The 125,126-nt window shown below is 45.8% G+C and overlaps 1 protein-coding gene across 1 annotated transcript; it reads right to left on the reverse strand.

The window, feature by feature from the left end:
• Positions 1-32,455: 32,455 nt before the first annotated feature.
• On the reverse strand, positions 32,456-120,406 carry LOC309808836 (forkhead-associated domain-containing protein 1-like; the record flags this gene model as incomplete). The annotated part of the gene is made up of 16 exons (XM_082629409.1): positions 32,456-32,572; positions 40,680-40,845; positions 41,382-41,602; positions 42,027-42,122; positions 45,044-45,168; positions 45,854-45,977; positions 47,865-47,966; positions 51,734-51,838; positions 52,853-52,942; positions 55,192-55,322; positions 58,989-59,097; positions 71,573-71,809; positions 74,906-75,015; positions 83,815-84,085; positions 100,348-100,554; positions 120,314-120,406. The coding sequence occupies 16 exons, from the start codon at positions 120,404-120,406 to the stop codon at positions 32,456-32,458; spliced, it is 2,304 nt and encodes a 767-aa protein (XP_082485535.1).
• Between the last annotated feature and the right edge of the window lie 4,720 nt (positions 120,407-125,126).

Consider the following 125,126-nt stretch of genomic DNA (forward strand, 5'->3'; position numbering starts at 1 on the left):
GATTAAACACAATTCCAATCAAAATTACAGCATGATATTTTGTATATACAGACAGGCTTACACTAAAATGTAAATGGAAAGGCAAAGGAACTAGAATAGGTTAAAAATTTTTTTTAAAGAAAAGTGAGAGGAATCACTCTACCTGATTTAAGACTTACATAGCGACAGTAATCAAGGCTATCTCATAATGGTAGATCCATTATGACAAATAGATCCATGAAACATAATAGGGAACTAAGAAGTAGCCCCCATAGAAAGTATGGCCAGATTATTTTTGACAAACTTGCAAAAGCAATTCAATGGAGAAAGGATAGTCTTTTCAACAAATGGTTCTGGAACAACTAAATATCCACATGCAAGAAAAATGAACTTTGACCTAAATCTCACATCATAAACGACAGTGAACCCAAAATGGTTCATAGATTTAAACATAAAACTATAAAACACTTAGAAGAAAACATAAGAGAAAATCCTCAGGGTCAGGGACCTTGTGGCATGTTCTTAGACATGACACTAAAAGCATGATCTATAAAAGAAAAAATAACTACCTGGACTTCATCAAAAGTTAAAGCTTTTGCTCTGTGAAATACTCTGCTAAGAGAATGAAAAGACAAGCTACGGATGGGAGAAAATATTTGCAAACCATCTATCTGACAAGGGACTCATATCTAAAATACATAAAGAATTCTCAAAACTCAATGGTAAAAAAATTAACAATTCGATTAGAGACACTTAAAAGATATGAAGAGATATTTCACTGAAGAGGATATGCAGAAGGCAAACACGTACATGAAAAGACATTTAACATCACTATCGATTTGGGAAATGCAAGTTAAGACTATGATGAGATACCACTACACACTTACTAAAACAGCTAAAATGAAAAACAGTGTTTAGGCTAATTGCTGGTGAGGATGTATCTCACACATTGCTGGTGGAAATGAAAAATGGTACAGCCACGCTGGATAAGCCTGGCAGTTTCTTTACAAACCGAATCTATATAAACACATATGTTAATCCATGCAATCATACTCCTGAGCATTTATCACAGAGAAATAAAAACTTATGTTCACACAAAAACCTGTACACAAATGTTTATGGTACATTTATTTGTAATAGCCCCAAATGGAAACAAAATGTCCTTCAAAAAGTGAATGGTTAAACATAGGTGATACGTCCATACCGTGGACTATTACTCAGCAATAAAAGAACAAGCTAATAACCTAAATGGATGTCAAGGGCATTACAATGACTAAAAAAAAAAAAAAAAAATCAATCGCAAAGGTCATAGATAAATGATGAAAATTATAGAGACGGAGAACAGATTAGTGGTTTTCGGAGCGTGGGGACGACGGTGGGAGGAGGAATTGTGACTATAAAAGGAGCATCACAAAGGACATCTCTGATGATGGAATACTCCTATATCCTGATGGCCACACCCAAATCCACACGTGGTAAAATGGCACAGGACTCCACACATGCTTCGTGCCATTCTCTCTACCATTTGTGCATCTATAATTATTTCAAAATAAAGTTTAAAAAAATCTGTTGAGTGAAGTCTGAGAGTGGTCTGCCTTTCACAGTCCTAAAGGGATTCCATTGCATTTCTCTTTCTGCTTCAATATTTTAATCCCTTTCAAAATGTTAAAAGGCTCAAAGCCACTGTTTTTTTTTTTTTTTTTTTTTTTGCTGTACGCGGGCCTCTCACTGCTGTGGCCTCTCCCGTTGCGGAGCACAGGCTCCGGACACACAGGCTCCGCGGCCATGGCTCGCGGGCCCAGCCGCTCCGCGGAATGTGGGATCTTCCGGGATCGGGGCACGAACCCGTGTCCCCTGCATCGGCAGGCGGACTCTCAATCACTGCGCCACCAGGGAAGCCCTCAAAGCCACTGTTTTTATAATTCCTTACTTACAATTTCTTCCAACTTCCTTGGCTGTCAATGAGCTGGGACTGTGGACCAAGCCACAGCTAATTCAGAGAATGGAATGAAATGAAGTGAGAGAGCACTGAGGCCATGCCCAGGGCTTACCCTGATTTACTACTTGGAGGTACGGGGGCACGGGAGGGCTCTGAGGGGCCCATAGTCTCCAGAAGCTCTGGAAAGGGCGAGAGGCCATTGCTCAAGCTGGGCACTTCAGGTGGCCGTGGCTGCCACACGCGGAGCAGGTGAAGGTCAAGCATCAGCTCTAAGCCCACCTTCCAAACCACGCCATCAGGGTGGGACACTGCAGACATAGTCAGCAAAGGACACAGGGCCCATCACACTTTGCACTGTGCTCATTCTTACCACATGTGCCAGGGAGACCCAGCACATGCCGGGAGTGGTTATTGGTGGCACACCGAGGAAGGCTGGGACTGTTAGCCAGAGGCTGTGCTTTACAAGAGACTGGAGTCCACAGAACAGTAAGGACTTTTGGTGGTGTGAGGGGTAGGGAGGGTCGGGGACTGGCTAGGAAGAGGTCTTACCTCTAAAACAAGGTCTGAATTTTCATGCCTTCCAATCGTAGTGCTTTTATTCAGGACAAAATAGCCTTCTGCACTCTTTAGATAGGCTTTCATATTCTCTGCTTTCCCTATAAAAGGTTTTCAGAAAACAATTTTGTTAGAAAAATACAGTCCTCTAATTATTCAATGTCATATTTAGAATGAATGGAATACACCATAATGTCCACAGGAGAAGTCAGCAGAGGTAGGAGTGGATAGCTGGATTTAACAATGATCACAATGATAATTCTGCACATTTTTAAGACTGTCCTTTTAACAGTGATAGCCGGCATAGATGAGCTTGCTTCTGATCACAAGAGGACATCCTTTATGTAACTCAGAGCACAAACAAGCAATAGCAAAAAAAAAAAAAACCCAAACAAATCTGAATTCCACTGATAACTGCTCTCCACCTCCCATTAAGCTTAGCTTGGGGTTAGTTATCTGACAGAATCAAATACTCAGTGTTACTAACCCACCACTTACTAGCTCTGTGACTCTGGGTGAGTTCCTTATTCTCTCTCTATGCCTCTGTTTCCTCATCTGTAAAATGGGGCTAATAATACTCTGTATCCCAAAGAGTTTTGTGAGGATTAAATGTGAAGCATCTAGAATGGTGATTGCTACACTAAACACCCATTTGTCCTACTGTGATTGTGACTGTTATTAATCTTGGGCTTCTGAACTTTGACTCAAGAAACCCCAACTTCTACAGAGCTTCTTAAAGTGTGGAAGAGTCAGTCATCAAGGAAATGGGCATTAGAAGATACTTTCTTTTTAAGTCACCGCATTCCTTCATATATTTAGGTTGAAAAAAAAATGATTTCCAAAGACAAAATATCAAGATTATAGCTTGGCTGTACGGTCAAGACTCTGTACGTATCTTTTGCTGGCATTTTATTATGAAAATGTCAAACACACAGAAAAGTTGAAAGAAGTGGATGGTGAACTTCTATAGAACCACCACCCAGATTCTACAATCAACATTTTGTTCTATTTGCTTTATCACATATCTACCCATCTATACATTTTATATTTTAATGCATTTCAAAGTAAATCCTATACATGTTTTTAAATTTTATTTATTTATTTTTGGCTGTGTTGGGTCTTCGTTTCTGTGCGAGGGCTTTCTCTAGTTGTGGCAAGCGGGGGCCACTCTTCATCACGGTGCACGGGCCTCTCACTATCGCGGCCTCTCTTGTTGTGGAGCACAGGCTCCAGATGCGCAGGCTCAGTAGTTGTGGCTCACGGGCCTAGTTGCTCCGTGGCACGTGGGATCTTCCCAGACCAGGGCTCGAACCCATGTGCCCTGTATTAGCAGGCAGATTCTCAACCACTGCGCCACCAGGGAAGCCCTATACATGTTTTTTATTTTTTATTTATTTATTTATTTGTTTGTTTGTTTGTTTATTTATTTTAATTTTTTTTTTTTTTTTTTTTTGCGTTACGCGGGCCTCTCACTGTTGTGGCCTCTCCCGTTGCGGAGCACAGGCTCCGGACGCACAGGCTCAGAGGCCATGGCTCACGGGCCCAGCCGCTCCGCAGCATGTGGGATCCTCCAAGACCGGGGCACGAACCCGTGTCCCCTGCATCGGCAGGCAGACTCTCAACCACTGTGCCACCAGGGAAGCCCATATATACATGTTTTTTAAAACATAAAAATTTCAGTGACTTCAGCTGGTTCCAAGATGTTGATGATAATTCACATGATATTGGAATTCTGATCCATCTCAGTGCCATGTCAAAGATAGCCTCTTTTCTTTTTTTCCTTTTTTTTTTTTTGGCTGTGTTGGGTCTTCGTTGCTGCATGCGGGCTTTCTCTAGTTGCGGCGAGCGGAGGCTACTCTTCCTCACGGTGCGCAGGCTTCTCACTGCGGTGGCTTCTCCTGTTGTGGAGCATGGGCTCCTGGTGTGCAGGCTTCAGTAGTTGAAGCACGTGGGCTCAGTAGTTGCGGCACACGGGCCCTAGTTGTGGCTCGCTGGCTCTAGAGTGCAGGCTCAGTAGTTGTGGTGCACTGGCTTAGTTGCTCCGAGGCATGTGGGATCTTCCTGGACCAGGGCTCGAACCCGTGTCCCCTGCATTGGCGGGCGGATTCTTAACTGCTGAGCCACCAGGAAAGTCCCCAAAGTCTCTTTTCAACTGAAAGGTCACTGAAGTGTGAAGTTGTTAAACTGTGGATAAAAACAAAAATCTCTAGGTCTGACCGTCGAGGGTCTCCTGTCTGGCTCTGCTTTCCATCAACATCTCCATCATCATTCCATCACTGAATCCCTACTAAGTGCCAGGCACTAGGCTTTCCTTTTACACACATGGCCTCTTTTCACCCTCAGAACCACCCTGCGAGGCAGGTGTCAGTATTGTCCCGCTTTACAAATGAGGAAACTGAGACTCAGAGAAGTTAAGGTCACACAATAGTAAGTGTGTGACAACTCTGAGCCTTTGCATGTAACCAGTGTACAAACCTCCATTGCTGCTGGTGGGGCAGAGTAGGGGTGGGGGAATTGCACTGTCTGCTGACACTTGGCACATGTAATAAAAGAAAGTCCTTGAAACCAGCATTCTATGCTCTGAAAGGAAGACGAGACCCTACCTGGGGGTAAGAGAAATAAAAATAAGCAGCATAGTTTATATTTGTAAACTTTGAGGCCTGTGGATGTCCCACAAATATTGATGCTTTCAGATAATGAGAAATACATTTGATTAAGTTCGCTGTCATGTATACAGGGGAAAAGACATTTCCTCTTCCCAAAGAACCATGCTCTGCTGCCTTCAGTTATTAATCTTCAATTGCAGAGGACCATGTTAGCACGCAACACATTCAAGTCTAATTAAGCTAAAATGGAAACGTCCAAGAAATGTCTCTTCTGCAGGAAAACCACAGGAAAAGCCACTAATCTAAAACTTAAACTTGGATTATGCGCATATTTGTTTTTTAGCTCTCACCCCAGACGTCCCCAAGGCTGGGGTCTTCTCTCTGCTCAGACGTCCCCCCTCGGGGCAACCACCTGACCACTCTGGCTAAAGGTACCCTCAGTCATGTTATTCCCCTGCTAGTTTTCCCCTGCTGTGTTTCCTTCCTTGTACTTATCATTCTCTGACATGTTCTTGTTCCTTTCTTTAGTTATGCTTGCTGTTGGTTTCTCTTTCACTAACATATATGTTCCTGGAAAACCAGAACTGTGTTCATTTTGTTCAGAAGCGATTCTTCATGGGTATGTTGTGTTTGTACCCATCTTCAGAGCAAAGGCATTGAAAGATTTTGTCCTGCACTCACTTTCCGAGGATGCTTGTATGGCAAACAGCTTGGGAGGATACAGGTAATGTTTCTAATAAAGATAACGGCTCCTTCTGGGGCAAAAGTTGGGCAGGTTTGCTAGCAGCCCCTTTCAAAGATTGCAGTTTCCTGAGTTTGGAGTTCCTTACCTGGGACACAGACCCACTGTGCGCACAGCATCCACACTGGCTGCTCTGCACCACCCCGAGGGACTTTCAGGGCAACAGGAACCAATGTGCATATGCAGCTCTGCTGCCTGTTATGTCGGCTGTGCTGTGAGTCATCAAGTTCTTTGTTTCTGGCCCAGGAGTCTCTTGTCTTCTGCCAGGAACTATAAGCTGGGCAGGCTAACTTACTAACTTTCAAACAGGGTCAAATGTCAGACCCTTTGCAGTTCCTGCCAGTTCTGTGCATTACCCCTTCTCCAGGGCAGGGGGCGGCAGGGGGGCAGAACCTGACACATAGTAGGTGCTTGGGAAACACTTGCTGAGTGAATGAAAATACAAAGGGCACCTCAAAGCAAGTCAGTACAGCCAGCTGGCTAGGAAGCTTTGATAGTAACTACCTTTCATTTTTCCCGTCAGTATCTAGCTTACATGACTCCTTGGAAAACCTAAATTCTATCTCTTTAGCTTTTGGATTGGACAATATTTCTCCACCTTCATTTTGCCCTGTGCATCACTTCCTTGCGTGAAAACACTGTCAAAGTAATTTGAATGTGTGGAGCTCTGTGAATTCGTTCTTACTCAGTGCCATGGAGCACCAGCCACAGGAAAGAGCAAAAGGGCTTCAGTCATCTGCGTTCCCCCGACCACTTTGGATGGCTCAGAATTGGGCTATAGGAGCAAACTTTCTTTTGAGGTTTACAGTGGCCTCAAAGTTCCTTAAAGAAGGGGAGTTCAGGTAAGGGGCGGGTGTGTGTGTGTGTGTGTCTCTGACCATTGGGTGGGTGTTGTCCATAAATCAGGGGAAACAGGGGTTCCTCTCTTAATCCCAGCTATACCCACAGGACATCCAAGAGCTGGTGCCCAGGAGAGGCTTAAAGCTCCCGTGCCGCCTCCCTTGGGGGGCGAGGTAGGGGCTGCACTTAGGAAGGAACGGCTGGTGTTGGGGCACCTTTTCTGGGGTGCTCCTGGCGACCCGAGCCTGGATCAGAGAGTTCGGACTCGGCTGGCGCCGGGTCCCCTGCCTATCCCAACACCCTTGACCTCGCAGGGCTGGCCTCCTCCGGCCCAGGTTTCCGCCCGCCGCCTCCTCGCGCGCCGCTCTCACCTGGCCTGAGGAAGAAGCCCACGCCTCGTCCTCTGCCAAGAAGCCCTGACCTCCGCCCTGCCGCCCTCCCGCGGAGTCTTCAGGCGACAGCCCGCAGCCCGCGCGCCCGCCTGGCCTTTGTACGAACGTCGCCACGGCAACGCCATTCTGACGGCCGAGCTGGGGAGGGGCGTGGCGTGCGCGTCGCCCGAGGATGAGGGGGAGGTGCGCTGGGAGCACCCGGCCAATTACAGCCCGCTGCAGCGCTGCGAGCCCTCCCCGACCTGCCCGCTAGAGGTCCCCAGCCCCGTTTCCAGGATGGGGAAACAGGCTCAGTGTTCACAGAAGTAGCTCCAAGTCTTACAGCGGGGAAGGAGCAGCCTCAAAAATCCTTCCTAGTGATCTTAGCTCCAGGCTCGGTGCGTTGAGGAGGGGGTGGTCAGGCGTGGGAGGGTAATGGAGCTGAACCAGGAGAAGCCTGGAGGTTAGTCCCCCCCCGTCCCACCCGAATCTCTAGTTCTCTCTGTTGTGGAGGAGAAAACAGAGTAAGCTGGGGGACCATCACTTCTGGGGATGGGGGTGGAGATGGGAGATGGGTGCGGTGGAGGGAACGCTTCTGAAAGAATGGAAGATTCTCCCACGTGCTAGGGAAGGGGTATTTACAAGCCCACAGCCTTACTGTTCCTGTCCTTCCCTGTCAAAACTCGCGTTTATTCATTCATGTGTTCTTTACTTCTACAAACATCACCTGAGTCCCTACAAGGTCAGACGGTGGCCCCAGTGTTGACCTGGATCAGATCCTTAAGAAATCCCCCCGCACCCCCCATGGGCACGGGGCTGGGGGGATGGAGCGTGTGGAGAAGACATGCAAATGCCAACTATCTCCCCTTACCCCATGTCACCTCTTTTCAGATCAGCCCCTTCTGTCTGGGAGCAGAACAGCCCTGCTGACTACCTACAGAATGCCTCATTTCCCTGCCAGGAAATGACGGACAAGGTGCCCCAAGACAAACTCAAAATATTCATCTGAGAAAGATGAAAGATGGCAGACTCCACTCTAGTCAATTAGAAGAAGATATAAGAGAGAAAAATCATGGAAATCGATATGGGATGGAATATATGGTAAAGATGCTCCCACATGCCTAGAGGCTCTTAGAAATGCACATTCCCTGGCACAGACCTCAGAGATTCTGATTAAGCAGCTCTGGAGCATGGTCCAGGAATGAATTTGTTGCATTCTTGCAAATTCCTTGTGCATTTGTTTAAAGCTTGGCAAAACCTCAGGACTTATTCAACCCTGCAGTTGAATCGCAGAGCCCTCCCAGCACTTGTGCCTAGAAATCTCTTCCAGGCCCTCAGTCAGCCTGGAAGGTTCTGCCTGGGTTAGTTCCATTCGACCAGAAAGACCTTAGGAATGTATGAGGAGTGACCACAGAGGCCGGGGCCCTGAGTGGTAACTTCAGAGGAACAGAGAGGGTCAGGCTCAACTCTCCAGGCACATTTCTGCCTCAGGGCCTTTGCAGTTACTGTTTCTTCTCCCTACCAGGCACTTCCCCCAGGGATCTCCTTCAGCTCCTTTAGATTTTTACTCAAGTATCACCCTATTTAAAAGGGTCTTGGAATTCCCTGGCAATCCAGTGTTTAGGACTCAGTGCTTTCACTGCCCAGTTCGATCTCTGGTCGATCCTGCAAGCCCCATGATGCCACCCAAAAAAACAAAACAGAACAAACCCCCCCCCAAAAAACATGAATAACAAAACAAACACCTCACTCTATTGCTCTTCCCTTCATCTTACCACTCCTCTAACATGCTATTTATTTAGTTTCCTTCTCTTATTTGTTGTCAGTCTCCCCACTCCCAACTCCCCCCTGCCCCCAACTTAAGCTCCATGAGGGCAGGGATTTTTTTCTCTTTTGTTCACTGCTGTATCACCAGTACCTAGAACAGTGCCTGAATGAACGAATGAGTGAATGAACAGGGGCAGCCCTTGCCACCCGCCCACAGCCTTGCCTCCTACTCTTGAGCTGCTGAGCTGAACTGTCCTTACCCCAGGACCTAGGCTTCTGTAGCCTTGGCCCTCCCCAGCCCCACCCCCATCTCCATGCTTGTCTTCAATGTCATCAACATGAGCACAGAACGCAACCCTGCTCACTGCCAGCCAGACCCTATGGAGCCCATCCAGGCCAGCCTGGAGCCGGAGCCGCCCATGGCCCCCTGATAGGCTTGGGAGAGCATATGTTGCCATTAGTCCATCTCTCGATGAGGAAATACTAAACGGAGAACAAAGCTGGCATTCAGGCTCACTGGAGCAGAAATTGCCAAATCTTGATTGGATCCTGCCGCTCCCCACAGGATGCCACAGTCATCTCAAAGGGTGTGTGAAAGTCTAAAAACCCAGTTCCATGTCATCCACTTAAATTTCAAAAACAGAAACTAAAATACCCCAATAACTCATGGCTTTATCATAGCATGTCCTGGGCTGAGTGAGAGTTGTACTTTGCAATGATAGGGTGATCAAAATACTGCACCTGGGGAATTCCCTGGCGGTCCACTGGTTAGGACTTGGTGCTTTCACTGCCATGGCCCGGGTTCAATCCCTGGTGGGGAAATTAAGATCCCGCAAGCCACACGGCATGGCCAAAAAAAAAAAAAGAGGTTTCTAGCTTATATGGGCTCCTTGGTGATGCCTGTAATCAATCAATCTTATTGAGCTCTGGGTGGCTACCAAGGCTGTACTGTATCTCAATCAACATCAGGATGCTGGTGTCTGAAAGGCCTGGGTCCATGTCCCAGCTTTGTCATTCCCAGCTGTCCTCCTAATACTGGAGCGAGTGATGTTAACTCCGGGCTTTCCACCCGCAGGGCACTGTCCCAGTCCTTCCTGTGGATCATCTCATTTAATCCTCACCATAACCTGGGGCAGTAGGTGTGTGTGAAACACCTGGAACAGGGAGCTCTGCAGAGAAGCGCTCAAAAATGTCGTGACAGGTATTATTTCTATCACATCACTCCCACTTGAGCAGGAAAATAGGGCTCAAGAGACATGGAGGTATGTGACCAAGGTGACACAGCCAGAAAAGGATTTGAATCTAGATGACTGTGATGGGAAGGTATTTTCCCCGGGGACCACAGATGACAAGTGTCACAGCCACGAGACACCCATGCTCACCACCTGCTTTTCCTCCGCTCTGAACAATCTGGGCTTCTGGCTGTCCTGAAGTTTGGGCAGTGCCTGCAGCAAGAGGGGGAGGGAGCTGAGGCCAAGAGGGGGTAGCTGGGGCTTGCCAGGGACCTCTCCTGCCACCCACTGGGCTTCTTTCCTGCAGGACCTCTGCCCCATAAAATCTCATTGGGCCGCAGTTACCTTCCCTGGGCTGTCCTTGACTGGGAGAGCCCATCCACTGTGCCCCCTTCCCAGATCTGCTTGTTGTCCCCTGCATTCCAACAAGCAATGAATGCTGGCCTCCTGCCTGGAAGAGGTAGGGAGCTTGCCCAGCCTTTAAGGGGTAAGAGAGAGCCAGGGAAAGAGCTGGAACAGGAGAAAGGGAGTGTAAAAGAGAGAGAGCGCTCGAAGATCAGGAAGTAGCTAAGCTGTTGAGTAGGTGTCAGATGGGAGAGCAAAGGCCCATTGGAGGCTCCACAGTCCATTCATAACCTGACGCTATGGGCTAAGGAAATGCAGGTTTTTATACACACACACACACACAGGTTCACAAAAGTAAATTCAAACCACAAAATCACAGCTGGTCACTGAGGCCTTCTGCAGCCGTGCTCACCCCCTTCCCCTGTCAGAAAATGAGAAATCACCCAGGTGTTTTCTCAGATAGAGACAAGGCTGGTTGGGACATTCATCTCTTGCAAATCAGAGCTTTGCCAGGGTGCTTCCCTGGTGGCGCAGTGGTTGAGAATTTGCCTGCCAATGCAGGGGACGTGGGTTCGAGCCCTTGTCTGGGAAGATCCCACATGCCGCGGAGCAACTAGGCCCGTGAGCCACAACTACTGAGCCTGCGCGTCTGGAGCTTGTGCTCTGCAACAAGAGAGGCCGCGATAGTGAGAGGCCTGTGCACCGCGATGAAGAGTGACCCCCGCTTGCCACAACTGGAGAAAGCCCTCGCACAGAAACGAAGACCCAACACAGCCAAAAATAAATAAATTAATTAATTTTTAAAAATTAAAACAAAAACAAAAAACTACTCTCTAAAAAAAAACAACAACACAGAAAAAAAAGCTTTGCCAGGGAGGTCAGTCTGTATGTTCTGTTTGAAAACTGCAGATGAAGGGTGCTGATCCCACCTCTGATCGGCCTGGTTTCGTTTGTTTGTTTGTTTTATTCTGTCTGTACCTCACTTCTCTCACCTGTAAAATGGAGGTAATAACAGCATTGACTGGAAAGACCAAATGGGTTAATATGTGTGAAGTAGTAAACTGTGCCCGGTACCACAGACTCCTTCTGTGAATGTCCGCGTTGCTGTCTGTCTGTTTGCTTGTTTTTGTTGCTTTCTTGATGATGTGGGAGGACAGCACCATCTCAACCCGATCACAGCCATCCTGGGGAGAGCTTTGATTTGCATCGTCTCAGTCCCAAACCAGAGCAAACTTGACCTCAGAACACTCGCATATCATCTTGCTTGTTGCCCAGGGACCTTTCTGGGTGTGGGTGTCAGAGGCAGGCTGAGCTCCCCTGATCGCTGCTAGAGGGATTCTGAGAATCCAGCTGGTCTCTGTGGGGTGGCACCTGCAGGACAACTCCATAAATTCGACTTGCAGGCATCCAGGCAAATCAACCTCCACTACTTCTTTTTTTTTGAGATTAACAATGAACCATTATGAATGAGGTGAACCAAACTAGCTAATATTTATTGAGGCTTGTTAGGTACCAGCTGCTATGCCATGCACTGTTTTATTTAATTCTTAGCCCAACCCATTTTACAGAGGCGGGCTCAGAAAAGTCAAGTAACTTGCCCAGTTACAAATCTTGTAAGTGATAGGTCCAAGATTCGAACCCTGGCTGTTTGACTCCAGCATATTGTCATTTTTGTAAACTTTTGTTTTCAAAACATAATCTACATCTCGAAAAGAGCACAACTGATAAGTGTACGCTTGAAGAATTTTCACAAAGTGTATGCACCCACCCTAACCAGAACCCAGAACAAGAAGCAGAACATTACCACCCGCCCCCGCCCCTCCGAGAAGACTCCCTGTGCTCACTTCTGGTTAGCCCCTCCCGCTTGTCTCACTTCCAATCATAGATTAGTTCTGCTTGTTTTTGAACTTCATGGAAATGGAATCTTACAGATTCCATTTGCTGCCTGGTTTCTTTCACTCAACTATGTGAGGTTCGACCACGTTGTCTGATGTAGCTGTGGTTCATTCATTCTCACTGCTGCATTGCATTACACTCCGTTATCTATTCCTGCAGAACAAATTATGGCAAACTTAACGGATCCAAAAAACACACACTTATGTCACAGTTTTTGTGGGTCAGGAATCCGGGCACTGCTTAGCTGGGTTCTCTGCTCAGGGCCTCTCCCAGGCTGCAATGAGGGAGGTGGCCAGGGCTGGGGTCTCATCTGAGGCTCAGCTGGGGAAGGATCCTCTTTCCAGTTCATGTGGTGGTTGGCAGGATACAGTTTCCTGAGGGTTGTTAGTTAGTCTGAGGGCCTCACCTCCTTGCTGGCTGTTAGCCAGAGATCCTGCACTGTTTCTTGCCATGTGGGCCTCTCCATAAGGTGGCTTGCTTCATCAAAGCCAGTGAGAGTCCATAGAGAGAGTCTCCAGGCAAGATGGAAGTTACAATCTTCTGTAACATAATCACAGAAATGACATGCCCATCACCTTTGCAGCATCTACTGATTAGAAATAAGGTACAGTTCTGCCTACTCTCAAGGGGAGGGGACACAGAGGTGTGAACACCAGGGATAATTGGGGGCCGTTGTGTATGCCTTTTGGTATGCACATGTGCACATATCTCTTGGGTATATATCTAGGAGTAGAATTTCTGGGTCCCACATACGTCCCGCTTTACGAGATTCTGCCAAACATTTTTCCAAAGTGCAGGTACCCTCTACACTCCCTCAGCAGGCTATGAGCTTCCCAGTTAGAGCACATGCTTTCAATACACTCCTCCCCTCTCTCCTTACAGAAGGGGTGTTTGAGCTGGGGCTCTTTGGGACGACAGGTCCTAATTCTGGGCCCATGTCAGAATCACTGAATTCCCGGGCCGCTTCGCCAGACATTCTGATCATTTGAGGGCTCAGATACAAACTGGAAGGTCCACTCCATAAGGCGAGGATCCCTGTACCCTTGGTGCCCAGAGCAGTACCTGGCAGCAGTACCTGGCAGGTACCAGGGAGCTGGCACTCAATAAATGTTTTTTTGATTAAGTGAATGAGTTTAGGAACTATTGTTCAAGAGATGGGCCCCAGGGCGGGTATAAGCTGCTTAAATGGGAAGGAAACTTTGTTGTGTCTGAGGCTGTGTGCATTTTTCTGGGAAGAGGGCTCAGAACCTCAACCAGGTATGTCCCCAACAAAGGTTAAAGGCCGCTGTGATTGGCTACTGTCCGGCTTAGGTATTTTATCACATGAAGAAAAAAGTGGTCCCACGGTAGGAGGCATGGGAACTGTGGACAAGGTCCCATGGTCCTTAGAAGTAAAAAGTGAGACAGTGCTTGCCTGGGGTGGCTCATAAACTGAGACCTTGCTTGTTTTGACCTTTGACCCATGGTAGCTCTTTTGGTACATCTAGCCACTGCCTGGCCTCCTGGGACCCTCCCTGTGTCTGTCTGTTGAACAGAAAATTCCAGAAGGCCTCGGTGCCCTGAGTTTCCATCAGGGGCAAGCCAACATGAGCCCTAGCTTTTGAAAAACCCCTTTCAATCCATAGAAAGCCTCCCAGTTTATCTGGTTTGAAATAACCTCATCCTTTGTCACCTTCTCTCTTGTTTTCTGGAGGTTGCTCAGCGTCTTGCTGCTCTCTGCATTCTTTTCTCACGGGAACAGTGCACCTGTTTTGGGCATTTTGTCGTTGTTGTTTTGGGTCATTCCCGTCACACATTTTTTATATTCCTTCCCAGTCAGATCAATCTCATGCCCTCTAGACATTTCTTCTCGGGTTTCCTCTGAATCATTTCGTTTGTTCTAAATATGTCCAGTGTTTCCTCCTTCCTCACTGCACTCCACATAGACCCTCTCTTTTCCCCGGAACAACTGTTCTTTTCTTTCAAATCCCTGACCCAAATCCTCATCTTTCACCATGTTTTCTGACTTCTCCTAAGAACTGATTGTTTTTTGAAACTTAAGCCTCAAATATCATCCCTTCTAATCTGCGTCTGAATTTGGATCACGGTCAAGAAGCAGGCGAGACAGGAACGTGGCTGCGTAATTAGGATCCTCAGCAGAAGGGCTGAGTGTTCATCGGGGGGGTCAGAGGGGCCTGGGGATGGAGGGAGAGGTATCTTCTTCTGCCTCGGGTAGGGCTTAGGGTGGGGTTGTCAGGAAAGCTCTAAGAAAAAAGGACCCATTTGACTTGAGTTCTGAAGGATGAGTAGGATTTCCGGAGGCAGAGCAGGGAGAGAAGAGGATGGTCCAGGGCAGGAGCAGTGGGAATGGAGGCTAGAAGACTAGTCATCAGAGAAGCTAGGGACAGGAGTACAGAAGGAGAGGGGTGGCCAGGTGCTGAGACTGCAGACTGAAGGTCCATGGTCAGCCCTCAGATATGTTTGTCTAGCTTTCCCAGCGTGTTAAAAGACTTTTAATTAGTTGCTGAATGGAGAGGTCTCTTTCTGTGGAGTGACAGAGAAACCTATTCAAATTGTCTTTAGCATGAATGCAAATTCACTGGTTACCAAAAATGAAAATTCTAGAGGGAACCTCTGGGTTCAGGCTCAGATGATTTCATGAGGCCTTGGCCTCTCTCCAGCTCTCAGGGTATCTTTGAACCACGTGGATCCAACCTTAGACAGAATCTCTGTATAATGGTCACAAAAAGGCGGCCGAAGCTCCAGCCCTTACATCTTCTCAGCTTTGAATTCCATAGGGAAGGATAAGAGTCTTTTTCCTAAGCTTCCCCCAATGGCCTCACTGCTTCTCATTTTCTCTGGGTGGGTCACAAGCCCATTGCTGAGCCAATTATTGTGGCCCAGGAGACTGCTCTGATTGGCTGAGCTTGAGCCAACGTGCCCATCCCTGAAGCCAGAAGTGGAATCAACACCATCTCTGAGAAACTGGACTGAGACTAGGAGAAAGGTGTTGTCCTCAAAGGGGGATGATAACACCATAATATTTTAGAAGAGAGGTGAATTGTTATTAGGTGACAAAAACCAGATGTCTACCACAGTAGCCAACATGTACAGCTCATTGACATCTGGATTTATGCCTTTTTTTGCGAAAATGGGAATATCTGGCAATACCTGGACTCTCTTCTTGTATATAGATCAACAATCTGCTGGGGTTGAGAAGAGGCTCCCTCTTTAGATACAGCCTATGTTCTGCCTGCCCAATGCACTGCTCATATTTCCTCTCTGGCTCCTGGAAGCACTTGAATTTTTATTGCCAGCATAATTTGATTCTGTAAAGAAATCTGTTTTCCCCACCAGAATGGAAGAGCCAAATGTACAGGGGTCAAATAGCTCTCCTGTGCTCCCACAAACTCCTGAGGACAAATGCCTGGCCATTTTGATAGTCTCATTCCTTGCTCATTTTAAAAGCCTTCTTTAAAAAAAATATTGAATACATAGTGATTTTAGAATCTGTTATCTGATAATTCCAACATCTGAAGTCTTTGGGTGGGAGTGGCGGGGGGGGTCTCAATGTCTTGTTTGTTGTGTCTGTTTACTCTGGCTCATACTGACTTATTGCTTGGATGTTTAGTAATTTGACTGTGATCTCATTCTTGATTGAACTTAATCTGTGGGAATCCTGAGGGGTCTGATTCCTGGCTGCTTTTCTCTCGGAAGTCTTTTTTGTTTGTTTCAGCTGGATGCCAGGGATGCTAATAACCTCTGAACACTGACATTTATTTCCTCAACTTGGAGTTTTCCCACTGAATACATGGAGTGTAAACTTGAGCCCCAGACCCACGTGGTTACAAACCTTCAGGGTGATCATCATCATCATCAGTATTGTGGCCATTATTAGTTTTCCCCTCCAGAGCCACATTGAAAACTTCAGGTTTTCATAGGCTCCGCTTTCTGAAAGACCAGAAAAAAAAAAATTTAAGCCCTCCTCTTGCCAGGGTGTGGAGCACCTTTGAGGGTGCCAGCTTAATACAGGCATCTTAGACTTGGTTAGCTCACTTTGCAAAGCCCAAGGCTTAATCTCCCGTTTCCTGCACTTATTAAACGCAAATGGCTTCCTCATTTGCTTACGCTTTGGTTGTAGCTCACTCTGTTTGTGTTGTGTGTCTGTATGTTCCTTTGAGATTGCCTACATAAAAATTGTTTTTTATTAGGGGATTTTGGAAACACACACAAAACTAGAGAAGCCTGCGATTAACTCCATGTATTCATCATCCAGCTTCAACATTTTCCGAGTGTTCTTTCATTCTTTTTTCTTCCTTTTTGAGTTTTTTTCTAGGTTAATTTAAAGCAAGTTGTGTCATTTCACCCATAAAGACATCCTAACTGAAAGGACTTTTTTTTCCTTTACATTATCCCCGCCTTGACATTATCACAGCTAAAAATACTTATAATCATTCCTGAATATCATCTAATATTCAGTCCATGCTCACATTTCCTTGATTCTCTCAGAAATATCTTTTTTACTGTTGGTTTGTTAGAATCAGGATCCAGACAATGTCCACACATTACACTTGGTTGTTATGTCTCTGAAATGTCTTTAATTCTGTAACAGCAACTCCCCGCCCCTGACATTTTTTATCCCCCAGCCACTGATTTGTTGGAGAAACTGGGTCTTGTGTCCTGTAGAATATTCACATCCTGGATTTGGCTGATCACTTCCTCTTGGTTTCAGTTAACTTGTTCTTCTTTTCCCCATGTTTCCTGTAAACTAATAGTTAGATCTAGAGGACTGAGGAGATCAAAGTCTTTTTGTTGTCCAGGCGCCTTCATAGGCGGTACTGTGTGATCCATCCTGCATCACACAGTGAGCACATAATGTCTGGTCATCCTGTTTTTAACGATATTGAGATTGAATGGTAGGTCCAATGCTAACAGACTGAGCCATCCATTACAAAGTCCCCAATGGCTTTTTTTCCCCCAATAATTAACATTTTTAATTTTTCATTATGGTAAAATATACATAATATAACAGTTACCATCTTAACCATTTAAAAATATACAGTTCACTGATGTTAAGGATATTCACATTGTTGCTTAACCAACCTCCAAAAACTTTTCATCATGTAAAACCGAAACTGTGTACCCCTTAAACAACTACTCTCCATTTTCCCCTTACTGCAGCCCCTGGCAACCACCCATCTATTTTCTACTTCTATGAATCTGGCTACGCTAGGGACCTCATATAAGTGGAGTCATACGGTATTTGTCTTTTTAGTGACTGGCTTCTTTCACTTAGCATAATATCCTCAAGGTTCATCCATGTTGTAGCATGTGTCAGAATTTCCTTCCTTTTTAAGGCTGAATAATATTTCCTTGTGTGTATATACCTTGTTTTATCCATTCATTTGTAAATGGGCACTGGAGCTCATCCATCAACTTTTTACCTAATAGGTTTAGCATCCTTTGAGGATCATTCCCTGGATCTGTATTTCTTGTGGGGTCACAGAGTTGTGATTTTTTTCTGATTGTTATTCCTTTGGTAATTATTAGCTAGAATCCTTCATCAACCATTTGTTTATTTGTTTATCATAAAATACAGTTGGTTCAGGGAAGGCAGAATAAGAGATTGGTTCTTTCCTCCTATGTGTCATTATTCAAAGAAGCAACTGCCAAAGTGACCAGTGAGTTTTAAAAAATATCATTAGGAGTCTTTGATTTAAACAGTGTAGATGTGTTTTAATCCACTGAACTCATTATGTGGTTTGAGGCTCGTACTATGCCACCTCAGGGGTTCATGCAGGTTGGCTCCCGTGTTTTTGTTTTTCCAGGTGGAAACTACGCAGGATTTAGTGGTAACCACCTATGTTTGTATTGCATTGGTGTGGTCTTTAGACAAACAACTCTGCCTGTCAGTTTTCCTTCGCTGTACAAGGAAGTTGGACAAAATGAGCTCGAGCACCATTCCTGTTCAAAACTCTCCCTTTTGTAGCATTTTCATTACATAGAACAGTATGGTTTAGTCATTGGATTCTTCCAGTCCTGTGACTGAATGCAGTTACCAACACCTTCCTTTCAGAAACATGAAAATTGCCACCCTGCTGATACTGTTTTTAGTCTACTTCTCCATACTGCATTTTCCCCCAGTAGACTTAAAGCTGTACCTCTCAGTTAGGGATATTTTGCCTCCCAGGGGACTTTTGACAATGTCTAGAGACATGCTTGATTGTCACACCAGGGAGGAGCTACTGGTATCCAGTAGGTAGAGGCCAGGGATGCTGCTAAACATCCTACAGTGCACAGGACGGCCCCCCTCACATAAATGCTCTCCGGCACCAAATATCATTAGTGCCAAAGCTGAGAAACCCTGACTTGAAGAAATCCATAGAGATAAAAGCATATTCCTCTTACTTATATGTTTCAGTGAAAGGAAGTACATATAAAAATGTACACATCTGAGAATTCGGCTTTCCATGACGTAGGACAATGAGATCGTCTGTTTTTAACCTACCCTTAGAATTTAGTCATTTGATGTGCATCTCCTTACTGTTTCCCCTTCAATCTTATTTCTGGCTCCTATTCTACCCCTTGAGACCTTTCTATTATTGGCCTGAGGGAAGGTTAATGGACAATTTTTACTGCTTTCAGGTCAATGGAAAAATCTTAGGTCTTAAATTTTTTTTTTTAGACTCGGGAAATAAACATCAAAATCAACTTTTATCGTAAATAGCAGTTAGATATTTTTGGTCCCAATTCCTCTTTGTCATTTTAATTCATTGAGTGGATATTTTCAATAAACTTAGCATTACCTTTCAAATTATTGCTCTCTTCTGCTCACAGCATCTCCTGTGAGATGTGTATTCCTGAATCTTTCTCTCTCATGCTTTTGTGCTGATTTGAAAGAACCCACTTGGTGCTAAAATGAATTTATCATTGGCAACTGCTAGAATGGTGTTTCCTTTCCTAATCAAAAAGTCAATTCGTGGGCTCATACTTTGAATCTGATTTTCAAAACAGACAACTAATTTGTCAGAAACAAAAAAAAATGCAGCTTTTATCTTTTTTGTGGTTGTTGTTCAGCTTTGAAAGAGGCAGCATTTAGATAAGGCAGGTACATTTATTTTTATTTTTGGCTGCGTTGGGTCTTTTTTGCTGCACACTGGCTTTCTCTAGTTGCTGCGAGCGGGGGCTACTATGCGTTGCGGTGCGCGGGCTTCTCATTGCAGTGGCTTCTCTTGTTGCGAAGCACGGGCTCTAGGCACATGGGCTTCAGTAGTTGTGGCACGCGGGCTCAGTAGTTGTGGCTCACGGACTCTAGAGCACAGGCTCGGTAGTTGTCGCACATGGGCTTAGTTGCTCCGCGGCATGTGAGATCTTCCCAGACCAGGGCTCGAACCCATGCCCCCTGCATTGGCAGGCGAATTCTTAATTACTGTGCCACCAGGGAAGCCCAGGCAGGTATATTTATTCACTTGTTTATATCAAGTATTCACACAATTTCTCTTTCCAACACATATATTCACAGCTTGTCAAGTTTTACCCAAAAAGTGAAGGAAAAAGCTTGCTATCCCATTATTATATGATTTTTCTCTCTTTTGTGTTTTGTTAAAGTAGATGCTGATGATTTTTCTTGACTGGACATATCATCAAGGATGCTTTCTGAAATAAGTCATCTTGATGATAAACACTAAGGACATTTTCTTGCATTTAAAGTTCCCATGCACCTCTCCAATTTTATACAGTATTGAGCCTAGGTGATCTCTGAGATGCATGCTGTATTGTTTGACATTGGTTCTTTTTTCTGATAAGGAAGACCTATAGCCCAGAAGGCTTTTTGCCATAACTTTTGCTTCCCAAATTGTATTCTAGTTGGTTTTGTTGTGGTTATTCACCCTCCATTAGTTCCAAGTATGCTTTTAAATAATCTAAAATTTCTCCCAATCAATTTGAGTTTCTAACTACTACTGACTCTTTTCTTTCCCACATTTTTTATATTACAATTAAATTCCAGGTTTTAATGCACAGAGTTGGGACTGGAGATAGAGAAAAGGAGAAAGGGAAGAGAAGTCTGTTTATATCATGCCATGGAGAATTTGATTTATAGTTCTGGACTGGGGAGGGATAGGAAAACAGTCTTTGTAAAAGACTGTTTCTTTAAAGGAAAATGGTAAGTACCACACTCAGACTGGTCTCCAAGGATGATTGTTTCCTGCTTCTTTCTTATGGAACTGACACCGGGTGGCCAGGCTCTCTGCTGGGAATCCTCACTGCCCAAGAGAATGGATTTTCCTTTGTTCAGGGCAGCGTTTTTCAAACTCGGCCCCATTGACTGTGGGGTAGAACAGTTCTTTGTTGTGGGGACTGTCCTATGCATTGGTGGGTGTTTAGCAGAATCCCTGCTCTCCTAGATGCCAGCAGCAGCTCCCCCTCCGGCCACTGTGACTTTGCCAAATGTCCACTGGGGGGCAAACCCAATCCTGGTTGAGAACCACTGATCTGAGGTGAGAACATTCAGTTCTGGCGTTGGCTTGAATCCTTAACAGTGTCACTGCAAGCTGAGAACGTTTTGTCACATGTTGCATCTGGGAGCTGGTCGGCTTGTATCAGCATGTCATCCACCTAACTGCCTTCCTGGAAAGTGCAGAGTTCCAGGGGTCTGATGAGACACATGGCAGTCAGGCGGGTTGGTCCCAAGGAAACTCCTGTTGCCAGGGCTACGTTTTAAAGGTGTCTGGTGCACGTGTATACATGTTCTCTCTAGTGGCTTTTCTGGAGAAATTTGCATCTGTGTATTGTGTGCTCGTATTTCCCTATCTTTCCCTCCCTCTCTGGGTCAGCTTGCTTCGCAATGTCCAAGGAGAGCAGGTTTCCTGACCACTACTCTCCTTCAGTTATTGGAGGATCTGAGCCTGATGTGCTGTGGCTCGCTGCCACGTACCATCCCATCTTCAGGCACTCTGGGACATCGCTTCCTAGGCCAGCTGCATTGCTACAAAGAAACCGGGGAATGGCTTTCTCCTGTCGGCTCAGCATGAAAGGTGCTTCTGAATGGTCTGACGGTGCCTTGCGAACCACCACCCACACAGGTGGCAGGAACTTTGGAAAGCATCCACCCCTCTGCCATGAGGCTGTCATGAGGGGGTGCAGACTTCCCATCAGAGGCACACGCTTCCCTGTCGGGGAGTGGACACAGGGGGGTCTGAGCTGGAGGTTCCAGGCGCCTGTGCCTGGCTCATCCTGCACCCATGAACTTGGTTCTACCCCGCTGCCCACCACCACCACTGCCAGGCGCTGCTGGGCCATCTTAGTGGCTTGCCCTTACTGGTGATCTGCGATCTGAACGCCACCTAGCGAGAAAGCTGATGGACGACTTCATCAATGAGCTGTAGGACTATGGGCAACCCTTGTCTGCTCTGGGCCCGTTTCTCCCCCTGCAGAATATTAGATTTGGCTCCATCACCATTCCCTGCAGGGTGTTCTGTGAAAGCTGACCCTGGAAGATGCTCTGTGGGGAAAAAGAGTTTTGTGGCCAAATGGGTTTGGGAAATGTGACGTCATACAGCATCTGTTTGGAGATTCATAATGTGCACAAACATTTGAGAGATTTTCCGGAATTCTCTGCACCCAGGTGTCCATGTGGCTCACTCGTCACTTTTCTGCAATGTGATTTCCCTCGAGACTTTTCCTGATCACCCAGATCTGTGGTCCCTTCTCATCTGTCCTTTACCCTGCCCCATTTGTCTTCACAGCACTTCTCATTTTCTGACATTGCATCATATTTTTATTTATTGGTTTATTTTATGTCCCCCCTCCACCCAAGATGTGCCCTCTGTGTCAGCAGGGACTTGATCCATTTGTTTGCAGATTATCCCTAGCATGTGACCCATAGTAGGTGCTCAATAAAAATGTGTTGAATGAATAGACTGTTTAACTTGGAGATTCCCAAATGGAGCTCATCAGGGACGTTTTCCCATTAAAATCCTGGGAAATGTGCTTGGGGACTCACCAGGAAGAGGGTGGCTAAACTCCTGATGGCCGTGGTTCCTAGTACCAGCCACTTAGTTCTGAGTACACAGACAACTCGGCGTTAGACTGAAAACAAACAAAACGGACGTCATGAGAGTTGCCATCACGTGCCTTGAGGAACCAAGCCTTGTGCAAGGCTGACCCCAGGGCTGCCTCAACTGGTCTTACCTACGTGGCCCTGCTGCCGTTTTCCTGAGATGGCTTTATGTGAAGATTCCTTGCAAACTATTGGTGGCGCCTGGTGAATTTTCCCAAAACACGGTTTCAGAAATGAGTGTGGGGCTCACACTTGGAGAAGTGCTTGAATCTTCAAGTTCTCCATCAGGAGACTGTGGTCTAGTCACAGCCACCACGTGGCAACTCCCCCCCGCACCCCCGCCTCCACTCTGTGTCAGGTGTAGCTTTGGCACATTGCCTGTGGTTTCCTCAGGGGCTCAAAATTAGGAAACTCCAGGGCTTCCCAGGTGGCGCAGTGGTTGGGAGTCCGCCTGCCGATGCAGGGGACGCAGGTTCGTGCCCCGGTCCAGGAGGTTCCCACATGCCACGGAGCAGTGGGGCCCATGAGCCATGGCTGCTGGACCTGCGCATCTGGAGCCTGTGCTCCACAACGGGAGAGACCACAACAGTGAGAGGCCCGCGTACCACAAAAAAAAAAAAAAAAAAAAAAATTAGGAAACTCCATTTTGCTGGTGTAGAGAGGAAGGCTCAGAGGGATCCAATTATTTGCTCATGATCATCCTTCTAGGAAGCAGCAGTGCTTGGATGAAAACAAAGTCCTCCCCAGTTGAAAGCCCATCTCTCGCCCTCTGCGCTTGCATACAGAACAGGGGCTGTCCTTTTGTACCTCCACACTTAAATACTCAGCACAATTTGTCCTAGGAGCTAAATGGGCATGGCCAGGGCCCTTAAGGCAACAAATGAGACCAGTAATCCTCAGAAGGGCTCTTCGTGTACTGCCCATTTATGGCCTGTGGTTTGATTGATCCATCCATTTCCAGGGATAAAGCTGTGTCCCATTTTCAGTTTTGCTCCACAGTTGTGGGTTTAGTTTAGAGTTCCCATCTCACACGTGTTCATCCAGAGCCAAGGCGTCTCAGAACATTGGGCATCAAGCAACGGAAACCCACTGCAACTCGTTTAAGCATAAGATAGGACTTTATTGAAAGTAGCCTGGGGCATCCTATAGGACGGTGAGTGAGGCCAGGCTAAGGAGAGCCCAGAACTGCCTCTTTCTCTGAAGGACTGTTTTCTCCGTGAACCTCTGCTTCACGAGTCTCCTCTTGCAGAGCAGCTTTCTCTGTGCACGTGGCTCCCTGGTGGCTTTCAAGTTGATTAGATCCAGTGCAAGTAGCCAGTCCACAATGACCATGGTCATGGTCACCCAAGGCCACGGGACCCACTTTGGGAAACACTGTTCAAGCAAGGACCCTTCCCATGGAGAGCGGGGCTTCATGCTTTGTCCCCAGAACCCAGAACAGTACCCTGGCACGTATCTGTGGAGCTCCGTACTTACCTGTGGGTGGAAGCAGCTGACTTAGCTGCACACACACACCAGGCAGCGCTCTGCACTGCAGTCACAGTTGTGCTCCAACACGATCTTTATCTCAATCATCTGCTTGTGGCTCCCCTTTTCAGAACTGTAACTGGTCTGAGAAAAGTGAAAATCAAAATCGAGACCAGGTGGAGTATCCACTGTGGGCCCAGCACTGCCTGATATGATGCAAAGGCAGGGCCCGCCTTCAAGGACATGGACTACATTTAGGATCCGACCTTAAAAGGGGAATTTATTGGGAGGACACAGCATTTCTTGTGGAACCCAGGGGCAGAAGTACAGCTGGGCTTTCCAAGGCATCAGGACCAAAGACCAGAAAGTCATCAGGACACAGCTATGTCTGAGGTCTCATCCTCATGTCGCCCTCTTTCAGCAATCAGCTTCTCTCTGTGCTGAGGTACGTCCCCTGCTTCACTCACCTGTGGCCCCTTAATCCCTGATACCACATTGCCCAACCCAGGACCTGGGAGAGATGAGCCGAGCACAGCCCAGCTTCTGATTGGTTCTCCTGGTCAGGTGAACACATACCTATCAGCTGTGACTTGAGAGGGTGGAGGTCACATGGCACCAATATGGCTGCTGAGATTCCTCCTTTTGGGTGGGGTGGGAGTGCTGGGGGGAATTTTCTTTGCTCTTTCATAGCCCTGGGGCCAGTTAGGGCCCAAGAACAGGTGAGGTGGGTGGCTTTTGATTTTTCTCCCCTGTCTCTGCCTTTCTTATATTTAGTCTAAGAACAAAAACACGGCGGAGAGGAAAGGAAGGGCCAGGGTCTTCTGGTTTTTACCTTTTTAGCTTTTTCTGTAGTGAAAAGATAGAGAGCTCTGAGAAGTCTGAACCAGTGAACAAGCAGGACGAGTGTGCCTTCGGGAATTTTGAGGTGAAAGTGACCTCCTGCTTTGGTTTTAATTTACTCTTGCAGATAACTTCCTTGTCTTCCTAGGCACTATTCAGGGCTCCAGCCTATTGCTACCATTCCCAGCTAACATTCTCCCTGCCTTCCTTTTAGACGGAGGTGCATCCATGCTCCATATTTTACGTACTAAACATCCATGAGCTAGTCTCTGAACAACGTGAATAATTTTCTACTTGATTGTTTCCACACATACAAAACAACTAAGGTCCTTTGTGCAATTCCCACAGCACTCCTGCCGTATAGGAAGAGTCCAGAAGTGTTCAGATCAAAGTGGGGGGCTGGTCTCTAATGAGTTGAAGATTGAGCCCCGTGTTGGTTTGCTAAACACAGTGATGAATTCCCACAAGCTTAGTGGCCTAAAACAACAAACGTATTCTCTCATGGGTCTGGGGGCTGGAAGCGCCAAATCAGCATCAGCTGGGCTGCAGTCAAGGTTTTTCAGAAGGACCAAACTCCCTTGGATGCTCTAGGGAGGAGTCCATCCCTTGCCTCTTCCAGCTCTGGTGGCTGCTGGCATCCCTTTTTTCTTTTTCTTTTTTTTCTTGCTATGTAGGATTCCCATCTAGGGAAATACAATAATTTATATGTGCATTTTCCTGTTGATGGACATTTAAATTGTTTCCAATTTTCAATATGATTTCTTTTAAAAAAAATTATATACTTTTTCAAGGTTACTTTACATTTACAGTTATTACAAAATATTGGCTATATTCCCTGTGTTGTACAATACATCCTTGAGCCTATCGTACACCCAGAAGTTTACATCTCTCACCTCCCCACCCTGTATTGTACCCTCCTCCCCCTCCGCGCTGGCAACCATTAGTTTGTTCTCTGTATCTGTGACTCTCCTTCTTTTTTGGTATATTCGGTAGTTTGTTGTATTTTTTACATTACATATATAGGTGATATCCTACAGTATTTGTTTTTGTTTGACTTATTTCACTTACCACAATGCCCTCCAAGTCCACCCATGTTGCTGCAAATGGCAAAATTTCATTCTTTTTTAAGGCTGAGTAGTATTCCATTGGTTATATGTACCACATCTTCTTTATCCATTCATCTCTTTTAAATTTTTTTTTTTTTTTTGCGGTACGCGGGCCTCTCCCTGTTGTGGCCTCCCCCGTTGCAGAGCACAGGCTCCAGATGCACAGGCTCAACGGCCATGGCTCACGGGCCCAGCCTCACCGCGGCATGTGGGATCTTCCTGGACTGGGGCACAAACCCGTGTCCCCTGCATCGGCAGGCAGACTCTCAACCACTGCACCACCAGGGAAGCCCCTATCCATTCATCTCTTGATGACACTTAGGTTGCTTCCATATCTTGGTAATTGTAAATAATGATGCTCTGAACATTGGGGTGCATGTATCTTTTCAAATACATGTTTTTGAAAACACGTGTTTTTGTTTTTTTCAGATTTATACCCAGGAGTTGAGTTTCGAGGTCATATGGTAGTTCTATTTTTAGTTTTCTGAGAACCCTCCATACTGTTTTCCACAGTGGCTGTGCCAGTTTACATTCCTACCAACACTGTACTAGGGTTCCATTTTCTCTAAAAATTGTAAATTTTCTTCCTAGGGGTAATTGAGATGGTAGTTCAATAATAACATAAGATCAGGTGAAGTCTAAAGAAATTTTAGAAAACCTGGATAAAGTAAGAAAACATCTGTTCGCTGGCATCTGAATGTTAGAGAGACACCAAGACATGTGGGCCAAGTTCTGGAGAGAAGGGAAACACAGACACAAGCTTGACATTTGGTGCAGCTTTTCTCCTTGGGGCATTTGCGGATTCAAATCTAACAGCCTAGGAGCTGAAAAGCCAAGGAGTTCAAAAGACTCTAACCACAGAAGCTGCTAGCATCCCTTGACTTGTAGGTGCAGCACTCTAGTCCTGCCTCTGTGGTCACTGCCTCCGCCTCTTCTTTGTATATAATCTCCTCCTGTCTCTCACTTATAAGTACACTTACAGATGGCACTTAGGGCGAGGATAGTCTCAACTCAAAATCCTTATATCCGCAAAACTTTACCTTGTAAGGTAACATTCTCAGGTCCCAGGGATTAGAGCCTGAGATCTTTGGGGCCACCAGTCAGCCCACTGTAAGCCCAAAACGTCTTCTCTCCTGAGGAGGGTCTAGGCTGGGCAGAAACCCCGACAGACATCTACCAGAGGCCAGATTGAGAGCCCTTTTAGAAGGTCAATTCTCAGCTCATTTGGAACCTTGCTATTGCCCTTTTTTTTTTTTCTTTTCTTTTCGGTACGTGGGTCTCTCACTGTTGCGGCCTCTACCGCTGCGGAGCACAGGCTCTGGACGCACAGGCTCAGCAGCCATGGCTCACGGGCCCAGCCACTCGGTGGCATGTGGGATCCTCCCGGACCGGAGCACGAACCCGTGTCCCCTGCACTGGCAGGCAGACTCTCAACCACTGCGCCACCAAGGAAGCCCTGCCCTTTCTTTTTTCCTCCTGTTTGTCCTCAACAGGGGGAAGCATTAAGAGTACATGAGGGGCTTCCCTGGTGGAGCAGTGGTTAAGAATCCGCCTGCCAATGCAGGGGACACGGGCTCAAGCCCTAGTCCAGGAAGATCCCACATGCCGCGGAGCAACTAAGCCCGTGCCCCACAACTACTGAGTCTGCGTTCTTGAGCCTGCGAGCCACAACTACTGAAGCCTCCATGCCTAGAGCCTGTGCTCCGCAACAAGAGAAGGCCATGGAATGAGAAGCCCGCACAACACAACAAAGAGTAACCCCTGCTCGCCACAACTAGAGAAAGCCCGGGCGCAGCAACGAAGACCCAATGCAGCCATAAATTTAAAAATAATAATAATAAAAAAATAGATGCATTAGCAGATTTTGTGTTTCCTCTCATCGTTAGTGTATTGCTTTCATTCCTAAGACCCTAAAAAATTGGAAACCACTCCACTTACCAGGAACACACTTTGCAACACGGATCCAGGGGAAGCTGTTTTCTTCCGTAGACACTTCATGACCCTGGTTTCCACAACAGCAGGCACTGCTGGCTCTGCCAAGTTGCTGGAGAAGGGCACCTTATCTGCAAAGTCACGAATCCAAATGGGCCCCCATTGGCAAGGGTGGAAGGAAGTTGTTTGGCTTAGCTTCTTGGGGGATCAGAAGATTGGGAGTTCTGGGGGGGAACTGCAGGTACCTTGCTGTCCCTTGGTACAACGTCAGGGGAAAGAAAGGTCGCTGGTAGCTTCTCAGAGCTACCAGTTGGGGCTGTGCAGAGCGTCTTAGTAAATGCCATTTTGGTTGCAAATAACAGAAACTCAAACCGGCTGAAGCAAAAAAGGGGACATCTACGGGGAAGAAAAGATGGCTCCTGCCTGTCCAGACTCCTCCGCTTTGCTTGCCCTTTGATTCTCTAACCTTCCGCATTTCCTTTCAGTAAACTCCTTTTCTGTTTAAGTTAGCCACAGGAGATTTCTGTTGGTTGCAACCAGAGAATCTTGAGTGATACAAAAAGTCCTAGTGGAACCCAAGGGCAGGCATTGGAATGGGCCTTTCCAAGGAAAGAAACCAGGAACCAGAAAGTCATCAGGAATCAGGGCAACTTTCTGCATCAGTTGGAATGCCTTCAGCTTTTTTTTTTTCCTTCATGGAGCTCATAATCCATTCATTTATTCAATAAGCAATTATTGAGTATCTATCCTGTGCCAGGCACCATGGTAGGTCTTAGAGTTCCATACAGGTATAAAATATGCCAGGACCCCTGCTCTCAAGTAGCTCACATTCTAGTGAATATAAGACATGGAGCACATAGAGTATATTCACAACACAGAATAAGAAGAGCTATGCCATGGACACATATACACCAGCAAACATAAAATAGATAGCTAGTGGGAAGCAGCCGCACAGCACAGGGAGATCAGCTCGGCGCCCCGCGACCACCTAGAGGGGTGGGACAGGGAGGGCGGGAGGGAGGGAGACGTAAGAGGGAAGAGACATGGGAACACATGCACATGCATAACTGATTCACCCTGCCACAAAGCAGAAACCAACACACCATTGTAAAGCAACTACACTCCAACAAAGATGCAAAAAAGACGAACAAACAAAAAAAAACAAGAGCTATGCCAGAGGGATGAAGCATGACTGTCTTCATAGACCTAGAAAGCACAGATGCAATTATCCTGGTAGAGAGGGCCTGGGCAGAGAATCGCAGGTAGGTGAACCTGTGTGCACAGAGAACATGGTATGTATGAGAAGCTGCAAGTTTTCAACATCCGTGGAGCAAAAGAGTTCTTGCAAAAGTAGTGGGAGACGTGGCTGAAGAAATTGGTTGAGGATGAAGCATAAAAACCCCACTGAAGTGTGATCTTTTTTTCCTGAGGAGGCATGGGGGAGCCCTGGAAGATTTTTAAGCTGTTTGAGGACATGGTCAATTCTCTGGGTTTCAGAAAAGTCTCTCTGGAGTCTGGGATGTGGTGAAAGCTGGGCTGGACCTTTCACCACCGGGCATGCTCAGTCGCTCAGGAAAGGTTTTCGCTCTGCCTTGGGAAATTTTTCACGCCACTCTGGCAGTGGAGCTCGCCCCGCCCACGGCTTCTCCTCACTGGATTGGTTGAACTCAGGGAGGCTACCAGGAGGCCCAGTTGACCTCCCAACTCCACACCCCCGCCCCCGCCCGTTAACGCTCTGGGCGCGCGCTGCCTTCAGCTTTAAATAACAGAAACCTGGATGTGGGTAGATGGTAAAAATTTGGAGCCCCTCCCAAATGAACTCTAGCCATGTGGCTTGCTTTGTCTGATGAGATGTTGGCAAACACATGGCAGGTGGAGACTTGAAAAGTGTGCTTTGGGGCTTTCTCTCTCCTGTTGCTCTTGGAAACCTGTACCCACCACACGTGGCCTGGTCTGGCCTGCTGGGTGATGAGGGACCACACCAGGCAGAATCCGACGTCCCAGCTGAGGCCTTTCTAGACCAGGGTTTCTCATTCTCGGTACTATTGACATATTGGATCAAATAAGTCTTGGTTGTGGGCAGCTGTTCTGTGCACTGCAGGGTGTTTAGCAGCATCCCTGGCCTCTACCCCTAGATGATAGGATCACCCCCACCCCAGTTTAACAACCAAAGTGTGTCCAGACATTGCCAAATGCCCCCTGGGTGGCAAAATCGCCCCCAGTTGAGAACCACTGTCCTAACCCAGCTTGCCTGGCAATGACCAGGCAGGCATGTACACGAAGCCACCCTAAACTAGCCCCAGCCAAACCAACCAGACCAGTACAAGTGGCCAGCTTGACTCATGGAATCATGAGAAATAATAGTTGCCATTTTAAGTCACTAACGTTTGAGTGGTCTCCTCCACAGCACAAACAGGTACATCTGACTACAGTGGCTGAAACTGAAAAGATTTATGTATTTCTACAACAGGATGTACAGAGGTAGGCAGTTCAGGTACAGTGCAGAGCACAGTGATGCCACTAGGCTCCCACCCAGGCTTTTCATGTCTTTCCACTCCACTGTCCTTTGAGGTGGGCTTTGGTCTCTGGCTTGTTACCTGGTGATCCCCAACATGGCTGTTCCAGCTCCAAGACCGAGCTCCAGGAGAGGAAAAGGAGACAAGGCAAGGGGACAAAGAGAAAAACTTTCTCCTAGCAAAGCCTTGCCTTTAATTCCAGAAGGGAAGCCCTGCCCAGGGCCTTCACCTGCATGTCACTGGCCAGAACTGAACAACACATCCAGGTCTAGCTGCAAGGGAGGCTGGGAAATGAGGGCATTTCGCGTGCTGCTTATACAGTAGAGGGAGGCAATGACTAAGGGGCTTGTAGTGTCTGCTGCACTGTCTCTCTGGGGGTCGTCTTGGTTTCTTCTTCTTTTTTTTTTTGCCACACGGTGTGGCTTATGGGATCCTAGCTCCCTGATCAGGGATTGAGTCCAGGTCCTTGGCAGTGAAAGCGCAGGGTGGACTGCCAGGGAATTCCCTGGGTCTTGGTTTCTTGTCTCTACCTGTTGCTTATCTATCCTGGCCATCTCTTTTTAAGACTGGCTTTGTTTCTCCAAACACAGTGGGAGAAATGGCCACCCCAGCTGGGAACTGCATCAAGACTTTCAGCTCCGGGCCATTAATGACCTGTGTGGTAACTCCGTGTCCCACTTCCAAATATCAAGGGCACAGGTGCTGATTGGCCCAGCTTGGGTTAGAAGAGAAACCTGATTGGTCTGGCTTGGGTAGACTATCTACTGATCAGCCAGTCAGGTGTGGCCAAGAGAGCAGCAGTAGGTAGGGTAAAGCTGGTTGGGGAATGTGCATTCTCAGAGAAAGGGGTGTGTGGCTGAGGAGACACCTAAAGAACCATCTAGTTCAAGGAGTGAAGAAAGGACATTGCCATTGTGGGTTGCAATGTTGATATGATAAAGATTAACACGTCCTTTGAAAGACCTCAAATACAGTGGAGTCACATAGGCATTACATTTAACTTATGCAAATTCAAATATTTGTATTCAACCAAAGTATTTTTTTCCCCACACAATTTGGCTTCCAAACATGAGCCAGCTACTTAACTACTGCCTGACCAAGTGATCTTTTCTGGTGCTGGAGATTGCTGTTTTGGATTTTGGGGATATGGTACAGTATAAGTAATATGTTCTTTATGGAAAACTGCTGGGATTTTCAAGATTATTTTTAAGGTCAGGTGATGCTCCCCCTTCTCATTGTGTAAGAAGTACCTTTAGTGGAAGATCATGCCAATCATTTTTCCCATTTCCTTCTAGTTTTAATCAGTATAAAGAATGCATTTGGTTTTAAAATATCAAAATACTTTTATTGTGCCTTTTTAAAAATAAAAAATAAATGATATTCATGGCTTCTGGCTCTTCCTCCTGTTTTGTTTGGTGGTCTCTGGCCATACAAGAAAGGCAGGGAGAGAACAGATGGCTGGAGAGAAGGCAAAAATGAGGGTCTCTTCAAACACCACGGGAAAGGGGTGTGTCCACCTGGGCAGTGTGTGTTCTTTGATGACTGGGTACTTGGTCTGTCCTGATGGCCTGGGACTTGACCTACTGGGCTGTCTTGGTGCGGCAGAATGGGCAGCGTGAGACGGAGTTAGAAACCTGGGTTCCAGACCCAATTCTTGAATTTACTAGCTGTGTGACTTTAGGCGGGCCATTTAACCTCTCTGGGCCTCAGCTTCCTCATTTGTAAAATGGGGAACATAATGCTATTTACCTCCCAGGGCTTGAGAGAGGATTAGACGAGAAGTGTTTTGAACACCGCAGAGCGCCCTATAAACATGACTCACTGTTATGGAAGCGATAAAACTGGTTGCTGTTCACACTTATTATAATCAATTCAGATATAAATGCACTATACCATGGCCCCAACAGCCCTGAGGTTACCATTCTGTCCTGTGGCCCCAGTACACGCCCTGGGTTTTCTCAACTGCGGGCTTCTCAGAGCTCCTTGGAGGTGTGACATTTGGGTTTGTCACTACCCAAACACATAATTGCATCTACCAGGCCTAGGAGTCTGAATTTCAAACTTATTCTTCATATGCCTGCGTATATTTACATTCATAATATCTGTGAAAAGAACCCCTCTCCTCACACACTCCAAAATACAGTATTGTGCAAAATACCAGTCTAGGAAGCAACACACTAGGGTAGCAACCTTTAATGTCCTAACAAAGCATCTTAGTAGTTTGACGCAGAAGAGTTACACTGACTCACGGAGGATCACGCGAGGCCCAGCGGGACGACGTTTCTAGTTCCTTCCACCAGGTTTAGAAAACAGAAGGCTCTGGCTGGATTTGCTGGACATTTCTCTCTTCAGCATCTCCCTTCCTTGGTCCATCTTTGGGGTGCCTTTTCTGGCTCCAACCTACAACAAGCAAGAGCAACAAATGCCCAAACTCTATAATTGTAGGGAGATCCCCAAATATTTCTCAAATGGCATTTTTTTTTTACTCAAAATAAAATCTTTGTTGTAAAAAATATTTATATACACACATAGACGTGAGCAAAATGAAGGAAAAATGATCCACCATTATCACACTACCCACAAGTAACCTTATTCACATTTTGGTGTACACTCTTCCAGATACACAGATAATGTTTTCTTCTGACATTTGCATCTCTTTTTGAACCAGCAGTTTCTGATTATAGGCAATTTCATTGGGATGGACTTTCTCTCGAAAAGCTGTTACTGAATTGAATGCCTTATGTCTCTGATGTCTTAGGAGGGTAAAATGCAGCATACTCTAGGGGGTCTGTCTCACCCTTTTCTGAGCACTACTCCTGGATCCAGGCAGCCATGTGTGTAACTCTGTCCCTGGTCATAGCTGATCGGGCACTTGGCACGGGCTGGGCTTTTAAGATGGTCACTCCCAGGATTTGGGGTTATGGGCTCTAAGATGCCACTTGCTTCCTGGGCTGGTCTTTTGAACTGGGGGACCATGAGGTCATTCCTTCCTGTCACATGACTGGAGAGAGCAGAGATCAGGGGAGCCACACAGAGACACAGAGAGGAGATACGGCCTGTGTGTGCGTGTGCGCATGCTTGTGTGTGTGTAAAAGAGATGATGCCTGAGATCTGATGGCTTACCAGTTCTATTTCGAGGCCAGGCTCTCTTTCAGCTCCCAGTTTTTATGAGGCACTCACCCCTATATCCTTAAAAAAGCCCCCTCCCCCCCTTTTTAATTTTTTGCGGTACGCGGGCCTCTCAGTGTTGTGGCCTCTCCCGTTGCGGAGCACAGGCTCCGGACGCGCAGGCTCAGTGGCCATGGCTCCCAGGCCCAGCCGCTCCGCGGCATGTGGGATCTTCCCAGACCGGGGCAAGAACCCGTGTCCCCTGCATCGGCAGGCGGACTCTCAACCACTGCGCCACCAGGGAAGCCCAAGGCCCACTCTTGGGGAAGGAGTCGCCCAAGGTACACTTGGCAAGGAACCTGGAGGAAACCTTTCTGTACTGAGGAGATCCTAGACACCAAACTTCTAAGCTCAGGCTGGAGGGCAGGGAGAATGGGAAGCTGGCTCTTTGCTCTTAGCCGAAGTACCATCTGCCCTGCTTCTGTTAAAGCCAGAGGCAGCGTGAAGTTCCAGGGCGTCTCACATCTCAGAGAAGCACAATGTTCCCACAACATCCGGGACCCATCCCAATATCTCCTCTGCCATTTCACATCCGCAGGTGGTCCTCAGACAAAACCTAGATGTAGGGCAGTTTCTGCCTCCTCCCAGCTCAGTCATATATGTGAGTGAATAAGTAACAAACTTCCAGTCGTTTCCACTTTGCAGGGTGGCAAACGTCTCAGATCAAGTGGGGCCCTCAGGATGCTCTCTATCCTCTTAACATCCTGCTCTGGGGAGTAACCACCTTCTGGTCTTAGCACAAGGATGCTGGTTGAGAAGCTTCTATTTTTCAAATATATCCCTCACCTAGAATATCTTCGTTTCTTCCCATGATAATTTGGTTGCCTCAGCATGACTGTGGCCTTTTATCAAACTTGAATGTCTCCTCTCTCATATTCAACCAAAATGTGTTTGGCTTTCTAGCTTCCTGAGAGCTCGCCTCTACTGTCTGCAAAGTGGGAACGTGGACTGACTTAATTCCAGTTCCAGGGCTGATTTGTCAATGGCAATGTTTCAACATGTTCAAGATTTCATAGTCTTAATTCTCAACTTTGAAGAGAATTCTAGAGGATGCTTCCTTGAAATTTAAGAGAAATGCCATTGGAAATGTATCAGGTTTATTACCTGGAGGTTTATAACCTAAAGGAAGAAAAGCTAGCACTCACCTGGGTGTCAGATCTGCACTGATTCCCAGCTCTCCTACTGAGCTGTGTGGCTCTGGACAAAGAAAGTCTCTGAGCCTCAGACACCTCATCTGTAAATTGGGTATAATAACAACACCCACCCCATAGGGTTGTTGTGAAGCTTAAAAGAGATACTGCACGTCGAGAGTTTGGCTCTGTGCCCGGCACATGCCAAATGCTCAGTACATAATAGATGTGGGATAACTGTCAACTGGGCTTCCTGTTGACGTTCTAGGGTTTTCTCTCTTCTCTCTTCTGGCTCACCTGGAAATGTGAGTTCTGCATCTTTGAGTTCTTCATCAGCTCTCCAAACATTTGTCTCTTTAACACAGAAAGAATATTGACAAAATTTAGCGTATGTTCTTCTTTGCCTTTTGCATCAGAGAAAAATGGATTTTTCTCAACTTTCAGATGCTACCCATTTGGATGGAATGTTGAGCCTTCCTAGGTGAGGAGGTGAGGATAGAGGTCTGCAGAAGGGGGTGTGGCTTTGGGGCAACGCTACACTGTCCTGCTGCACCTTTTAGGGAATCTCTGTTCCAGATTCCAGCAGAGAAGGAGGTGGTCAACCAAGAAGGCTACGAAGGATACTGTATTCTTCTTGGAGGACAGATCTGCTTTAGCTGGAAGCAGAGCCTCCTAGATCAGTGGAAGAGGCTGTAGATGTCCAGTGGCTTTCCACCCAGTGGAAATGTTGAAAGCCCCAGTGGCTAACCTCCCTGGCAGGGACTACAGGGGCCTGTTGGGAAGCCAGCATCACTGAAAACCTGGAGCTTGCCGCTCCCCTGGGGTTTGATTACTATTGCTGACCCTGATCTGCTCAAGACCCTGCACCTCAGGGGCAGCTCGTCAAAGAAAGAGCATCCCCTAGGCACTGGAGACACAAAAGTGAGAGGGAACTGGGGTCTCCCTTGCAGACTGACACTCCGCAGGTGAATGTGCAGTGGTGTCAGGAAGGAGACGTTCTCCTAGAGCCCTGAGCATCCACTGGGGTCGCCAACCTGATTCCTACAGCGGCCAGGAAAGGAAAAGAAGTGGGTGAAGTGAGCTGGGGTGGTGGTGGACAGCAACAAACACACGAGCCCAGCGCCTTTCTAAGGGGCCTGGAAGATGGAGGCTTGTGATGGTGGCTTGTGGGTCTGTGGGCCTAGGGTCGCCAGATCTTCCAAGTTTCCCAGAGAAGCTGGAAATCCAGAGTATTCCAGGAAACTGCCCTATTTTGAAATGTAACTTAAAAAAAAAATCCCATGAGCCAAATGGAACATATCTGTGGGCTGCCATCTTGCGACACCTGCTTCAGAACCTCCCTGCTTGGTGTCTAGTTGGTGCTCAGTAAATGTTGGAGGGGTTGCCAGATAAAATACAAGATGCCCAGTTAAATCTGAATTCCAGAATGAAGCCAACAAATTTGTGAGTGTGAATATGCCCTGTGTAATATTTAGGACATTTATACTGAATAGCTTTTGTTGTTTATCTGAAATTAAAATTTAACTGGGCATCGTGTTTTTGGTTTGTTTGTTTTCCCCTAAATCTGGCAACCCTACCGGGTAGTCACAAAACTCAGGGAGGAAATAAGGCTGTCTTTTGGGACAGGGCATAGGTGCTTACAAGACTCTTCCATTCTCCCAGAAGGATGCTAACTCTACCCTCAGAGGACTGTCTGTGAAGGCTGATGGGCCCGTATTGAACTGACAGTTGCCCTCCAGGCATTTTCCGTGGAGAAGGCCTCGAGCCTGCAGCCACTCAGTATTTATCACAAACTCAGTTGAGACAATCACTATCCAAATTCCCAGATATTATAAAGCAGGGGTTAGTTTTAAACCAACAGCCTTCTTCTCTCCCACCCCATCCCCCGCCTTTTTTTTTGCAGAACCGTTTATCCAAGCAAAATCCCATGAGGAACTTGGGGTATAAGATAATGGAGAGCTTCTCTGGCGGGAGAAAGGTGTGTGTGCTTTGAGAGTCACACCTTTCCATGGCACCCAAAGGCTCCAGGGAACCCCAGTTTGAACATTGCTGCAAAATTCCTTCCTGGATTAAGTTCCGTCAGTGGGCAACTGGGCACTGAAGGGCAGAGCCTGGCCCCTGTGCACCTGCTTTTCCTGAACTTTACTGAACACACTGGGATGTGATGAAGGGGGTGCGGGAGGGTCTTTTTCTTTAGCCTTCTTCTATCCGTATGCTGCATAGGCCTGGCCACATGGTTCTACTTCATCATTGTGGGCGGAAGAGCACCACCCCAAGCCCCTCCCATCCCACGCTCCTCCTACACAACATCTACCAATTGTGGGGCTTCCCTGGTGGAGCAGAGGTTGAGAGTCCGCCTGCCGACGCAGGGCACACGGGTTCGTGTCCCGGTCAAGGAGGATCCCACATGCCGCGGAGCGGCTGGGCCCGTGAGACATGGCCGCTGAGCCTGCGCGTCTGGAGCCTGTGCTCCGCAACGGGAGAGGCCACAACAGTGAGAGGCCTGCGTACCGCAAAAACAAACAAACAAACAAACAAAACACAGAAGTGGCACGGAGGAAGCCAGAATCTTGAGAATACCTGGGCCCAAGGAAATCTTGGAAGATAGTGAGTTAAAGAGAATAGTGAGGATAATGAGGATGGTAGGAGAGGGTGAATGCTTTGTGGTCCTATGTGCTAAGGCTTTTGTATACAAGCTCCCATTGGGAAGGCTACGAGCTAGGTGCCATTTTTATTCTCATCTTAAAGAAGAGGGATCTGAGCTAATTAAGCAGAGGGAAGGTTAGGGGCTTTTCCTGGCTGAGACCACAAGACAAAGCGGTGGTCACGCCCCCTAGCCAGGACTTGATTGGCTGGAGATTTGATTGGCAGGAGAGCTGAGCGGCTTCTCCTGCCAGAAGCAGCCGCTGCCCTTCAGCCTTTCTTCCACTTCAAGCCCTGAGAAAGGGCTTGCGTGCTTCCCAAGTGGCAACTTCTGTGCATTTAAAAATTTCCTCTTGAAAATCCCAGCCTTAGCCCATTCACAAAAGGTATCTGGGTCCTTTCTTGGCCGTGGCCTAGTCGTATTCACCAAAGAGAAGAGCGCGTCCCGTAAGAGCTGGCGGCTTTGGGAGGACCGGGGAAGGCGTCAGCTGGCAGGAAGCTCCCTGAAAGAAATAGAGGAATCCCCACCCATCCATGAGCTGCCTATTCTTCACCCTTAGAAACGGGGCTTGTGATGTGCCAGGCACTGCAGGCATTTTGCCATTTAACCCTCCCACTGCCCCACGGAGTAGGCCCCTTGCTAACAGTTTTGGTTGCTTTTGTTGAGGAACCTGCGATACAGAGGTCAAGCCACTTACTCAGGGTCATTCGGGGCAGTGGTGGGGCTTGACCCCTATTTGTTTGACTCCAAATCTGGCCTCTGAACTCTGAGAGACACTGCCGGCTTCTCGAGGGATGTGGGATGTGGATTCGAGTGAGCACGGCCTGGGCCGCGTTTCCCGTTCCTCTGCCACATGGACAGAGCCACAGGCCCAGTTCGCTGTGAAGGCCCAGCATCTTATACCAAGTCTCATTTTCACAGCCAAAGATATTAGTGTGGATATAGGACTTTTGATTCTTGAAAGGTCTGCTTGGTGAAGAGATGATCAAACATTAAAACTACAAACTCCATTTTTTTTGGGGGGGGGGCAATTCTGAAGCTTAAGATGTGTAATTTCATCTCAGTGCTTCAACCTTGCCACCTCTGTGAACGGGTGAAGAGTTTCAAAGTTTTATACAGGAGGCTAAAAAACTAAGGCTCCTTGTGAAAATACTAAGTGTAAAACTTAGAAAGAGGAATTCTACTTTCTGTTCATTTCTGCTTAAAGACAACGAAGATCTACTCCCTGGAAGGAATGGATGCCAAGACAGATGTATACAAGTGCCCTTTAGGATCCAGCAAAACTTTAAAATGTATTATTGTTTTCTTCCTGACAAACAGGCTGGCATGTCCCTTGCATTGTGTATGAATGAGGCAGCCCATGAATAATGCATGTGAAGCCTGATTATGTAAATCCTCAGGTTTTCAGTACATGACAATGGCTTTTTTTGGGCCCTTCTCTGTCCCATTCTGTGGTCTGGTGTCTCTGCTTTGGGGCCTAGTCTGCCAAGCTCTGTGGGCGGGGGGGGGGGGCATTTCGGGGAGGGGTGAGCTCTCCAGAGGGCACATCAAAGGGAAAGTCACAACTCTGTCACTGGCCCAGCTCTCCCTGGCATTGCTTGGTGTGAAAGGAAACTGTCCTCTGCCTGAGGCAGCCCCATGACACATGCAGACTAAGGCCTGTGATGTTTAATTCACAGTGGTGAGCACTGGAAACACCGCATCCAGGCTCCCTCAGAGCAGGACAGCCACTTTTCATTTCTAGGGCTCTAAGTCAGAGAGCCTGCTGTCTGGAAACCTGTTGCCTGGAAGGTTCGCAGGATGGAGGGCAGGCTTCTGCAAGGAACTATCTGGCCATCACCTCCTGGTTGAGGAGAAGGGCACCCTTCTATGACCTTGGCCTCCTTAGAGCCCATGCAGGCAACAAACACACACATGCAAATACACACACATGCAAACACACAGCACATACTCACATGTACACACATACACGCAAGCATGCGTGTACAAATACACAGCCCCAAGTCAGAAAGACTGGAGTACTATTCTGGCTACTCAGAATAGCAAACCCAAATCTTTATTCTCAGAGAGCTTATTCCTCGGTGTATCCCTGGCACCTGGCAGAACAATGAAAATCAGAAGCGCCGCCTTTAAAAACACTCGGGCTGTTCACTCAACTGATTGTGGTCATCATTGCAGGAGGCAGGGAAGTCAGATCATGATGCTGGACACCCTTAAGCTCAGTACAGTGCTGTGTGTCACTTATGTCTCAATAAAACTGGTAGAAAAAATAGTTATCTGGATAGAAAAAACAAGATAAAATACACGAATTATCAAAAGTTAAAAAAATACAGATGAGCTAGACTATGAGTCTCAGAAAGCACTGTTCACAACAGCCAGGACATGGAAGCAGCGTAAATGTCGATGGAGGAGTGGATAAAGAAGATGTGGTACAAATATACAGTGGAATACTACTCAGCCATAAAAAAGAGTGAAGTAATGCCATTTGCAGCAACATGGATGGACCTAAAGACTATACTATGTGAAGTAGGTCAGACAAAGACAAATATCATATGATATCACTTATATGTGGAATCTAAAAAAAATGATACAAATGAGCTTATTTACAAAACAGAAACAGACTCACAGACTTTGAAAACAAACTTATGGTTACCAAAGTGGAAATGTGGTGGGGAGGGATAAATTAGGAGTTTGGGTTTAACATATACACAGTATTATATATAAAATATGTAATCAACAAGGCCCTACTGTATAGCACAGGGAACCCTACTCAATATTCTGTAATAACTTATATGGGAAAAGAATCTGAAAAAGAATAGATATATGTATATGTATAACTGAGTCACTTTGCTGTACACGTGAAACTAACACAACACTGTAAATCAACTATACTCCAATATAAAATAAAAATTAAATTTAAAAAAAGAAAGTTAAAAAAAATAGAGGCAAGCTAGACTATGAGTCTCAGAGAGGTTAAGCTAACACATATATATGGAATCTAAAAAAAAAAAAAAAAAAGAATGTTCTGATGAACCTAGGGGCAGCCAGGAATAAAGACACAGATGTAGAGAATGGACTTGAGGACATGGGGAGGGGGAAGGGCAAGCTGGGACGAAGTGAGAGAGTGGCATGGACATATATACACTACCAAAGGTAAAACAGATAGCAGCCGCATGGCACAGGGAGATCAGCTCAGTGCTTTGCGACCATCTAGAGGGGTGGGATAAGGAGGGTGGGAGGGAGACACAAGAGGGAGGGATGTGAGGATATACGTATGCATATAGCTGATTCACTTTGTTATACAGCAGAAAGGAACACCACACTGTAAAGCAATTATACTCCAATAAAGATGTTAAAAAAAAAAGCTGCCTGAAGTCACACAGTAAATGGCAGAACAAGAGTCTAAACCTAAGTCTGCCTAACGCTAAAGCTATTCTGCCACCTTCCTTTGCAATGAGCGAATGCATTCTGTGCTGCCTGGATCCCACTGGGACCTCAGTTGGCTGTTTCTAAAGGGAGCTGAGGGGCAGCCTCAGAGGCTCTGCTCCGAGCAGGGACCTCTCACCTTCTGCTGCCTGATCGCCCTGGTGACCCTCTTCTCCTGGTGCAGCCGCTCTTCCATGTGCGCCAGGGCCTCCTTCAGCAGCGCCTTTTCTTCGGCCTCTTTGCAGATGTCGTCCTTCAGCTTTGCCACCTGTGACTGGTACATCTGAACCGACACTTTGCTCTGCCTGAGCACACAGGAGAGACAAAGTCTCTTTTCTCCTCAGCTTTCTCACTCACCACCAATGCTCCTGACCTGGGAGATCCTCAGAACACTTCCATATATGCCTGGCTTCGCGGTTTCCTTACAAGTGGGGGGAAGGCTGAAGATGTGGGGACTAGAGGGCAGAATAAATAGCCCATTGGCTGTGGACGTGCAGCATGAAGGGGGCAACGGTTATGCTACCAGCCCCTCCCAATTTCCCAGAGAGGGTGGGGGAACGGATACTACTGAAAATACGATGGAATTACGAAAAGCACACACATGGTGAAACATCAGACACATTTATAAAAGGTGCACCTTATTCCTTAACAGTAGGGTACTCTAACTGCTGCTTTCTTGCCCAGAGACTTGGGTCCATCAGGCCCTGAGTCACCATCCCGCCTCCCCCCTCCACACCCAGGCCTCTGTCCTCTTGTCCTGGTCCCTACGGGTCTGCAGCTGCACCGAGGTTTAGCCTGGAGAATGGAGGCCTGGGCCTTTTGCCGGAGACATGGGCCATACTTGAGCTGTTCAATGTCCTTCTCGTATCGTCTCAAAAGCTCCTCTTTTCTCTGCAGCTGGTTCTTGAGTAGGGTGATCTTATCAAACACCAGGTACAGGTCTCTTTGTCGAAGCTGGTAGAATCTCTCCCTCTCTTTTGGGGAGAGGTGTTTCATGGACACGTGACCTGACATACCTTTGATGTTCAGCATAGTCCCGAGGGTTTTGCTCATGTCCAAGTACTACGAGAAAGCGTTTCACAGGTAAGAGGCCTGGCCCAAGACCGCTGGTGGCCCCTTTGAGGAGGCAAACGTCTAATTCTGTTTCATTCGTTTTCTGCAGTTGCAGAGAAGAAACACATGCTTTGCAAATGAGTGCATTTGGGGTTTCTACTACGACTTTCATTTTCCCCCGCATCCATTTACACTATGCCTTTTTGAGAATTGGGGGGAAGTGGGGAGGGGGAATGACAACAGACATAAACATTCATTCTTACTACCCAGTCTTGCAAGGAACTGGGCTCTGCAATTTCCAGCCCATGCTGGGATAGGAGATGGGTCTCGTGGAGCTACTGTAACAACTAAACATGTATGTGGCGTTGATGTTTAAACTACCTGCAGGGCACGCAGGTTTGGACAGGAGGGGACTGATGCTGGGTATACCTACCAGCTTTTCACTAAGATCTAAAGCGTCAGCCACATCCATTTTCCTTAACTTCTCAGAGACCATGATGGACCCTGGGCTGGAAAGGCCATTTTGAGGCTGAAATAAAAAAAAAGAAGAAAAACTCTCTTGGCATTCCATTATGATTTTCTACATCCAGAAGAATAACCCAAAGAATAATGGAAGAACTGGAAAGATACTAAAGAATAATTTGAGAGAGTTAATTTTTTTAACATCTTTATTGGAGTATAATTGCTTTACAATGGTGTGTTAGTTTCTGCTGTATCAAAAAGTGAATCACCTATACGTATCCATATATCCCCATATCCCCTGCCTCTTGCGTCTCCCTCCCACCCTCCCTATCCCACCCCTCTAGGTAGACACACAGCACCGACCTGCTCTCCCTGTGTGATGCAGCTGCTTCCCACTAGCTATCTATTTTACCTTTGGTAGCGTGTGTGTGTATATATGTCCACGCCAAGAGAGTTGGTTTTAAATCCAGTCTGACTCTGTGAACTGCTTTCTTTATGACTGTGTTCCTACCCCTTCAGAGCACGACTGCCTTTGAAATGATGCATCACTTGTGCCGTCCTTTGGCCACCGTCTCGTCTGTCTTCCCTTTAGGCCAGTGGTTCTCAACCGGGGGTGACTCTGGCCACCATACCCCCTCCAGGACATTTAGCAATGCCTGGACACATTTGTGGTTGTCATAATTGCTGCTGGCGTCTAGTGGGTAGAGGACAAGGATGCTGCTAAACACCCCACGATGCATAGGGCAGTCTCCCAAACAAAGAGTTACCTGGCTCAAAAAATCAGTACCGCCGATGTTGAGAAGACAAGCTCCAGAAAAATGGGGACCATGCGGCTTTTGCTCACTATCTCCCTCCTTGTGCCCAGCATGGCACCTGGCACCGAGTGGTGCATAGTGGGCATGTTTGTTGAATGAACGAATGAAGGTTAAGTGGAAAATAGCCTCCCTCCTTTTTATTAAAGGAATCTCATTTCTGTGCAGCAGAAACCATACCCTCACAAAATTTGGCCCAACCTTCTCCTAGCTCTGGAACCTGGTGGGTGGGCATCACTTCAGACCCTTTCCAGAGACAATGCAGATAGTGTTTGCAGCTGCATCTCCCTAAGACCCCAACCAGCCAGCTGGCTGCTGGAAGCCCAAATGACTGCATGGAATGGCCACCAGTCTGAATAGGTTACCCGATCTGAACGACTACAAATAACCCTAATAAGCCTCCTTAAAAAATAAATTGGCTTTTAATGCTTGCCATGAGCATCTCTTAGCCCTAGCATTTGTTGGCACTACCCTGAAAACCTCTGAGCTTAAAAACAAAACAACTAAAAAACTATAATGGCCCCCAAAGTGACTGTGATAGATAAGAGTGGACATATTTGTCTATGTATCTATGGAGATGAGAATAAAAGAGGGTATCTGAAGATGACAATAAACCGGGCAGATCTGCTGCAAAAAGAACCTGAGATGCTGCTCAGTGTCTTCAGCTACCCTGAGCTGCATCCTCTGTACCTCTCCAGACGCCCCCTCTTTTCCTGAGGGGAGGGTCACTAAGGAAGAGCCTAGGCTACAGGATCCAAGCACACAGTCCCCACCCAGTCTCTGCAGGCTAGCAGACACACCACCAGGGACACACCCCTGGTGTGTCTTCAATCATTATTCTGTGACCTTGGGTGAGGTACTTGACCTCCTGAAGCCTTGCTTTTTCTTATCTGTTAAATGGGGACAATAATAGTAACTATGACACAAGGCTGCTACGATCGTTCAATGACATAAGGCATGGAGCCGGCTGAGCTCAACGCCTGGCACACAGTAAGCAGTTCACAGATGTCAGCTATTCTTCCTCCTGCTCTTTCCTTTAATTACTGCCAACCTTGGAGGATTGAGAGTTGGGAGGTTTCCTGCTCTGTGGTGTCAGTGGTGGGATGAGGGCTTGTTGCCAAGGGGAAGGTCAATCTTGGAAGCAGGACCATCAGGACGTGAGATCCAGCTGAGCTCCCCACCTGGAGACGGTCCCTCTACTCCCAACCTCAGAGAAGGAAGGTTCGATTTTATCAGGAAGACCAACACGTTTCTGAAGACTCACACCTCTAGACGTGTGAGCAAATGTCTAGAAAAATTGTAGGAGAAAATGCTGGTACAGATAGGATGGCTTTATTATGTTTTCCCAAACCTGGTTTAGACCAGCTGCCACAGCAAGCCACGCTGACCTGAGCTGTCCATTGTCATGTTTCAGTCAAACACCCGATCAAACATCCATTTAGGATACAGGGCACCTTCAACCTAACAATCAAATTACTTCTGAAAATCCTGGAAAACACAAACTATGCTCCCTAAGAAAGGAAGGTTTTCTTGGATAATACTCTTTAAATACTGTTTGACAATAATAACTATCATCTATTAAAGTGCTCGCTATGAGCTAGGCACTGGGATAAGCACTTTACATAATGATCTCCTTTAATTTTTCCATCATCATTTTACAGCTGGGAAATTGAAGTCCCAGAAAGGTTAGGAGCCTGCCCAAGGTCACAGAGCTTGCAGAGCTGGGATTAGGACACAGGTCTCTGATTCTAGAACTTGTGTCTTCTTAATCATCATGGCTCCCTTTGGCTGCCCTTTATGTGTTCATGTTTTTCAGTTTATAGCAAAAAGCAAATGTTAGGCAAGCTCATGACATACTGTTGTACATTAGCTTGTTGAATCTTTTCTGCAGAATACAACATGTGATGTGAAAAGGAGGGCCCAGAGATTGTCCGGGCCAGCATCAGTGCAATGTTATATCATGCTGTACACGATGGGAAGCCGCCTTTCTATTCAAACATTGGATCACTGGTACGGCCAGGCACCAACCAGTCCATACAGGTGTTAGCCCATCAGGGAGGACCTGGCCTCGAACCAATGATGTATACAGTGGTGCCAGGGCACACGGCTCGTGTCTGTCCTCATGCCCACCCTCCCCACGTGTCAGTCAATGCAGAGACAAAGTTTCTTTGGTTACCGTTCGGATCTCTACTCTTGAAAAAGTTGGCAAGTCAGGTTTTGCATCCAATATTTTCCGAACATTTTTTTCCATCCCGAGGGTCTTTAAGTCTAGAAATGATTCATCCATGTGGTCCTTGTGATCTATAAAAGAAATAATTTACACTCAAAAGAAAGGCTCAGGAAGAAGTTACTGCATGTAAAAGTCACAGCTGCTATTTACTGGACACTTACCACAGGCCAGTACTAATTAGCTCACCATCCTCCCTTGGCAGGTGAGGCATCGAGGCCCAGAGAGGTGAAATGACTTGTCCAAGGCCACACAGCTCATATGAGGCTGCAGCCTCCCAGGGCGGGGGCACTGAGGGGGAACCTTCGGCCACAGGTGTGAGGATGGACTTGAACCCAGGCTTCTGTGTCCTAGCCCAGGGCTCCACCCAGCAGCAAGCTTGGTTTCTTGAAAGCCCTATTCCCTCTAAACAGGGTATTTATCCTGGGAAGTTCCCCAAGGTTGGTCCTTGCACAGCATGCGTCTATGAAAAAGTTTCCACTGGGCCACAGTGAAATAAGAAAAAGAAGGACAAGGTTCTGAGTTTTTCATGAAATCCTGTTTATTTAATATCAAGGCCTGCTCTTGACTCTGAGCTCATGCCTACACATCTATTTTTTTCCTGCCCATCTTTTTTTTATAACTATGTTTTTTTAGTTATGAAATGATGGGGATAGAAGATGGTGGCCCTGGCAAATTGGTTAGTCCCTAAAGTGAACCCTCAAGTCTGGGGCCCATGGTTCTCAGCACAGAGGGGTGACTAGGCAGGAGGAAACTTACTTGACAAGCTGGCCTTCTCAAGTTCTTTAATTCGTGCACGAAGCTCAGATAAGGCCTTTTTCTGACACTGAATGACTTCCTCATGTCGGGACCCTTTGCACTTGGCTCCTAGATCACTGAAGGACTGCTCCTGTGGCCAGAATGGTGAGGACAGCAGCTTTATCAGTGATCACAATCTCCCTCTCTTGTATTTGAAGAAACATGAACAAATCATGGATTAGCAGAAACCCTGTCACTTACTTAGTACCTTGGAAAATATCATTACAGGGCTTCAGCAGAGAAGGAATTTAAAAATTTCATTTCGAATACAAAGTCACATCTAGGAAGATTTCCAACTTTCCTACCTACTTAGCATCATTATAAATAAGAGATCCCCCCATGCTCCCTCCCCATGTTTTATTTCTTTTTTTCTTCTAATGTTCTTCTAAGCTTGGATTTCCACTTGTTGTCATTCTGGTCTCATCTCTGAACAATCACACCAAATTTGCTCCTGGAGGGGCTTTTTTTTTTTTTTGCCTGCACCATGCGGCATGCGGGATCTTAGTTCCCTGACCGGGGATCGAAACCGCGCCCCCTGCAGCGGAAGCACAGAGTCTTAACAACTGGAACACCAGGGAAGTCCCTGGAGGGGCTTTATTTATTTATTTTTTTTCTGCGTTACGCGGGCCTCTCACTCTTGTGGCCTCTCCGGTTGCGGAGCACAGGCTCCGGACACGCAGGCTCAGTGGCCATGGCTCACGGGCCCAGCCGCTCCGCGGCATGTGGGATCCTCCCGGACCGAGGTATGAACCGGTGTCCCCTGCATCGGCAGGCAGACTCTCAACCACTGCGCCACCAGGGAAGCCCCAGGCGGTTCTTATCGGCCAACTTGGGGAAAACCTTCTTCTAAGACTTTGTGGCTGAAAATGTAGTCTGCAGAGCTGTGCTATCGGTACCAGCTGGGAGCTGTTCAGAAATGCAGAATCCCAGGCTCCCCCCACCCGAGACCTGCTGAGTCACAATCTGCATTTCAACAACATCCCCATATGATCCGTGGACACCTTTGAGTTGAGAGGTGCCACTGTAAAGTATCCTCTAATTGGCTGGTTTCTGGAAAAGTAAGTAGCCGTTTTGGCCATGTGTTTCCCCTGATATGCATGAAGAGAAAGCAAAAGACTGAAATACTATTGGTTGGTCTTGCACACACTTAGACACAAACCAGGACCCGCAGTAACGACTGGGATTTGTATCAGTAAAATCAGCTGCGGTATATAAACAAAGTACCATTTCTAGACATTTCAATAACCTTGCCTCTTCAAGTTGATCTTCAAGTTGATCTCTGAGTTTTAGGATTCAAGCTTCATGTTAATTCCTCCTACATCATTCACCCTCTTTAATTAATTTAGTTCCCAACAAGGAGTTGCTGAGATTCCTCCATCTAAGTACGTGCCCTCTGTTTCTCATAGGAAAGCCCATTTCATCAGTTTCCAGTAGTAAAGAGAAGGACGGGGACCACCTTACCGATTTCTCTGCCATTAGCCGCTTGACTCTGGCTTTCAGCTTCTCCTCTTGCTGTAGCCTTTCCTCGGTCAGCTTCTCCTTCTCTGCCAGATGCTGGGGTAACTCTTCTTGCAGCAAATACTGCTGAGTTTCCCGAGAACTGTTGATCTTCATCTGAAATGAGGGGAAGGGGAACTGCAGCTGATGGGGGACAGGACTAACACAGGAGTCATTTCCACTACCTTTGGGGGCGGGACAAAGGTTCACGAAACTTTCTTCAAAACACAGAAAAATGATGCTTAGCTTAGTAACTAATAGCGAAGTAGTAGAGCATCGTGGTTAAAAGCTCAGGCTCTAGTTCTAGATAGAATCTCAGCTCTAGTTCTTTCTAGACACTTCTTCGTATAGAAAATAAGCGGGTGAACTAAGGCAGGCCGTCTTCCTCCTCATTCATCCCTGCCGGCCGCTTGGGTGCGGGATTCCGTGGAGAGCACGGGCCCGTGAAGGGGCTCTGCAGCATGCCTACCTGACCTACTGCCCTTTCCAAATTGGCTTTAATGAGGTTTGCTCTGTTCCTCATTTCTTGCAGCTGAAGCAATTTCCTTCTGGAATCCTCCCGAAGCTTCTCTTCAACCTGAAAGGATGATGAAACCGAGGGCTTGCTGCTAATGTGATCATCATGCCCTCTGGGGAAACCCTTCTGGGGGGGCTAATGGCAGTGGGGGAGTCCCTGAGGGGTAGGGACAGCTGCAGCCCAGCAGCAGGGGTCACAGGCATGCACAGGGTGGAGGCAAACTCACAGGGAGTTGCCCCCTACGGGAAAGGGCCGAGCTCTGCACCCGGGGCTCAACTATGTTCTACCGCACACTCCCATCCCAGCTCGGTCCCTAACAAGCCTTACAACACTTGGAAAGTTATTTCACTGCTCTGTGACTCAGTGTCCTCATCTGTCAAATGGGGATGATGATACTAGTATCACTGCATAGAGTTATTGTGGGGATTCGATGTTTGGAGTAGTGCTTAAGGGCTCTGTGAGAGTGTTAAGTACTGTTGTAACCTATGAAAGGTGGACGGGAATGTCCGCCGTACAGTCTCGTTCTAATAACTCGTGATGGGTACTTGGAAATGTTATGATTGGGTTTATTATCATAACTGTTTGTCGTCACCACTTTGAGCACACTCACTGGTGGTAACCTCTCTGGAGGCTTGCCAAAGCAATGTCTATTAAGAATTGCAGCCTGAAAAGGAAGGCCTTTAAAGTGGAGAAGCTTGCCTACTTTTCCCCCCTTGCTTGGGTAACAGTCAACGCACGGTAAGCTTGGGCGTGCTCCACGCTACCCTTGGCTGGCCAGTGTAGGCCTCGCAGCTGCTCAATTCTTGGATGCACCTGCTGAGCCCTGGGCCCTGGCACTAACAGGAAATGAGGCAAACTCTCATAAATAAATGGAACGTTTTTGTGCTGAAACAAATTCACAGGCTGTGTTTTTACGGATCTGAAGAGGGGGATCACAGGGATGTAATAAAAGACCCAGAAAAGCCCTTAAGAGCTTTCTTCTGAGTAGTGTGGTCCAGTGGAAGAGCCTCTACCCAGCTCCGTTACCTTGGAAAAGTCATCTAAGCTCTCTGGGCCTTAGTTTTCTCCCAGGTCTAAACATGCTCTGACTTCTATGTCAGCAGCCTTTTTCATATGCTGCAAAAGCCAAGTCCAGCCTTGGACTCTGCCCTTATCTGTGCTCTGCATGAACAGCCCCCGTTCCCGTCCCCAAGCCTCAGAGTCACCTTCAACAGCCGCCCTGCTCCCTCTCTCACACTCGGGGGTCTCATGCCTGTCCTCCAACCCCTCTCACATGCAAGCTGGACTGTGACAAGTGGCCTCCTCGCCTCGAGTTTAGTTTCTTCCAGTGCAATCTTAAAGGTACTGTGAGAGTTACCCAGCTGTAAGGCAGCTCTGTCCAACAGAACTTTCTGCAACGGTACAGGTACTCTGAGCGAGGCTGTGTTGTCTAGTACGGCAGCCACCAGGCACATCTGGGGATCGAGCACTCGAAATGGGGATGGTGTGACGGAGGAACTGAACTAAAAATTTTAGTTAATTTTCATTAATTTCAGTGTAAACAGTAGCATGTGGCTGTTTGCTATGCCAGGGTAACTGAAGTCAGACGAACCTGGAGTCAGACAAAACTGACTGTGCCATTGGGCTAGTTACTTTACTAGTAACTGGTAGCCTTGACTTTCTCATCTGTAAAATGGAGAGGATGATTTCTAGATCACAGCGCTGTTGTGAAGATGAAGAGATGAAATGTTCAAGGTAACTCCTAGTACGTGAGAAATTGTAACTATCATTTTCACCCTGATTACTGTCCACGAATGTCATTGCATCAGTCACTTGTTCAGAAGCCTTAGTAGCTCCCCACTGCCTGTGTGGTACAGAGCCCAAGCGCCTGAACTAAGGCAAAACACCAATCCAGGGATTCAAGAAGCCCCTACGAACTCAACGAGGTAAATAAAACTGAATCCACACCTAGATAAACAATAATAAAACAATAATAACAATAATAAAACTGCTGGAAATCAAGGGAAAAGACAATCTTAAAAGCAACCGGAGAAAAAGACAGATTATGCAAAGGTACAACAGTTAGGCTTACAGATGACTTCTAAATAGGAATAATAGGAGCCACAAGACAATAGTGACATATCTAATGCTGTATCTAATGTGCTGAAAGAAAAGAGTTGCCCTTGTAGAATTCAATACGCAGTCAAATGTGTTTTAAGAATGAAGGTTAAATATTCATCTCCAGACAGACACACAGGCACATTTGAGAATTTGTCATCAGCAGAGCCACAATGAGGGAAAACATTAAAGGGTATTCTTCAGACACAAGAAAAATGAACCCAGGTGGGTGATCAGAGATGCAGAAAAGACAAGCAACAGTAAGGGTAATGTGTGGATATGATACTGACTATAGAAAAACACTAATAATGTCTTGCGGGGTTTTAAGTATCAAGAGGAGTTTAGAAAATGACAGCAATGGCTTATAAATCTGGAGGGGGTAAGTGAAGTTAAGGTGTTTGAAACTCATTGCACTGTCAAGGAGAAGGGCATCATTATCAACTACTATTGCCTCTTGGTAAGTTAAGAATGCAGGGCTTCCCTGGTGGCGCAGTGGTTGAGAGTCCGCCTGCCGATGCAGGGGACATCGGTTCGTGTTCCGGTCCGGGAGGATCCCACATGCCACGGAGCGGCTGGGCCCGTGAGCCATGGCCGCTGAGCCTGTGCATCCGGAGCCTGTGCTCCACTACAGGAGAGGCCACAACAGTGAGAGGCCCGTGTACTGAAAAAAAAAAAAAAAAAAAAAAAAAAAAGAATGCATATTGTAGTCTTCAGGATGACTACTAAGAGAATAGTAGAAGAGTGAAAAACTTAATTAATGTGTGATTTTGGTGAGTCAAGGACGAATGCTATTGTCTTACTATTACTAAGAGAATAGTAAAAAAGTGAAATATTTCAAAGCTAATAGAGGGGGAAAGTGGAATAAGAGAAAACCATCCACTCAGAAGGAGGCAAGAAAGGAGAGAAAAAGGAATATACCACAGATGGTACAACTGGTATTGAGCACGAAGGTAGATTTAAACCCCAGGACACGAGTAATTACATAATATAAATGGACTAAAAGTCAAAATTGTCAAACTGGATTTTGTAAAAATGATACGCTATTTGAAGGCATATGTCTAAACCTTAAGACAAAAATTGACAGAGAACATATGAAAAAGATATGGTATGAAAACTCTAACCAACAGAAAGCCAGTGGTGAATCTGAATGACAAAGGAGACGTTAAGGGAGAAACACTACTAGAGATGAAAAGGGACATTTCATGATGATCTAAAGTTTTGCTCTACAGGAAGTATTAGGATTCTAAATTTATATGCACCTAGTAACACAGCCTCAAAATATATAAAGCAAACATCGTTCATATTAAAAGAAGAAACACACAAATTACAAACATGTTGAGATTTTTAAAAACATTCTCAATGATGGAACAAAAAGACAAAAAAAATCAATATGAGAATTTAAGTTGGATCAACATCATTGGCAAACTTGATTTAATGGATCAATTCTTTCTTAGATAATTTCACAATTAAGATCTGAAGGCAGTCTAGGGTTGTGGTTACACACAGGAGCTTTGGAGTCAGGCAGACCTGGATTCAAGTTCTGCCACAACTACTTTATGCAAGTGAACTTGGATAACTTCCTTCACCTCTGTGAGCCTCAGTTTTCCCGACTGTAAAGTGGGGTTAATACCAGTATAGACCGCATGGGGTCATTGTGAGGATGAACAGAGATGATGCAGGTGGAGTGCTGGCCCCAGAGTGGTTCCCAGGCCGACCTGTCCCTGCCATACCTTGCTCTTTTCCCGCAGCGTCATAGAGATCAGGCTCTGCTCGGTACTGCTCCTTTTCAGCTCCACCCTGAGCTTCCTCATTTCTTTTTCCATGTCATGGATTTGCTGAAAGAGTTCCAACAACAGGGAAGTCAACTTCACAACTCATTTCATCCGGTTCATTAAGGCAGAAACCTAGTCTGGGATTCGCTTAACTCCTTCCCTTGGGGGACAATTCCACGTATTTGAGGCAAAGTAGACTTTCTTTCAACGGATGCAATGAAAGTGCTGGGTGAGGGAAAATTTCAGTTTCTTTTGAAGATAAGCATGGATCCTGGATTAAACAGTACAAGATACCTATCCACTCATTAGAGTCTCTTTCCTTGGGGCACATTTTTGAGTTCAATCTAAATAAGGGCTGTTTGGAAGACACAATGGGCACAGTTTGGAAGAAAAGAACAATGACATTTTTCTTTTTTCTCATTTGAGGCAGAAAAGTGTGCTCCTGACAGAGAGAAGAACACATGTCTCCTGCCCCCGTCACAGGCACCGTCCTTCCCAACGGATGGAAAACGTATGCCTGGTGATGTGCACGAGGGTTCGGGCCAGTACAGGGGGTGAACATTTACATTTAGTGGTCATCTTTTCATTGTGTTAATTTTTATGTTCACCTTCCATACAAGGCCAGTGATACATTTGCTTTTTATTTTGTTTTTATGAATTGTTGTAAAATTGAATGTATTTAAGCAAAAATACTTCAAGAAGAGTTGTGTTAATAACAGTGTTCAGGGTTGTGATAAAACTTGTGACAGTGGATCATGAAAGTCTGGGCATCACAAGTCCAGGGGTAGGGACCACGGTGAATTTCTAGCAGCATATGGTGGCCACCTCCCGTCCCTTTCCCCAGGGGAAACCTGATGAGGGGCCTTGAGCCAACTGCCCAGAAAATCTGGGGAGAGTGTGTTTTCCATGGTCTTTTCACCCATCTCTTTGAGGCTAGCAAATCAAAGCATTAACACACAAACACCCAGAAAGCCCCAGAGCTTGTGCTAGCTAATGGGCCAAGGAACCCCTCCAAAACCCTCAAGGCCACAATCTAGGCTTTCAGTGGACACCTAGGGGTCAGGAGGTTCAACGCACGGTTTTGCAGAGTTTTAACTCTTTCTCTTGGGCTTCCCACTTCTCCTTCTGGGCATCTTCCTTCTGTAACTCTTCTTTCAGCACTGAGCACTGTGGAGAAAAAGGACAAGGCCACGGGGGCTTGGCTGGGGGTCCCAAGTACCTGTGTTCATGCCCAGGAGTGTTTCCTGCTGTATAACCCAATCACACCTCTGAATTCTGAGAGGCGAGACCATTTGTGTGATGGGAGCACGGGATCCTGCAGTCGTTCCCAGTTCACCCCTCTCCTGAGTTCTGAGGAATAGAGCATCTAAGTTCCTCTTCAAAAGCCAGCAAACTTCACTGCAGGGGAAATCCAGCTTTGTAGAGTCTGGGGACTTAGGGTGCAGGAATTGGGATGTTTTCACGCTGTGACCAGTGAGGGCGGAGGGGGCTGAGCCAGTGAGCTCAGGTCCATCTTAGGGCTTTTGTGCAGGTTGCATCTCAAAGAAACAACTGCCCCGACTGGTGTGGAGGGGTAAACGGAGCTGTCTTGCCCGAGGGCGGCTTGGCAACAGGCATTAAGGGCATAAGGATGGATGTGCCTTCTTTTGACCCAGCAATTCCCACTTTAGGAATGTACCTTAAGGACAATGACTGGACAAATAAGTAAATCTGTAGTTTCAAGGATGCTCTTCACAGAATTGTCAGTAACAGTGGAAGAAAAAAAAAAAGAGGAAACAACCCAAGTGTTGTTTACAATAGCAGACCACTTTATAACACTGGATACATCCAGGAGAAAGTATGTAGCTTTTAAGACAAATGATAAGAGCGTTGATTTATTAGCACGGGAAAATAGTAAGCATTTAAAAATTTTAAAAATGTGCATAGTATAAATTAACTATAAAATGATTGATTGATTGATTTCTAGGCAATATATAGAAATAAGACTGGAAGAACATACATGAAAATATTAACACTTATTTCTGAAGGTAGCATTTCCTCTCCTCTCTTTTTATTTTTTGTTCTCAATGTCATCTACTTATTTTTCTAAAATTAACACACATGATATATGTCATTAAAAAAAAGGCATCTCAAATGTTCACAAGAGCAGTACCCTTGGTGGTGACGAGCCCTTGTGCTATTGGGCAGCACAGTCTAGAGGAGAAGGGACCTCATTCCAAGGTCAACGAGGAAGGGGAAACGGGGACATAAATCATCCAAATGCACTTCAGGAGGTAGAAGAGCCAAGCAGGTGCTGTCTTTGCAGATTCCTTCTACTTAGCACCAGCTCTGCATCCCCTTCCCGTCCCCAACACACACACACACACACACACACACACACACACACCACATTAAACAGCTATAGCACATGCCTGGGAAGACACTCTGCTTGGGAGAAACGAATGCAGAGGGCTTGGCCAGGCAGCCGACCTCGGGCACAGGCAGAAGAGCACAACGAAAACCAGCCTCCCACTTCTCGCAAAACGATTTTGTCATCCCCATTTCACAGATGGGGAAATGGAGGCCAAATAAGTTACAATAAAAGAAAGCTCTGGGATGGGACCCTGGTCTGTCTGATCCCAAAGCTCGTGCAGTGCCTTTCACCAGCTCCAAACTGGGTATGGTACTACGTACCAGGTATTATTTACTGTGCCTTTTCCTTGGAACCTCAAGATCTGTTCTCACCCCAGCCCCATGCAGACCTAGCTATCGGGTAGCCTCTGGGAATCTCTGAGTTGCCACATGAGATGAAAGCTTTGAGGTTTTACCTTGACTCACAGAAACAGGCACATCATGCAAATACTGAGAAATCTTATCCTATAGAGTCAGGATTCTAAAGTTAGCATTGAAGGCAAGATTTGCAAATAGTCAAAGTTACATGTAAAAAGCTCTTTGCTTGCCTACCACGTCCATCTTCCATAGAGACATTCTACACACTAAAGTCTAAGGAAGAAATGAGCGTCTGCGTGTTTGCATCTGGATCTTCAGACGTTCTGCTGTGAAGACAGTTATGAGAACCAGCGGTGCTGGGACCACGATGCAGCCGTGTGGTCATCCTTGCTCACAGGGAGATCGTATTCTGCTTAATGTTAAACTTTGTACTGGCAGTATATGCTCATAGGTGTGTTTGTTGCTGGGATTAAACAAACTCATTTATAATAGGGGTTAGAAAATGTTTGCTGGACTTGAAAATCTATTATGCTTCTTCTGAGCCACATACACACTCTCCTTTGAAAGGCTTCAGAGAAGTTGGCCACCTGCCCAGCAGCTACCCTCCCTGTGTCCTTGGGCACTGGCCTCATCTCACCACCGTGTGTCATGTGACTCCACTGTGTCTGCTTTTCGCAGCTACAATTTGCTGATGACCCGACACTCACTCTGGAGCTGAGGGCTTCGAGCTGGTGATCCTTTTCTTTGTTCTCACTTTTCAGTTGATTCACCTCCTGTTGTAATTGTTGAACTTGACCATCCTTTACTAACACGTCTCTTTGCAAAGATGACACCATCTCTGTAAAAGAACCAAACCAAACCAAAACAAAAGACTCATGGAGGTGAAAGAGGCAGGAAGGATTATTGGCAACACCATGGCTGTCAGCCAACGTTTGGACAAGACTTTCCAAGCCCGGGCCACCACCGGTGCCCTCCTAGGACTGGGGAGGCTTTTTCCAAGGGTCACAGAGCAGGAATGGGAATGAGAGCAAAGTCCACGGAACAGGGTTTGAGGCTTCAGTGAGAATGAGGGGCAGTCAGCACCAGCGAGAGGAGAAGCCGTTGGGGGCCCCTTGTGGGCACAGGCCAGGCACACCTGGGAGGAGAGGCCACACCATGGGCCTGGGGAACAAAGTCCCAGCACAGGGAAGTTCTAGGAATTCTGCTCCAGAGGCCAGGAGACGGGCGTGTGCCAGAGGGCACTGCTGGACACTATTGATGGGGTGGTTGGTTTCACAGTCCTCTGAGTTTGGAACCCTCTCTACCACTTATTAGCTTGGTGGTCTTGGACAAGCTATTTCACCTCCCACTGTCTGTCCCACACAGAGTTATTGTAAGGGTCAAATGATGCGATATGTCCCAAGAACACAAAGTAGCTAAATTATGTTTGTTACAGGGCGCGTATTGTTTTTCTCGGCAGCCAGCTTCCAAAATGGGCCCAATGATCACTACCACCTAGAATTCATGCCTTGTGTAGCCCCTCCCAACCTGAATAGGGCTGCCATGGGTAACCAATATGATACTGTGGAAATGACGGACTGTTTCCTCTCAGGCTGGGTCATAAAACACACTGTGGCCTCCTCTTTGCTCTCTCTCGAATTACTCACTCTGGGGGAAGCCAACTGCTGTGTTGAGGAAACTCAAGCAGCCCTAGAGAGAAGCATGTGTGCTCGGGGACTAAGGCCTCCGGCCAATAGCCACATGAGCAGCCATTCTGAAGGGGGATCCTCCGGCTCCCCCCGAGGCTTTAGATGACATGACTGATGCCCCAGCCGACATCTTGACTGCAACTCATGAGAACTAAGTCACCCCCCGCTCAAATTCCTGAACTACAGATACTGGGTGAGATCATAAATATTAGTTGGGGATTTATCCATTACATTTTGGGGTAACTTGTTATGCAGCAATAGATAACTACTCCATTACTGTAGTATCATTTTTTTTAAAACATCTTTATTGGAGTATAATTGCTTTACAATGGTGTGTTAGTTTCTGCTTTATAACCAAGTGAATCAGTTATGCATATACATATCTCCCCATATCTCTTCCCTCTTGCATTGTAGTATCATTTTGAATAAAAGTGGGAAGAAGGGTGCATAAATGCAGTGGTATTGGGTTATCTCCTACGGTTCTTTTCTTAAAAGAACATCAGGCCCAGTTTTAGTGGTAGGTTTCAATCAAGAATGTCTATGAAATAAAGCACAAAATGCTCCAGAATTTCATTTTAAGAATGAGCTTTGCCTCCAGGACAGAGTTCAGTTACTTGGAAATCCCTCTGGGGCTTGCCACACTTTGAGTGGGTCCAGCCCATCTCAAGCATTATCCCAACCCAGGTCTGTCCGACTCCCTGATCGGAGAAGGTGGGATCTGAGACAGGCTTGATGCTTGGATGAGGTTTCACTGGCCGACATACGGGAGGAAGGTGAGGACCAGCGAGTTCATCCTTCCATTCCTGGTGCCCAGAACAGCACCTAGCCTGGGGGAGGTGCTCAGAAAATATCTGAGGACATCCCAAGTGAGGGAGGAGAATAAGCAGAGACCTGGGGGCAGCAGGGGGTGGGGCTGGGTGTGATTAAGTTGCAGAGTGAGGCAGAAGAAAAGCACAGATTCATACAGAGATGGGGATTCACGTGTGACTCAGTGCTGTGCCTGGCTTCTACAGCTGTGGGCATGTTTCCTGCTACGCGCTGGCTGCCTTCAGAGTGATGTGCCCCTCCGAGGCTCACTGCCTCCTCCCTGTCACCTGCTTCTCTCCCTCCCCTCGTCTGTGAGTGGTCCCATCCTCTTCAGGTCTCTAGGCATGTCAGTTTCGGCTTAAAAAACTCCACTGGATTCCCAACACCCTTGGAATAAAAACCCAGACCCCCCGACCCTGCCCAGCCCCACAATCCCCTGTTCACTCCACGCAGCCTCGCTTGCCCTTGGCTTGTCCTTGCCCACCTGAATCAGGTCCTCTCTAAAAGAAGGACATAGCCGTGGAGGATACAGCATAAACTGGTTAGAATCGGCTAGGTCCAAGGGGGCATAAGATTCGACTTCCAGGGGAACTGGAGCCTCATTACAGGCTCATTGTAACACATGAGCGAAATGACACACGCACCAGCACCAGGACTGTTCCGAGGCTGACCATAAAGGTCAAAAAGTGGGTGGTGGGGCTTCCCTGGTGGCGCGGTGGTTGAGAGTCCGCCTGCCGATGCAGGGGACATGGGTTCGTGCCCCGGTCCGGGAAGATCCCACATGCCGTGGAGCGGATGGGCCCGTGAGCCATGGCCACTGAGCCTGCGTGTCCAGAGCCTGTGCTCCGCAACGGGAGAGACCACAACAGCGAGAGGCCCGCGTACAGAAAAAAAAAAAAAAAAAAAAAAGTGGGTGGTGGCCCAATGCTTCGAAATCCCCGCCCCTTCCCCAAAATATTAGAGTTGTCCCAATCCTCCCACTCATTAGCCTATAAAATTACCCAGCCCATAAAAACTAACTGCCCCATATTTGGGGGCCTCTAGCCTTCTGAGATGGCCCACACTCTGTCTGTGGAGTGTGTTTCTCTCTAAAGAAATCCACTTCTTACTTTGTCTCTCACTGAATTCTTTCTGCGATGAGACATAAAGAACCTGAGCTTTATTAAGTCCCGAGACCAGATGCGTGATCTCGATTAAAAGATAGTGGGTTCTGAGTGGGTTCGAGTCCCAGCCCACGGGTTCAAGTCCCACCTGAGTTCCATGGTTGCACACCCACTAAGCTGGTCCCCCTTGGCCTCCCCCCTTGAAGCGCTGGCCACCACAACACACAGTTTATTTTCTCCACAGCAGCACTGCTCTCTGAAGTGGGCTTGTTTATTCATCCGTTTACTTTTATTGTCTGTCACCCCCTCCCAAATCTGTGAGTACAGGAATCTGACTGTCTTGCTTGGCTCTCCCTCCCCGGAGCCTGGAACGGGGCCTGACACCTAGAAGGAGCTCAAGAAACATGTGGAAGCAATGAAGGAATCCAGGGAATCAAAGCTCAGTCACAGCTGTGCGTTGGCTGCCCCTCTCCCAACCCAAGCCCTTTATCAGGCAACAACCTCTGATCAAAATAGAAAATGGTTTCCTTTGGGCCCAAGTGCACTCGGCTGAAATGGGTGAGACTATGGGTGCCTTAAAGGAGTGACCCCATTTTGTCCACGCTCTAGTTTGCACTCAGGCTGCTTTGTGGAACCACCCAAGCCACAAGGCGACCTGTGTTCTCCCTGGTGGGGCCAGTGCTCAGGAGACCTTGTAGCCAAGAGATACCATTCTCTCAAATATTTACCAGGCCCTGCCCTTGGAACTGGGTGGCAAGAAACCTCCACTGAGGCAGAACTCTAATGCACCGACACGGGTGATCCCTGAGGCTGCACCCATGTCACGGGCACAGGTGCGCTGGTTGACTGGTGATGTCTGCAGGGGGAGGGCAGAAGCTCTGGGGCCTGAATGCAGAAGGGCCTCACCTGACGTGATTGCGGCGTCCCTCCTTAAGTTCTCGGCCTCGTGCTTCAGGGAGGTGATATCCAGGGTCTGGCTCAGCACCTGGTTGTAGCCTTGCTGTAGGGCACTGATCTGTGGAAGGAGGCAACACACAGTCAGAGGGGGCCAGCCAGGCCTGCAGGACACGCCGGTACTTCTCCAACGTTGGGCAAAGAGTCGGGCTGATCTTGGATCGGGGTGTTGGGGAAATCAAGGTTTTCCGTTGTCACTAGTGGAAGGGGCAGGAGGGGGCCTGTTCCTTCAGTGACCACCATGTCATCGGTCCTCAAGACACGAACCTTATCTTTGTGGCCACCCAGGGGCTCCGGTGCTGCTGTCTTCCTATGACCTGTGGGTTTTCAGCCATAAATAGACCAGCTGTTGGTTCCAGATCATCCAGCACTGACTGGATGCACAGCAAAGTTCAAAAGCCAGGAGCAGGTTATGAAATGAATTCCCTCTAATGAGAATAGAGGGTAGTTTATACCTCACAGAACACTCCAGAGTTTACAAAGCCCGTTCACACGTGCTACACTGATACTCGTCACAGCGTTGCTGAAGGCTGACGTTCCCATTAATGTGCCCATTTTGCAAGGGAGCCAGGTTGAGACTCAGAGAGGCGAGGCCCCCTGCTTGGGATCACGCGGCTGGTCAGACATGGAGTCTGATTCAAACCCAGTCTTTAGTTGCCTGGTTCCTCCTTCCCAGGTGGCTCTAGGAATGAGCGTGAGAAGTTGGAGGCTGTAAAGCAAGGCATGGACTCGGGAGCCGGACTGTGGCCTTCAAGTCCTGTCTCTGCCAGTTAACGGGCTTTGGGAACACAAGGAGGACACCATGTACTGTTTCCTTTTGTTCAGTCTGCACACGGGGTGATGGTGGTCCCAACCTGATAGGATTGTTAGAAGTATTTTAATAAGTTAACATGTGTACAAGTGCTCAGATCAAGCCTGGCACACGGCACAGGGGGAAGAGCTATTGACGGTCCTCTCCTCTGACTACCCACTGGGTGTTTTTTTTCTTTTGTTTTGGGTTTATTTTGGTTTTTTTTTTTGCGGTACGCGGGCCTCTCACTGTTGTGACCTCTCTCATTGTGGAGCACAGGCTCCGGTCACGCAGGCTCAGCGACCATGGCTCAGGGGCCCAGCCACTCCGCAGCATGTGGTATCTTTCCGGACCGGGGCACGAACCCGTGTCCCCTGCATCGGCAGGTGGACTCTCAACCACTGCGCCACCAGGGAAGCCCTCACGGTGTGTTTTAGCTTCAACTTCCCTCGTCCGTCTCTGGGGAAGGTAGTTGGTAATCTTTATGTGTGCATTTGTAAGCCTTGCCAGGCTCACTTAAACGCCAGTGTGGTTGTTATTAAGAGGAAATACAGGGGCTTCCCTGGTGACGAGGTGGGTGACAGTCCGCCTGCCGATGCAGGGGACGCGGGTTCGTGACCCAGTCCGGGAAGATCCCACATGCCGCGGTGCGGCTGGGTCTGTGGGCCATGGCCGCCGAGCCTGCGCATCTGGAGCCTGTGCTCCGCAACGGGAGAGGCCACAACAGTGAGAGGCATGTGTACCACAAAAAAAAATAATAATAAAAAAATAAAGGAAATACAGGAATCGTGGGTGGGAGCACCACAGGCCGGCTCTATCTATGGCTGCTGTGAGCACCCTCTAAGTCCATGGCTCAGAGCCCCCTCAAGGGCGGGCCCCCCTCCAGGGGTCTAGGTCTACACGTGGGGTGCGGAAGGCTCTCAATCAAATGCAACGTTGGTAAGGGCCTGAAAGTAGCTGCCAGGCCTCAGCCTCCACAGAGCAGGTACCCGAGAGGCCGGGAAAGAGAGCTGGGCCCAGAACCCCCTCCCTCTCGGTCTGATGTGGCCAGACTGCTTGTTCTGAGTGGCCCGGACATTCCCACCTCAAGGTGCACTGTGGGCCTTTGCCCTGTGATTTTTCAGATGTCAGGCCTCAGTACTCCCACAGGGACACGTTTATTGGGGCATAAATGTCAAGCAATCCGTAGACAGGACAAGAGCTAGCTTGTTTTGCTTTTCTTTTTTTTTTTTTCGCTGTACGCGGGCTTCTCACTGTTGTGGCCTCTCCCGTTGTGGAGCACAGGCTCCGGATGCGCAGGCTCAGTGGCCATGGCCCACGGGCCCAGCCACTCTGCGGCATGTGGGATCTTCCCGAACCGGGGCACGAACCTGTGTCCCCTGCATCGGCAGGCGGACTGTCAACCACTGCACCACCAGGGAAGCCCCACTAGCTTGTTTTGATAGATCAAAACGGAAGTGACAAGGAGAAGGATGCAATTTCTTTTCTTTTTTTAAAAATAAATTTTATTTATTTATTTATTTATTTTTGGCTGCGTTGGGTCTTTGTTGCGGTGCATAGGCTTATTGTGGCGCCTTCTCTTGTTGCAGAGCCTGGGCTCTAAGCACACAGGCTTCAGTAGTTGTGGCACGAGGGCTCAGTAGCTGTGGCGCACAGGCTTACATGCTCCACGGCATGTGGGATCTTCCCGGACCAGGGCTCGAGCCCGTGTCCCCTGCACTGGCAGGTGGATTCCTAACCACTGTCCCACCAGGGAAGTCCTGGGTGCAATTTCTTTGTTCTCCTAAGGTAAGGTTGCCAGATTTAGGGGAGGAAAAAAGGATGTTCACTTAAAATAGGATTTCAGATAACGAATAATATTTTAGTGCAAATGTGTCCCATGCAATATTTGGGACACACGCTAAAACGAAATTCTAAAATTCAAATTTAACTGGGTGTCCTTACTTTATCTGGCAACCCCACCCGAAGAGAGTTCCTAAACTTCAGTCATTCATATACCACTTTCACCATTTTTCCCATGTCTCTTGGCTAGCCCCACTATAATTTCTTAGCGTTTTTCGTAGAAGCAGCTCCCTTTTTAAACTTAAAAACGTGCATTAAATTAAAAATAACTGTTATAAGAGTAAATAGAGACTCAGTGTCTTAAATAAAAATAATCCCTCCAAAAGAAGAAATACAGGAATTTCCCTGTTTACCATCAGACCAGGTTTCGGGCATCATGCTAAAAAAAAAAAAAAAAAAAAAGATTGGGGGGAGGTGGTGGGCATGCCCAGGTAATGGAGTTCGGGCGTGCTGATATGGCCACCAGATGGCGCTCACAGCCTTTGGTCTTGGTTTGTGTCCTTGGAAATCTTCTCATTATTACTCTGGTAGAATTAACAGATACGTCAAGGTCTCACAAGTTTTCTGACTCGTTTCATACACCATCATGGTTCAGAGTCTAGGACATTTGGGGCAGTTACACTTACTTTTTCCCTGGGGCACCTGAGACATTATTGGGGGGGGTCTATGCTAGAAGTTGCGGGGACACAGGCCACTCTGACCCCCACTCTCCCCAAGGCTATACTTTTGCATGTTTGTGCTTTGGAAACTTTCAGTGAAAAAATTCTTTCACATCTTACTTTTCTCTGTTGGGGGGAAATACAACTTTTCCATAAAAGGTCCTTGGAACACTGAAAGTGTTTGTAAGCTCTTCTCAGCTTAATGCTTTTATTTGCATGATACCAGAGATAGAACACACAGAGACAAACTTCCAGAAGGGAAAACATACGTTCCCCTCTAAGACTCCAGTGGTTTTGACAGATTGAAAATATTTCAATCTGAGTGTCAGAGTTTTAGGATTTCGGATTGCTGGAAAACTCCAAAGAGTCTTCAAACCTCTTTGATACTTTTACTATCAAAGTAAATATCCATATTGTTTGTAATGGCATAAATTCCAAGATGTTTAATGTCTGTTAAGCTGTGTAATAAAATGGGCACTGAATCATAAGAAAGTTAAGAGTGCTAGGAGGAGTGATTGTTTCAGGATGATAATTTGGCTTCTAATTAGCACAGGCGTATAAGAGCACATGGAGGTAAGAATTTTCTAGTGATATTGTAGCGGATCGAAGATCTCTGAGAGCAAATCATTATGCACACACCTTCGGGGACCAGGGAAAACACATAAAGTAATCAGAACCATAAATCAACCTGCCATGTGGCTTATACTTCTGGAGGAATGCTCTGCAGGCAGTAGAATAGTTAAGAAACTAAAATGTCAGTGGATGAAACTCGATTTGAGTTCAAACCGATGGAGCCTCTGGTTCATATATGCCTTGCTATAAAATATTCTTCTTCAGTTATAAGTGAGGCTCCAGTGGTAGGGGAGGCAAGAGCATGATGCATCAGTGTAATTATTTCTAGATAATTTCTTTGTAAAAAAACATTTTTCCCCCAGATATCGGCAGCCACTTTAAATAAAACTCAAATTGGGACCAGCTGATATTCAAAGATATGTGGAAATTATATAATATTCTATGTCAAATATATTTCAATTATTTAAAAAAAGGTATGTGGGGAATTCCCTGGCAGTCCAGTGGTTAGGACTCTGTGCTTCCACTGCTGGAGGCCTGGATTTGATCCCTGGTCAGGGAACTAAGATCCTGCAAGCCGCGTGGTATGGCCAAAAATAAAAAAGGTATGTGGGAATAATTCAGCCTCATCCATGTAGCTGAAAAAGACATGTCATTTTCTCAGGAAAGCTCTGAAATGGGAGAATAACTGAAAGGAATATTTCAGCAAAATTGGGTTCAGTTCAAGAAAAAGATGCTCATTAATGTGTCAGCTACCTGTCAAGGTAGCTGTTTGCACTAATAATTCCTACAGGACCTGTTACTTTCATTGTTTTTTCAAAACCAGGTTTGAAGGAGAGTCATTAGTTCATTTAAATATTAGAGCATGTATTTGTTGACTTGTTTTTTCTGTCTCCCTCACTAGAGCATAACAGGGGGAAGGATCATGTCTGTCTTGTTCTCTGCTGAATTCTCAGAGCCTGGAAGAGGGCATGGCATGGGATAGGCCCCCCAAAATATTTCTTTGGATTAATGGACGGATGGATGGATGGATGAATAAAGAACAAACAAACAGACACGGTCCTAACAGAGTTCTAGAAGGTTACTGGGCCCAACCTTTGCCTTCATGGAGCTTACAGTTTCCTGCTAGAATCTCCTAGGTTCACCATACACAATCTGTGTCCTTTCTACAGCACCATTTCTAGGATTGAAACTGTGTACCTAGAATCGGTTACAGAGGGAAAGACAGTAAACAGAGAACAAGAGAACAAGGGCCCCCAAGCACTGACTACGTTTTTTTTTTTTCTCTCTCTTTTTAAAAAATGTTTATTTATTTATTTATATTTTTCTTATTAGTCACCCATTTTATACACATCAGTGTATACATGTAAATCCCAATCTCTCAATTCATCATACCACCACCCCCACCCCCTGCCGCTTTCCCCCCTTGGTGTCCATACGTTCGTTCTCTACATGTGTGTCTCCATTTCTGCTCTGCAAACTGGTTCATCTTTACCATTTTTCTAGGTTCCACATATATGCGTTAATATAGGATATTTGTTCTTCTCTTTCTGACTTACTTCACTCTGTATGGCAGTCTCTAGATGCATCCACGTCTCTACAAATGACCCAATTTTGTTCCTTTTTATGGCTGAGTAATATTCCATTGTATATATGTACCACTTCCTCTTTAACCATTCGTCCGTCGATGGGCATTTAGGTTGCTTCCATGATCTGGCTATTGTAAATAGTACTGCAATGAACATTGGGGTGCATGTGGCTTTTTGAATTATGGTTTTCTCTAGGTATATGCCCAGTAGTGGGATTGCTGGGTCCTATGGTAATTCTATTTTTAGTTTTTTAAGGAACTTCCATACTGTTCTCCATAGTGGCTCTATCAATTTACATTCCCACCAACAGTGCAAGACGGTCCCCTTTTCTCCACACCTTCTCCAGAATTTGTTGTTTGTAGATTTTCTGATGATGCCCATTCTAACTGGTGTGAGGTGATACCTCATTGCAGTTTTGATTTGCATTTCTCTAATAATTAATGATGTTGAGCAGCTTTTCATGTGCTTCTTGGCCAGCGGTATATCTTCTTTGGAGAAACGTCTATTTAGGTCTTCTGCCCATTTTTGGATTGGGTTGTTTGTTTTTTTAATATTGAGCTGCATGAGCTCTTTATATATTTTGGATATTAATCATTTGTCAGTTGCTTCCTTTGCAAATATTTTCCCCCAGTCTGAGGGTTGTCTTTTCATCCTGTTTATGGTTTCCTTTGCTGTGCAAAAGCTTTGAATTTTCATTAGGTCCCATTTGTTTATTTTGGTATTTATTTCCATTACTCTAGGAAGTGGATCAAAAAATATCTTGCTGTGATTTATGTCAAAGAGTGTTCTTCCTATGTTTTCCTCTAAGAATTTTAGAGTGTCTGGTCTTACATTTAGGTCTCTAATCCGTTTTGAGTTTATTTTTGTGTATGGCGTTAGGGAGTGTTCTAATTTCATTCTTTTACATGTAGCTGTCCAGTTTTCCCAGCACCACTTATTGAAGAGACTGTCTTTTCTCCACTGTATATCCTTGACTCCTTTGTCATAGATTAGTTGACCATAGGTGTGTGGGTTTATCTCTGGGCTTTCTATTCTGTTCCACTGACCTATATTTCTGTTTTTGTGCCAGTACCATATTGTCTTGATTAGTGTGGCTTTGTAGTATAGGCTGAAGTTAGGGAGTCTGATTCCTCCATCTCCATTTTTTTCCCTCAAGACTGCTTTGGCTATTCGGGGCCTTTTTTCTCTCCACACAAATTTTAAGCTTTTCTGTTCTAGTTCTCTAAAAAATGCCATTGGTAATTTGATAGGGATTGCATTGAATCTGTAGATTGCTTTGGGTAGTAGAGTCATTTTCACAATATTGATGCTTCCAATCCAAGAACATGGTATATCTCTCCATCTGTTGCTATCATCTTTAATTGCTTTCATCAGTGTCTTACAGTTTTCTGCATACAGGTCTTTGTCTCCCTAGGTAGGTTTATTCCTAGGTATTGTATTTTTTGGTTGCAGTGGTACATGAGAGTGTTTCCTTAATTTCTCTTTCAGATTTTTCATCATTAGTGTATAGGAATGCAAGAGATTTCTGTGCATTCATTTTGTGTCCTGCAACTTTACCAAGTTCATTGATTAGCTCTAGTAGATTTCTGGTGGCATCTTTAGGATTCTCTCTGTAGAGTATCCTGTCATCTGCAAACAGTGACAGTTTTACTTCTTCTTTTTCAATTTGGATACCTTTTATTGCTTTTTCTTCACTGATTGCTGTGGCTAGGACTTCCAAAACTATGTTGAAGAATAGTAGTGAGAGTGGACATCCTTGTCTTGTTCCTGATCTTAGAGGAAATGCTTTCAGTTTTTCACCATTGAGAATGATGTTTGCTGTGGCTTTGTCATATATGGCCTTTACTATGGTGAAGTAGGTTCCCTCTATGCCCACTTTCTGGAGAGTTTTTATCATAAATCAGAGTTGAATTTTGTCAAAAGCTTTTTCTGCATCCATTGAGCTGATCATATGGTTTTTCTTTTTCAATTTGTTAATATGGTGTATCACATTGATTGATTTGCATATATTGAAGAATCCTTGCCTCTCTGGGATAAATCCCACTTGATCATGGTGTATGATCCTTTTAATGTGTTGCTGGATTCTGTTTGCTAGTATTTTGTTGAGGATTTTTGCATCTATATTCATCAGTGATATTGGTCTGTAATTTTCTTTTTTTGTAGTATCTTTGTCTGGTTTTGGTATCAGGGTGATGGTGGCCTCAGAGAATGAGTTTGGGAGTGTTCCTTCCTCTGCAATTTTTTGGAAGAGTTTGAGAAGGATGGGTGTTAGCTCGTCTCTAAATGTTTGATAGAATTCACCTGTGAAGCCTTCTGGTCCTGGACTTCTGTTTGTTGGAAGATTTTTAATCACAGTTTCAATTTCATTACTTGTGATTGGTCTGTTCATATTTTCTATTTCTTCCTGGTTCAGACTTGAAAGGTTATAACTTTCTAAGAATTTGTTCATGTCTTCCAGGTTGTCCATTTTATTGGCAGAGAGTTGCTTGTAGTTGTCTCTTAGGATGCTTTGTATTTCTGCAGTGTCTGTTGTAACTTCTTTTTCCTTTCTAATTTTATTGATTTGAGTCCTCTCCCTCTTTTTCTTGATGAGTCTGGCTAATGGTTTATCAATTTTGTTTAACTCCTCAAAGAACCATCTTTTAGTTTTATTGATCTTTGCTATTGTTTTCTTTGTTTCTATTTCATTTATTTCTGCTCTGATCTTTATGATTTCTTGCCTTCTGCTCACTTTGGGTTTTGTTTGTTCTTCTTTCTCTAGTTCCTTTAGGTGTAACGTTAGATTGTTTATTTGAGATTTTTCTTGTTTCTTGAGGTAGGCTTGTATAGCTATGAACTTCCCTCTTAGAACTATGGGATGCTTTTGCTGCATCCCATAGGTTTTGGATAGTCGTGTTTTCATTGTCATTTATCTCAAGGTATTTTTTGATTTCCTCTTTGATTTCTTCAGTGATCTCTTGGTTATTTAGTAACATACTGTTTAGCCTCTATGTGTTTGTTTTTTTTACAGGTTTTTCCCTGTAATTCATTTCTAATCTCATAGCGTTGTGGTCAGAAAAGATGCTTGATATGATTTTAATTTTCTTAAATTTCCTGAGGCTTGATTTGTGACCCAAAACGTGACCTATCCTGGAAAATGTTCCGTGCGCACTTGAGAAGAAAGTGCAATCTGCTGTTTTTGGACGGAATGTCCTACAAATACCAATTAAATCTATCTGGTCTATTGTGTCATTTAAAGCTTGTGTTTCCTTATTAATTTTCTCTTTGGATGATCTGTCCATTGGTGTAAGTGAGGTGTTCAAGTCCCCCACTATTATTGTGTTACTGTTGATTTCCTCTTTTAGAGCTGTTAGCGATTGCCTTTTGTATTGAGGTGTTCCTATGTTGGGTGCATATATATTTATAATTGTTATATCTTCCTCTTGGATTGATGCCTTGATCATTACGTAGTGTCCTTCCTTGTCTCTTGTAACATTCTTTATTTTAAAGTGTATTTTACCTGATATGAGTATTGCTACTCCAGCTTTCCTTTGATTTCCATTTGCATGGAATATCTTTTTCCATCCCCTCACTTTCAGTCTGTATGTGTCCCTAGGTCTGAAGTGGGTCGCCTGGAGACAGCATATAGATGGGTCTTGTTTTTGTATCCTTTCAGCAACCCTGTGTCTTTTGGTTGGAGCATTTGATCCATTCACGTTTAAGGTAATTATCGATATGTATGTTTCTATGACCATTTTCTTAATTGTTTTGGGTTTGTTTCTGTAGGTCCTTTTCTTCTCTTGTGTTTCCCACTTAGAGAAGTTCCTTTAACATTTGTTGTAGAGCTGGTTTGGTGGTGCTCAATTCTCTTAGCTTTTGCTTGTCTGTCAAGCTTTTGATTTCTCCATCGAATCTCAATGAGATCCTTGCTGGGTAGAGTAATCTTGGTTGTAGGTTCTTCCCTTTCATCACTTTAAGTATATCATGCCACTCCCTTCTGGTTGGTAGAGTTTCTGCTGAGAAATCAGCTGTTAACCTTCTGGGAGTTCCCTTGTATGTTATTTGTCATTTTTCCCTTGCTGCTGTCAATAATTTTTCTTTAATTTTTGCCAAGTTGATTACGATGTGTCTCGGTGTGTTTCTCCTTGGGTTTCTCCTGTATGGGACTCTCTGTGCTTCCTGGACTTGGGTGGCTATTTCCTTTCCGATGTTAGGGAAGTTTTTTTTTTGTTTTTTTTGTTTTTTTTTTTTTAATTTATTTTTGCTGTGTTGGGTCTTCGTTTCTGTGCGAGGGCTTCTCCTAGTTGTGGCAAGCGGGGACCACTCTTCATCGCGGTGCGTGGGCCTCTCAGTATCGCGGCCTCTCTTGTTGCGGAGCACAGGCTCCAGACGCGCAGGCTCAGTAGTTGTGGCTCACGGGCCTAGTTGCTCCGCGGCATGCGGGATCTTCCCAGACCAGGGCTCGAACCCGTGTCCCCTGCATTGGCAGGCAGACTCCCAACCACTGCGCCACCAGGGAAGCCCCGGGAAGTTTTTGACTATAATCTCTTCAATATCTTCTCGGGTCCTTTCTCTCTCTCTTCTCCTTCTGGGACCCGTATAATGTGAACGTTGTTGTGTTTAATGTTGTCCCAGAGGTCTCTTAAGCTGTCTTCATTTCTTTTCATTCTTTTTTCTTTATTCTGTTCCGCAGCAGTGAATTCCACCATTCTGTCTTCCAGGTCACTTATCCGTTCTTTTGCCTCAGTTATTCTATTGATTCCTTCTAGTGTGTTTTTTTTTCAGTTATTGTATTGTTCATCTCTGTTTGTTTATTCTTGAATTCTTCTAGATCTTTGTTAAACATTTCTTGCATCTTCTCGATCTTTGCCTCCATTCTTTTTCTGAGGTCCAGGATCATCTTCACTATCATTATTCTGAATTCTTTTTCTGGAAGGTTGCCTATCTCCATTTCATTTAGTTGTTTTCTGGGGTTTTACCTTGTTCCTTCATCTGTTACATGGCCCTCTGCCTTTTCATCTTTTCTGTCTTTCTGTGAATATTGTTTTTGTTCCACAAGCTGCAGGATTGTAGTTCTTCTTGTTGCTGCTGTCTGCCCTCTGGTGGATGAGGCTATCTAAGAGGCTTGTGGAAGTTTCCTGATAGGAGGGACTGGTGGTGGGTAGAGCTGGCTGTGGCATTGGTAGGCAGAGCTCAGTAAAACTTTAATCTGCTTGTCTGCTGATGGGTGGGTCTGGGTTCCCTCCCTGTTAGTTGTTTGGCCTGAAGTGACCCAACACTGGAGCCTACCTGGGCTCTATGTTGGGGCTAATGGCAGACTCTGGGAGGGCTCATGCCAAGGAATACTTCCCAGAACTTCTGCTGCCAGTGTCCTTGTCCCTTGGTGAGCCACAGCTGCCTCCCGCCTCTGCAGGAGACCCTCCAACACTAGCAGGTAGGTCTGGTTCAGTCTCCTATAGGGGTCACTGCTCCTTCCCCTGGGTCCCAATGCACATACTACTTTGTGTGTGCCCTCCAGGAGTGTAATCGCTCTTTCCCCCAGTCCTGCCAAAGTCCTGCAATCAAATCCCACTAGCCTTCAAAGTCTGAGTCTCTAGGAATTCCTCCTCCCATTGCTGGACCCCCAGGTTGGGAAGCCTGACGTGGGGCTCAGAACCTTCACTCCAGTGGGTGGACTTCTGTGGTATAAGTGTTCTCCAGTTTGTGAGTCACCCACCCAGCAGTGATGGGATTTGATTTTATTGGGTTTGCGCCCCTCCTACTGTCTCTTTGCGCCTTCTCCTTTGTCTTTGCATGTGGGGTATCTTTTTTGGTGAGTTCCAGTGTCTTCCTGTCGATGATTGTTCAGCAGTTAGTTGTGATTCCAGTGTTCTCGAAAGAGGGAGTGACAGCATGTCCTTCTACTCCGTCATGTTGAACCAAATCTGACTACGGTTTTAAGCAGAATTATGCACTGAGGCCAAAATTCATCAATGACCAATTGCTTTTTTATCAACGTTGTTGAGATATAATTTATGTACAAGATCAGTGGCCAATTTTAAAGTAGTTCTTTAAAACTTAAAAAAAAATTTTTTTTTCTTTTGGATTTAGTTTCAGGAGGAAGGAAGTTGACTGGTAAACCCAGACATTCTGGGTGGAGATTTTTTGGTGAAATTCCCTATAAATGAACCAGCAGCTGCCTTCAGGGTTTGATAAAGGCCTCAGTGTTTGGAACACTGTGGGGTTCCTTCTCCCCATCTCCAGCTCTTTCTGGCTGGGTCCGGGTGGGTGTGAGAAGTGGTCACTGAAGCGACAGGAGTTGGGTGGAAATGCAAAGTGGATGTGAAAGCATGAGGTGTACAAGGTGGCAGAGCTGAGCCCAAATCACATCACTGTCTCTCACTTGCTGTGCAAGCTGTAACAAGCTTCTGGGCATCTCTGAGCGTGCCTCAGTCTCCTCATCTGTAGAATGGCATGTGTCAGAAGACTGAGGTTTAAATAGCTAATGAGGGGACTTCCCTCATGGTGCAGTGGTTAAGAATCCCCCTGCCAATGCAGGGGACAGGAGTTCGAGCCCTGGTCCAGGAAGATCCCACATGCTGTGGAGAAACTATGCCCGTGGGCCACAACTACTGAGCCTACACTCTAGAGTCCGCGAGCCACAGCTACTGAAGCCCTCATGCTGCAACTACTGAGGCCCACGTGCCTAGAGCCCATGGTCTGCAGCAAGAGAAGCCACTGCAATGAGAAGCCCATGCACCACAGTGAAGAGTAGACCCTGCTCACTGCAACTAGAGAAAGCCCGTGCACAGCAACGAAGACCCAATGCAGCCATAAATAAATAAATTAAATAAATAAATTAAATAAGTAAGTAAATAAATAAATAAGCTAATGCACCCAAAGCACCTGCACCAGGGCCTGAACATGGTAGGCACTTAATCAAATCTAATATTGTTCTTACAAGGCTAGAAACTTGCCAACCCTCCACTCCCTGGAACTGTACTCCTCACCATGCTGTGCTCACTGCCCATTTCTAACTACCCGGGTGGCTCCCCCCAGGCTCTACCTGAGAGCTGTCACCCTGTGTTGTGACCCCAAGGCCCCGACCCACTTGTCTCTGAGCCCTACCTGGTTTTTCAAGCTCTGGATCTCTCTCTGTTGGGCATCGTCCTCTTCATGCAGAACCTGAAACTTGGGCGGGATCACCCTCTCCTTCTGCCTGGAGGCAGCTGTTTCCAACAGCTTCTGGCTCAGGTTGGCCACTTGGTTCTGCAGGCTTGCTATCACGGTGTCTTTGTATTTAGATTCAAGTTCAAAATCGGAGAGACGGCTGACTTCTTTTCCCAGCAGCAGAATTATTTCATCCTGGGTGGAGGCCAGATGGGAAATTTACTAGGTGTGGGTCTGGGTGTAAGGCTGAGCCCATTTAAAGAAAGACAGGAAAAATATGGTATCATTCTTTGGGAAGGTGAGGGCAGGCAGGGAGGGAAAAAGCAGACTTTCAAGGCTATCTCTGTCACTTCGAAAATCTCATAGAGACAAGAATTGGGTTAAAATGAGGTAAGTGTATATAGACTCCTGTAATGGATGTCTATACCTCACAGGTACGGAAACTTTCCTTTCCCCGAGAATTAGACTTTCATATTAAGAACAACCATCCCACTTGGGAACTTTTGTTGCTAGAAAGTTTACTTAGAGTGTTTTCATTTATAATATATAGCCTAGCACACTGGGGACCTAGGAAAGGTAGTTAGGAAAACAACATTCTGTTTGACCACATTCTGCCTATAATGAGGGTTATTTGTTTTAACTTAAAACATTCTGAACTATTTGTTTTCCCTTTCCTCTCTTCTAATATTTCCTGCCTCTTTTGGCTATTCATGTATGAATTTTTTCCAGGTAACTCAATCTGGAAAGTAAATGAGACAGGAATACTGATTTATTTGCATGGGCTCATGTCAACTTTCGGCTGGAAAAACAAAATTGCTGGTAGACTGTACCCACAGGTATAATTAACCCTGTCCTCCATCTCTCCAGTGATAAAGCTCTGCAGCCAAAGAATTGGTTAGGTTTTCCAAAAAAGGAAAAAAAAATTCCCCCAAACTTCTCACCAGACGTTATCAATAAAATGTCAGAAAAACTGAAGAAGAAGAAGAAGAAAAAATTCCCCAGAGGCCTTTTCCAAAGCAGTCACGGGAGGAGGTAAATGGGCAATTTCTGGGCCAGCTCATTCCCAGGAGAGCCATCCAGTCAGCCTCACGACCTGCTAGCTCCGTGACCTGGGGAAGGACAGGGTCTTGCTCATGAGAAAGCCTGTCTGACATTGCCAGCTGCTGCCAGGGGCCTTCCTTTGGGTCCTTGTGAAAGTTGGTGGCAAAACTTCAAGAGAGAGCATCAGACATATTCCCTACTCCTGGGCAGTTTCCCCTGTTTCACCCTGTTATGATCAGCCAGGTGCTTATTCATTTTTCATGCAACAAACATTCATCGGGCAGCAACTAAGTGCCAGGCCCCGTGCCAGTGCTGGAATATAAGAAGTTTGCAGAGGGCAGTGGACAGCTGTGGGTTCTGCTTTCCTGGTGAGGGTCCCCTTGCCCTTCTGGAGGGAGCGTTCCTCCTTCCATGGGGTCTGGGTAGGATTGTCAGTCATGTGCCCTGCTCCTTCCTGTCCCACCTCCCCATGTGCATGTGGCCCAAGCTGGTCAATCAGAGATTTCACACATCGATTACAGAGGGAGAGCATCTTGCCTTCTTTTGGATCATAAACTTTAAATATGTAGGCTTGTTTGCCTGAGTTTGTCTTTTCTGACACACAAAGCCAGCGTCATGTAGAAAGCCAGACTCTGAGGGAAACAGAGGGGAGAGGTTGGTAGTGAGGAGGTGTTCTGATGACATTATTCAAGCTCCTGGATCTAGCCATACCTGAAGCTAGTGGTCCTTTAAATTTTCCAATAAGTTGAGCTAATCGATGCTCCCCCTCAAGCTAATTTGTTTATTGTCACTTGAAGGAGTCCTGGCAAGTTAGGGTAGAAATGGCTTATAAAGAGAAAGAATTCTTTCTATTATAAATAGAAAAAATGATAAATGGCTTATAAAAATTTTCTATAAATAGAAAAAATTATAGTGGTTGCACTATATTTCCAAGTTAAAATTGAGGCAGGTTGAAAAATGGCAACAAATACTTTGCAGTTTTGCCATCCAGTCTATTTCCCCACCCTCTAGTCTGGGCTGGCCCCATGACTTGCTTTAACCAACGGAATGGAGTGGAAGTGATGCTGCATGATCTCCAGGCAAGTTCTTACAGGCTGTGCAGCTTCTGCTCTGGCCCCCTGGGAACCCCGAGACCACCGTGCTGTGATGAAAAACCACATGCACAAAGGGGCGCACCAGTCCAGGCATCCTGGCTGAGGCCCTAGATGTGGGAAGGAGGCCAATGGAGACCGACCACCAAACTGGCCAAGCCAGCGGCTGACTGAGGCCGCATGAGTGAGGCCAGGGGACGCGAGCAAAGGAACCTTCCAGGTCAACCCATAGATTCTGGGGAATAATGAATTGCTGTTTGAAGCCGCTAAGTTTTGGGATGGCTTGTTACACAGCGATAAATACAGAATCTGAGCGTGGCTTCTCGCCTTTCTGCAACATTTTTCAGAGTCTGGTCCCAGGATGCCTGGGTTGGAACCCCCTGCCTCCTGAAGGTTTGGATTTCCGTGTCTGACAAGAACCCCAGGTAGGTCTCCTCCTCACAAACTCTGAGAATTGCTGCAGGAGCAGGCCCTGGCCCTGAAGGAAAGCGAGATATTATAGACTGCTTCTTTTAGAGTAACTTTCGAGTCGTGTCTAAGTGGGGAGAAATTGACCTGGGCCCTTCCCAGGATGGCTTGAATCCACCTGTTCTGCTTGCATCCCTGCTTTAAACCTCTCTGGTTCTTTAACGAGTCTCTTGGCCCAGGCCTCCCTGACTTCAGGGCTCAATTCCTCCTGCTAGGAACGTGTTTTTGCATCACTGTTCCATCACTGAAGGTTGACCAAGTGATTACTGTGTGGGAGTTAGAAGTACCCGCTGAGAAGCTAACCAGACCTCGCTTTGAATCCTAACACTGCTCCTTGCACTGGGCAGCCGTGAACACATCACTGAACCTCTCTGAGCTTCAGTTTCCTCATCTGCAAAGTGAGGCTGATAAAATCTATTTTGAAGTTGGTGAAGATTAACGAGCTAATAAATGTCAAGTGCACAGGACATGGCCCAGCACACAGTAGGTGCTCAGTACCTTGTAGTTGTAGATGTTATTTGGGATAAAATGAGCAGTGGCCAAACCTGGCTGAATGTCTTGGGAGGAAGAGGTGGTTTCTTGGAAGTAGGAAAAAGGGACAGTCCTTGAGACACAGAGAACAAGAGGCAGTGGCAATCTCTCCATGGTCCCTCTTGCTGCTGTAGCTCTGTGCTTCCCCAAGACCCCTCACCTTATCGTGCTGGGACAGGTCCTGGTCCACAAAAATTTCTCTGTAGGGCTCTGCCCCAGGAATTTCCTCGGCCACTGATTGTTCCGACAGTTCCGCCGCGTTGGTCCACACTAACACACAAGATCAACAGAGAATGCAGAGGAGACTGTGAGTTTCCCCAAAGTCTTAAAGAATATTTTCAGATTAACCTTCACATTCATGAGACTTATGCACTGAAAGCATTACAGGAGGACTGGAAAGGGTAAGAGCTGCCTCATTTCTCTTCCCCAGCGTTAACTGCACTGATGCACTGTGGTGTGCCTCTTTCCAGACTTTTTTCTATGCCGCATAAGAGCTGATGACCTTGGGCAAGTCATTTGCTCTTTCTAAGCCTTCGTTTCCACATACATAATTCAGGATCCCTGATAGTCTCTGTTATAAAGGGCTATCTGGAGATTAAATAGAATAATGATATAGAGCAGGGGTTGGCAAACTATGGCCCTGCGGCCAAATCTGGCCTTCTGCCTATGTTTGTAAATAAAGTTTTATTGCAACACAGCCACAGTGATTCATTTACATATTATTTATGGCTGCTTTCCAGCTACAAAGGCAGAGCTGAGTAGTTGCAGCAGAGACCATGTGACCCACAAGTCCTAAAGTATTTACTATCTGGCTCTTTACAGGAAAAGTTTGCTGACCCCTCATGTAGCGCATTTAGCGCTAAACATTAGCTATATTTTTTATTGCAGTCATATCTTGTCAAAAAACAAAAATGCATTTACATGACAGAGATTCTTATCCAGCTTACTTTTCAGCTAACAATATCAAAAACATCTCCCCATGTCAGTATTTGTAGCTGTACTTGGTTCTTTTCCAGGGTAGCATTGTGGTCCATTGTCCAAGTGTGCCAAACGTGTTTAACTAGGATCCACTTGATAGACATTTAAGCTTTCCTATATTTTTTTCTTATTTACCCCAGAATTACAAGACTTTTTTATATGACTTTCAGGGATTATGGCATTGTGTTTGGGGACCCCACTCTGTATCACATCAGACATCTCGCAATTCACTCACATCAACACTGAATACATTTCTTTTTATTGGTGTAGAAACGTTTGTAAAGATTTCTATAATTCTACGTGTGAGATCACTTGGGCCCAAGCAGCATATTTTAAATTTCCAAGCGACTATGGTTTCTGGACAGTCACTGCACATTCTTATCTTCTTGTGAAGTGAGAAACTGAACAAATTGTTTTCAGTGGTGATGAAACTTTAATGAGTATTAACATTAATGATGAATGAAGCACACACTGTCATGTTTGTGGACATTCATCATTTATTCATTTTGCTTCTGTATTTTTTATTTATGCATTTTAGAGTCAAAGATTCCTGCCCCCCAGCCAGGTCTCAAACCTGTTTGTGGACCCCAGAACCTCTAGTGGACATAGCTGATGGCCTGTGGTGCCCAGAGAATGCACAGCCTTGCGTGTTGAATGAGCAGCCCTGGCCACAGTGTTTCCTGGGGCACGAGGAACACAAGGGCCTGGAACTTCAGCAGCTGCCCATTTTCTCTCCCTCCACCTCCCAACTAGGTCCATGATTAGAAAACTTTTATTTGAAGCTCACTGCCCCCATCTGACTCTCTTGGATCCTGAGCAGCAAAGTCCTAACTGACTATAGCAGCAGTGCCTGATAGAGAAATAAAGGGAGCTACAGAATGCAATTTTCAATTTTCTCGTAGTCACGTTAAAAAGGTAAAAAGAAGAGAGGAATTTTTAATGATCAATTTTATTTAACCCAATACATTAAAAAGCATCATTTCAACACGTAATCTACAAAAAATATGGAGATATTTTATATTCTTTTCCTTCGAGGCATGAAGCCTTTGAAATCTGGGGTTTATTTTACACTGATTGTGTATCTCAATTTGGAAACTGAATTTTCAGGAGGAAGATTTCATCTGTTCTCAGATTCCTCAAGAAATCGGCTCCCACTGGAGGAAGGTACTGCCTGGCCTGTGTCCCCAGGGAGGGCCACGGGGTCTGACCCTAAATGGGCCCCTGTCCAGTCTCAGCTTAGAGTTCTGGCATCTGATGCCATCTCTAGGGGTGACTCCGGCTGCCTCTGCAACCCTGTCGTGGCTGTCTTGAGGGACCCTTCCCCGCAAGATGATGGCCGGAGGGGGGACTTCATCAAACTTACAGAACAGGCTGATCGATGGGGTCCCTTTATTAGGGAAGGTGTGTTTACCGAAAGTCTTTGTGGGGCTAGAATTTGCTCTGAGACTCGCTTTCCTTACACCCAGGCAGGGAGGTGCGGGAGCAGTTACACCTCACCTGCCCCAAACTTCTTTACCGGCTACTGTTATTTATCAGAAAGAACCTAAGGGCCATGTATGACCAAACCGGCTTAACTCTAGCTGCCGGATCCTTCGGAGGTCCCAGTGGGGAGAAGCCCCAGGGAGGGTCGGGAGGGCTGGGGCAGTGGGAAGGCGGATATGGGGACGCAGGCACTTTAAGAATTTTCGGGCATGAGCTGTTGGCCAAAGGGCAGGGAAGTTACTTTAATATTTTAACAACCCCCAGCTGTCCTGGTGCGCTCCAATAATCACCAGTCTGCAGCAGGGGCAGTATGTGTGCACCTTAACTGTGTCTTTCAGACATTGTAAGTTGTAAATAAAAGTTAAATAACAATCATGGTTAGGTAATAACTTAATTTTTAAATTTTAATATTTAAAATTTAAATATTAAAATTATTAAAATATTAAAATTTAAATATTAAAATATTAAATATTTTAATATTTACTGAATGTTCGCTATGCACCTGGCGCTGTGCTCAGCACTTACACTCAGGATACGATTTCGTCTTCATAACAACCCAGTGAGATAGGCATTATTATTCCCATCTCCATTTTATACGTGAGAGGTATGAGGCACAGAGACGTCAAGTCATCTGCTCAAGGACACACAGCTGGTAAGTGGTAGAGTCAAGGGATGAACCTAAGTTTGTTGGGTTCAGAGCCTATGCTTTTAACCACTATGCAGTCAATGTATTGAAGTGGGAAGATGTTTATGATATATTATTGAATTTTAAAAAACAGGTAGGGAATTCCTTGGCAGTCCAGTGGTTAGGATTCTGTGCTTCCACTGCAGGGGGCACAGGTTCCATCCCTGGCTGGGGAACAAAGATCCTGCAAGCTGAGTGGCACAGCCAAAAAAGGAAAAAAAAAGAAGGTTACCTATGTTAGGTTCATATGATCCCATTATTGTGAAAATATATATATATATATGAATCAGGATGCTATTTTCATAGATCACTCCACATATTTTCTTTTCTCAGTAATTCTTCCCCACCTCCCATGAGCTCTTGCCATTAAGATTTGGCCTTGGAGCTGACGTTTTATTGCCTTGTGGTAAAGGAAGGATGAGTATTAACTAGAACAGGGTGATTTTTCCCCCAGGCAAAATGACGTTTTCATTTTTGACAACGTCTGGAGACATTTTTGAGAACCACAGTTGGGGGGGGGTGGTGGTGTTGCTACTGGTATCTCTGGTGGGTAGGAGTCAGGGATGCTGCTAAACACTCTACAGTGGACAGGACAGATCCTTCAACAAGGAGTTATGCGACCCACCTGTCACTGTGCCAAGATTGAGAAACCCTGACCTGATCTGCAGTAAATAAATCCTTGGCTTTGGGTTTTCAAATAGAATTTTTCAAGTCTAAAGCAAGGTGACAGTCTAACAGTAAACCAATTTAATTGGAAGAGCCCAGCTTTGCTAAGAGAGGAAAGAGCTTTCTCGGAACCCTTAAAAAGAGGTGTTTTCTGTCAAGAGACAGCATGGAGGACTGGAGCACAGAGTTTTCTCTAAAGCGTGCAGTAGAGAGGCCCAGACAGAAAGGAACTCCCCATGACACGGGAAGATGAAAGTCCTTTTCTGAGGACGCGGAGTGTGTCAGGGGAACGAGGGCAAACGTTTGGAAACATGAGACCTGGCTGAGAGGCTGAGGAGATAGAGCCCAGGTAGATGTGAGGGAATCTAAGCCATACGAATCATCCTTCATTTCTCCAGGGGGGATGCAAGTCCTTTAGAGAAGCCCCAAGTTCAACATGGCACTGGAGAAACCGGTGATTACAGTGGAAAAATTTAAATGGTGGAGTGAAAAAAAGAAAAGAAACAGCCCATGTGCCATGTGTCCAAAGGACGCATTAAAAAAACAACCCCCAAAACCCTGTATATATGTTCATAAAACAGAACATGATCCATACAACAAAATGAATGAATCTCAGAAATACTGTGCTGAGTGAAAAAAGCCTTCCACAAAGGAACATGTACTACATGGTTCTGTGTACTTGAGATTCTAGAACAGGAATATCTAATCCATGGCGGGAAGAGAATTCAGAAGAGTGGGTGCCTCTGGGGCCTGGGGCTGGGAATTGACTGGGCAGGGACATGAGGGAACTTTCTGGGGTGATGGTAATGTTCTATATCTTGATAGGAGTTTGGGTTACATAGGTGTACACGACCATCAAAACTCAATGAGCACACTCAAGATCTACACCTTTCATGGTGTGGTAGCCAGTCTCCAAGATGGCCCCACTGATTCTTGTCTCCTGGTATTCAGACCCTTGCATCATCCTCTCCAATACTGGATGGACTTTATATTAGTTAGCTTGCGCTGCCATAACAAAACACCATAGGAAGTCTTAACAAAAGAAATTCATTTTCTCACAGTTCTGGAGGCTGGAAGTCCAAGATCAAGGTGTGGGCAGGGTCAGGCCTCTCTCCTTGGCTTGCAGACGGCCACCTTCCTGCTGTGTCCTCACATGCCCTTTTCTCTGTGCACGTGCATCCCTGGCGTCTCTCTCTCTCTTCTTACAAGGACACCAGCCCTTGGATTAGGGCCCACCCAATCATCTATTTAAATACACTATCTCCATATATGGTCACATTCTGCGATATTGGGATTGAGGCCTCAGCATATGAATTTGGGGGGAATGCAATTCAGTCCGTAACAAAGCTTCTCTATGTAACCAAGGATATTGCAGAAATGACACAGTTTGATTCCTGAGGTTAGATCATAAAAGACATTGCAGCTTCTGCCTCACTCTCTAGGACCACTTGTCTGGAGGAGCTGGCAGCTTGAGGATGCTCAAGCAACGTATGGAGAGGTTCACTTAGTGAAGAACTGAGGCCTCTTACCAAAAGCCATGGGAGTGACCCATCCTAGAGGTGGGTCCTCCAGCCCCAGACAAGCCTCCAGAGGACCACAGCCCAGCCACCACCATTACTGCCACCTCATGGACAATCCTGAGCAAGAATCCCCCAGCTAAGCCATTCCCAACTTCCTGCCTCAGAGAAACTAGGAGATAATAAATGTTTACTGTTGTTTTAGGCCATTACATCCTGCAGTAATTTGTTATGCAACAATAAGTAGCAAATACAGGTTTGGGCACCAGGAGTGGTGCAAAATTTAACAAAAACCCTACGATGTGGAGTGGTTTGGGATGGAACAGTGGCCAGAAGCTGGAGGACTTTGGCCAAGAGTCTTTGAGAAAGCCTCAATAGTCTTAGTAGAAGCCCGATGGCCTTTGAGGAGGCAGTGAGGGAAGGGTTCCAGGAAAGTGAGGAAAATGTTACTGGGGTTAAGGGATCCTTGTTAGGTGGTGGCAGAAGGGTTCCTAACACGTTGCCTGTGGTCAAGAGGAAGGTAGAAAATGTTTGTGATGAGGCTGAATGGTCTAGCTAGAGAGAGTCCCAGACAGAGTCTTGGAAGGTGCTGCCTGGTTACTTCTTGCTACTTTTAGTGAAATGTGAGGGGGAGAGACAGTTAAAGGAAGGGCTGTTAAACCAGGGCAATGCTCTGGGCTTGAAAATTCCCTGCCTCCCCCGGTGGCAAATGAAATGTAAGAAACAGGTTCTGGGCAAAGATCAAATCAAGGGCACTCTCAAGAAAACACAGTCTAGAGAAGAAGCTGAGGGTGTGGTTGTAAAATCCTTTGTTAAGAATACAGATCCAGGGCAGTGTCCAGTAGAACCCTTCGGTCAAAGAACTGGGCTTCTAAGAAGCTTTGGTCCTTTGTCAGTCTTTGCAGAAGTCCATGGTGGAAGGGCTTGGGTCCAAAAAAATCTGTGGGTGTGGGTTTTGCCTAATAGGATGAACCCCAATAAGAAGCACTGCCAACTCAGACTGACAGAGACCCACAAAAGTCAAAGAAGCGTCTGGACCCCCAAGCTTCTACAGGCAGGAAGCAGGCTATAAAACTATGCAGCCACATCCATGGGACACCTTTCATAGGAAAGGGAGGACGACTCAGAAGGCAGAACTCAGGGACCAGCGGGCAGAGCCAAGAGCCCTGGAAAGTCATTTCTGGACAAGAGTTCGACTGAAGCCCAATCAAGGAACTGCCGATATTTTCCCAGCTGGACTTCAGAACTGCTTTGGGCCAGGGACTCCTGTGTGTTTCCTGTTTTTCTTCTTTTGGAACAAGAGGAGTGTATGTAGCAGTTATGCTATGTCTGTCCCACCAATATATGCTGGGTGTGTGAGGGACAGACCCTTTGTTCAGAGGTCTTCAGATTTCTGGAAGTAGTGCTTGATGAGCTGAATGTAAGGTACTACACCCATGAGCCCCATCTGTACCTGGATTTGATTTAGACGAGATTCTGGAATTTGAGCCGATGCTGTTACTGGGGTGAGATTTTGGGGGGCCTCTGGAGAGAGGAGGAGGAGTGTGAATCATTGAGGACCCGAGGGCAGGCTGTGGTAGCCAGCCTCCAAGATGACTGCTGATAATCCCCGCCTCCTGGTCTTCAGGCCCGTGTGTAGTCTTCTCCCACACTGGAGGGTGACGCCCCGTGTAACCAGCAGGATATTGCAGCAATGACAGAGCATGACTTCTGAAGCTTAGTCACAAGAGATGTTGCCATTTCCATCTTGTCCTCCAGGATCACTTGCTCAGGAGGAGCAGCTGCCGTGTCCTGAGAACGCTCGAGCCACTCTCTGGGGAGGTCCATGTGGTGAGGAACCAGGGCCCCCTGCTGACAGCCATGTGAGCACGCCGTCTTGGAAGTGGGTCCTCCGGCCCAGGTCAAGCCTTCAGATGACTGCAGCCTTACGAGGGACCCTGAGCCACAGCTGTCCTGCTAAGCTGCTGCCAAATTCCTGACCCACAGAAACCGTATAGATGATAACACAAGTTTGATTTTGCTTTAGGCTGCTACGTTTGGGGAGAATTCGTTATGCAATCATGATAACTAATACACATTGTGTGTTCATTTTACATGAAGGAGACAAAAATGTTGAATTCTAGTTAATGGTATATGTGCTAAAGCATTTAGGGGGAGGACTACAGATGTGTGCTATTTATTTTGAAATGCATCCAAAAAATAAGATGGATTAATGCAGGACAAGAAGGATGGGTAGACAGAAATGTAATAAAGAGTACAGCAAAGTGTTAGCGGTAGAATTAGGAGGAGAGGTGTCTCTGTAAAATTCTTTTTGCTTTGCTGTAGGTTTGAAAGTTTTCACATTAAAATGCTGGGGGGAAATGGCTGAGTAATTTCTTAACTTGGGTCGTAGGTACATGAGCATTCCTTAGATGATGATGATGATTATGTAAACTGCAGAGATACCTTTCATTTGCCCCTTAGTCTGTATATTTCAGAATAATAACTATTATTTGAATGGCTGAGGGAAGTGACTAGGTGAGTGGTCCTGAGTGAGACCAGGGAAGGGTGTGGAGGCATCGAGAGACCTGGGGACTCAGAGGGGTCTGGGGCTGGGACACAGAAAACAGAGAATGGGACCTTCACACCAGTGGCCACAGAAGAAACCTGCGAATCATGCCAGGGACTAAGTCGAGCCAGCTACTCTGCCAGTAAGGCTGGCAAGGCCGAGAGGATGGTGACAGACAGGAAGTCTCCTGCCCAAATGCCTGAGGCCTTCTCGGGGGGAGGGGGGAGAAGGAAACCCTGATGGCTGTGTGTCCCCAAAGTGACCAGGCTGTGAGTGACAGTCACTGAGATAACCAGCCTTAAATTTGACTGAAAAGCGTTATTTTGATTAGATTGAATACATAACATCCGGAGAAGTAATTTTCTCCATAAGCCTCAGTCTCCTCTTACCTGTAAAATGGTAATAAAATATTTAAAAACCTCCTAAGGCAAGAGGGATTTCAGTTACCAATATGTCTGTACATCTGAGTCGAAGTATATAAATTTAGATTCTGATACACATTCATATATATTCATATATACGTACAAACACACACACACACACACACTCACCACAGAGGTACTGACGTGTGCAGATGGGCAGAGCACAGTCTTGGAGGAGTTTGTACCAAAAAGTCAACAGGGAGAATTCTGGTGATAAGGGTGACAGCTTATCTTTTACTGTTTTCTAACTTTCTGCTTATCCCAATTTTTTCACATCTGATTATGTTCTACTTCAGAACCAGAGAACATAAGCAAAAGCCAGAGAAAGACAAATATCATACCATATTGCTTATATGTGGAATCTAAAAAAAGGTACAAATGAACTTATCTACAAAACAGAGATAGAGTTACAGATGTAGAAAATAAACTTATGGTTACCGGGAATAAGAGGGGGGAGGGATAAATTGGAAGAGAGGGATTGACATACACAATACTATACATAAAGGAGATAACTAAGGACGACCTACTGGATAGCACAGGGAACTCTCCTCAATACTCTGTAATGGTCTATATGGGAAAAGAATCTAAAAAAGAGTGGATACATGTATATGTTGAACAGATTCAGTGTGCTGCATACCTGAAACTAACACAACACTGTAAATCAACTGAACCTCAATAAAAATTTTAAAAAAAAGGGGAAAGCAGAAACTGAGACCCATCCTCCTAGCAAAAGCCCCTCCCCTAAGCCACCAAGGAAGCGCCCATGAGTACCTTGCCTGATGATGGGAACGCTGTGGGCGGCTCTGTCCACCTCGAAGGAGAACATCTTCTTGCTGGCACTCATGGGCTGCCTGTGGGAGGCTGGTGGGACCATGGGGGGCTCGGGGGACCCCTGCGACCAGCTCCTCTGCACTGGTGCTGGCCAGATGCCCGGGTAGAAGGGGGTCTGTGTTGGTGAGGGTGACTGGTTCAGTTGCTGGGTGGCCCAAGGTGGCTGTGGCCTTGGCCAAGGTGCTGGGCCCCTCACCCATGGGAAGGAGACCTGCAGGGGCAGACAAGAGGGTCAGGGGAGGTTACGAGCAGCTGGGGTGGTCTTCACCTTTCTGTCCCGGCGACATAATTGCTGCCCTAGATTTCGGCGTATAAGTCACTTCTCCCAGGAAGCCCTCCCACACTCTCCCCAAATTTGGGATGGCGGTCCCCACCATGGGTCACCTTGCACACTATCGCACCACCATTTATTGGGTGCAGCCTTCGTGCCAGGCACCCAGTCAAGAGATTCACATGCATTACCTCATTTAATACCCCTGATGCTCTGTGACGAGCCCGAGGCTGAGCAAGACCTAGTGACTTTCCCAGGATCACAGATTTGGCAGTGAGCGTCTGAGCTGGTACAACGCCACCTCTGAGCTCTGAGAGGCTGACAGCTTTTTTTCTACCTTGCTCAGCACCGTATCCTCAGCTCCTAGAATAAACCCTTGGCACATACACAGTAGGTCCTTAAATACTGGTTGAAAGAATGAATGAACACATCTCCGAGATTCAAGCCCAGCTCTCCAGGACACACACATCCACACTGTGTATCTCCCTGGCACTCCCATTCCACCTGTTCCCCGAAGCCGAGAGCTCTGGGGTGGCAGGCACCCCAACTGGCTCGAAACCCAAGTGGCTCATTAACCTGTGATCCTCAACATCTGCCACATCTGATTCTTGCCAGACGCTCCATAAATATCTATCGAGGGAACCTTTTTTCATCTGATCCAGTGGAAGATGTCTGTAGCTACTTTCATTAGAGAGCACATCAAAATCCATCTACACCGGGAGAAGCAAATGCTGAGAGGTGCTGACACCTGGCTTTGTCTTGGTTAATGCTGTTGTGGCCATCCCTCCCCGAGCCTAGTGGTTAAACCGTGACATCGTGAATGCTACCATTTACTGTAATTACTCACCGATTTCTCGCGATAGCCCTGAAGGGGAGGAGCTCTCCTTATTCCTAGCTTACAAATGAGGCTTGGAGAGGTTAAGGACTTCACCAAGCTCAGGTGGTGGTGGAGAGGGTGGTGGGACTGGGGTTCTGGAAAGCTCTTTCCCTCTCTGTCTCTCTCTCCCTTCTCTGCCCCGCCCCCAGTCTCTTGGCAGAAAAAAACACACTTTTCAAGGAAGAAGCTAAGTTCAAAGGTTTGCCGCCTGTGGCGGTCACGTTTCTCTTTCTGCAGACTGCAGACACGTAATGAGAAACAGGACAGAATGCTTCCGAAATAGGAGCACTGGCAGACAGAACTTCCTATAGCTCCAGCTGGATTGTATTCAAGAGGAAGGTTCTCCACTCACTCAGGTTCCCAAACCAGTCTTTTAGCTACAGTCTTTCCCAGCCAAGTCAAGAATCCGGTGAATTCCCCTGAAGACTTTTTTGGAGTCAGGGAGAACACTGTTCGGGAAAATCAAACTCCAATTGCCTGGTGACACCTGGCCCAGCATTTATGATGACACTGGCCCCGTTGAAACCTGTTTTAGGAACGGACTTGGCAGTGTTCCAGAACTCTGTTACCTTATGTGAAGATTCGAATTTCTCTCCACTGTGGGCACCTTGGTCTCCACCTAAGCTTTCTTCCTTTCTCTCCTTTCAGAAGCTGAGGTGTCCTGCTCCTGCCTTGCACTCACTTCTCCATCCATCCGATCCCTTCCCATCCTCTCCTCTGGGGCTGTCTTGCCTCAATCATTCCTACAACCTTTCCTCATCGATTTAATAAAGATTTATCGAATGAAAGGGCTGAAGGTGGGAAGGGGGAAATTTGAATATGTTTTACCCCCGCCTGATAGAAAACAAATCGAGAGACCACGGGTAGTGTGGAGGAATTCCCTTTTGTGCTGGGATGCTCAGGTAGATGTGCCTCACTGCCCACTAACTGCCAGGGTGCTGAAGGGAGTGGTCATATCTCATGCCTCAAGTGGTTCACTGCCGTAGTGGACAGGCCGCAACCCACCTGGCTCTTCTGGAAATTCCAGGAATCTCCCTTCTAATCTGTCCGCCTATTGCTCTGGGTGGGGCTAAGCAATAAACCTTTCACACTCCCTGGACATACTGATTGGTTCAGTGGTGGGACAAGTGATCCAATCAGAGCCAAGGAGACCCAAGAAGACTTGGCTGGACACCAGGATCTGGAGTGACCTGGTGGGACTTCACAATGCAGCCAGCATGAGGGAGTGGAGCCCAGACATGGAGAGAGGGAAGCTGTTTATTTATTTTTCAAATTGTGGTAAATAACCTGCAACATAAAATTTATCATCTTAGCCATTTTAAAGTATACAGTTCAGTGGTGTTAAGTATATTCACATTCCTGTGAGATGGATCTCCAGAACTTTTTCGTCTTGCAAAACGTAAACTCTATTAACCATTAGAGAACAACTCCCCATTCCCTCTGCCACCCAGCCCGTGGTGACCAACATTCTGTCTCTATGAATTGGACTACTCTAAGTACCAAGTACCTCAAATAAGTGAAATCACATGGTACTTGTCTTTTTGTGACTGGCGTATTTCACTTAGCATAATGCCCTCAAGGTTCATCCATGTTGTAACATGTCAAAATTTCCTTCTTTTTTTTTATTTTATTTTTTTTGTGATAGGTGGGCCTCTCACTGCTGTGGCCTCTCCCGTTGTGGAGCACAGGCTCCGGACACGCAGGCTCAGCGGCCATGGCTCACGGGCCCAGCTGCTCCGCAGCATGTGGGATCCTCCCGGACTGGGGCACGAACCCGTGTCCCCTGCATCGGCAGGCGGACTCTCAACCACTGCGCCACCAGGGAAGCCCTTCCTTCATTTTTAAGGCTAAATAATATTCCATTTATTTATATAGTTTAGAGTGTATTTTGTTTATTCATTAAGCGTCATGGGCACTTGTGTGGTTTCTACCTCTTGGCTATTATAACTATGCTGCTGTGAACATGGTGGGGAAAATAAGGAAGCTGGTTTTGAGCCCTGCCTGGGGTGCTACCCTGAAGTGTTCCATCCCTGAGGCTGGCTAGAGCTGGTTTCTGTCGCTTGCAGCACATAGAGCCGAACGATAGGGCCCCTAGGGGGAAGGAGCCAAAGATGTATAAACGCAGCAGAGACTCCAAGGTCTTCGGGGTTAAAAATTAAAAAAATAAAGTTTTGGTTTTTTCTTTTTCTCTGAAGCATGTTGGTTGAGGGTAGCTTTAGTTGGATGGTTAAAGTTGGTTTTCTCTAGTTTGCTGGCTTGCTTTATCAGAGGGAAGGTCAAGGTTTTGGGCTGTACAGGAAGCATGGGGTCAAGGTCAGTTATCAACAAGTCTGTTTGTATTATTTATTTATTTTAGATTTAATTCTGTTTATTTTTGGCTGTGTTGGGTTTTCGTTGCTACGTGCAGGGTTTCTTAGTTACGGCGAGCGGGGGGCTCTTCGTTGTGGTGGGCAGGCTTCTCCTTGTGGTGGCTTCTCTTGTTTCGGAGTGTGGGCTCTAGGCGCATGGGCTGCAGTAGCTGGGGCACATGGGCTCAGCAGTTGTGGCACGTGGGCTCTAGAGCGCAGGCTCAGTAGTTGTGGCACATGGGCTTAGTTCCTCCGCGACATGTGGGATCTTCCCAGACCAGGGCTCGAACCTGTGTCCCCTGCGCTGGCAGGTGGATTCTTATCCACTGTGTCACCAGGGAAGTCTTCAAGTCTGTTTTTAGAAACTTTAGTTTAAAAATACACGCTAATGCCTTTTCTCTTTCTTTGTGTCTGTTCTCTGACCATATGGTATGTTGCCATGGTTGGGTTTTTTGTTTTGTTTTTGAGGTAGCATATGTGATACTCCTGATTTCTTTTCCATACTACCTTTAAAATAGCAGGTTGGGGCTTCCCTGGTGGTGCAGTGGTTGAGAGTCCGCCTGCCGATGCAGGGAACACGGGTTCGTGCCCCGGTCCGGGAAGATCCCACATGCCACAGAGCGGCTAGGCCCGTGAGACATGGCCGCTGAACCTGCGCGTCTGGAGCCTGTGCTCCGCAACGGGAGAGGCCACAACAGTGAGAGGCCCGTGTACCAAAAAAAAAAAAAAAAAAAGCAGGTTGTCAACCACCTGGATTAACCATGACCACATCCACGGCTGAATTTATATTAGCTTTAATAAACACAGGTCAATGATTTACTCAAGAAATCACTATCTATTTTTTTTCAAATTATCTATTTGTTCTTTGTGTTATTTCCCCAATATCTGCTTCTAACCCTGAAAAGAGTATAAGTTGAACGGGAGACCCTAAAAAAAATTCGAAGTAGTTTGCACATCGAGTGCCTACAGTACACATGAATTCTGCCAGGAAGCCCTGGAGCCTGCAGAGAAGGTGGAAACTTAGACCTTGCCCTTGGAGAGCTTGTTATGTGCTCTGCCATTTGTAAGTAATTGTGGACAATACAACGACTATGAGCCACTGTGTAGAGAAGCCACAGATGTGCCACAGACTGTGCTGGGCACTTAATGCACGTCATCTCATCTGATCTCCAGAATAATCTTGCAGGAGGCATTTTACCCCTCATTGTGTGGATTAAGAAACTGAAGCTCAGAGAGGTTAAATGACTTGCCCAACGTCTCACGGCCAGGAAGTGGTGACACTATTTGACTCCAATACCTGTGCTTTTAGGACTTCTAGGTTACTCGAAGTCATGATTTATTACCTGCTTTCCATACTCACAAACGGATCTTAGATGATTGGTTAGTGAATGATAGGATATTTTCCAAGTTAAAAAAAGGAAATGAACATTAGATGGTGTGAAAAAACACAAGACATCGCATGGGCTACTTAGAAATGGGATTTTCTAGGAACACTGACAACTGTCTTATGGAAGTGTTATTCATCTGGTACATGCCACGCCCTGGAAGCAGCTCAGAGGACCCCAGCCTCCATCCGGGAAGACCTGTGGTATGTTCACTGCTGTACCAGAGGAGTCCTGGGGTCAGCTGGTACCCGCCCACGAGAACTGATTGTTAAATGTCCAGGAATTTTGCCAACTGCTTGATGAACACAGCCATTAATAAGAATTAACTTACATAAATTTACAATTAAATTATATCAGAAACAATTGGTATACAAACTTAAAAGTCACCCCTTCCTAATTATTTTACTCTATTTTATTATTACCTATGCTCTTGAGGTTATTTCACTCTACTATATGTTTCTGTTGGAAATGTTACATAGTAATGTGTTACCACACCTCTCTTTCCTTCTCTGTATTCAGGGATGTGTCATTGGGAGCTTGAAATTGACCGTGGAGGGCGTATTACACCATACAAATCAGGAAATGTTATAAATGAGGGCTTGGTTTTTAAAAAGTTCTATAAATATGTTTGATAATGGTGGTTCATGTAGAGCTTGATTTTGTTTGTTTGTTTGTTTTGTTGATTGCCTAGACTTAAGACGGTAATGGAGAAAATGTTAACAATGCAGATTATACAAAAGCATGTTGTGTCTTAGCCGTTATGTTATGAATAGAGCAAAAAATTGGGGAAACGTTCTTCCAGTATTTAAAAATTATTATCTGATGCAGCAACAAAGTCACTCATGTCACTGATGAACATGTGAAGTTCTAACGTCTTTCTTTTTTCACTTGTATTATTCATAAATCCAAAATATCCAAAAATACCCACGAGTGCTCAGGTTGGGAACTCTCTCATTCGTCAACTGCAATGAGAAATTGGCTATGGATACAAGAGTTCACCTAAAGTCAATGAAAGCATTCTGTGAGACTCAGCTGGCTATATAGAATTTACAAGAAAGAGTACTGCATTTCTTGTTACATGGAAAGACTGTGCTACACATTCTTTATATCAGTAAACCTTATGCTATGCACCCATGTACTTTACTTTTTCCAGAGAGCTGGTCATTAAATATTTACCAGCAATTTCTGGCTGTGCTGGCACCCAGCAGAGTGCCTACTACTCATGGTAGGTGTTCGCTGACTGAGCTGAACAGTTGGCAAATGGAGTGTAAATAAAAAGCACTTTGATTCTGGGGCTGGGATGGGGAAAACACATGCTAAGCCTGGTGCATCTTGTAACAGCAGAGAGTAAGCAAGTGCCCAAAACGAAAAGGTGGGGAGATGCTCAAGGACACAGCAAGCAATCTGAAAGAGCTCCCAGTGGCCAAGGCTGGAAGAATTTGAGCGAAGAAATATTTAATGAGTATTGGATTATAATTCAAAGTGTAAAATCAGTATACATGGATCCATACTGACATAGATACATTAGTGAGTAAATACATAAAGGAGGGAGAAGAGACCGGCTTCCTTACAGAAAAATTTAACATACATAGATGTGGAGCTTAATTCCCATGGTCTGGAAGGGCCTGGGGGGTAGGGGTGATGGTGGCGAGCAGGGACACTGACCGCAGCATGGAGGAGCCATGGACCTGGAAAGACAGAATGGAGACTAGAAAACATGGCCAGTAGATCTCAGAAGCCAGGAGAGGGTGCTACTTGGTGCCAGGACAAATGGCCTTTATCTCAACAGCTACCGGGGTGTCACCGTAACTCAGAGACGGGTAATAATTCTATGTCCCCAAGAAAAGGGTAAATCACGTACGGGGCTTCAGTGTGAGAAATCAGGGTTATACATTTAGAACACAGAACCGCCAAGTTATACATTATTTTTAGGTTTTGGAACTTAAAAGAATTAAGTCCCTTTGAGCTGTTCAGAAAAGCCATTCGTTTGGGTTTTTCCCAGCTGTGTTAAAGGAGATCTGGCCCATCTAATTTTCCCATTTTCTTGTAAATCTTCAATCTTACGGTTTTTCCTTTCCTTTCAAGTTCTAATCAGCTTCCTGGTCAGTCCATAAAATGGGAAATAGAATCTAATGAGAAAACAGCCGGATTTTTGCAAATAGCTTTTGCTACCCCTAGACTTGGCCTGCTTCAATTGGGTCTTGCCAGATAGAGAGACGGAATGAATGAATGAATGAATGATCATCAACTAAGTTCAGAGAAGGAGCAACGTGGTTCTGATTTGGTAACAAAGGGTGTGGTCTGCCAGAGGGAGCAGGACGCGGCCTGGTTCCTGACCGAGTCTGGGTTCTGTCTCAGCAGGATGCTAAGGGTTCAGCCCGCGCTCCCGTCTCCACCTCCCCCGATGTCATTTGCATCGCCTGTAGACATCTGGTGACAACACAGCCTCAGGGGTCCTTTTGTGTGAGTTTCTGCTGCAGAGGCCGAGCCTGAGGCTGTCTGCTGCCCCGTGCCCTCCACTTCACTGGTCTCGGGAAATCGCCTTTGATATAAAACACCCAGCCTCAGGAGTTCTCATCACATAAGTAAGTCCCCACGGGACCTGTAAGAGCACAGGGTAGAGGAAATCCTACAAGGTCAGGTAGGAGATGACAAAGCTTGACCAGAAAGAGGCTTTGTTCTGAAGGGCACCATACTCTCTGGTCATTCACTCAGTTGCCGGCTTCTCAACCCCCGGTACAGTAAAGCCACATCCTCCTCAACAACGGGCCCTATTCAGAGGTCCCAGGAATGTGGAAACATCACCCTTCTTGGGGATGGACAACTAAGGCCCTGACTCTGAGCTTCTCATCACACCAGTTCACCACAGGAGAGAAATGAGCAACTCTGCTTCCTTGGAGACTGGCCTGGGACTTTTCCAATGGAAAAGTGGATTATTCGTCATTTTCCTCCCCCCAGATCCTTAGTGGCAAATCCTGTTAGGAAGGCTCCACTTAGGCAATAGGAATGCTTCCTAATGTCATGGACATCTTCTTTGTTTTTGCCTCCCCTGCATCCATTTCTTCCATCTTCTGGATGGGCACCTTAATTTTTTTTCAGGGAAGACACCCTTTCCCTGACAATCCTGAGTCCATAGAACTCTGACCCTTCCACCCCAGGGGTGAGACCATAAACCAGGCCTGGCCAATCAGAGCATTCCTGGCCCATGGCCTCAGTGATTGGTTCAGGGGAAGCCACGTGATCCAAGCCACTGTCAATGAAGATGCTGGCTCTATCCCTGGAACTGCTACTTTGTAGGGTGCTGGGGCTGCTGGTGGCCACTTTCCTACAGGTGAGGCAAGAGTCTGTCTGAGATTGGGAAGCTAACAGGGAAGAAAGAGTCAGATTCCTGACCATGATTTGGGCGCCTGGATCCAGCTGGGCCTAAGCTGCAGCTTTTGGCCTTTTCAGTTCCATGAGCTTTTTTTTTTTTTTTTTTTTTTTTTTTTGCCTAGGCTAGTTTTAGTTGGTTTTCTGATACTTGCAAACAATCAAATTTCCTGGACAGTATGCTTACTGAGACTTTAGCATAAGCATCACTATGTACTCAGAGTGAAAGTTGTTTTAAAGGTTATGACATGCTCAAATAAAACCCACCAGACTGTCATCATGCACCAAATTTACCTTTCAACTTATAAAAGTAAAGCAGCATCTCCAGAGAAGAATGATTTAAGACCAAGGAATCAATCATAAGACAAGTAGTAAAACGCTGCTTAGAGAAACTTTGATAGATAAATAGTTCTCTAGCTACAGCAGGCTTCAGACTACAAATCCCAAATTTCTGCTTCAAAAGTGACTCAGGGAAGACATTCCATAGTTTTATTTATTTAGCTTTTTGGCCTCGCCGTGCACTTGTGGGATCTTAGTTACCTGACCAGAAATTGAACCCAGGCCCTCAGCAGTGAGAGCACTGAGAGCACTGAGTCCTAACCACTGGACCACCAGGGAATTCCCAACAGTCCACAGTTTTAAAAGAAAACTTTCCAGTTGAAGAAACAGGCAAAATTTGTAATATGCATCTGTTGTATATATAATATGTTAATGTCTAGTACATTTATCAGATCCATGTCAATGTAATTATATTATTACTATATTTGCAAATGCATATATATGTGTATGTATATTTAGAACCACATATTTCCAGCTCTCTTTTAAAGAGGTATTGAAAAGACTGTTCAAAATTTAGTTTTCCAGCTTGTCTGTTTTTTCTTATTCCTCAGTAAACTTAAGCAATTAACCAGCACATTTCCTGGCACACAGTAAGGCTCAATCTGAGTGAGTTCTTTCTCCCCAGCTCCCCCCTCTATTTTAAGTTCTTCTTTTAGAAACCAAGTCAAATGAAAGAGGCAGTACTGCATAATGTTACAAGCAGAGGCTGGTAAACGTTTTCTGTAGAGCCAGACAGTAAGCATTTCCAGCCCTGTGGGCCATATGATCTGCCCAGCTTACTCTGCCGTTGTAGCCGACAACACAGGCAATACTGAAATGAATGGGATGGCTGTGTTCCCAGGAAACTTTACAAAGACAGGGGATGGCCCGCAATTGGCCCTGGGCCATAACGTGCCGACCTCGGGTTAAGACCTTGGGATCCGGCGTCACACAGACTCTGGTCCGGCTCCCGGCTCTGCTCCGTCTCTGGGACCCTGACGAGTGTGTCATTTCTGTGCCTTGTCTGTAAGACATAGGGATACTAACAGCCATTTCTTAGTCTGTGAGAAGTGGGTGAGATAGTGCACGTGAAATGCTGGGAACACTTCCTGGTCCATAATAAATGAGCATAAAACATTAGCCATCAGGTATGATCACCATCGTCAAAAAAGAAGAAGAAAGGGGGCAACTGAATTTGTCCAGGAACGGCAGCAATATCCCTGGTAAAGAGTTAGTGGATGGACTTCCCTGGGGGCGCAGTGGTTAAGAATCCGCCTGCCAATGCAGGGGACAGGGATTCGAGCCCTGGTCCAGGAAGATCCCACATGCCGCGGAGCAACTAAGCCCATGGGCCACAACTACTGAGCCTGTGCTCTAGAGCCCGCGAGCCACAACAACTGAGCCCGCATGCCACAACTACTGAAGCGCATGCACCTAGAGCCCATGCTCCGCAACAAGAGAGGCCACCGCAATGAGAAACCCGCGCACTGCAATGAAGGGTAGCCCCCGCTCGCCGCAACTAGAGAAAGACCGCGCGCATCAATGAAGACCCAACACAGCCAAAAATAAATAAATAAAATAAATAAAATAATTAAAGAAAAAAAGTTAGTGGAGCCAGGGACTTCCCTGGCCGTCCAGTGGTTAAGATTCCACGCTTCCAATGCAGGGGGTGCAGGTTTGATCCCCGGTTGAGGAACTAAGATCCTGCATTGGTGCAGCCAAAAAAAAAGTTAGTGGAGCCAAACAAGCAAGGAAGCCAGATAACTGAAAATGCATTTTCTTCTATTATCAGTGGCTTTCGTTTTTACCCACATAATGAATCATCCCCTGTCAGAGTGTGAAATTGCAGGTTGGACTGGGAATTGCAAGACCTTCCTTAACCGCTGGGCAGTGAAGGACCTGCCTGGGCTCTCACGGCCCCACGATGCTTCGTGCTATTAGGAAAAGCCTCCAAGGGACTCAGGAGAGCTGGCTTTTAATCCTGTCTCTGGATCTATATGACTGATGCCTAACCTTGGGGAAGTCGCTGAAACTCTCTGAGCCTCAGTTTATGCCATGATAGGGGTGGTCCCAGGGACCTCTATAAAAACAACTGAAGGGGGAAAGGGGACCTGGGATTAATGAGTAGCTCCTTGGCAGAAATTGGAAATTGAAGCTCAGAAAGGTAAAGTCAGTTGCAGCTGGCATTTCAACTTGGGTCCATCTAACTCCAAAGGCCTTGCTTTCTCGATTGTGTTCTGCAGAGCTTCCCCATTAAAGCAGCAAGGAATATTGGCCGACAGAGGGCGCTCTTCTCGCAAGACAGGACGTCATGACATTGCAGGGACAGAGGACAGTATCCAGGAGCCACGTGGGAGAGTCTGGCTGGACTGGGAACAGGGCAGAGCAGGCTACAGGGAAGGCCAGACACAGGCAGTCATGGGGATGGGGGCTGCCGACAAGGAGCTGTCAACCCCCTCATGGAACAACTCGGCACGTCATTTGTGGCGCCTGGCTTCCTTTTTCATTCTGGCCATTTCCATCCGTTTTGCCGTATTTCAGAACAGAGAAAGACACGATTGATACATACGGGTGACGTGGGTTTCCTTACTCAGCTGCCTTGTAAGAACGGCGCCACTGTGACTAGCACAGCTTGTTTCCACACCTCCTTTCCCAGAGCTCAGAAAGCACGAGTAAAGGCAACAACCAACAAAACCCACAACACGGCAGCACACCTGACTCTGGGACTTCAATTTCCCACGCCTGGTGCCAAGACTCTATGGGATTAATCAACGGTTGCTTCAGGGCATTGCAGATGGCCCTGCGGGTTATGTCCTGCACAGCTTCAGTGGGCGCCATCCACATGGACTACGTTGTGAATGGTGACCCTGGAGTTGTGCAATATGGCAGCCCTAGGTAATACTTTGATGAGAGAGCTATAATTTACAAAGTATGGTCCTGGGGGCTTCCGTGGTGGCGCAGTGGTTGAGAGTCCACCTGCCGATGCAGGGGACACGGGTTTGTGACCCGGTCCGGGAAGATCCCACATGCCGCAGAGCGGCTGGGCGTGTGAGCCTTGGCCTCTGAGCCTGCACGTACGGAGCCTGTGTTCTGCAACGGGAGAGGCCAGAACAGTGAGAGGCACGCGACCGCAAAAAAAAAAAAAAAAAAAAAAAGGATGGTCCTGGGCACAACCTGCCTGCCAATGCACTTTGTCAAACAAGAGTTTTTCTTTATATTTTTCCATCTTGTATGTTATTCTATGGGTAATTTATCTGCAAATGTATTTATCTGCTAGTGGGGGCAGGTCTTGGGAGGTTTCCCTGTCCAAAAGGACACTTACAAAGGAGGCATCTTGGCTGCTCCATGCTGGTTTGCTTGACTCTAAAGCTGAGGGTTATCATGTGCTTATTAGGTGCCAGATGCTGGACTACGCAATTTACGCACTTTGCCCACTTAATACCACAGTCACTCAAGGTGGTAGGAACTATTGTTACAGGAGTGGGGACCGAGGCTCTGAGAGGTAGATGATTTGTGCACGTCCAGTATAAAAGCCGGTCAAGAGCAGGGCTGGGACGGCGCTGGAGTCAGCCTGACCTCAGGGCACGTGCTCTAACCACTGTGACATCTGCAAACACATCTGGATTCCTAAGCGCCCCGCACCTCACCCCCCTCCCCCAGTAAAATGCTGTCACACCCTCCTCTATTGGTTAGGGTCACCACAAAACCTGAACTAAATGCTTTCATTTGGGAACTCTTTGTCGGGAGAAGAACAGTTCTCATCATACTTAATCTGTATGATATCAGGGCAGTCCTCCGTGGAAACTCCATCCAAGGAGGAAACACAGCGCCCTCACCAGGGACCCCAAAATCAATTGGAAACAAGAATAGGCCGGAAGCAAGAGGGCCACGAATTTTTTAGAAAAACTGGGCTTCAAAATATTTGATGACAGATGCTCTTCAATACCTCTCCCTTTTCCCCTCTTCCTTTCTCTTCTTTTAAATAGCCAGCAGGTTGGGGACATCAGGAAGTGGAATTTGTAGGAAGGTGTCAGTCAGTCCACAGGCTGCCCTCACACGGACGCTGCAAAGGACCCCTGCATGAATATGAGCATCATGGATGGAAGCTTCTCAAGCTGGGGACGCCCCGGCAGAGAGCACTTTTGAGAAGATGGGGCTGTGGAGAGTCCTGCAAAGTGCCCTGGGCACAGGCCAGGGGAACACTTGTGCAGCTGCCTGCAGTCAACCAAGGAATGAAGCAAGGTGCAAGTGCGTGTAGGAATAAGAATTGAAAAACTCCGTGTATATTCGAGTGACCGTGAGAGTATGCTTTCCTCGGTGTGAAAACCAGTCAAGGCTACTGCTCCAGCTAGCATCAGACTAAATGGTTTTCTCCCCTCCTTTTTCCGCAAGTGGGGATAGTGTTTAATTTGCACTGACAAGCTGTGTGGCCCTGGGGAAATTACTTAACCTCTCTGAGTTTCGGATTCCTTGTCTGTAAAATGGGGATCATGGGAGAACCCATCTCATAGGTTGCTGTGAGCGTGAAATAAGGGAGAGCAGGTGAATTGCTTAGCACAGTGCTGTTCACGTCAGTGATTCCTCCTGCTGCTCTCCTGGTTTCTCTTCTTACAAAACATCTTCTTCCGTCTTATCTGCTCAAGGTTAGAGGTCGTCATCACTGTTTCCCACAATTATATAAGAAGCACCTTGTAAAATAAAGTCCCCATTCCATAGTTGTACACCCGTGTTCATAACAAACTTACTCAAAATGGCCAAAAGGTGGAAGCAACCCAAGTGGCCATGGATGGATGAGCAGATAAACAAAATGTGGTGAATCCATACAATGAAATATTCAACTGGAATGAACCATGAGGATATCATACTAAGTGAAATAAGATGATCGCAAAAGGACAAACAATGTAAGATTCCATTTATATGAGGAACCTAGAATAGTCCAATTCACAGACACAGCATGGTGGGAGGGGAGGAAGGAAGCAGGGGGTTTGATTTGATGGGCTTAGAGTTTCAGTTTGGGAAGATGAACAAAGTTCTGATGATGGATGGGGATGATGGCTGCACAACAGTGTGAATAGATTTAATGCCACTGTGAACTGTACACTTAAACATGGTTAAGATGGTAAATTTTATGTGTATTTTACCATAATTTTGAAAATTAAAAGTTAAAAACAAACCCCAAAATGAAATACCTCCAAGGTTTCTCCAAGGTTTGGGGTGATAGAAATGGATGAAAGTGTTCTGAAAGCAGGTTGTGGTGATGGCTGCACAACTCCATCAATATATTCAAATTGATTGAATTGGACACTTAAAATGGGTGAAGTTACTGTTATGTAAATTGTACTTCAGTGAAGCTGTTAAGAGCAAGCAAGCAAACAAACACTTGCTGTGATCCGGAGGAAACTTTGGAGGATGAAGGAGCTGTTCACTGTCTTGATTGTGGCTGTGGTTTCACAGGTGTACCCATATGTCAAAGCCCATCCACTTACAGACTTTAAACATGTGCCGTTTATGGCATGTCAATTATATCTCAAGAAAGCTGTGTTTTAAAAAGGCAGAACAGTATTCCATATATAAACAAACTCCTTATAATATATTAAACTCCTTAGAATATATTAAACAATATAATTTATTAAACAATGCCTCCTTTGTTTTGTTTTGTTTTGTTTTTTTTTTTTTTTTTGCGGTATGCGGGCCTCTCACTGTTGTGGCCTCCCCCGTTGCGGAGCACAGGCTCCGGATGCGCAGGCCCAGCGGCCACGGCCCACGGGCCCAGCCGCTCCGCGGCATATGGGATCCTCCCAGACCGGGGCACGAACCCGTATCCCCTACATCGGCAGGCGGACTCTCAACCACTGTGCCACCAGGGAGGCCCTAAACAATGCCTCCTTTGGATGGAAATTTAGGTTTCAAATTTTATGCCCCTATCAATAATATTTCAATAAATATCTTTGTAGGAAAAAAAAAAAGAAAAAAATGCAGATATTATTTGCTGCTCCCCTATTCTTCTCCCCACAGGCAAGCCACAGAGTCAGAATTTCCCAGGGAGGGGGCCTGGGAACCTGTAATTTTACTGAACATTCCTGAAAATTCCTTGGAATCAGACATGTTGGGGCACATTGATTCAAACTTCATGAACTTGGATTTTCAGGCTTGGGAGTGTGAAATCCCCTTTTCTTTGATCCCTAAAAAATTCTGTAAGTGTTCCATACAAATGATTCTAAATTTCGGTTTCCCTCCTATTGGCGGTGCATCAGAATCATCAGGGAGCTTGTGAGAATGCATATTCCCAGGCCCTACTCCCAGGGAGGATGTGTATGGTTGCCAGATTTCGCATAAATAAAGAAATGAATAAATCAATATATAATAAACTATAGGGTGTCCGTTAAATCTGAAGTTCAGATAAACACCGAATAATTATTTTAGCATAAGTGGTTCCTTGCAATACTTGGGCCACACCTGTACATAACAATTATTTGTTGCTTCTCTGAAATTCAGATTTAACTGGGTGTCCTGTATTTCATCTGGGAATCCTAAGTATGAGTCCTCAGGCCTGGGGTGAAGCCCACATCTGCACTGTGGGTCTGCTCCCCACGTGCTTCTGACGAGGCGGATCCTTAGAACCCATGTTGAGAACCCCTGATCAGGTCAACACCTTCTGGGTCAGGAGCCCCTCCTCAGGGCGGCCAGTGGATCCCAGTGCATCCCACAAGTGAGCACACTTTAATGTTGGTCCAAGGAGGAAAAGGGGGCTGAGAAGCAGCAGGAGAAAACTGTCCCAGGTTTTCAAAGCCAAACGTGGTGGATGCGGTGTCACGAGCCCTGCAGCCTGAGGGACGGTGCTCATCTTCTCTGAGTGGGTATTTAGGGCTGCCTAGGGGACCCACACCCAGGATTCTGCCTAGATTCTCTAAACTTTATTTATTTATACCCAGCCTCGTCCCCGAAAGGACTTTAAGCCTCGGAGGTCTCAGTCCATGCAGCGTTCTTGGTGCTGGGGAGTGAGGTTAACACGCCGTCTCTCTGGGACACACACGACAGGTATTAATTGTGTGCTCACCACGAATGGGCATTATTCTGGGAGTTTTACAATTAGAACCATCTCATTTAGCCCTCGAGATAAGCCTGCAAGGTCATTGCTGTCGTTGGCCCCATTTTGTAGATGAGGAAACCGAGGTTCCGAGGGGTCCAATGGTTTGTGCAAGAGTGCACCGAGTAGGCCAGTGGCAGAGCTGGGGTTCTGACCCAGGACTGTGTTGCTAACCAGCCCCCATCCTGCCTCCCTACTGAACCAGATACTTCTGGTCACTGAGCTTTGCTGGGCGAATTTTGGCTTACGTTCCGCTTAACCTGGGGCCATACCTTAGGTCCTGATCCCGGGAACATTTCTGATCCGGTGTGATAACAGCTGGCAGGCCTTGAGCGTCTACTCTGGCCAGAGACTTTGACTTTTTATACATAGATACTCTCTCAACGCCCTGCACCGCTGAGAAGACCCAGACCCAGGCATACAGAGAAGCCTGGCCGAGGTCACAAAGCTAGGAAGTTGCAGAGCACTGATCTGCCTAAAAAGGAAGCATCCATCTCTGCATCTTCAAAAGCACACACTTGCTTTCCACCTCCCCTCGCCAAGCTTCACTTTTCAGGAAAACGCTCTCCCTCGGGGCTGGTCGCTAGGCAACCCTTGCATGTAATTCCACGAAATGCCCAGAAGAGGGCGCGAGGACTCGCTCTCCCCGGGCACCCACGCGATGGGGCTGAACTTCGCAGAATCGCGAAAGGAAGAGTGACGCGCTCCAGACGAACTCCACCTGTGGCCGTACCCGAGCCCTAGGCTGCACGGAAGGTGACACAACACGGCACCTCTGCACCCCACCCCACCCCACCCCCGCAGGGGCCTGGACTCACCGAGGCTGGGTTTTCGATGACCAGTTCGTAGGTCAGCCCTCTGGACCCAAACCTCAGGATGTCTCCGGGTAGGAGCTTCACAGCCACGTTCTGAATGTGGCACTCATTGACGAACGTGCCGTTGCAGGAATTGAAGTCGTGGAGAACAAAGCTGCTTTCGGCCTCATTATATTCAATGAGTGCGTGATGGTTGTCGACGTCTGCAGACTGAAATGCAGAAGGGGGACAGTCAGAGCCAGGAATAACAGGAATAACAAGGAATAACTAGTGCCACTGACACTGGGGGCCCCAATGTGCTAACCACTTCATCTGGCTGGACGGTCACTGCAATCCTCATTTTAAGAGGAGGATGCTGAGGGTCAGAGAGGTTAAGTGACTTGCCTAAGGCCACACAGCTAGTGAGTGGAGGGTCACCAGACCCTGACAGCAGACCCAGAATAGATGCCCAGTTTTAGGGTAGGGCGTCAGGCAACACAGAGGCAAGAGGGAACTCGGGGGGAATTGGCCAGGAATTGGCCACGTGATAGTTCTCTGATCCCATGCAAGTATCCTTTTGGTTGTCCCGAGTGGCAAGACAGCAGAAATGGTCCAACACAAACCAGAAAGGTCAGTTGGCAAGTGACAACTGTCCATTTACTGCAAGTGTTAAAGTTCAGGGGAGGTTTTGTAATAATTGTTGTTTTCATTTGTTTGTTCTATTCATTTTTAAAATAACATGTTTTTTCTAATAATGCAGAAAATGAGAACTAGAGAAAAACACAAAGAAGACATTAAAATCACTTAGACTCCCGTCCCCCAGAGGCAGGCACTGAGAACACGGTGGTTCACATCATTCCAGTCTTTTCTCTATGCTTACAATCTTTTTAAAAAGTTTAAACACGGGCCTCCCTGGTGGCGCAGTGGTTGAGAGTCCGCCTGCCGATGCAGGGGATACGGGTTCGTGCCCCGGTCTGGGAGGATCCCATATGCCGCGGAGCGGCTGGGCCCGTGAGCCATGGCCGCTGAGCCTGCGCATCCGGAGCCTGCGCGTCCGGAGCCTGTGCTCCGCAACGGGAGAGGCCACAGCAGTGAGAGGCCCGCATACGCAAAAAGAAAAAAAAAAAAAAAAGTTTAAACACAATTGAGCTCACACCACAAAACATAGTTTTATAACTACCTTTTAAAAGCCTTGGTGTATAATGAAGGTTTATCCCATGTGATTAATTATTACTGTTGCTTCTTAAAAGCTACTCAGAATTACCAAAGATGATCTATTTTTCAATAGGAGCCCTGGTGTGACCACATTTCCCTCAAAAGAGAGAGACCCCAGACAGTGATTTGTCAGTGGCGTCAGAAACCTCCTGTGTAACCACTTTAATAAGAAGAATGAGCAAAACTCGGCACCAAGGAGGAAATATCACATCCCCCCCTGGCCCCGGCGCCCTGGACTATGGGCTGCAGGGCACGTGCGAAGTCCTCTGTCTTCTCAGGACACTGCCTATGAGCCATCCACTCCAGCCTGAGACTTTGCAAATATTTTCTAAGTCACTCTTCTCAGAGTGCCTCATCCAACTTTCATAGAGAGTACTTGGACTTAGAAATCTATACTAATGTCCCACCATATAATTATAACCAATAGCTTTTATTAATAATAGCTTATAGTATATGAATAGATAATAATATAACTGCATATATTAGTAGAATATATTAATGACACATTATGTGTAATTACACAAATGCCAGGAAATTTGCTAAGTGCTTTACTGCATTATCCCGTTTCATCTTCACAATAATTCAAAGGGATACTTCCTCATTTCAAAAAAAATTTAATTTTTTATTGAAGTCTAGTTGATTTACAATGTTGTGTTAGTTTCAGGTGTACAGCAAAGTGATTCAGTTATACATATATATAATATCTATTCTTTTTCAGATTCTTTTCTATCACAGGTTACTGCAAGATATTGAATATAGTTCCCTGTGCTGTACAGTAGGTCCGATAGTTACTCATTTCTTAGATGAGGAAACTGAGGCATAGAACGATTAAGTGTGCCCACAGTCAGCCACTTTGACTCGCTTGGCTTGTTCCCAGGTTTGCCTGATTCAAATGACTGTGCCTTTACCCACTTTTCAAATTCCTACCAAACACTTTGGCACTTAAAATACTGAAACACAAGAAGAAAGCAGGAGTAGCTCTATTAATTTCAGGCAGAGCCAACTTCAGAGGAAGGAAAGTTATCAGGGATAAAGAGAGGCGATACATAGTGATAAAGGGGTCGATTCTCCAAGCAGACATAACAGTCCTTCATTGTATGTACCCAACAATAGAGCATCAAAGTATGGAAGGCAAAAACTGATAGGACTGCAAGGAGAAGCAGATGAATCCATCATGGTAGCTGGAGACCTCAACAGCCCTCTGTCAGTGACGGGCAGACCCACCAGGCAGAAAATTAGTAAGAATGAAGTTGAACTGAACAGCACTACCATCATCTGGATCTAACTGGCAACCACACAGCTTCATCCCACAGCAACAAAACACACATCCTTCTCAAGCTCCCATGGAACATTCACCAAGCAGACCACATTCCAGGCCACGAAATATACCTCAACAAATGTAAAAGAATAGAAATTATGCAAAGTACGTTTTCAGAACACAATGGAATTAGGCTAGAAACCAATACCAGAAAGACAGCTGGAAAATCCCCAAATATTTGGAGATTAAACAACACACCTCTAAATAACAGATGGGTCAAGGAGGGAGTCTCATGGGAAATAAAAATTTATCTTGAGCTAAATGAAAATGAAAATACAACCTATGAAAATTTGCAAGATGCAGTGAAAGCAGTGCTTGGAGGGAAGTTTATGGCATTGAAGGCATACATTTGAAAAGATCTAAGCTTCCACCTTATGAAACTAGAGAAAGAAGAGCAATATAAGCCTACCACAAGCAGAAGAAAAGAAGCAATGAATGAAATAAAAAGCAGGAAAACAAGAGAGAAAAGTCAGCAAAATAAAGAGCTGTTTGGTTTTTTTTTGTAAAGATCAATAAAATTGACAAACCTCTAGCAGGATAACCAAGAAAAAAAGAGAGAAGATACAAATTACTCAGATCAGAAATGAAAGCGATGGCATCACTACTGATCTCATGGACACTGAAGGGATAATAAAGGAATATTATGAATAATTCTATGCCCACAGATTTTATAACTTAATGAAGTGGACCATTTCCTTGAAAGACACAATCTACTGAAAGTCACACATGGAGAAATAAATACTCTGAATAGACTCATATCTAGTAAAGAATTTGAATCAATAATGAATAACCTTCCAAAATGGAAAGCACCAGGCCTGGATGGGTTCACTGGTCAATTCTATCAAACATTAAGGAAAGAATGATATCAGTTCTAAATAATCTCTTCCAGAAAACAGAAGAAGAGAGAACACTTCCCAGCTCATTCTGTGAGGCCAAGCTTATTCTAATAGCAAAACCAGATAAAGATATTGCAAAACAGGAAAATTGCAGACCAATACCTCCCATGAACATAGATGCAAAATCCTCAACAAAATATTAGCAAATTGAATCCAGTGATGTATAAAAAGACTTCTACACCACAGTCAAGTGGGATTTATTCCAGGTATGCAAGGCTGGTTCAACATTTGGAAATCAATTAATGTAATCCATCACATCAACAGCGTAGAGAAGAGAAATCGCATTATCATAACAGTAGATGCAAAAAGAGCATTTGACAAAATTAAACACCATCCATGATAAACTAACAAACCACCAAACCACCACAACAACTCTTGGCAAATTAGGGATGGAGGGGAACTTCCTCAACCTGATAAAGTACATCTATAAAAACCCTAAAGCTAACGTCATATTTAATGGTGAGAAACTAGAAACTTTCCAATTAAGATCAGGAATAAGGTGAAGATGTCCCCTTTCACCATGCATTTTCAACATTGTACTGTATCTCCTAGCTAATGCAACAAGGCAAGAAAAGAGAATAAAAGATAGATTGGGAAGGAAAAAGAAATCTTCTTTGGTGAGGTGTTTGTTCAGATCTTTTGCCCATTTTGCAGATGGCATGATTGTCTATGCAGAAAATCCCAAAGAACCGACAGAAAGCCCTCCTGGAACTAATGAGCAATTGTACCCAGGTTGCAGAATACATGATTAATATACAAAAGTCAATTGCTTTCCTATATACCAACAATGAACAAGTGGAATATGAAATTAAAAACACAACACCATTTACATTAGCACCAAAAAAAAAATGAAGTACTTAGGAATAAATCTAACAAAATACTTAGCTATATGAAGAGGTATATGAAGAAAACTACAAAATGTTGATGAAAGAAATCAAAGTAGTCTAAATAAATGAAGAGATATTTCATGTTTATTTGAAATTCCTTAATGATATATGATGTTTAACATCTTTTCATATGCTTATTTGACATCTGTAGATTTTCTTTGGTGAGGTGTCTGTTGAGCTCTTTTGCCCATTTTTAAGTTGGGTTGTTTGGTTTCTTATTGTTGATTTTTAAGACTCATTTATATTGTTTATTTATTTATTTTATTGAAATGTAGTCGATTTACAATGTTGTATTAATTTCTGCTGTACAGCAAAGTGATTCAGTTATACATATATATACATTCTTTTTAAAATATTCTTTTCCATTATGCTTTATCACAGGATATTGAATATAGTTCCCTGTGCTCTACAGTAGGACCTTGTTGTTTCTCCATCCTGGATGTAACAGCTCACATCTGCTAACCTCAACCCCCCACTCCATCTCTCCCTCAACCCCCTCCCCCTTGGCAACCACAGTCTGTTCTCTATATCCATGAAGACTCATTTAGTTTGGATACATGCTTACAGCATCTTTCTTCATAACTGCCAAAAACTGGAAGCAACCAAGATGTCCTTTAAAAGGTAAATGGATAGACAAATTGTGGTACATCCATACAATGAAATACTAGTGATAAAAATAAATGAGTTATCAAATAACAAAAAAGACATGGAGGAATCTTCAATGCATATTGCTTAGTGAAAGAACCTAGTCTGAAAAGGTTACATACCATATGATTCCAACTGTATTAAATTCTGGAAAAAGTAAAACTATAAGGAGAGTAAAAGATCAGTGCTTGCCAGGGGCACGGGGGCTCTGGGGCTCAGAATGAAGAGGAGGGGCACAGAGGATTTCAGGGCAGTGAAAATATTTTTTATGATACTGTAATGGTGGATACTTGTCACTATACATTTGTCAAAAGGAAAGAACGTACAACGCAAAGAGTGAACCCTAATGTAAACTATGGACTTAGTTAATAATAGCATATCAATATTGGTTCATCAGTTGTAACAAATGTACCGCACTAATGCATGATGTTAATAATAGGGGAAACTGTGTGTATTGGAGGGGTGGATATATGGGAACTCTCTGTATTCTCTGCTCAATTTCCTGTAAACCTAAAACTGTTCAAAAAATAAAGTATTTAAAAAAATGAAAACACATTAGTTCTTTGGAAAATGTCACCCACATCATCTTCATCACCATTGCCATTGATCTTTGTGTCCTTTGAACCTTTGATAACCCATGAATGAGAGAAATTCTGTGTGTTACATTTTGTTTGTCTCTTGCCAGGCTTCACTGCTTTCAGTTCCTCAAAACCTGTCAAGCCATTATTAAGAAATCAAAGCAAGCAGGAAGTTTTAAATGACTCCACAAATTTGGGTGAGCCTCTACCACATGTTAGGCCAGGAGACAGCTTCCTAGTTTGGCCCTATAATATCACTCGCTCCCTTTACTTGGAAAATTGCTAAATGCTGCTACTGTACAGACGCCCTGCTGCTAATACAGACTGACTCTATAAGCCCCAGCCTACTGAGCTGTCCAACTATGAGATGAACTGTTATTTATTTATTATTATTTTTATTATTATCCTTATCATCCTCTAACATATTTTGAGGGCTTCCTGTGAACTGGGCCCTGCTGAAGCATTTTGTGTGCATTTTTATCATTTAATCTGCATGACAGCCCTAAACAGGGTCTCTATTATTATCTCCATCTTAGAGATGAAGAAGCTGAGACTCAAAAGGTGAAGTGAGAGGACAGCATTACCTTGATACCAAACCCAGACAAAGACACTACAAGAAAACTACAGACCAATATCTCTTATGAACACTGATACCACAATCCTCAACAAAATAGGAGGAAACCGAATTCAACAGTACATTAAAAGGATCATACACTATGACCAAGTGGGATTTATTCTTGGAATGCAGACTTGATGGTTCAACATATGAAAATTAATCCACGTAATACATCACATTAACAGAAAGAAGGAAAAAAATGATCATCTCGATTGATGTACAAAAAGCATTTGACAAAATGCAACACTCTTTCATGATAAAAGCACTCAACAAACAGGGAATAGAGGGAAATTACCTCAACATAATAAAGGTCAAATATGAAAGGCCCACAGGTAGCATCATACTCAAAGGTGAAAGACTGAAAGCTTTTCCTCTAATTTCAAGAATAAGATAAGGATACCTGCTTTTGCCACTTCTATTCAACAAAGTACTGGAAGTCCTAGCCAGAGCAATTAGGCAAGACAAAGAAATAAAGGCATCCAAATTCGAAAGGAAGAAGTAAAATTATCTCTGTTCACAGGCAACATGATCTTACATGTACAAAATCCTAAAGAGTCCATGAAAAACCACAACCCTCCTAGAACTAATAAATAACATTCACTAGCAAAATCGTAGGACACAAAATCAACACACAAACATCAGTTGTGTTTCTATATGCTCACAATGAACAATCTGAAAAGGAAGTTAAGAAAATAATTTCATTTACAATAGCATCAAAATGAATAACATATTTTGGGATAAATTTAACCAAGGTGGTAAAAGATGTGTACACTGAAAACTACCAAGTGCTGCTGAAAGAAATTAAAGACACAAATAAATGGAAAGACACCCTGTATTCGTGGGTTGGAAGACTTAATATTGTTAAGATGTCATTACTACACAGCAGGATCTACAGATTCAAAATCCCAACAGCAGTTTTGGCAGAAATAGAAAAATCCATCCTAAAATTCATATGGAATCTCAGTGGGCCCCAAATAGCCAAAATAATCTTGAGAAAGAAAAGCAAAGCTGGAGGTCTCACACTTCCTGATTTCAAAACTTACTGCATACAAAGGTACAGTAATCAAAACAGTGTGATACTGACATAAGGTCAGGCACATAGGCCAATAGAATAGAATAGAGAGCACAGAAATAAAACTTTGCATGTATGGTCCAATGATTTTTGACAAGGGTGCCAAGATTATTCAATGGGGAAAGAGCAGTATTTTCAACAAATGATGCTGGGAAAGACTGCAAAAGAATTAAGTTGAACTCTTACCTTACACCATGTATAAAAATTAACTCAAAGTGGATCAAAGGCTTAAACATAGTCTAAAACTATAAAACTTTTAGAGGAAAGCACAGGAGGAAAGCTTTATGACATTGGATTTGGCAATGCATTATTGGATATGATACCAAAAGCATAGGCAGCAAAAGTAAAAATAGATAAATTCAACTATATCAAAAATTAAAACTTCAGTGAATCAAAGGACACAATAAACAGGGTGAAAGGCCATCTAGAGAATGGGAGAAAATAGTTGCAAAACACAAATCTGAAAAAGGGTTAATATGAAGAATATATAGAGAACTATAACTCAACAACAACAAAAAAGAACCCCCAAATAACTTGATCAAATATGGGCATAGAACTGGAATAGACATTTCTCCAAAGAAGATATATAAATGTCCAACAAGCATATAAAAAGATGCTCAACATTACTAGTCATTAGGGAAATTCAAATCAAAACCACAGTGAGATACCACCTCATACCCATTAGGATGGCTACTATCAAAACCAAACAAACAGCAACAGAAAATAACAAGTGTTGGCAAGGATGTAGAGTAGGGGAACACTTATGCACCGCTGAGAATGTAAAATGGTGCAGCTGATATGGAAAACAGTAGAGCGGCTTCTCAAACAATTTAGAATAAAATTATCATATGATCCAGCAAGTCCACTTCCGGGTATATACCCCAAAGAATTGAAAGCAGGAACTTAAAGAGTTATTTGTACACTCATGTTTATAGTAGCATTATTCACAATTGCCAAAAGGTGGAAGCCACCCAAGTGCCCACTGACTGATGATTGGATAAGCAAAATGTGGTCCATCCATACAGTGGAATATTATTCAGTGTAGGAGGAAGGAAATTCTGACACATGCTACAACATGGATGAACCGTGAGGACATTATGTGAAATAAGTGTCACAAAAAGGCAAATTTTGTATGATTCCACTGTGTGAGGTACATAAAGTAGTCAAGCTCATAGAAACAAAATAGAACGGGGGTTGCCAGGAGCTGGGGAAGCGGAAACGGGGAATTGTTGTTTAATGGGTACAGTTTCAGTTTTGCAAAATGAAAAATTCTGAGGCTGGTTGCACAACAATGTGAATAACTTACAACTACTGATCTGTACACTTAAAAGTGGTTAAGACGGTAAACTTTATAGGTATTTTACCATGATTTAAAAAATGGCTAAGATGAAGGGACTCACTCAACATCAGGATGCTGGCACAGGGCAATGTCAGGGTTTGAACCCAAGGCTAATTCCAAAACTTGTACCTTTGATTTGTACCCTGTGATTTTCAGAGTAGAGAGTGATTTAACAATGAGAGAGGAGACAGGCAGGACCTAATATACAAAACAAGTGCATTTTTTAAGGCTCCTGCATTGAAAATGTCTTTAAAAAGTATATAGTGAGTCCATAAAATATTGAGACGTTTAAACTTCTATTAACAATGACCATCTGCTCTGATGACCCCTGTGCTTTAAGGAAGCCTCCTCAGGAAGCTGACTTAGTTATGACATTGCCCTGAGGTTCACTGACATTGTCGCTGAGGTTCGACGTGTACCTGGAACCGTCCTTTGGAGCTAGGTTTCAACCTTGCATCACCTGGCACTGGGAAGCCCCATCTCAGACCATAACCTCCCACTCCCGGCCTTCCTTATCCTCTGTCTCGTCCTCTCCTTGAGTCACGTAGCCTTTGCTCCCTGTTTGCTCCCTATGGGTAATGCCCTATACTCACTCAGCCTGGGCCCTGCTCAAGCTCACCAGCTCCTTCAAGTCCATCCCGGCCCCTAAACCCTCCTGCCACCCTCACACTTCTGTCCTGAGGCTGGCCTAGTGCCCTTTGGGCCCCCCAGCCAGCAGGTCCCTGCTCTCAGGCTTTTCATTCTACTTTGACAACAGCCTCCTAGGTCTTCACCTCCTGCACCTGCCTGCATCCTCTGTCTGCTTCTCCCGACCCTCCTCCATCCCTTTACACGGCGCCTTCTGCCCAGCAGGCCCACCTGTGCGGCTACATCCATGGGCTGATGGGCTCCTTGTGTCTGGTTTCTTGTTGGGTTTGGCCAATGGGGGGGTTAGATATCAGAGCAGGGAGGAGAGAGCTTGGGGTACTTACTCCCCTGGCTTCCATTCTCTGGGGCCACACAGCTTCCCTCAGAGGACTCTACCCAGCCCTCGGGGTCTCCGGGTCCCAGGAAATGCCCCTGCCCCTCACCCCTCAGCTCTGGGGGTGGGAACAGTCCTCACTCATACTAGCTCTGGGCCCTGCACTATCCTTTGTGGTTTCTCTGAGCCCTGCCCACTCCCTATGGAGTCCCTTCAGGAAACTCCCCTCCATCACTCCACACCCCTTTGAATGTGCCTTCAGCTCCCTGCCAGGACCTGGACTTCCCAGGCATGGAGAAGCTCCTAGATGGGACCTTCAAGACTTCTCCTAGCTGCCAAGGGCCTCCGGGTGGTCCTGCCTTCATCCCACCCTGGTCTGGTCCCTCTCCTCAACCATCTCCTCTTCTGCATCCTCACCTTGACAGTGTAACTTCCGTCTAACCTGTGAACATGCTCACCACCCCCTCGGCCTGGAAACACCGCCTCTTCCCCCTTCCTTTCCTTTATTGTCAAATGGCTTCAAGAGGTTCCTCTCCCGCTGGGTCCTCAACCCACTGCCATTGCCCTCGGGGGCCTCCTCGGGCTCTCGGCCTCCCTGTGACATGTGACACAGTTGTCAGAGAGAGGCACGTGGCCTGGTGGTTCAGGGGTTGGGGGAGCAGGGCAACGTGGTGGTTATTAGACTGGGCTCGAGTCCAGCTCTCCTACTTCCTAGCAGGGTGACCTTGGGCAAGTGATACCTCAGCTTCCTCATCTGTAAGGTAACAAAAGGACAGTCTTATAAGCTACTGGTGATGTATAAATGATATAATACATACAAAAGCACTTAGAAGAGAACATAGGGCAAATGGGAAATGTTCTCTGTTATGAGCAAGAGGATGGGCTCTGGAGTTAGAAAGCCTTGAGTTCAAGTCCCACCTCTGCTACCTTCCAGCTGTGCAGCCTGGGGCACGGTTCTTTGCTTCTCTTTGGTTGCTCCCTGAGCAGCAAAAATGAGTTTGATAAGCTGGGCTTCGTAGGATTGACAAAAGGTACTGCTTGGTGACATGTTCAAAGGAGTGGGATAACATTTTTGAAATTAACTTGTGTGTGTGTGTTTGTGTGTGTGTGTGTGTGTGTTTTATCTATTTCTTTTAACCTTTTGGTTCTAGGCTATCCCATCCCCCAGCCCCATCCCCCCACTGCCTCCAGAAAGGGATGTAGTGCAGAAATAGTAAAAAAAAAAAATGGGGTTTTCAAAAGAATAAGGATATGAGGAAACGGCCAGGCGCTGGTGAGACGACGAGTCTGGGATTGGAAGGAAAGAAGAAGCTCCTCTGCTTCCCCGTCAGCTGGATCCTTCCTCCCCGGTCTCCCCGGGAGAGCCCTGTGGACCGGTAAGGCCTCAGGAGAGGCTGGTCCTGAAATCAGACTGCCCGAGCGTGGTGCCCAGTGCCCCAGCCTCCCTCTGTGACCTCAGGCAGGATACTCAGCCTATCTGTGCCTCAACGCCCTCATCTGTAAAGTGGGGCAAACAACACTAACCTCCTAAGGATGAAATGAGTTAATACACTCGAAAGTGCCAAGAACAGTACCTGGCACAAAGCAAGCTGTCTCTGTGATGAATACCCTCAGCCTGGAAGCAGCTCTCTGGCTCCCTCACCTCTCTGACTGCTTCCAGGTCTCCACGCCGGGCTCCTCTCCCCTCAAATGTCCGTTTCCTCCGCACTCTGTCCATGGGCTGGGGCCACTGTGCCACCCCGTCGATTCGCAGGTGTGTATTTCCAACCCCTGGCTCATCTCCAGGCCCCAAACTGCCTGGCTGCTTCCGGGATGTTGAGGTGCTCACTCAACCAGTCCTGCTTCCTGCCCTCTTGGTAACGGTATTATCACCTGCCAGCTCATCCAGCCATCTTTCTCCGTGGCCTGTGGCATTGATCCTACTGATTCTTCCAGAAAGCTCTCAGACCAGTCCCAAAGCAACGGTCCAGTCAGGTGGTAGTATTAATGTGGTGGGCAGAATGGTCTCCCAAAGATGCCCATGCCCTGATCCCCAGAACCTGGGAATATGCTCCATGACGTGGCCAAAGGGACTGTGCCGATGTCAAGGTTACTAATCAGTGCTCTTAAAAGAGGGAGACTAAGGACTTCCCTGGTGTTGCAGTGGTTAAGAATCCGCCTGCCAATGCAAGAGACACGGGTTCGAGCCCTGGTCCGGGAAGATCCCACATGCCATGGAGCAACGAAGCCCGTGTGCCACAACTACTGAGCCTGCGCTCCAGAGCCCACGAGCCACAACTACTGAGCCCACGTGCCACAACTACTGAATCTGCGTGCCTAGAGCCCGTGCTCTACAACAAGAAAAGCCACTGCAATGAGAAGCCCGTGCACCGCAACAAAGAGTAACCCTCACTCGCTGCAACTAGAGAAAGCCTGTGCTCAGCAACGGAGACCAAACCCAGCCAAAAACTTTTTAAAAATTTTTTTAAAAGTGGGAGACTATCCTGGGTTATCCAGGTGGGACTAATTGAACTCCACCAGTCCTTATAAGCAGAGAACTTACTCTGGCTGGATTGGAGAGATAAGTGGTGTTTCTTGCTGGGCCCCCACTTAACAGCCCCAATGCTCCTCTTCCTGGGAAAGCACCAGGTCAACGTTTCCTCTTTACCCAAATCGCCCCCTAGATGGCGCCACCTCAGTCTGTTGCATGAATGAGGATCAGGAGAACATTGATCTCACATTTCACTGACAACCCCCATTCTGGATTCCACAGGGTGGAATTTCCCTAGCTTACTCAATTCTCTTGTTATCTCAGTTAACTGAGAATTTCCAATTTAGATATTAGATGTTCCCAAAGCTAAATTTACACTCAAAAAGTGAAGCTTCTGTTTTTAGAAGCTTGAGTCAGCTCAGTCTGAAACTCAGCCTCACCTCCCCCGTCTAGCTGTGTGATTTGGGCCAGTTCCTTAACCTTTCTGAGTCCCATGTCCATGTCATCAAATGAGGATAATAATGATAATAGTAGTTCTCACCTTCACAGGATTTGTTTTGAGGATATAATTCTGTAAATATATATACAGAACATACATAGATGATGTATAAAGCCATGTGAGATACAGTAAGTAGTCCATAAATGTATGCTGTAGCTATTTGTATTATGTATGCTATTCAAAAGATTATGATCGAAAATTTCTTTCATCTCACATCCATCAGAATGGCTACTATAAAAAAAAAAAAAAAGGGAAGGGCTTCCCTGGTGGTGCAGTGGTTGGGAGTCTGCCTGCCGATGCAGGGGACACGGGTTCGTGCCCCGGTCTGGGAGGATCCCACATGCCGCGGAGCGGCTGGGCCCGTGAGCCATGGCCGCTGAGCCTGCACGTCCGGAGCCTGGGCTCCGCAACGGGAGAGGCCACAACAGTGAGAGGCCTGCGTACTGCAAAAAAAAAAAAAAAAAAAAAAAAAAGGAAATAACAAGTGTTGGTGAGGACGCAGGGCAAGTGGAACCCTTGTGCCCTGTTGTGAGAATGTAACTTGGTGCAGCCACTATGGAAAACAGCATGGCAGTTCCTCAAACAATTAAAAATAAAATTATCATATGATCCAGCAAGTCTACTTTTGGGTATATATCCCAAAGAACTGAAAGCAGGGCCTTGAAGAGATATTTATACACCCATGTTCATAGCATTGTTTGCAACAGCCAAAAGATGGAAACAACCCAAGTGTCCATCAGTAGATGAATGAATAAACAAAATGTGGTGAATCCACACAATGGAATATTATTCAGCCTTAAAAAAGGAAGGAAATTCGGACACATGCTACAGCATGGATGAACATGGACATTATACTCAGTGAAAGCATATTATACTCAGTGAAAGAAGCCAGTCATGAAAAGACAAATACTGTTATGATTCTACTTATATGAGATACCCAGAGTAGCCAAGGTCATAGAGACAGAAAGCAGAACGGTGGTTGCTGGGGGCTGGGATGGGGGGACAAGGGGAGTTGTTGTTTCATGGGTGCAGTTTCAGTTCTGCAAGATTCAAAGAGTTCTGGAGATGGATGGGGGTGATGGCTGCACAACAGTGTGAATATATTTAATGCCACTGCACTGCACACTTAATAAAAGTGGTTAAGATGGTAAATTTTATGTTATGCATATCTTACCACAATAAAAAAAAATGAGAAAAATGAGATCACGATCTAGCCCTTTCCTCTGAACATTTTCCTCTTGGAAGCCCTCCATCTGCTGGTGAGAAACTAGTCCCATCAATTGCTGTGGTGGGTACTGACCAATGAAACCAGCTGCCAGTTCCCAAACAGGGGACAAAACATTCCCTGAGGACTGGTGAGACCAAACAGGTGAACCCCCAGAGCAAGGAGCACTTGGGGAGAAGCCAAGGGTGAGGTGGGGGTGAGGGGGGAGGATGGGAGCACGACCCAGGCAGGAGGACAAGCGCGATGCAGATGGGGAGCCAGCAAGTGCACCCTCCCAGGCCTGTTTCATTCCGTGGATTTCCCCACAGAGAGTCCACCTGTCACCTTCTGTCTCAAAATGCAGGTGTTCGCTTAGAATAACAGAAATGTGAATTAAAATGACACAGGTACCATACTTCACCCCGTAGATCAGTGAAGATCCAATGGGGGGTCAGCACCCTAGGCTGGGGAGGGAGTGGGAGACGGGCGTCCACTGCTGGCAGGACACCACATCCGGAAACCTCTGGTGGGCAATTTGGCCATGCCCATCAGAGTTACAGCTGTATGTGTCCTTTGACAGAGCAGACATACCTGCACGTCCGTGAAATGATGCAAATAATAGGAGAATCCCAGCAGCCTTGTTTAATAATAATAAACAAGATTATGGTGTAGGCTCTGGTTCTTTTCTGAGAGGGAGCCCAGAACTGGCAGGGGCCAGGAAAAGGGACGAGAGTCATCTGGCTGGATGGGATCTGGGGTGTGTGTATGAGATCAGTCTGGCTTCACGACCCTCAGATCCCACGCTAGAAGGGCTGACACAGGCTGGAGAGATGGCTCCACCCATGAGAAAGGAGATGGCTGGCAGGACACTGATCACCGAGGGTGAGGGGTGGGCACCAGCATTTCATCCCCCTGTCATGTCTGTTCTTTCTTTTTCTCTTCCATCTCCACCCTCGTAGCTGCAGCCCTGCGCTGACTTGGGCTGTCCTAGAGCTCAGTCTTCTAGGGATCCTGGGACTTCCCCAGGGTGGGACTGAGGGAGTCCCTGGGGAGGGGTAGGGTCAGTCAGCCCTTCATTGTTTACCCTTCGCTTCTCTTTTCCTCAAAACAAAGTTTATTGAAAGAATACACACACACACACACACACACACACACACACACACACACACACAAGCAGGAGTTCTGCTGATCAAGAACGGAGAGGGAGGGAGCACTGATGGTGGGGTTCTCAAAGTGTGGTCCTGGAGCCAACTCCAGGGGACTCCATTCCCCCCACCTGAACCTGGGGAGCATATAAATGTGAAGATTCCTGGGCCTTACCCCAAACCCACTGGGTCAGAATGCCTAGGAGTTCATGTTGAACAACCACTCTTAAACATACGGAAAATCCAACAACCACTGGCTTTGGTGTTTCTTCATTCTGGAAGAACTGAGTCCCTTTCTCAGCAGAGTTTAAATAACAGCCACATCCAACTCTAAAGATTACAGTTTACAAGGCACAACAAATCATATAAATTATAACTTGCAAGGTTTAGCTGTGAAATGAGCAAGGCTGAGGCTTTTGAGCCATGTAAAATGGGAGAGGGGAGATTGTGAATAGAGCTCCTGATGGCTCGCCTGCACACAGCAGCTGGGATGTTCACTGGCAGGTCTCCCCCTTGTTTACAATCCTTCAAGCCTTCTTCCCACTGCTTTTCAGATAAAGATCCAAACCCTTATGGTGACATGAAGGAGGCCGACTTGTCCCTTAGCCCTCCTCCTTCCCACTCTGACTTCTGGACGCCCTGGTTTTCTCTCAGTCCCTTGGGTTCACAATATGCTCTTCCACCTCAGGGCCCTTGCACATGCCATTCCCTTCTCCTATTGTCTAGTTAAGTCCTCCTTGTCTTCCATATTCCTTTCCTTTACAGCCCCAATGTTGGAATGGAATTAGTCACACCTTTGTGGGATCATTTGACTTATCTCTCTCTCTCCTGGCAGCTTCCTGATGTCAGGGACCATGTCCAGTTCTGCCATCACTGTACCCCTAGACTTGGCTCGGTGCTGAGGCTCTGGGTAAATACTGGGCAATGAATGAGTGATAGCAACAGTTATCACTGTTGACTATAAACAGTTCTCACTAGCCTGGCTATAAACAGGCTTCCTATTGCCTTAGGGAACCAAACTCCTTACAGGATATAGAAAAAAGTCTGGAAGGTAAAACCCTGCAAATATCAATATTGATATTTCCCTGAGCCAAATGATTACAAGTGACTTTTATTTTCTTCCTTATATTTTCCTTTCTCCCAATTTTTAAAAACAAGAAGCATGTAACTACCTTCCATTATCGGAAAGAGTAAATGATGTCGAAATACTACGATACCAATAGTCAAAACAACATGTCAGCCTTGCTGATGAGTAGAAATCTTTAGAAGCATGACTGCCTATTCTTTAGGATTGATCCAAGCAAATAAAACAATCTTTTTTATTTGCTAGATGTAACCTCTGGGTAAATGCAATGATGACTTTTTAGTAATATAAATCCCTGAATTTTTTTTTTTTTTTTTTTTTTTTTTTTCGGTACGCGGGCCTCTCACTGTTGTGGCCTCTCCCGTTGCAGAGCTCAGGCTCCGGACACGCTGGCTCAGCGGCCATGGCTCACGGGCCCAGCCGCTCCGCGGCATGTGGGATATTCCCGGAACGGGCACGAACCCGTGTCCCTTGCATCGGCAGGCGGAATCTCAACCACTTCGCCACCAGGGAAGCCTAGTGACGTATTTCTTAAGCTAAGTCCGAGGAGCAGTAAGCAGTGAATTATTTATATACAATGAACGCAACTCAACTTCTGTCTAGTTAATAACTGTCCTCATTAGTTCCCTTTTCCAAATGGCTTATTAATGTCAGTGGATCCTCATCTCAACCCTGTGCACCTCTGAGGATTCTTCTCAGTCTCTGTTTTAGGAGACCATAATAATGATCATTGTGTCATTCACTGAGCACCACATGCCAGGCTCTTTATATGCATTTCTCACTTAATCCTCAGAATAACCCTGTGAGGTAAGAGGTTTACAGACAGGGAAAAGGAGCTCAGAGTGATTAAGTAATTTGGTTGAAGTCACTCAGCCACAAAGTAGCCTAATGAGATTCAAACCCAGCTCTGTCTATCTCCAAAGCCTGTGCTTTTAAAAATTACTACAGTTTTCTAATATCATAGTCCGGTTCAAAACAGAGATCTCTGTCTCTACTTTAGCCAGACAGGAAATAAAACTACCCCAAATCTATGCCTTGTTAGGATAAAGAAGAAACTACAGTTCTTCTTCTTCTTCTTTTTCCTCCCACTTTGCACACTGAACAGATGTTCTGTGTCCTTGAAGGGAGACCATATCATGGAGGAGAATCTCACGGGGACGTTCATGGAGTTATCTTTAAATCTGTTGCGTTTACAATAAACATTCTCAGAAAACTAGGAATAAAGGGGGAAATTTCTCACTTGGTAAGAACATGTATAAATACCCTACAGCTAACCTCGTACTTAACGGTTAAAGACTGACTTTTTTCCCCTAAGGTCAGGAACAAGTGAATATAAGGATTTATACACTGCTCTTGTTCAGCAGAGTCCTGGAAGTCTTAACCAGGGAAATAAAGCAAGGAAAAGAAGATTCAAGACATTCACATCTCCTTTTCTGAAAGGAGAAATAAAATTGTTCTTATTTGCAGATGACATGATTGTTTATGTATAAAATCCCAAGAAATCTACAAAAGCCCTTATATAAGAAAGTGCAGTTAAGGTTCCAAGATACCAAGAAGCATACAAAAATCAACTGTATTTCTATATACTGTCAATGAACATGTGGACACCAAAATTAAAAATATAATACCATTTACAATCACTCAAAAAAAAAAAAGAGAGATATACTTAAGTGTAAATCTAACAAAACATGTTCAGGACTCGTATGCTGAAAACTACAAAACACTCATGAGAGACACTGAATAAATGGAGAAATATACCATGATCATGAATTGGAAGACAATGTAGGAGTATATCAATTATTCTCACATTGTTATATAGGATTAAACACAATTCCAATCAAAATTACAGCATGATATTTTGTATATACAGACAGGCTTACACTAAAATGTAAATGGAAAGGCAAAGGAACTAGAATAGGTTAAAAATTTTTTTTAAAGAAAAGTGGGAGGAATCACACTACCTGATTTAAGAGTTACATAGCGACAGTAATCAAGGCTATCTCATAATGGTAGATCCATTATGACAAATAGATCCATGAAACATAATAGGGAACTAAGAAGTAGCCCCCATAGAAAGTATGGCCAGATTATTTTTGACAAACTTGCAAAAGCAATTCAATGGAGAAAGGATAGTCTTTTCAACAAATGGTTCTGGAACAACTAAATATCCACATGCAAGAAAAATGAACTTTGACCTAAATCTCACATCATAAACGACAGTGAACCCAAAATGGTTCATAGATTTAAACATAAAAGTATAAAACACTTAGAAGAAAACATAAGAGAAAATCCTCAGGGTCAGGGACCTTGTGGCATGTTCTTAGACATGACACTAAAAGCATGATCTATAAAAGAAAAAATAACTACCTGGACTTCATCAAAAGTTAAAGCTTTTGCTCTGTGAAATACTCTGCTAAGAGAATGAAAAGACAAGCTACGGATGGGAGAAAATATTTGCAAACCATCTATCTGACAAGGGACTCATATCTAAAATACAGAAAGAATTCTCAAAACTCAATGGTAAAAAAATTAACAATTCGATTAGAAATACTTAAAAGATATGAAGAGATATTTCACTGAAGAGGATATGCAGAAGGCAAACACGTACATGAAAAGACATTTAACATCACTATCGATTTGGGAAATGCAAGTTAAGACTATGATGAGATACCACTACACACTTACTAAAACAGCTAAAATGAAAAACAGTGTTTAGGCTAATTGCTGGTGAGGATGTATCTCACACATTGCTGGTGGAAATGAAAAATGGTACAGCCACGCTGGATAAGCCTGGCAGTTTCTTTACAAACCGAATCTATATAAACACATATGTTAATCCATGCAATCATACTCCTGAGCATTTATCACAGAGAAATAAAAACTTATGTTCACACAAAAACCTGTACACAAATGTTTATGGTACATTTATTTGTAATAGCCCCAAATGGAAACAAAATGTCCTTCAAAAAGTGAATGGTTAAACATAGGTGATACGTCCATACCGTGGACTATTACTCAGCAATAAAAGAACAAGCTAATAACCTAAATGGATGTCAAGGGCATTACAATGACTAAAAAAAAAAAAAAAAAAAATCAATCGCAAAGGTCATAGATAAATGATGAAAATTATAGAGACGGAGAACAGATTAGTGGTTTTCGGAGCGTGGGGACGATGGTGGGAGGAGGAATTGTGACTATAAAAGGAGCATCTCAAGGGACATCTCTGATGATGGAATACTCCTATATCCTGAGGGCCACACCCAAATCCACACGTGGTAAAATGGCACAGGACTCCACACATGCTTCGTGCCATTCTCTCTACCATTTGTGCATCTATAATTATTTCAAAATAAAGTTTAAAAAACTCTGTTGAGTGAAGTCTGAGAGTGGTCTGCCTTTCACAGTCCTAAAGGGATTCCATTGCATTTCTCTTTCTGCTTCAATATTTTAATCCCTTTCAAAATGTTAAAAGGCTCAAAGCCACTGTTTTTATAATTCCTTACTTACAATTTCTTCCAACTTCCTTGGCTGTCAATGAGCTGGGACTGTGGACCAAGCCACAGCTAATTCAGAGAATGGAATGAAATGAAGTGAGAGAGCACTGAGGCCATGCCCAGGGCTTACCCTGATTTACTACTTGGAGGTACGTGGGCGGGGGAGGGCTCTGAGGGGCCCATAGTCTCCAGAAGCTCTGGAAAGGGCGAGAGGCCATTGCTCAAGCTGGGCACTTCAGGTGGCCGTGGCTGCCACACGCGGAGCAGGTGAAGGTCAAGCATCAGCTCTAAGCCCACCTTCCAAACCACGCCATCAGGGTGGGACACTGCAGACACAGTCAGCAAAGGACACAGGGCCCATCGCACTTTGCACTGTGCTCATTCTTACCACATGTGCCAGGGAGACCCAGCACATGCCGGGATTGGTTATTGGTGGCACACCGAGGAAGGCTGGGACTGTTAGCCAGAGGCTGTGCTTTACAAGAGACTGGAGTCCACAGAACAGTAAGGACTTTTGGTGGTGTGAGAGGTAGGGAGGGTCGGGGACTGGCTAGGAAGAGGTCTTACCTCTAAAACAAGGTCTGAATTTTCATGCCTTCCAATCGTAGTGCTTTTATTCAGGACAAAATAGCCTTCTGCACTCTTTAGATAGGCTTTCATATTCTCTGCTTTCCCTATAAAAGGTTTTCAGAAAACAATTTTGTTAGAAAAATACAGTCCTCTAATTATTCAATGTCATATTTAGAATGAATGGAATACACCATAATGTCCACAGGAGAAGTCAGCAGAGGTAGGAGTGGATAGCTGGATTTAACAATGATCACAATGATAATTCCGCACATTTTTAAGACTGTCCTTTTAACAGTGATAGCCGGCATAGATGAGCTTGCTTCTGATCACAAGAGGACATCCTTTATGTAACTCAGAGCACAAACAAGCAATAGCAAAAAAAAAAAAACCAAACAAATCTGAATTCCACTGATAACCGCTCTCCACCTCCCATTAAGTTTAGTTTGGGGTTAGTTATCTGACAGAATCAAATACTCAGTGTTACTAACCCACCACTTACTAGCTCTGTGACTCTGAGTGAGTTACTTATTCTCTCTCTATGCCTCTGTTTCCTCATCTGTAAAATGGGGCTAATGATACTCTGTATCCCAAAGAGTTTTGTGAGGATTAAATGTGAAGCATCTAGAATGGTGATTGCTACACTAAACACCCATTTGTCCTACTGTGATTGTGACTGTTATTAATCTTGGGCTTCTGAACTTTGACTCAAGAAACTCCAACTTCTACAGAGCTTCTTAAAGTGTGGAAGAGTCAGTCATCAAGGAAATGGGCATTAGAAGATACTTTCTTTTTAAGTCACTGCATTCCTTCATATATTTAGGTTGAAAAAAAAAATGATTTCCAAAGACAAAATATCAAGATTATAGCTTGGCTGTACGGTCAAGACTCTGTACGTATCTTTTCCTGGCATTTTATTAGGAAAATGTCAAACACACAGAAAAGTTGAAAGAAGTGGATGGTGAACTTGTATAGAACCACCACTCAGATTCTACAATCAACATTTTGTTCTATTTGCTTTATCACATATCTACCCATCTATACATTTTATATTTTAATGCATTTCAAAGTAAACCCTATACATGTTTTTAAATTTTATTTATTTATTTTTGGCTGTGTTGGGTCTTCGTTCCTGTGCGAGGGCTTTCTCTAGTTGTGGCAAGCGGGGGCCACTCTTCATCACGGTGCACGGGCCTCTCACTATCGCGGCCTCTCATGTTGTGGAGCACAGGCTCCAGATGCGCAGGCTCAGTAGTTGTGGCTTGCGGGCCTAGCTGCTCCGCGGCACGTGGGATCTTCCCAGACCAGGGCTCGAACCCATGTCCCCTGTATTAGCAGGCAGATTCTCAACCACTGCGCCACCAGGGAAGCCCTATACATGTTTTTTATTTTTTATTTATTTATTTTAATTATTTTTTTTTTTTGCGTTACGCATGCCTCTCACTGTTGTGGCCTCTCCCGTTGCGGAGCACAGGCTCCGGACGCACAGGCTCAGAGGCCATGGCTCACGGGCCCAGCCGCTCTGCAGCATGTGGGATCCTCCAAGACCGGGGCACGAACCCGTGTCCCCTGCATCGGCAGGCGGACTCTCAACCACTGTGCCACCAGGGAAGCCCATATATACATGTTTTTTAAAACATAAAAATTTCAGTGACTTCAGCTGGTTCCAAGATATTGATGATAATTCACATGATATTTGAATTCTGATCCATCTCAGTGCCATGTCAAAGATAGCCTCTTTTCTTTTTTTTCCTTTTTTTTTTTTTTGGCTCTGTTGGGTCTTCGTTGCTGCATGCGGGCTTTCTCTAGTTGCGGCGAGCGGAGGCTACTCTTCCTCACAGTGCGCAGGCTTCTCATTGTGGTGGCTTCTCCTGTTGTGGAGCATGGGCTCCTGGTGTGCAGGCTTCAGTAGTTGAAGCACGTGGGCTCAGTAGTTGCGGCACTAGGGCCCTAGTTGTGGCTCGCTGGCTCTAGAGTGCAGGCTCAGTAGTTGTGGTGCACTGGCTTAGTTGCTCCGAGGCATGTGGGATCTTCCTGGACCAGGGCTCGAACCCGTGTCCCCTGCATTGGCAGGTGGATTCTTAACCGCTGAGCCACCAGGAAAGTCCCCAAAGTCTCTTTTCAACTGAAAGGTCACTGAAGTGTGAAGTTGTTAAACTGTGGATAAAAACAAAAATCTCTAGGTCTGACCGTAGAGGGTCTCCTGTCTGGCTCTGCTTTCCATCAACATCTCCATCATCATTCCATCACTGAATCCCTACTAAGTGCCAGGCACTGGGCTATCCTTTTACACACATGGCCTCTTTTCATCCTCAGAACCACCCTGCGAGGCAGGTGTCAGTATTGTCCCGCTTTACAAATGAGGAAACTGAGACTCAGAGAAGTTAAGGTCACACAGTAGTAAGTGTGTGACAACTCTGGGCCTTTGCATGTAACCAGTGTACAAACCTCCATTGCTGCTGGTGGGGCAGAGTAGGGGTGGGGGAATTGCACTGTCTGCTGACACTTGGCACATGTAATAAAAGAAAGTCCTTGAAACCAGCATTCTATCCTCTGAAAGGAAGACGAGACCCTACCTGGGGGTAAGAGAAATAAAAATAAGCAGCATAGTTTATATTTGTAAACTTTGAGGCCTGTGGATGTCCCACAAATATTGATGCTTTCAGATAATGAGAAATACATTCGATTAAGTTCGCTGTCATGTATACAGGGGAAAAGACATTTCCTCTTCCCAAAGAACCATGCTCTGCTGCCTTCAGTTATTAATCTTCAATTGCAGAGGACCATGTTAGCACGCAACACATTCAAGTCTAATTAACCTAAAATGGAAACTTCCAAGAAATGTCTCTTCTGCAGGAAAACCACAGGAAACGCCACTAATCTAAAACTTAAACTTGGATTATGCACATATTTGTTTTTTAGCTCTCACCCCAGACGTCCCCAAGGCTGGGGTCTTCTCTCTGCTCAGACGTCCCCACTCGGGGCAACCACCTGACCACTCTGGCTAAAGGCACCCTCAGTCATGTTATTCCCCTGCTAGTTTTCCCCTGCTGTGTTTCCTTCCTTGTACTTATCATTCTCTGACATGTTCTTGTTCCTTTCTTTAGTTATGCTTGCTGTTGGTTTCTCTTTCACTAACATATATGTTCCTGGAAAACCAGAACTGTGTTCATTTTGTTCAGAAGCAATTCTTCATGGGTATGTTGTGTTTGTACCCATCTTCAGAGCAAAGGCATTGAAAGATTTTGTCCTGCACTCACTTTCCGAGGATGCTTGTATGGCAAACAGCTTGGGAGGATAGAGGTAATGTTTCTAATAAAGATAACGGCTCCTTCTGGGGCAAAAGTTGGGCAGGTTTGCTAGCAGCCCCTTTCAAAGATTGCAGTTTCCTGAGTTTGGAGTTCCTTACCTGGGACACAGACCCACTGTGCGCACAGCATCCACACTGGCTGCTCTGCACCACCCCGAGGGACTTTCAGGGCAACAGGAACCAATGCGCATATGCAGCTCTGCTGCCTGTTATGTCGGCTGTGCTGTGAGTCATCAAGTTCTTTGTTTCTGGCCCAGGAGTCTCTTGTCTTCTGCCAGGAACTATAAGCTGGGCAGGCTAACTTACTAACTTTCAAACAGGGTCAAATGTCAGACCCTTTGCAGTTCCTGCCAGTTCTGTGCATTACCCCTTCTCCAGGGTAGGGGGCGGCGGGGGGGCAGAACCTGACACATAGTAGGTGCTTGGGAAACACTTGCTGAGTGAATGAAAATACAAAGGGCACCTCAAAGCAAGTCAGTACAGCGAGCTGGCTAGGAAGCTTTGATAGTAACTACCTTTCATTTTTCCTGTCAGTATCTAGCTTAGATGACTCCTTGGAAAACCTAAATTCTATCTCTTTAGCTTTTGGATTGGACAATATTTCTCCACCTTCATTTTGCCCTGTGCATCACTTCCTTGCGTGAAAACACTGTCAAAGTAATTTGAATGTGTGGAGCTCTGTGAATTCGTTCTTACTCAGTGCCATGGAGCACCAGCCACAGGAAAGAGCAAAAGGGCTTCAGTCATCTGCGTTCCCCCGACCACTTTGGATGGCTCAGAATTGGGCTATAGGAGCAAACTTTCTTTTGAGGTTTACAGTGGCCTCAAAGTTCCTTAAAGAAGGGGAGTTCAGGTAAGGGGCGGGTGTGTGTGTGTGTGTGTGTCTCTGACCATTGGGTGGGTGTTGTCCATAAATCAGGGGAAACAGGGGTTCCTCTCTTAATCCCAGCTATACCCACAGGACATCCAAGAGCTGGTGCCCAGGAGAGGCTTAAAGCTCCCGTGCCGCCTCCCTTGGGGGGCGAGGTAGGGGCTGCACTTAGGAAGGAACGGCTGGTGTTGGGGCACCTTTTCTGGGGTGCTCCTGGCGACCCGAGCCTGGATCAGAGAGTTCGGACTCGGCTGGCGCCGGGTCCCCTGCCTATCCCAACACCCTTGACCTCGCAGGGCTGGCCTCCTCCGGCCCAGGTTTCCTCCCGCCGCCTCCTCGCGCGCCGCTCTCACCTGGCCTGAGGAAGAAGCCCACGCCTCGTCCTCTGCCAAGAAGCCCTGACCTCCGCCCTGCCGCCCTCCCGCGGAGTCTCCAGGCGACAGCCCGCAGCCCGCGCGCCCGCCCGGCCTGTGTATGAACGTCGCCACGGCAACGCCATTCTGACGGCTGAGCTGGGGAGGGGCGTGGCGTGCGCGGCGCCCGAGGATGAGGGGGAGGTGCGCTGGCAGCACCCGGCCAATTACAGCCCGCTGCAGCGCTGCGAGCCCTCCCCGACCTGCCCCCTAGAGGTC

Source organism: Mesoplodon mirus (genome assembly GCF_964341445.2).
Source record: "Mesoplodon mirus genome assembly, chromosome: 7".
NCBI lineage: Eukaryota > Metazoa > Chordata > Mammalia > Artiodactyla > Ziphiidae > Mesoplodon > Mesoplodon mirus.